Raw genomic sequence first — 144,179 nt, 5'->3', positions numbered from 1 at the left:
CCCATTTTTAAATTTAGTTGTTTGTCTTTCTGTTGTTGAGTTCCAAGAGTTCTTTATTTGTTCTGGATACAAGTCTCTTATCTGATACATGTTTTTTCAAATATTTTCTCCCATTGTGTACATTGTCTTTTCACTTTCTTGATAGCCCTTTAATACACACAAGTTTTTAGTTTTTATGAAGCCCAATTTGTTTGTTCTTTTGTTGCTTGTTCTTTTAATGTAATTTCTAAGAATCCAGTGCCAAATCCGAAGCCAGGAAGATTTACCCCTATATTTCCTTCTAAGAATTTTATAATTTTAGCTTCTAAATTTAGGTCTTTGATCTATTTTTATTTTTTTTAAATAAATTTATTTATTTATTTTTGGCTGCGTTGGGTCTTAGTTGTTGCACGCGGGCTTTCTCTAGTTGCAGCGAGCGGGGGCTACTCTTTCGTTGCGGTGGGCGGGCTTCCCATTGCGGTGGCTTCTCCTGTTGCGGAGCACGGGCTCTAGATCACAGGCTCAGTAGCTGTGGCGCCCGGGCTTAGTCGCTCTGCAGCACGTGGGTTCTTCCCAGACCAGGGATCGAACCCGTGTCCCCTGCATTGGCAGGTGGATTCTTAACCACTGTGCCACCAGGGAATCCCTGATCTATTTTTTAGTTAATTTTTGTATATGCTAAAAAATAGAGGTCCAGCTCATTCTTTTGCTTGTGGATATCCAGCTGTCCCAATACCATTTGTTGAAAGACTGTTCTTTCCCCATTTTATTGCCTTGACGTCCTTGTCAATTAACTGTAGATATATGGGTTTATTCCTGGACTCTCATTTCTATTCCATTGATCTATACGTCTTATCAGTTTTAATTGGTGTGGATAAATATGCATAAGAATGCCTTGCACTGAGTCATGGTAATGTATCAATAAATTCTGGCCGAAGATCAGATACATAGCACTTGGTAAATTTGATAAAATAGTAGAGCTGTACATGCCCACTATTGTTTGGGAATAATTCAGTTTCAATTTATAGAATTGCATCATGTATTTTAGGGCTGGAGAGAAACCTGATAGGTCCTCTGTTGAACCTAAGTAAGAATGCATTGCAGTAAGGTGCTGGTTCAAAAATCAAATAATGATGTAAATAATGTTGTTCATCTCTACTGGAGGAAAAAAATGCTACACATTAAACACATTACTCATTATATATTTATTTAGCAATCTTGGACTTTATTAATAAAATGCTTTGTAGCAAAAAAAAACCAGAGTAGAGCTGTTAACATTAAGCATAAATGCTGCCAACACGTACACGGAGACAGCAATTTAGGGACCTTTGCAAGAACCTGAAAGAAATATATAAAGAGACAACCTGAGGAGCCTTACTTGGAAGGCCTGGCTTAGAAGCAATGGTGTTTATCTTGGTGGTTGAACTTGTTCTACAAATTCAAGCAAACATCTTGCGGAAGGGCACATCCATCAAGGACACTGCAAACAATTCAGAACACAGTGCACCGTATGCTAAAACCAGGAAGGAATTATGATGCATTTGCTTGCAGCTATTTTAAATCGCCCCCTCTTTTCAGTCTGGTAACACAATTTGCTCTTCTCTCTCTTTAGATGAAGAGGTGAAGCTTTCTAGGAATGAATTTAGTTGAACTAAATTCAATGAAATGGTCTAAATAAACTGTTTACTATTTAAATTTTAACTAAATTAACAATTATTAATTATATTTGAATTTTATTACCATGTACGCATATTATTTATATAATTATAATATATTAGATTTACAGGGAACATTAATATTTTTTGTTAAGCACAGTTATTAGTACTATTTAATTAATTAAAATGCTTGAGAATAATTCTTCAACTCAACAATTCATTGAGTGTTTACTTGGTGGAGCAGCCTAGATGAGGACATTTGTTCGTTCACTGAACAAACATTGTCTGAGCACACACACTCCCTGGGCACGGGGGTGGGACAGGAACAGACCCTGCTTTCCCGAAGCTGCTGTAGGCAGCAGAGGTCACAAAATGGTTCCAGGGCTCCACCTGCCCTGGCCACTGCCTCTGTCCTCGCCCCAGGGCGCTGACCTCACCACTGACTCAAGCCCACAAGTGCACCTCCCCCTTAGCCTCTCAGCTTAGCCAAGACATGTAGGAGTTTTTCATATGAAATCTTACTTGGATGCTAAGGGAAATCCCCAAAGAACAAGAACAAAAGAAACAACCAAAGCAGAGAAAAAGACATGGATCGTTTATCTTGCGGGAACAAGAGTTCTTCATTTCAGTCTTACCAAGAGAATCTTTCCCCAAACCCCCGTTTTCCACACACCATCCCCAATACTTCTAGCAAACTGCTTCCTTGGCTGCCAGACTCTTAGAAGGCTCTCCAAGGGAGGGATAGGACGTTTTCTGGGACCCAGCAGGCTGCTCTAGATAGGTTTCAGAACCTTCAAACTATCTCTAGGGGTAATTAACTTAGGAATAAACTCCCCTCCAAGCCCTAGGTTCACCCCTAACCTTTGCAGGGGTGCAGGGGAAAGGTACAAAGGGAGGCCCACATGCCATAGGTCTATAAATCCAGATATAAATCAAGCTAACAAACTGTTAAATGATATTCATACGCTCCTTCCTTGACAAATATAACTTCGCAATGACTTGGCAAGCATGTTCCAATTTAGAATCCCCTGCCTCTGCCAGGGGCCTACCCTGTCACTCTTCTCGTCTTACCCCAGGAAGGACCTTTCATGTATGTGGGTGGACACTCCAGCCAACTTGTCCAAGCTCTGTATTAGTTGCTTACAACTGCATTTGAATCTATGATTATCTCAATAAAACTTTTAATTAAAAGAAAGAGCATGTGTGTGAGTATGTGTGTGTGTATGTTTGCAGCATGGCCCATATACTCAAACTAGATGTGCCCCTGCGCTGGGCTGTCTGCTCTCAAGAGCCCCCTCTGGTCACTTTCAGCCTGGCCCCTCCTCAGAGGACAAGAAGCCCACAGGCTACGGGGTCTTGTCTAGGGCTGCCGGGTGCTTCCCCTTCCAAACCAGGGCCTTGGAATTCCCTGAGGAAATAGCCTCCAGCCCACTTCCGGGGCCTGCGTGGCCTTTCCCTTTTGCCGTCCTCCTGAGTGAATTGTCCTGCACTGCTGGTGTGTGTGCACTTCTCGGCCCAAGGGTAGCCTCAGGGGTGGCCGTTTGTGGAGTGTATGAACAAAGCTTGATTTGGAAAATGAAGGCTTAGAATGTTAGTAACCACTCATGACCATGACCAGTGAGGGGAAGGGGAGACAGGCACATGGTTTCTTTCCCTTTAAGATTGTGGAAGGGAAAGTGAGAAGACAAAGCCAGCCTTAACACACACTCTCTGACCTCTAGTGAGCGGGACATGATTCATAAAACACAGAGACAAAGATCAACCGTTCTGCTCCAATCAACCACAAACTATTGTGACATCCAGCAAAATGTCAGGCATCAAGGCAAAGAGTAAAATATTTAAACCTGAAATTGAACGAGGGATGCTTCATTATTTCAACCTTCAAATCACGAGCTGATTGTACTCCTCTGGAAAGAGGGCTGTTGATTTTGGCATCCAACGCCCAACAGTTCAAAGCACAGTAAACTTTTCTACGTCCCTCTGGCCCCGCCAGGACATCTGACCAGGAGGCCCACAGTGGAGAGCTGTTTCTTATGTTAAATCCCGTCAGACACGAGGATTTCCTGGAACATACAACGACCCCATCCTCTGAGGAAAATACAAATCTGAGACCTGACTGTCATGGCACAGAAGGAAATGGGACATAGGGGAGAGCTGATCTCGGAGTACAGTTTACAAGTTTCTGGAGGTTTAATATTAGTAACGGAATCATCTGTCAATCACCAAGTGCCGAATGTTTTAGAGTTTGGAGCATTTCTTTTTCTATTCCAGACTAATTTATACTTCACAGTGGAGTTTTGGAATTACCATCTTAGGTATTTATACACTGCCTCATTCCCCTCCCAAAAGGATTCGAAACAGCTTATCTCCCTTTAAGGTTAATGTGTTTGCACCCTAGAACTCTACAAAATGCATTTGGTTTTATGTTAGTCGGCCAAAATTCTCTTGGGAAATTGTCAGAGAAAATAAATAACGGCACGGGGAAAGGCAGAGTTAAAGCAGAGGACACTTGGGTATGAGTGTACTGGAAACATGTTTCTGCTGTGTCTGCTCTGGGGGAAAGGGCAGCACACTTCAAAAAACTAATTTCTAGGGGATCGTTCTGGAGAAACCAGCGTGACACACAGACAGTGCTCAATAAATATTTGTTGAATGGAGCACAGTCTCCCAATCAGCGTGCTACAGCCTGTGGAAGGGATGGGGTGGCCGGTGCCCTCTGCCACAAATATTACGATTTCCTATGTGAGCCATGCTGGAAATCAATCACCTGGTCCAGCCCCATCATACTCTCCTCGCTCTGATAGTACCATGCGCTCCTCCAGGGCATGGAAGAGAGCTCGTCTGTATTTATGTCTTAAGAACAAGGCATCATGCCTGGCAGATAGGTAGGTACTAAATAAACGTTGAGCAGAATTTGCAAGCATGCTTTTTATAATTTCCTCCAAGTCATCTATTAGAATGTTGAGCAGTAAAAGATCAAGAACAGAACTATTGACCCTCCAGGTGCCAGGCTGACAATAATTTATTAATCCATACTGGAGGGAGGTGAGGGCTAAAAAGGAGGAGACTTTGTTGGGACATGACGGTTTTGTTCAAACACTAGAACGGCTGTCCCGGGGCAAGCTGGGCACAAATGAGTGAAAACTAGAAAAAAGATAAAGTTCTCCCAAGAAGAGTATTGGGGGGTAAGTCCTGGGGAAAGGGGCATTCTCATAACTGCTGGAATTAGGGTAGATGCTCAGTTTTTCTGGGACAGAATTTGGTGATTTACATGAATAGCCTTAAATATGTACCAAACCTTTGATCCAGGCATTTCACTTCTAAATTTTTTTTTTTTTTGCGGTATGTGGGCCTCTCACTGTTGTGGCCTCTCCCGTTGCGGAGCACAGGCTCCGGATGCGCAGGCCCAGCGGCCATGGCTCACGGGCCCAGCCGCTCCGCAGCATATGGGATCCTCCCAGACCGGGGCACGAACCCGTATCCCCTGCATCGGCAGGCGGACTCTTAACCACTGCGCCACCAGGGAGGCCCCTCACTTCTAAATTTTGATCGCTGAAATTAAATCAACTTCACAAAGATATATGTACAAGGATGTTTAATGGTGTATTGGTTATAATGGTGAAACATTTAGAATAATGTAAACTTTCAACAGCAAGACCTTAAATAACTCATTGAATATAGTCAGTGAATGTAATATTACACAGCTATTAAAATGATGATGGAAAGGGAATTCCCTGGTGGTCCAGTGGTTAGGACTCGGCACTCTCAATGCAAGGGGCCTGGATCTGATCCCTGGTTGGGGGACTAAGATCCTGCAAGCCGTGTGGTGTGACCAAGAAAAAAAAATGGTGATAGAGAGTTATACTTATTTGAATGAAAATACATTTGTACTATATGGTTAAGTAAAAAAAAAAATGAGATACAAATGATGCCATTTTGGTTTGATAGAAATATATATATATTTATATACATTTTACATATATAATATATATGTGGGAAAGAGAGAGTGAGAAAGAGAGAGAGAAATTCTTGAAGAATACATATCAAAACGCTTCTGGTGATTATCTCTCTGGGTATCAGGAATACAACTAATTTAATATTTTCATTTTTATCTGTTGTTTCTAAACTTCTAACTACAGTTATGTAATACTGTAGTAATAATAATAAAAGTTAGGACTGATGAAAATGTGTCCCTGCTGTTCATTAAATTGGTGAGCTTTCTGCTATCCAAAGTGCCCAGCTAGGGGTGAAACGGTTACCTGGCTGGATGCTCTGAGAGGGAAGCTGGAACAGAAGAGGCTAAAACCACTTCTAGCTGTCTATACTCTGATCCCATGAAGGAAGACGGTGACATTGGAAAATGTGCATAAGTTCCTGGCACACTTTGTCAGGCAAATGGGGTTTTTCAGGACTAGTAGTTTAAGTTTTTTTGCAAGGCTGTTTTGTTTTTGATGATGAGAATGTCTTTTAAAATCAGAAGTTATATTCTTAGTATTTGCCTCTTTCTATGCCTTCTTCATGAGCAACATGAGAATTGGAATCTTCTCACTTTGTTCCCTGCTTTGGCACATAATACTCTATACAGATACATGTGTCTGGACCTGGAAACAGAAATAATATTTGCCTCTCATCCCACAGGGTACACCGTAAGCTCCATGAGGCCAGGGATTTTGTTCGTTTTGTTTCAGAGCCCAGAAGGGTACCTGGCACACAGAAGGCACTCGGTAAATATCTTTTGAATGAGTCAGTGAACGTTGGCAGAGTGAAATAGGCAACTTGGAAGAAGCTGGTCTGCAAATACATGCTTTTGCTGTATTCATTTTACTTAAGTTTAAAAACATGAGTTTGTAAACAGAATTCCAAAAACTCATTTTTTAAATGTAATTAATTTTGAAAATTACTAACATTCTTTAAAAAGCAGGTATGATCATCATACAGCCATCTATTAAAAAATGAGAACTACAGGCTGTGTTCTAGATAACCACTGTTCAATAGAACTTGCTGTGACAAAAGAAATATTCTACATCTGCATTCTCCAGTACGGTAGCCACTAGCCATAGGAGGTCTTGAGCACTTGAAATGTGGCTGGTTGAGAATGAGGAGGTGAATTTTACATTTTATTTAAATCTAATTAATTTACTTTTAAATTTGAATAGCCACAGATGGTTGGTGGCTACGATATTGGGCAGTACAGTTCAAGACTGAACTTCTCATCCTAGTGTACGTGACGTGGTAAATACCACGTGTTTGCCAAGACACTGTGTATAAACATGACTGGGTCTTGTACTGAAAGAAGAGGATGGAAATAACCCCAGGAAACCAGTATGCATGACAGGAGAGTATTTTTCATAAATTTAAAACTTGTCTTTACCACACAGCCTTCCTAATCTCCTGCTACCCTCTGGACATGCCGCAGATTTATTTGTATCCAAGATAAGGTTTATAAGAGTTACAAAATCCAAAGCAAAGATCTGTGCAGTGCACACTGTCAGCATTAGAATGAATGAAAAGTGAAATTTGTAGGAAAAGTCTTATTTTTACTCTAGAGTAGTTGATGATTCCACAATACTGCTTTGGTAATGTTAGTGATAAAGGTTTTTGTTTGTTTGCTTCCACGTTAAAATCCCCACATTACCTTCAAAGCAGATAACAGCACTGAGGAATTAAATGAATGTAGAACTCAGGCAACCAATCAGAAGAGCCCCCCCCCACTGCCTTCCTCAGAAACCTTCATAAAACATTCATGCAAAGTGTTCTCCTTTAAATTAACTATTTATCTTAATTCTTCATCTTCTTGATGTATGACTGTCCTATGGCCTTTCTTAGTGAGTTAGATATTACTGTAGGTCAAAGAACAGAAAGCAATTTCAGAGAAAAGCAAAAATGGAGGAAGAACACAAAGTGAACATATGTTTGTGGAATTAAACTGAAAAAAATTGTTCTAACTTTATGATGAATTATAACCAGTGGTTAAATGAGTGCAATCACTTCATTATAACTAAGCTGCTATAACAAAAATACCATAGACTGGGTGGCTTATGAACAGCAGAAATTTATTTCTACAGTTCTAGAAGCTGGGAAGTCCAAGTTCAAGGCACTGTCAGATCCAGTGTTTGATGAGAGCCTCGTACACAGACTTTTTACCATGTCCTCAGGTGGCAGAAGGGGTGAGGAAACTCTCTGGGGTCTCTTTTATCAGAGTACTAATCCCATTCATGAGGACAGGATCACCTATCAAATCACCTCCCAAGGCCCCCCCCAATACCGTCACATTGGGGATTAGGCTCCAGTGTTTGAATTGCGGAGGGGGGGGAACACATGCACTTTGAATGGATATTCTCTTCATACCCTTGCATAATTTTATAACATCATGCATTGACTATTTGGAAAATATTGGTTCCCTGAGTTGTGGACTTCTTCCAAATGTTGACCCATTTCATTACACAATATCAAAAAACCACATTCATTATGATCCACACCAAACTCATCTGAAAAGTCTTTAAGTATTAGGATGCTGTCAAGCTTATGATGCCCAATACGAGATTTTTAAAAATCTAATCTTTGCTTAAAAGCTCAAAGAAACAAATATTATCAGTTGCTTTTTCTTGGTGTGACAAGCTCACTTGGTGCATTTTCAAGAAAATGCCCACCAAGCAGTCAAGTCTGAATAACCCTAGTTGCCGGCTGTTCTTTCAAGTAAAAAGGATATTCCATGAAGAAAGCAGTTGGTTCAGCTCTTAAATGGTGGTACAAGTGCTTTTTCTGGAGATAACCATGATGGTTGGATACACGGCAGAATGCTCTATGCATACTTTCTATTTCATCTTCTGTGACTTTCAAAGTGGGCGCCTATACCCTATAGATGCACAAGAAACCCTACTGGGGTACTGGAAGGAAATAACAGAACTTCTACTTATATATATTTTGAATCTCATCCTTTTGTCATTTCTATTTTTGTGTATGGTTTATAACATACATACCATACAGGAGCTTATGTTTATACTTCATTTATAAATAAATAAATGCACACTGGGGTGCAGGTTCAAATTTTTTTATTGGTGGAGCATGCAATCAAGAAAGTTTGGGGACACCATTATGAACAGCCAGGGTAAAAACACCTCATTGAAACAGGCTGGATGAAATCCTGTGGATGTCACAACACAAGCAGCAGGTCACTTTGCCTTTCCTGGCCCGGAAGAGCGTGAAGTAGGTGGTGTAGTGTGAGGATGTTGCCCATCCATCCCTAGGGCCTGTGCTGCCTTCGCTGTGGACTGAGTGAGGGAAAGTCCCTCCTTGGGAGCTACCGTCAGGTCTCCTGGACTGTCTGTCGCATTGAAGGACTTCCTGGTGCTTCACTCGAAGGTCCACCTGAAGTCACTGCCCTCCACTGTAGCTTTCAGGGCTGTACCTGCCCTGCTGTTTCCACTGCTCGGGGCCCTTGAACCTCCTGCCCTCCCCACCTTGCAACCCCACCCCACTGAGCCTGGCCCTGAAGCAGTGACATCTGGTTGCAGTCACAGAACAAAGGCTTCCCAAAGCCTGCGGGATCTTGTGGCTTCCGATCCCACAGGGCTTCACCCGCTGCCACTGCCGGTACCCTTGGGGGCTTCCAGCCAGCTGTGCAGCCACTTGGCACGGGCAAAGCGTCTCGACCTTCCGCAGTCTCTAGCCAGCATCCCTAACCAGGTACAGTGAGGCGACTAGAACTCTACATCTCACTCTGAGGGTGGATGATGTAGTTGGTCAAGGCCTTAAATGCTTTCCAGAAAATTCTTTCTAGTATTCATTTCATTTAATTCCCTTTCCCTCACAATGAGCTGTTAACGATTCCAGTTATGCAAGAATGTGATTACCTTTTCAAGATAAGAAGAGCTTTTCTGTTCTCTAATCTCTCTCAGGTAATATACTTCTGTATTTTCTTCCCTGGCTCCATCCCCAGGCCCAGACAAAGGCCTTACACATGTGTTTACATTTCGTTCTAAGACACTGGTTTTAGCCTCCCCATAGGTTTAGGGACCTGATAGGAAGGAACAGTGTATTGAGCAGCTTTCACTTGCTTTTCATCTTAGTTCTTAAAAATGCTTCACCTTGACAATGATGCAGTTAGTGAATTGTTTATATGGGAGTGTGTTCTGTTGTTCTCCTGAAAGACACATGACTGAAATCTCTCTAGCCTTCCAAGCTTTCTTTTTCTCTTTTCTCTTTATGGCTAGAGGGGAGGTTTCCCTCTCAGGCATTCTGACTTATTTTGTTGTGCCTTTCTCCTAACAGCCTGAAGCATGTTTATTGGAGGGTGTGGGACACAACTGCATATTCTGTCTCATATCTCAGCAACGTCCGCAAGACTTTTTACCCGCATTACCACTCATTCCAAATCTTTCTCTTTACCTGATTTCTAGATCCCAAATAAAAATCCAATGGATGCAATAAAAGGTTATATTTATCTGTGAGACCCACAAAAGGTAGAGTGTTATAATGAAAGGTGAAAAACATAAGCCTTGAAGACACAGAGATTTTAAAGGTATATGAAATAATAAAATAAAAATAAATTCACCAGCAAATACTAGAAACCTATACATGGTCGAAGGATAAAACAAGATTTTATAGCTTACGAATCATTCCCCCTCCACAATATTCAACTTTTTTCTCATGAGGCTCTTGTTTCACTGTGTTGTGAGTATTTATTTACATGGCTTGTTCTATATTCGATTTTGGTTACTCAGGAATAAAAACCAGATTTTGTTTATCTCCGTGTCTCCAGTACCCAGCACTGTGCTTAGAAAACAGTGGATGTTCAATCAACGTTTATTAATGGTAAGAAGAAAAGAAAGTGTTTCTGAGAGAAGAATGGAGAAAGCCTATTGAGAGAGAAAATCGGAGTCTAGCACATTAACTAAAAGAAACTCAATGACTTTCTGCACCACAGAAAAGGTTATTTTATGCAGCTACAATGCCATGTTTTCCCTCCAGCTTATTGGAAATGCACCAAGGATTACCGACCAAACTGAGAGGGGAGGGGTGACAGAGTGGGGAATGGGATCAGACCATTGCAGTCCGTGAATTTCAGCGTGGTGTTCTTCCCATCCACGATGTCTCGTAGGCTATAAGAATGAAAGCAAATTAAATTAATCGCCAAGTGTAAAATGCCTTTGAATTCACCAGGAATAATTTGGGGATATTTTGAAAAGTTAAAGACGAGCAAAAGAATCAGCCCAAAATAGTAGGTAATTTAATGGTCTTTAATAGGAGCTGGAGGAAAGAGAGCTTTTACCATCATCACCATCATGATCACTGTCCTCAACACCATCATTAAACAAGCAGAAAACAATGCCAGTGTTAGTACACAGGCAAACATCCTCATTAGGATATGCATTTCAGAGTTAGACGCCCTTTTCATCACTACATTCAAGAGGCAAATGAGGTAGAGAGGTAATGAGATGTAGCTTAGTGCTTGTTTTACACTGTGATTTTAGGAGAGTCATTACTGAGAACCTCCACTGATATAAGATTCCCCAAGGGGTTAGTAGGCTGTTAATATGGAAGGAGATGGAATTCAGGATTTTTATATCTTCTGAAACAGACGGTTATAATTTAAACTTCATGAAATACCGGAAAGAGGAAATGCAATCAAAACCCTTAAAGTCCTAGTTTCGTATTTTCCAGGCCAAAGCCTGCTGTATAGTTGTATAAATAGTTCTGAGACTCTCTTCTATTTTTCTTCCTTCCTGGAGAAAATCCACAATGTGTCTGCCTGGACACATCTAATGGTTAGGCAGATGGCATTCCAACATCCCTTTTCTAAAAGTTTGAGCTCTCGTCAGATACATTGGAATGATCTTGAGCTGGTGAAACAGAAGCAGCATTAAGTGTAGAAGCTTTGGAATGAAAGGAAGGGAAGAGCATAAGAGAATGCCTTGGGAGGGATATTTCCTTTAAAAGGCAGAAAGAACATTCGAGGGTGAGATGAGTAAAACCCCATACGTATTAAATCTGTCATGATCCTTATGACGCAGTGTTGCCCTGAGCCAGTCTCAACATTATCAACATATCTTAACAGCAGTGTAAATGCTATATTAGGGTTTATAAATATTTCACAATCAGGCTTGTTAACTGCATGACTTCCTAACTGAAGTCAAACAGGTTTGAAAGCAAATTATAATGGTTTAAGCAAAGCTAATGAGCCTTCCCTTTAGGAACAGCCAGATGCTCTTCCAGGAGACCCCAAACCTCACTTCAGACTCATGATTTAAGGTGGGAAATTAACCCAGAGCTTTAGTATTTTTTTTATATAAAGCATTTTATTTTATTTTTTTAATTTTATTTATTTATTTTTGGCTGTGATGGGTCTTCGTTTTTTTTTTTTTTTTTTTTTCTTTTTGCGGTATGTGGGCCTCTCACTGTTGTGGCCTCTCCCGTTGCGGAGCACAGGCTCCGGATGCGCAGACCCAGCGGCCATGGCTCACGGGCCCAGCCGCTCCGCGGCATATGGGATCCTCCCAGACCGGGGCACGAACCCGTATCCCCTGCATCGGCAGGCGGACTCTCAACCACTTGCGCCACCAGGGAGGCCCTGGGTCTTCGTTTCTGTGCAAGGGCTTTCTCTAGTTGTGTTGAGCGGGGGCCACTCTTCATCGCGGTGCGCGGGCCTCTCACTATCGTGGCCTCTCTTGTTGCGGAGCACAGGCTCCAGACGCGCAGGCTCAGTAGTTGTGGCTCACGGGCCTAGTTGCTCCGCGGCATGTGGGATCTTCCCAGACCAGGGTTCGAACCTGTGTCCCCTGCATTAGCAGGCAGATTCTCAACCACTGGGCCACCAGGGAAGCCCGAGCTTTCGTATTTTAATTTACAGCTCTACTGTCTGTTAAAACACATGCTTCTTATAACCACTTTTTATTCATATCCTCCCAGAGCCAGTACAACATAAGCTATAGACTGATCACTTAGAGGTTAGGGAATCACTCAGCACTTCAGGTTTGGTCCTGAGTATAAGTTTTTTAAGCGTATACTTCAATGATTTTAGTACATTCACAGATTTGTGCAACCAAACTCTTTTTTTATGGCTGAATAATATTCCATTGCTTGGCTATACCACATTTTGTTTATCCATTCACTCACTGGCAGACATTTGGGTGTTTCTGCCTATTGTAAATACTGCTGCTATGAACACTCATGTACAAATAGTTGTTTTCAGTTCTTTTGAGTATATACCTAAGAGTGGAATTGATGGATCATATGGTAATTCTACATTTACATTTTAGAGGAACTACCAAACTGTTTTTCACAGTGGCTGTACCATCTTACACTTCTACCAGCAATGTACAGGGGTCCCAATTTCTCCTTATCCTAACCAACATTTGTTATTTTCTGGTTCTGTTTTTGGTTTGCTTTATTTATAATGGCCATCCTAGTTTGGTATGAAGTGGTATCTCACTGTGGTTTTGATTTGCATTTCTATAATGACTAATGATGTTGAGCATATTTTAAGGTGCTTGTTGTCTATATATCTTCTTTGGAGACATGTCTATTCAAGTCTTTGGCCATTTTTAGATTGGGTTGTTTGTCTTTTAGTTGTTAGAGTTCTTTAAATATTCTATAGTTGTTAGAGTTCTTTAAATATTCTAAACACTTATGGAATACACTACAAATATTTTCTCCCATTAGCACAGATCACTATTATCTGGGCTGAAAAGGAGACACTGCTAAAGATCTTACAGACTTGAAAAAGATACTATAGGGACTTCCCTGGTGGTCCAGTGGCTAGGACTCTGCACTCCCAATGCAGGGGGCCCGGGTTCGGTCCCTGGTCGGGGAGCTGGATCCCGCATGTCGCAGCTGAAGGATCCTGCATGCTGCATGAGGATCCCGTGAGTCGCAACTGAGACCCAGCACAGCCAAATAAATAAATATTAAAAAAAGAGGTATTATAATTCTAAGATAATATGTGTGCACTAAAAGACATGTTCCAGAATGGTCATAGGAGCATTTTTCATAATGGCCATAAGTTGGAAACAATACCAAATATCCATCAACAGTAAGAGGGATAGTTATATACTCATGCAACAGAACATGGTGATGTCAATGACAATGAACTATTGCACCCAAAGTAACACTGACATATCTCACAAGCATAATACTGAGCCAAAGAAGCCAGATCCTAAAAAGTATTTATGGTACCATCTCAGTTAATCTACATGTAAATGTAATACAAGGTTCAAAAACAAACAGGCAAAACGATTCCATTATGTAGAAGCTAGGATAGTAATTATTTTTTGAGGTGTCATTACTGGGTGGAGGATAGGAAACGAACTGGGAGATTTGGGGATACTAAGAATGCCCTATTTCCTGTCCTGGGTAGCGGTTCCACTAATGTGTCTACTTTGTGAAAACTTGTCAAGTTGTGTATTTATGACCTGTTCACTTTTCCATATGTTATGCTACCATAAAAAAATATTCAAACAAACAAATCTCCACTTTAGCCCTCTGTACATGGGCTCCCGGGACCTGAGTTCTGGGCAGATTAGCTGTTACCTAACTTGAATCTCTCTTCATCTGTTTCCACTTTATTTTCCTTTTGCCCCGGGCAGCTGACAGACAGACAATCCAGCTCTCACTTCAGCATGTGTGGAAGCTTCTCGTTCCCAGTATGTCTCCGTCTCTTTCTGTCTCTTCGGAAACTCTCAATCTGCTTCTGTCTCCTCCTTTGCCCTCTCCACTTCCTACTCTTCTGCTCATGCCCGGCTCTCCCCTGCCTTTTCCTCTCCATCCTGCTCCCCTTTCTTTCTCTTCTTTCCCCATTTTTCTTCTCTTCTTCACTCTCTTCATAAATGACGTATGTGCAGGGCAGGGGAGGAAGTCTCCTGCTTTCACTGCAGAAAAGTTTACACTCTATACTCTTCTGTTTAAAAGCAGTTAAGTTGAGACTCCCCTGGTGGCGCAGTGGTTAAGAATCCGCCTGCCAATGCAGGGGACAGGGGTTCAAGCCCTGGTCCGGGAAGATCCCACATGCCGCGGAGCAACTAAACCCGAGCGCCACAACTACTGAGCCTATGCTCTAGAGCCCGCGAGCCACAATTATTGAGCCTGTGTGCCACAACTACCGAAGCCCGTGTGACTAGAGCCTGTGCTCCACAACAAGAGAAGCCACCACAATGAGAAGCCCACGCACCACAATGAAGAGTAGCCCCTGCTCGCCACAACTAGAAAAGCCCACCAGCACCAACGAAGACCCAACGCGGCCAAAAATAAATAAATAAAATAAATTAATTTTTTTTTAAAAAGCCAATTAAAAAAAAAAAAGTAGGTAAGTTGAAACTACTCATTCCCTAAGAAGCACTCTGGCATTTAGGTTGTTCCATTTTAACTTTCCAAGTTGAATGCTGCTAAAATACAAATTGTAAGAAAATGCCCCGCATATTAACAATGATTGCCTCTGGGTGGCAAGATTATAGGTGTTTTTATTTTCCATATATATATTTCATATAAATATATTTCTGATTTTAAAAAATTTCTACATTCTTTATAAATATTTTCATTAAGATGTAACAAATTGCCATGTTTGTTATTAATTCTTTTAGGCTTTACATTTTTTTAATTTTGGAAATTAAATCTTTTAGAAAAAATAAAATTTTTAGCCAGTTCTAGTGTTCCTCTTTGGTGCTATGGAACATTCTAGACAGAGAAAACAGCTTGTACCAAATCATGAAGATGGGGAAATAGGAGATATGTACAGGGAAAAGCAAATGACTTTCTTTGAAGAAAAGCAAGACTAAGGAGGTGTGTCAGGTGACCTATGAGTCTGGACTTAATTTCACATCCATGGGGTGCTGGTGTCTTAGCAGCACCATGACAAGATGAGGATACTTAAAAGATTACTCTGCAGCGATGCATTGAAAGGACTGAAAGGGAGATTTCCTGGTGGTCTGGGGTGTGGGTACTGAGTTCAGGATCCACTGGAATAAGGCTGATCTCATGATTCTCCTGCTTAAAACTCTTTTGTGGCTTCCCAGTGCCCACGGGATCAAGTCCAAATGCTTTAGGTGGTGTAGAAGCCCTGCACATTTTGCCTCCTACCTGCTCTCTCATTGGCTGTCCGGTATCTCTGCGCTCCGGCCATGCGAGCTGTCCCACATTTCCGCTTTCACATCTGCTGTTCCCCCTCCTCTCAGCACGTGGCCCAGGCCACCCCTGCTCATCATTCAGATCGCAGCTTCATTGACCCTCCCACGGAAACTGTCTCTGAACCTCCGATGGGTTTAGGCCCTCCTGTTATACGCTCCCAGGGCACCCTACAGCTCTCCTGCGTGCACCTGTCATTATTCACATATTTGTAATGGTTTCCTGACGGCCTGTAACCCTAGGAGGGCAGGAACATGGGGGCTGGGGGGTGCTCCCCTAATGTGTTCTAGGCGCAAATGCATAGCCATAGGTTTTCAGTAAATGTTGACCAGTGAACGTGGAGAACAGTGATGAGAGTCTTCCGTTAGGATGATGGCAACGGAAATGTCAAGGGCAGAGGGGAAATACGAATGTATAAGTCCATGCTTGCCCCCCTCCAAACTGAACGCTCTAGAATAGGGGGTCGGCAAACTGTGGACGGGACCAAATCAGGGGTGCTGCCTGTTTCTGTAAACGCAGTTTTGTGGGAACAGAGCCACGCTCGTTCATTTAGGTGTTGTGTACATCTGCTCTCCCACTAACCAGACGTGGGTAGCTGCCTGTACAGCTTAAAATATTTATTATCTGGCCCTATGCCAAAACAGCTTGCCAACCCCTGCTCTAGAAGAAAGTTGGCTTACAGGTTCACCATAATAATAACAGCGGTCATCTTTATCCTGTGCCAGGATTACAGATGAGCTTTATATTCTTCTTAATTTTCTGCATTATTCATATTTTCTACAAAGAACATATATTATTTTTATAATCGGTAAAACAATAAAAGTTATTAAAAACCAGATTGAGTACCCCACTAATTATGTTTAATTTTTAATTCCTACATGTTTTATACCTCTTTCAGGGAAAAACTTTGTTAATCAGAGCAATTTTCCTTGCTGGCTTTGGAGAACATAGGAAGATAGCCCTAAGAGCTAGAGGAAATCTCTGTTACCCTCATTTCCTGCAGCAGTGGGACAATGTCTTTCTGCTATTTTGAGCCTAGCTTTTGATTCTGAGTTCAGAGAATCAAGCTGAACATTTCTGTGAAACTTGGATTCCAGTAAATGTATACCTGTCACATACTTTACGTGTCCATGGTCAGTATCTTGATGAGAACACTGGTTACTCTCTAGCAATATTCTGGTTGGAACTTATTTTGTATATTTTAGTAACAATTATTAAGTAAAACTGCAAAACATAGACACAACTCTTAAGAGTGATTGCAGATTTTTTTAAAGTGTTAGCAAGTGCCTTTAATTAAAACAGAAAATGAATAACCCAGATCTTTAAACATCTGGTGAAGAAACAAGGTCCAATTTCCCATTTATATAGATACCACTCTCCTTCCTTTCCTTCCAAGAAGTCTCAAAATGATTGACGTAAGTGATTATTATGGAAATTTTCTGCTTATAATTTTCCATTAGATGTAAGCTCTATGAGAACAGGAACATTATTGTCTGTATTGCTCACAACTGTGTTCTGGTGTGTAGAACCATAAGAAGCACATAGAAAGTGCTCAATAAAAACATTTCTTGAAGAAATAACTATAAAAGAAGTAGATAAGAAAAGATGGGTTCCCAAGGAAAGTGGCCTTTTGCAAAAGTTTTTTTAATGATAAAAATGATGCACCCACATTATAAAGCAACTATACTCCAGTAAATAAAATAAAATAATCTCCAAAAAAAACACAATGACACGCACTTTAAAAACACTTAGAAAGGGACTTCCCTGGTGGCACAGTGGTTAAGAATCCGCCTGCCAATGCAGGGGACATGGGTTCCATCCCCGGTCTGGGAAGATCCCACACGCCGCGGAGCAACTAAGCCTGTGCGTCACAACTACTGAGCCTGTGCTCAAGAGCCCACGAGCCACAACTACTGAGCCTGCATGCCTCAACTACTGAAGCCCGTGTGCCTACCCCGTGCTCCGCAACAAGAGAAGCCACCACAATGAGAAGCCCGTGCACCGCAATGAAGAGTAGTCCCTGCTCACCGCAACTAGAGAAAGCCTGCACACAGCAATGAAGACCCAGCACAGCCAAAAATAAATAAAAAATAAACTAAATTTATAAAAAACAAACAAAAAAGACACTTAGAAAATTAAGAAAAGTAGAAAAAAGGACAAAAATCAACTCTGTTCTCTCAGATTTAAAGCTATCGTTATTTTGTTGCATTGCTTTTATTTCTTTTCCATATGTATAAATCTTAATGTAAGGTTAACCATGTTTTTATGTATCTATGTCTATATTGTCTTCCCTTTAAAATTAATCTTACACTATAAGAATTCTCCATGTAATTTCAAGGTCTTTATAAACATTCATTTTAATGATTATATAATAAATTGAGTGGAATTGCATCCTTTACTTAATAATTCCCAGTCTCTTTTATTTTGCAACTATAAACAATGATGCAATACCTTTGTACATTTAGCCATTTTTCATAGAAAGCACACGACAAGTGGTATATCAGCCCAGAGAGTCTTGGTTATGCTCAGTAACAAAAACCCCCCACATCTCTGTGCTTACAACAACAGTGGTCTATTTCTTGCTCACGCTATATGTGCACTGCAAAAATCGGAAAAATTTTAAATTATAAAAATTCAGTTCCCTTCAATTCAATTCAACAAATATTTGCTGAGTGCCTGTTTTTATAAGGCCCACTGCTGGCTCTGAACATAGTTGAAAAGATTTTCTGATGAGTCACAGATAAATGAAAGCTGGGAACTCTATTTTCATAACATGCTGTACAACAGCAGAAAACAAAAATCAATGAAGGCAAAAGATCATTTCTCTAGTCTAGTCATTTGTATGGCATGTCTGTATTGTTTTAGATGTGAGTCTCTTTTTCTGTCTGCCTCCTAAAAACCCTCCTTTGTGTGTAAAAGTCAGCCTGGTATGTCCTTATGCCAGCGATATAGCTTGAGCAGACTCAACGCCAGCCACTAGGATCACCAGCCTTGGGTTTTGCAACACCCTCGTGCCCCCATGACCTCAAAAGCTGTTGTGAAATTTTCCAAACAAAACACATTTTAATTTACCAAAAATAATAAAATAATATTTAAAAGACCCTTTAGATCAATAATCCTAATTGTAGAAATTTTCCTAAGGAAATATTCCACCAAAGGAAAAAATGATACACACGTGAAGATCTTTATTGCAGATATTTATAACAGCAAATAATGGTAGGTAAATTATGGCATATTTACTAGATTCAATATCATGAATCAGTAAACATTCATAAGCATGAAATTTATATAGATGCTTATGATTTAAGGTAAAAATGGGAAATTTGTGATTTATCCTTACGATTTAAGGTAAAAATGGGAGAAAGACAATAAAATTCCATCTATGTTGTGCAGTTATGTATAAAATAGGAATACTTTAAAAAAAGACTAGTAGGAAATATGGCAAATGAAATGGTTGGTTTGTTAGGTCATGGGAACTTTGTATTATTTTTAAAGATTTAATATTTCAGTTATGGTTATTTTTAATATTTGACACAATAAAGCATTTTTAACAAATACATAAAATCCATTCCTGGGAGGGACCCTGTATCAAATTAATGTTTTTAAAAATTGGAAATAAAGCCTTAGGGAGATAACTAATATTGTGCTGTGATGTTGGTTTGCTAGCTCTTCTGGAAGCATCTTATCAATTCCTCTTTTTTCTGATATGTTCTTATTTTTCATTACTCAGGAATTGAATGATTTAGATAAAATTTTTTGGAAATAGGGCTGTTTGGAGACAGAACACCCCTTGAGAACTAATTTCTTACTATCACTTTCCAAAACTCAGGAAGTGAATAGAGTTGAATACTGAGGGATTCTTCTATATGAAATACATGGACCTACGTAACATAAGACATTTTCCAGAACTGATTATTCCTAAGTCTTTCCTTTTGCTTTGGACTGGACACACAGCAGGCACCCAACAAATTGCTGACAGAATGCAAAGAGAAGAAATCCTATCACGCACCCCAAACCTGAGGGAGGGAGGGAGGGAGGGAGGCAGGGAGGGACTGTGTCCTCCAGGGCAGCAGGCATCCCAAAGTGGGAGGCAGGAAGGCCGATGGGGAGGCGTAGGAGCCCCGTGGAGAGCACAGCTCATCATGCCATCTCCACACAGATCTTTTGGAGAAACCAGTGAGCAAAAGCGGCCCCAGCATTCATGGAGGTGACATGCAATGTTCTGGGGCCTGTCCACCCATTTTCACGCCCCGTTGACAAAAGGTGGAAGAAGTTGGCCGATGAAAGTTAGCAAAGAGTGGCTGGATTCGTGTAATTCATGTCAGCCTATTAGATTCTTTATTGAAAGCTCTCCCAGGCCTGGACGCTGACAGACTCCTGGAACCACTATTTATCCTTGAATCAAAAACCCTTTGGAAACATTCTTGTGCTTTGCCATTTGAATCCATAATGCACCAACAAGGCTGGAGACGTTCGCTTTCAGTAGCTTCAACGACTCCCCTTGTTGTTGGTTGGTTAGTTTTGGGGGTTTTAGGTTTGCCTGGAGCAGATCCAATCTCCTCACTTGGTAAGCTGGCGACTTAGCATAGCAGCAGGAGCCTTCCCATAATACCAGTGGCATCAGTCTCTGCAGACAGTGGCCGCTTCGCCACAATGTCACCTTGGCTGTTCTCCTGAAGACAGTGTGGTGGCTCTTGACAGTGGCATCCATTGGGCTGCTTCTCTGTGCTGAGCGTGAGCGGTGCAAGGACCAGCATGGGTTTGTCGGGGACCAGGACAAGCCTCAGAGAGACAATTAGCGTATCCTCAGGGTAGTGATATTGGATATACCTGCACGGAGCGAACGTGGTGTGATTGTTCAGGCCGAGCTGCCTTGGGAAGGTGCTGGAGCAGGGGCCCGGCCGATCTGGATAGCCCAACTGGCTGACCTGGCCCTGTCTCCTATGCTTTTTGCCCTACTTTGTTGCAAATTTAGCTGAACTATGTCTATCCCTTGGGTCACTGTGAAGTTTCAATTCCCTTTGCAAAATATTCTGAGGTCCTCATTAGAGTTGAGAAGAGTATTTGTTAACTATGGGTAATGAATTAGATGTGGGCCTCCTCTTCTGGGTAGCTAGCAGGTAATTTATTCTCTTTTCACACTGCAGTGAAGTCCCGAAATGCTGACAGCTGCAGAACGACCAACTCACCTGCATTCTGTTTTCAGTTTGTTTCTTAGGACCCTTGGTGAGGAAGCTTGAAAACGAAAAACAGACAAAAGAACCCCAAAACTTTGTTATGTAAATTATCTGATGTTTCCTTCGCTAAAGATTTAAAAGATGCAAAGATTTCAGCAAACTGTGGGAATGAGCCTTCCGCTGCCAAGTTTCAGGAAGGAGAGAACACTCTTTCTGAGTGGTTTTCAATTGTCTGCTGTGATAAATGATTCATTTCCCCATTACATTACACTAAAGGGATTAAAAATGACACTGCCCTCCTTTGCATCCAATTTTTATGAGTCACTTGTATGATGGTGTATCATGAGTAATAAAGATGGACCAGACAGTTAAATAAACTATGCCCCTGCAGAAGGCTGGATGTGTGGTGTAGAACTTGCAATATACTTTTACAATGAATCCAAGTTCACTTTCAAATAACACTATACCACTTCACAGGTATTACGAGTACCTTATAAGAACAAAATAATCCTAATTCTTTCCTCCTGTCCCTTGTATCATTGGTGTCATTCATTCCACTTATATATAAGTATATATGTATATAAATATATATATACACATGCACACAAGCATATATAATTGAGTACATTGTTGCTATTATTTTTTTGAACAAAATGTTAACTGTTAGAGCAATTAAAAATAAGAATAAAAGTTTATGTTATCTTCACTTATTCTTCCTTCAATGTCGATGTTCTTCCTTTCTTTATGCAGATCCAAGTTTCTGACCTGGATTATTTTCCCTCTCTCTAAAGAACTTCTTTCAACATTTCTTGCACAGTAGGTTTACTAGGAACAAATTCTCAGTTTTTGTTTGTCTGAGAAGGGGTTTGTTTCTCCTTCACTTTTTAAAAAAAAAAATATTTATTTATTTTTGGCTGTGTTGGGTCTTTCTTGCTGTGCGCGGGCTTTCTCTAGTTGCAGTAAGCGGGGGCTACTCTTCATTGTGGTGCGCGGGCTTCTCACTGTGGTGGCTTCTCTTGTTGCAGAGCATGGGCTCTAGGTGCGCAGCCTTCAGTAGTTGTGGCACAAAGGCTCCGTAGTTGTGGCTCACAGGCTCTAGAATGTAGGCTCAGTAGTGGTGGCGCACAGGCTTAGTTGCTACACGGCATGTGGGACCTTCCCGGACCAGGGCTCGAACCCGTGTCCCCCGCATTGGCAGGCGGATTCTTAACCACTGCACCACCAGGGAAGTCTGGGAATTTTTCCTTAATTTCTGACTTTCTGTAATTTGAAAATGATACGCCTAGATGTAGTTTGGGGGTGGCATTTATCCTGCTTGGTTTTCTGAGCTTCTCAAATCTATGGTTTGGTGTCTGATATTAATTTGAGGAAACAATGTGAATATATTTGGTAAAGAAAGTCGTTGTTTCAAATATTTCTCCCCTACCTTTTTTCCTCCCCTTCTGATATTCTCATTATGCTATACCTTTTGTAGTTGTCCTACAGTCCTTGAATATTGTTTTTTTTTAAGTCTTTGTTCTCTTTTCAGTTTTAGAGGATTCTATTGACATATCCTCCAGCTCAGAGATTCTTTCCTCAGCCATTTCCAGTTTACTAATAAGATCACCAAAAGCATTCATTTCTGTTAGTGATTTTTTTTTTTTTTTTTTTTTTTTGCGGTACGCGGGCCTCTCACTGTTGTGGCCTCTCCCGTTGCGGAGCACAGGCTCCGGACGCGCAGGCCCAGCGGCCATGGCTCACGGGCCCAGCCGCTCCGCGGCATGTGGGATCCTCCCAGACCGGGGCACAAACCCGTGTCCCCTGCATCGGCAGGCGGACTCTCAACCACTGCGCCACCAGGGAAGCCCTGTTAGTGATTTTTTAATCTCTAGCATTTCTTTTTGGTTCTTTCTTAGGATTTCCATCTCTCTGTGGACATTGCCCACCTGCTCTTATGTGCTGTCCACTTTATCCGCTAGAACCCTTAGCACGTTCATCATAGTTGTTTACAATTTCTAGTCTGATTATCCCAACATACCTATCATGTCTGGTTCTGATACTTGTTCTGTCTCTTCAAATTGTGTGGTTTTGGGTTTTTTTTTTTTTGCCTTTTGGCATACCTTACAGTTTTTTCTTGATAGCCAGACGTGATATACTGGGTCAAAGGAATTGATGTAAACAGGCCTTTGTTTTTTTTGGGCCGCACCACACAGCTTATGGGATCTTAGTCCCCCAACCCGGGATGGAACCTGGGGCCCCAGCAGTGAGAGCGATGAGTCCTAACCACTGGACCGCCATGGAAGTCCCCGAACAGGCCTTTTGTAATGTGGTGGTGAGGTGCAGGGGGAGGGGAGGCTATGGTCAATGGTCCTACAATTAGGTCTCAGTCTTCAGGGGCCTGTGCCTCTGGATTGTGAACTTCACAAGTGTCTCTCACTTTTTTTTCTCCCCCCTTAAGTGGGATAGGACGACTAGAGTGGCCTGGAGTTGGGTATTTCCCTTCCCCAGGTCAGTTGGTTAGGCTCTGGTTAACTAGTTTCCCCTGAAGGCAGAAGCTCTGTTAAGAACAGAACGCTCTGGTGTATTTCAGAATGGTCCCTTTTTCCCTTCCCCCGGCTGGAAGCAGGAAGAAGCTGATTAAGCTCCTGGAGGTAAAACTCACCGTATTTTGGGGACCCCCCCAGCCGCCCCAACCATGAATGGATCTCTCTGGAGTTTATACTCTCAAAGTTGTCCACACTGAGTCTCCAGCATCTTGTCAAGGACAGTTCAGGCTTCCCTACCAGGGCAAGGAAGGGATATTAAGGTCTCTGCTTACAGCCTGGAACAAGGAGACCCAGAAGAGAATTGTGGAAGAGCATTCTCTAACCCACCTCTTTTACCTGTTTCTCAATCCAATGTGCTTTTCTTTTAATAACTTTTCCCCTAATTTTTAAAGTAATACATAGGCATTGCATAAAACTTTGGCAAAACCATTACAGTATATTTTTAAATTTCTATGATCCCTTTCTTTACCCAGAGATCACTACTGCTAACAGTCCTATATATTTTATTGCTGATTTTCTCCTATGTTTCTGCGTAGACAGACAGATGGTAGATAAATGTATAGAATAGAGTTGATATTGTAGTTATAGTTTCATATCCTGCTTCTTCCAATTAAACTGTTGTTATATCTCCTCTGTCACTCTTAGGCATATCATATTCAATGGCTGCTTAATTGTACGTTACTTGGATTTTCTATAATTTTATTAACTGGCCCTTGTTTGGGAACTTTAGGTTTGTTTTGTAATTTGGGGGCACAAATATTTGATAACATTTGACTGTTTCCTTTGGTTAGTGTTCTAAAAGTGGAATTGCTGGGTTAAAGGGCATGGGCATTTGAAAGGATTTGATAAACAGTAATTCACTTCCAGAGAGTTTATACTTGTGTCCTTCCCACATCCTAGTGTTGTCTTACCCTTGTATTACAACTGCCCAACCTATGGATGGACTCTTCATGGAGAAAGAGGCCACTGTCCTGAAATGGATGGGCTATGGAACCTTCCCATCATTTTTGTTACAGGACAATGATGTCGATAAGCCCACAATAGCAGCCTACCTCCTCTTTTATTCAAATGCTTTGTTTCTTCCACTGCTGCTGGAGAAGGCTAGTGAGCACAAGATCAAGAACTCAGAAAGAAGAAAACATTGCCAGAAATCAGTTACCTATTTTTTTTCTCCAAAACAAATCCAATCCGTAACAGGAAAGAGATGGAAAGGAGAAGATGAAATGAACCAAAGTGATTGTTAGCGGCTCACACTTCCTCTCAACAAATCATGTAATTTAAGCTGCAGGAGGCAGATTTCGTATCAATAGAATCATTAGTTCATGAAACAGGAAACGGGTTGATGTTGGTGGAAATGTTGGCCAAATTAATCCCGAGGCAACTTCTAGAAAAATCACTGTTTGCAAAACCCGTAGCTGCCCCTGAGTGACCTGAGAAGCCCTCTCTGGCTGACCCCTTCTTCCTAATCCCTCTGTTTCATTAAGTTTTTACTATGAAATATTGTAGATACGTGAAAAAGGTGAACCCACAACCCAGCTTGTTAAACATAAAAGCCTCTTGCTCATTACTATACCTCCTCTTTCCACCTTCACACCCTTGTACCCACAAATAACAATTATTCATAATTTAGTGTCCATCGTGCCCATGTATCTTATACTTTACTATACACGTTTGTATCCCTAAACAAAATGTAGCATTTCTTCCCCCCTTTTTTTTTAACTTTTACAAGGATACTGAATGCTTCTTTCTGTAACTTGTTTTGTTCCACATACTGTCCGTGAAACGTATTCATGTTGAACATGTAGCTCAAGTTCATTGATTTTTGCTGCTGTTAATACTCCTTTGTATGTATATACCATTCATCCACTCCCTAAGGATGAATATTTAGGTGGTTTCTAGTTTATCATCATTAAAAACAACGATGCTACATATCTTCGTGCGCAAGTTCCTTCGGGTTTCTATACAGCTGTGGTCAAAAGGTCTGCACAGCATTAACTTTTCTAATTACTGCCCATTTGCTGTTCAAGAGAGCTGTATCTTCTGTATCCTTGCCCCACGCCTCATCAGCTCAGTAGTACTAGACTTAGTTTTGTTAATCTGATGGGTTTTAAGATGCATGGCCCTAAATACTAATTTTACTATCTTTGCATGTGTTCATTGGCCATTGGTGCTGCTTCTATGAACCGCTTCCTGTTCGTATCATTTGCTCACTTTAATTTTTAGGTTGTTTGCCCCATTTTTGAATGGCCAAATCTGGACAGAACAAACATGGTCAACCCTGAAATGGAGGAAGAGAGGCACCATTGGGAAGACAGGCTGGTTTGTCTTGATGGTGGTAAGAGGCCATTCTTCAGCCCTCAGCAGATGGAACTACAATACTACTCCACCCCTCTGGGAGGTGCGGAGCCCAGAAAAATCCCCCAAATCATTGTATTCCAGGAATGATTCCATAGAACCAAGTCAGTCTAGCTCCCCCAATGACTCAGTTCAGGGCTCTTTACTACAAACATCAGAAACCAGCTCTAGCTAATGTAATCCAAAATGGAATTTATTAGAAGGATGCCGACATCCTTCAGAAGGTTAGAGAACCAGGCTTGGACAACGGCTTCTGAAACAGGAAAGATGCCCCAAAACACTTCCCAGAACTGGCCTGGTAGAGGTACCACCCTCAACTCAGACACTGGATATACTGCATGGACTTTGGCGTTGGGGACCATACTGTGACTTAGACAAGAGTGGTTGCACTGTTGTAATGAGAACAAAAGGCTGGTTTAAGTGGGTTTAGCAGAAAATGGGAAGAAAGGAGGTGAAGGGGAAGCAGAGTAGTGAGACTGTGGCTGGAAGGGGACGTGGGGTCGGGAGGGCTTTTTAAAAGAGGAAATAGGACAGCACGTTGGTATGCTCGTGGGAAGGACCCAGTGCTCAAAAGAGAGCAGAGACTCATGGAAGCAAAGATTTGAGTAGATAGGAGAGGATGGGATACCTTGTAGGGGGAGGAAGCACAGGTCATCGGAGTAATGGAAGGAAACTGAAGCAAGAGGGGACCAATGCAGGCAGCCTAACAGATTGGAGGAGGCGGACATAGAAGGAATCAGAAACGAACTTCTGTTTTCTAGGTGGAGCAGTAAGATCAATGGCCGGTAATTAAGAGAGGGAGCAGAATATTGAAGGCTTGGGAACAGGAGAGAAACAGGTAACGTTAATCAAATTTCAAAGGTTTTGGTTTTTTATTCCTGATTTTTTCATATTCTATGATAAAAATCACATGAACTAAATCCCTTACAATGGTTCACCAATGAATAAAAATTACATATCAGGTTTCATCTTTGGAATGAGCTGCCGGTCTATGAGAACAGTTTCTCCATCAAAGAACGTCATCAAGTTCTGGAGAACCTCTCACAAACCACAGTCTATTTACTTTTCTCCAGAAAGGACAATGATGGGATAGTTAACCTCTGGTTGTTCTAAGCTTAAAGTCCAAATTGTAATATTTATTCTGACTAATCTTGTGAGAACGAGGAAGGAATCTTTCAGAGCAAAGGGAAAACTGACCAATTACAATGCATCCAGACAAGTGCCGCACTGAAGAGAAAAAGAAGCCAGTTTCGCTCTTCCAGAACTGGAATGGCCTCCTCCTACTGGGAGAATCCGAACACTCTTCCATGGGTGTTAAACAGCACCGATGACTCTGTCGGCCACAGAGTCTGTGATGCTAGACGCCGGGGGTGTTTCAAAACGAATGTTCTGAAACTTGCCGCCCACACTGGCCACCTCGCTGCACCCTCTGAATTTCAACACTGGGCTAGTGGAGCAAGGTCAATATTCCCCTGGCAGAAACTCCTTCCCAGAGGCTAGAGGACGAAGCAGCTCTCCTCGTAGCAGCTTCCCTGCATTGTGATTTGATCGTGTGGGGCAGGCTTGCAAATTAATTTGATTTGAAAGTTTATTTTCAGCACAGAATTTTGCCGGGCCATGCATTCTCTCTACTGGCCCTTTCCCCAGTGTCGTATCTCTGACGCTGCTTGCTGCGGGCACCAACCGGAGTATGGATTTGACCGTCAATGGTCTGTTCCGTTTCGTTTAAAATGATCATCGACCCTCCCCTCCCCCCAGCCTGGTTTCTTTCAGAGCTGATCTAATTTCTTGAGCGATCTGTGCCTGTAGACTCGTGTTAATTTGGTAATTGAGTTAGATTGCTGCCAGAACATCAGAGGACTTTCGCTTGGGTTTATCCTGTGTCTAACTGTGAAACGCTGACTGTAATGAAGCTGTACTGGTTGGGAAAAAATGAGGGCTGATGAATTAAAGCCAGAATGTGACATTGATGAGCCTCGATCATTCCGGGCGGTGCGGGGGGAAGTGGGGGGGAATGCACGTGGGTCTCAGAACTGCAGAGCTCTCGGAGCGGGCCTGGGATGGGGGAGACTGGTGGCTTCTAAGCAGTGTCTCCTTCTGGAAGCTTTGACACTTTGACACAGAGCAGGTAACACTGGGCTGAGAGACGTGACTCAGCGCTCTAGCTCCACTCCTGGGAGACACTCTCCTTTCCCCAGGGCGGCAGTTTAAATGCTATTTTATTCTCCATGACTCAGCTGACACAACCTCTTTGGATAAGTTCCACTGTATGTTTTGTGGGCCAGAGCTCTTAATCTAAATGCAAAGGCCCTATCGGCCGAGCAGATGGACGGAGCAGCTGCCACTTCCCAGGGAAGCCAGGAGATCCCCCTGGGCCAGGGGGTAGGGGTTTCCTGCGAGGATACCACGTGTGAAGTCCTCGGGGAGGCAAGGCATGCTGAGGATGTGAGTTACCACGGCAAAGCTCACCAAGGCTTCCCTGATTTGATATAAATAACTCTGCACTGGCAGCCAGTGGGAGGAGAGCCAAGTAGTAATGAATACTAGGACAAACAAACAGGCCTCCGGGATGCAGGCCCAGCCACTCCAAACCACGGCCGGCAGCAGGCTCGGAGGTGGCGGGTGAGATCGTACCAACCATATTGCATTAATCCTCGTGAGTGAAGGTAGGAAGCTCTTTAGAATAATTCAGGCTCAAACCATTAGGGAAGGCCGTGCCGCATGGAACTAGAACGCCGACATACAGGAGCACAGCTCAAGCGTGCCGATTTGCCCGATTTGATGTTTAACGTTCGCCGACACACCAGGAGTTATAAATGGGACACTTCCTATTTCTGAAGCAGTGTGTTGAGAGGTAACCAAGAGGCGTGAGACAGTTTCAGCACCAGCCCAACTAGAGCTTAGAATTCAATGGAAGTGCCTGGGAGAAGGACAAACGAGATGTAGTCTAGCAGTACTGTATCCTATCCAACACCTAACTCCTGTAGACAACAGAGTTCTTATTGCATTGTGGGGCTCATGTTAAGGGGGAAAAAAAGTGAGACGAACCCAGAGTGGGAACACTGGGGAACAGGCCAATAAGGAAGGCAGAGTTGTCTTGAGCTCGGCCAGCAGGGTTAGCCCTGTCATGATCAGGCTAAGCCAAGGCCGCAGTGAATCCCCCCACAGGGGATGGGGGGAAGGGAAACGGAGATTTGAGTTCATCTGGGATGCTTGAGTCCCCTCTGGATAAAAGCATCCCCATCTTAGGCCCTCGGGAGTCCCCCAGATTAAGATCAACCAATGAGCTCAGAATCAACCAACATGAAAAATACAGGCAAACAGGCCACCATGCGTGAGAATCAGCAGAAACTATGAACCACAGAATCAAACTCCCTTCCTTCAGGTTAATGAATTAATCGGATACAAAAATATAAAATAACGATGTATCAATGTTTAAAGGTGGAACAAAGGAATCACAAAATAAGTAAGCAATAAGAGACTATAAAATGACCAGGAAGATTATGGGAAAAAAAGTAAATTTGAAAAATGAAAAAATATAAAAGTTAACAAAACACACCTCAGTTGAGTAGGTAAAAGAGAAAATTAGTATAGCTGAAGAGATTATTTTTATTTAATCCTTGAATATTTATTGAATCTTTACCGCAAGTCAATTACTGTTCTAGGCCAGGGGAGTGTAGCAGTGAATAAAACAGACAAAAGTCCTCGCCCACACACAGGTTACAAAATAGATAACAAATAAAATACATAGCATAATAGTTTGAAAACCATAAATCAGGGGAAAAGGATAGAGAATGCCAGGTGTGAGCAGAGCTGTATTTTAAATAGGAAGGACAGAAAAGCCCCCCCCCGCCAAGAAATTGACATTTCTGTAAAGATTTGAAAGAGATGAAGGAACAGCCCATGAAAACACTGGGGGTGGGGGGGCGAGAAGCATTTCAGGTCAAAGGAACAGTGAGTATCGTGGCCCAGAGGTAGGGGTGGGGATGCACTGGATAAATCTGACCTCCTGGAAAAGAGGTCTGTATGGGTGGAAAGAAGGTGGCGGGGTCCAAGAGGTAGTAGGGGGCAGGTCCTGGGGCCTTGCAGGATAGCAAGGGATGATGCCAGGTGGCAATCACACCTTAAATGCCCATATGCAGTCAGTGCTTATGAATTTAACTGTAAAATGCAGCTCGCAAGTGACCCTAAAGCTCCTTCCGTCCCGGCTTGCCTGGCATTCCTTCTCTTGTATCTGGAATCCTCTCCTTCCCATAGTCCTTCGTCTTTGATGTTTTCCCTGACCTTTCCTGTCTGATTTATTTGCACCCCCGTCCCTGTTTCTATCTCAGTCTGTACTTAAAGAACGGCCATTATATCATGTTTACTGTTTTCTGCCTTCAACCAGGAGCTCCTTAAGGATGAGGATGAGCCACGGCTGTCAAAGGCAATGCTCAGTATATTGAAATGGGCTCTACAAAATCCCAGATTATTGCAGGAAAGGGCTAAATGGTGACTGTTTGCAACAAGATTCTCTTACCAGATTTGGTTTGCCTCTAATTTAAGTGTACTGTTGAATGTGCAATCAAGATTTTAGTCATTATGTACAAATAGTTCTTGTTATAAATCAAAGTTGTTATTACTGCCTTAAGCTCTGGCTTTGGTAACAAGTCTTTTCTTGGAGACCGTGCTGTTCTCCTTGTGTCAGCTGCTTCACTCGACTCCCAGGACCATTCTCCTACAAAGCTGCACGTTGGGTGTAGCTGGTTATGAAGGGCAGATACTACTTTCCCAACACAGTCAGAGTAAATCTTAAGCAGCTCCCTCACCAAGGAGAGAATCAGGCCTCTAGTCCTGAAGGCAGGATTCTAGCCAGAAGGCTGGGATGTTTTGTCCAGGCCACCATGACCTCCTGCACAAAGCTCTCCAAGGAATTATTGGGATCTAAGTTCATTCAACTTGAAGAAAGCTCTGGAACACAAGCTGCAGGGCAGAGCTGTGCCATCTTGATGTAAGAGGACCGGCGTTTTGTACCCCTGCCATTGTGCCCTGGCAGTTCATCAGGCTGCTGCTGGCAAGGGCAGCATGATTCTGGGAGTAGGGGGTAGCCTCTGAGGCAAGGCAGCTCCCGGGTGCCCTGAGCAGTTGGGGGACAGGTGCGCGGGCCAGGTAAAGAACACCTGGGTGGGCATCCACAGCCACAAATTCACACTTCGAGAAGATTCAAACTGGAACTAGATGGCTTCGTCAACAAAGGTGAAGAAAGCACAAAAACCTATATATTTTTCCTTCTTTTCCCATGAGGAACTAATCTTAGTAGCAAACCAAGAGGAAGGGGTTCTTTAAGGAATGTTGTCCTATGATGAGGTAATCCACCCATAGCCCAAGATTTCCATGAAAGTTCTTCCCTGTCACCATCAAATGGCTCAGCTACTACTGGGCACATACCCTGAGAAAACCATAATTCAAAAAGAGTCATGTACCAAAATATTCATTGCAGCTCTATTTACAGTAGCCAGGACATGGAAACAACCTAAGTGTCCATCATCAGACGAATGGATAAAGATGTGGCACATATATACAATGGAATATTACTCAGCCATAAAAAGAAATGAAATTGAGCTATTTGTAATGAGGTGGATAGACCTAGAGTCTGTCATACAGAGTGAAGTAAGTTAGAAAGAGAAAGACAAATACTGTATGCTAACACATCTATATGGAATTTAAGAAAAAAAATGTCATGAAGAACCTAGGGGTAAGACAGGAATAAAGACACAGACCTACTAGAGAATGGACTTGAGGATATGCGGAGGGGGAAAGGTAAGCTGGGACAAAGTGAGAGATTGGCATGGACATATATACACTACCAAACGTAAAATAGATAGCTAGTGGGAAGCAGCCGCATAGCACAGGGAGATCAGCTCGGTGCTTTGTGACCACCTAGAGGGGTGGGATAGGGAGGGTGGGAGGGAGGGAGATGCAAGAGGGAAGAGATATGGGAACATATGTATATGTATAACTGATTTACTTTGTTATAAAGCAGAAACTAACACACCATTGTAAAGCAATTATACTCCAATAAAGATGTAAAAAAAATAAAATAAAAACAAACTTGTCTAAAGCATGACGACATATACTTTTCCATCTTCACCAAGGGACCCCGCCTCTGCATTCTCCAGCATCTCTCTGACAGAGTCTCCACAGCCCCCCACTGGGCTAGGACAGACAGGTCTCTACTATTTTTAGCCCCAAGTCCCCATTATCACCCCCATTTCCAGCCATGGCAATTTAAATTCCCTAAACCTGTACCAGCTGGGCAAGAAGACCCAGATGTGGTCATGACCAAGAGCAACTCCAGGGCAGGAAACCTTACATCGGAGGCCAGCGCCCCCAGAGGATGATCCATTCCTTCATTTTTTTAATCAGAGAGAGCTGTGGTTTAAACCAACAGCTGAATCGACATCAACCACACACACAGGCTTTGATTTGACTTATAATCAAAAGGGAAAAATACTGCTCACCTCTCCACTTTCTCTTGACATTGCATCTGCTATTATTGTCCACAAAGCCTTCGTTTCCAGCCCAGCAGAGACATTATAAAAGGGCTTCTAACTACTCTTTAAAAAACAAACCAGTGTGTCTGAAGCTCTACTGTCCGCCTCCCTTCTTGTTCCAGGCATATTCATGTACCTCCCTGGTTCCTTGTGAGCTGGACCCAGGGAAACCCCACTGGGTTTGCATCTCTTCTACAAAACACACCCAGTTCTCACCTAGGTCACATTGAGAAACCTGTATGTTCCCCTCCATTGTGGCCTTTGGTTCAAAATAAATTTAAAAACCTCAAACAAAACTTCTAATAATAGATGAAAACAAAAACCTACTGTATCAAAAGAACTAGTCATTTACCCACTGGAGGTATGAATAGCTCATGCCTTGCTCTGCAACAAGGCGCTGAATAGAAAAACGCATACGTTAAATATATATTTAAGCCTTACCTCAGACAGATGACTAATGGGTGTTATGCTGTGCTGTGTTTTTTGTTCAACCCACAGAGATAATTATTTACTCAATAAAATTTAAAGTTATCATAGCATAATTGGAAGCTGAGGGTAGCATTTTTCTCTTCCCTCCCCTTCCCAGCTGCAGTTGACAGAATCATGCCATAGACAACATGATTATTAGTTTGCTTCTCTAGTTTTGTGACAGTTTATGAAGAGGAAATCCACAGGCCTCATCTTTCACAGCCCTCCTGAAGCTGTCCTTGCAAATTCTTGCCTGACCTGAACTGCCACCCCTTATTTCTAACTGATTTGTTTTCTCCACTCCTCAGGAAGGTGGTTATTCAAGCTCACTATTTAGGAAGGGGCTACTAGCCAGCTATACAGTTCTCTCCTTTCTCATTTATGAGCTTTCCAGGGCTAGGAAGATTTTGAACCATCCAAGAGAACCACTGGGCCTCTATCCAGTGGTCTGAGGGTAACATGGATGCTTAAAGGGTTTCAAGGTCAGGAAATATTAGGAATAGCTGGCACCTGGGGACTCACAGGACAGCTTGCCCATCCAGCAGGTGAGCTAACCAGAGCCCAAGGGAGGAATGTTTCCGCAGCTGACAGCTAGTTAGTAGTTAATAGCTAATTAGTAGAAGAGCCGGGTCAAGATCCAGACTAGGTCATGGTCACTCCCCCATGGGGCTCCTGTCCCCTCCCCCCACCCTATACGATGGCAGTTTCCTGGGCAGCTCCGGGAGTCTCTCCTGACGTTTTGGGAGGTACCATCCTTCTGGAGTGACTGAATTTCCACACTGCATCCTGGGCAATATGAAACCCAGGATGGGGCAAATTAACCTCTATTTGGAATGTAACCAGTAAATCACTCCAGTTCATCAAAATATGGTTCAGAAATCATGAAAAGAAAGGACTTCCCTGGTGGCACAGTGGTTAAGAATCCACCTGCCAATGCAGGGGACACGGGTTCGAGCCCTGGTCCAGGAAGATCCCACATGCCGCAGAGCAACTAAGCCCGTGCACCACAACTACTGAGCCTGCGCCCTAGAGCCCGCGAGCCACAACTACTGAGCCCACATTCCACAACTACTGAAGCCCGCATGCCTAGACCCTGTGCTCTGCAACAGGGGGAAGCCACTGCAATGAGAAGCCCGTGCAACGCAACAAAGGGTAACCCCGCTCGCCTCAACTAGAGAAAGCCCGCATGCAGCAATGAAGACCTAACACAGCCAAAATTAAATTAATTAATAAGTTAATTAAAAAATAAAGAAATCGGGCTTCCCTGGTGGCGCAGTGGTTGAGAGTCCGCCTGCTGATGCAGGGGACACGGGTTCGTGCCCCGGTCCAGGAAGATCCCACATGCCGCGGAGAGGCTGGGCCCGTGAGCCATGGCCGCTGAGCCTGCGCGTCTGGAGCCTGTGCTCCGCAACGGGAGAGGCCACAACAGTGAGAGGCCCACATACCGCAAAAAAAAAAAAAAAAAAAGAAAGAAATCATGAAAATAAAGCATATGTTTGGTGCATATCTTGAGAATACACAATGGCCCTTCCTGGACCCACTTTAGCAGGTGGCAATAATTCAGCCATTTTCTGTGCTTTCCTGTAGCGTTTCTGTTAGTGGGATGGGCAGTGGATCCTACTAGAAAGGAGGTGCAAGCAGCCCCAAGATTTCAATCTGTCTTCCGTTTGGCATGATATCACCCGCTGCCTTTCTTGGAAAGGCCAGAGGCCTCACTGCCTTCTCTTCCCACTCAGTCAGGCCTTCCTCTACCTGCATATCACGGCTACAGAGCTCGAATGGCTGACATGCCAGCCTGCAGGAAGTCCTCAGCTCACCAGCGCCTCTGAGTCCTCCTTAGAGAGGCACTAGGAGCAAATAGGCAGATGAACAGGTACAGGTGGGCTTTGTTCCAGGGAAGAAGGTGGATGAAAATGCAGCAACCCAAGGACACAGAGACTCTGCTGGCAGATGTCCTGTCCTCCTTTTCATGTGCTTCTGTTGATTCCTCCATTCCTGATGTCTTCAGACACCAGCCCCTGCTGGCGGGGAGCACAGGACACCAGGTGACTGTCCTGTCTAGAACCTACCAGCGCTCTGAAAATGGCCTCTCTCCCATCCACCAGAGGGGAATAAACAGTGTCATGGAGATGTAAATCATCATCCACGGGGACACTGCTTTATTGGAAAAAGTATTTTTCTTTTCCAAAGGGGATGAAAGAGTATTGGCCAACTGGTTATTTGAGTTTATGGAAACATACAGCATAAGTCGCTAATGTTTTCTGATTATTTTTAGTGATAATTGTAAATTAAGGAAACGGCAAGATGCTTGAGGATTTTTCTCCCTAAAGACAAAATATCGGTTGCACCCAGGAGCTCTCAAAAAATAGTAAGAAATGTTACCTTGAAAAATATATCAAACAAGAGAAAGAAAAGTACCTTTGTGTTGCCTTCTGAGCTATTAATTGTTAAAGCAGTTTTCTCGGACAAAATGCTCTGATTAACTGTATCCTCACAACCAGCGCCCATACACGTGAAATAGAGCACCTGGTGATTAAGCCTGTTAAAGATCTGTCTAGGCGAGGTATAAGAAATTAAGCCCCACTTCCCCACGGCCCTTCTCACTGCAACCATTGCTTACAAAAAGTGATCCTATGTTTTTACGTTTCTATGACCCTATTTCCAGCACCCAGTAGCCCACGGTTGCCCCTATCTTTCTCAAGTCATTGGCAGAGCTCCTAAAGCTGCTGTGGGCCTTCAGCTGACATCCAGCCTCCCTGATGCTCTAGAGCAGGCCGCTTAGGGGACGGGCTAGAGCTCTGGAAGGCTACAGCGAAACGGCTAGGTGCTGGCACCCACAGCTGCTTCGTGAGCAGAACTGTGCCCCAGTCTGTAATCTCAGGATATTTATACCTACTGTCTTGGTTTGGATTTCCTCTTTCCCAAGAGCAGAGCCTGAGTAAAGAACTGGGAGTAGATAGAGCATTTGGAAAACGTAATCACTTCCTAAGGCTGCTGAAACAAATTAGTACAAACTGGGTGGCTTAAAATAACACAAATGTATTTTCTCACAGTTTTAGAGGCCAGAAGTCCAAACTCAAGATGTTTGCAGGGCCACGCTCCCTCTGAAGGTTCTAGGGGAAAATACTTCCTCGCCTCTTCCAGGCTCCCGGCAGCTGCTCACAACCCTTGGCGTTCCCTGGCTTGTAACCGCATCACGTGGCCTTGCGCTGCGTGTTTCTCTTATAAGGACACACTCGTGGGATTTAGGGCCCACCGGAACCCAATCACCTCCATCCTTACCTTAATTACATTCTGAGGTTCTGGGGGAATGTGAAATTTCAACCCAGCACAGGGCTCAAGGATCCTTAACTCTGGAATTACCTAATGTTGACAGTGAGACTAAGCTGAAAGGGTAGGGAGAGAGGATGTCGTGGAAGGGGATACACAGCTGGTACCTCCCTCACTGCCTACTCCTATGGCTGAAATTTTCCCATGAACAATTTCTAAGCAACCTGACTCAGTCTTCAAGATGCAGTCCTCTGAGAAATGGCAAATACCTCTGAGAAATAATTTCTCGAGCTACTATTCTCAAAGGGGTGGGGCAATTAGAATCATGTGACAGGGAGTCTTATCTGGCCCCGGGCCTGGGGTGGGAGGAAGGAGTACTTTGCAAATAAATCACTTCCACAGTGAAATGCTGGCACTCCTGCAAATGTTTTCTACGTCTCAGGTGTGTAACTTCTATTTCAAACCATGATTAGGCACTTCCTTGCAAGCCGTTGACTCCAGCACTTGTCTGGGGCCTGGGAGGAGGTGTGAGTGGGAAAAGAGAAGGTAAGGTAGACCAGGGAGTAGCCACCTGAAAGGGCCAACCATCCACACTTCACTCATTTCATATTTCCTAGAATAATAAACCTAAAATTTGTAGCAGGGATGGCAAATCCAGTTGAAATCTGGTGAGAAAACGTGTGACTGAGCAGAGTGCTGTGTTCGGAAAGATTCTGAGGCTGCATCTGTGTGCTAAGTGGGAAGAGAGTCACGATAAAGTCACCATCTGCCACAAACATCCCCAGGGACTCTCGGGGCACGTGCTGCAAATCTGTCATCCCTGGTGTATAGCTTTGTTTGGACCATTTCCTAAATATGTTGTTGCCATACATAGGTAACAGATTTTTATGTCCTGATATAAAAACATACAAAGTCATAGAAACAAGTTATTTCTATGCTATCACTACTTTTTCTTATTTCTAAAGACATCTTGATACTCAATGTACAAGCTGACTTTTTTTTTTTTTTTTTTTTTGCGGTACACGGGCCTCTCACCGCTGTGGCCTCTCCCGTTGCGGAGCACAGGCTCCGGACGCATAGGCTCAGTGGCCATGGCTCACGGGCCCAGCTGCTCTGCAACATGTGGGATCTTCCCAGACTGGGGCACGAACCCGCACCCCCTGCATCGGCAGGCGGACTCTCAACCACTGTGCCACCAGGGAAGCCCACAAGTTGACTTTTGAATCGTAAATTCTTAGAGGCAAGGCACTGTGTCTGTTTATACTCTCCAGCTGAGTGCATGCTAGGTATCACGTGTGACCAGGATTACTGGGCTTAGGCCAGGCCTGAGCTAAGTTCCTTGAAATGGGGGTGGATGAGTGAATAAGAAATTGGGGGTGGGAGTGTTTTAGTCCCAGTTCTCTCCCTAAGGGCAGCTGCATGCACCCCCATGGGTAATTTCAACCCTTGGCGTCTCAGTTTCCCCATCTCTAAAATGCGAATAAACACCTATCTTCTGACAAGGGTTGGTGTGAGGCATATATGGAGCAGTCGTGTAGCCTAGGAACAGAGCGGGAGATATCTTTTAGAAATCATTCCTGCACAACCTGAGGGCAGTGCCGTGACAAATAACAACATTTGCATGAGGAGGGCACTGCCCAGGAAATCCGGCTCTGATTGTTAAAGGGAGACATCTGGAAGTCTCCAGGGCCCAACCGTTCTGAGGATGCAAAACAAGGAAACGAGATAATCTGAAAAGTCAGCAGCGTCCCCGGGACGGGGAATACTCCGAGAGCGACGGTGCCGGGAGCTGACCTTTCCCCACGTGGGCACCGTCTGCAGGCGCCCTGGACAGGCGGCCAAGGTCATCTGACCCCACAGCCAGCCCCAGAGGACACTATCAGGGGCTTTAGAAATTACTCAGTTAAACGTCTGCATGTGAGGAAGCAGTAGAAGAAGTCGTTTTTGCCAGGTTCCCAAATGAGTGGCTAAAAGGGGACAAGAACCTTACTTTCCAGATGCCAGGAAAAAAGAGAACGTCCAGGGAGCTGGAGGGGAAGCCCATATTCCCTGTGAAGAGCTGGCTTTGGGAGATGAGCCTTGAGACGAGAGGGATGCCAGCTGGACTTTGATATCCGTGGGTTCCTTCCCAGGGAAAGGGTGGTAGCTTGAGCAGGAAAAAATCCACGTGTGAGGGCTTCCCTGGTGGCACAGTGGTTGAGAGTCCGCCTGCCGATGCAGGGGACACGGGTTTGCGCCCCTGTCCGGGAGGATCCCACATGCCGCAGAGCGGCTGGGCCCATGAGCCGTGGCCGCTGAGCCTGCGCGTCCGGAGCCTGTGCTCCGCAACGGGAGAGACCACAACAGTGAGAGGCCCGTGTACCGCAAAAAAAAAAAAATCCACGTGTGGGATTGTTTAAATCTGTTGAATCCTGTGCAATGAAACTAGCTTAACGGTAATAAGTCATGGGGTCGTGGGAGCAGAAGGGGTTGGTCCTGAGATCCAAACCCCAGGGGTGAGACCACTGAATTTTCTGGTGAAAGGTTGTGAGTTAAAGACAGGCAAGTGGGAACAGCCTGCCTGGTGCAGGGGGAAGGGGAGGGAGCACTGTCTGTAGAACAGGGGTTCCCAACCCCCAGGCCGTGGACCTGCCCTCGGCCCGTTAGGAGCCGGCGGCGCAGCAGGAGGCGAGGGTGGTTGAGCGAGCAGAGCTTCATCTGCTGTTCCCCGTCGCTCCCTGTCGCTCCCCATCGCTCCCCATCCTCCCATTCCGCCTGAACCATCCCCCAGCCCCCGTGGAAAAACTGTCTCCCATGAAACCGGTCTCTTGTGCCAAAAAGGTTGGGGACCCCTGCTGTAGAGAATTTTAAAACGCTAGTAAAACCATCTAAAAGTTGGTCTGCCTTTCATTACCACCATGCTCTGGCAATTCTAAATGTTAATGATACAAGATTCTTCCCCAAATCATCTTTTGTTGGTCTATGTTCTAAACAACTGTGGTTACTGTAGAGTTCAATATTATATACTTAAGCCTCAATTAGCACATTCGTGCTGTTTATCTTTTAATAAATATTCCACATGGAAGTTAATTTGGCTGTCACCTGGAGAGGACTCAGCTACATGCGTTTGTTCCCAAACAGGGCATGAGATGTTAACAGTGGGGGTGATGGTAGACAGAGGTGCGAACTTGAGTGGCTTTATTTCTGCTGTTCTATGTAAGCATACAAAAATATTTGCAAACTGTCAGAATCCACCTTGAACAAGGTACACAATGCTTCAAAATTGTTCCTGGAACATCAGTGCAAAGAAACTGGAAAGAGGCTGCTACTTCTGCCAAAAAAAAAAAAAGCTGAGGAAATGGACAGTTATATAGAAAACTATATATGTAGTTTATATAGAAAAGAAAATCAAATTCAAAGAAAATCATATTCAAAGAAGAAATGTTAGGAGAAATGACTGAAGATGTCAATCTTACATTTGCCAGATGAAAGGGCAGCATGTGAAGCCTGAGTCACTGTGGCCAGAAACTGGACAAGTGCTTGGTGGTTCAAATAAGTCCAGTTTGCCATCATTCCAACACTTTCACTGATTTTTGCAGAAGAGAAACTTGAGAACCAGACACAACAGAAATTTGTGATGTTTCCTGGTGATGGGTTTTAGTGAAAAACTTTCAACTGCAGAGACCTTTGAATGCTGCTAGAATCGATCCTGAAGAAGGAGGTTGTATTGTCAATTCTGGAATTTGCTGTGACATGAGATTGAGCTGGGTCTTTGTCAAAATTATCTTTATGCTTCAGACTTTCCCCAACTACTTATATGTCCCTTGTTACAGGTGAGAGAAAACTTCAGGAATTAAAATGAGTGAAAAATATTCCTCAATCAACTATGAACTAGATTGACAAGTCTGGCTATGTTGCGTACTGAATGTGAATATTCACGATTAATTTTGATGAAATCGTTGACAAATCTGCGGAAGTCTCAAAAACAAAAACTGTAATGTTCTGTTTGTTACCAGCATGGAGGCAAAGGGTTTTCACCTTTTCTTTGAAAAAAACAAGGGATTTCCCTGGTGGTCCAGTGGTTGAGACTTCGCCTTCCAATGCAGGGTGTGCAGGTCGGGGAGCTAGATCCCACATGCCTCGTGGCCAAAAAACCAAAACATAAAACAGAAGCAATGTTGTATAAATTCAATAAAGACTTAAAAAAATGGTCCCCATCAAAAAGAAAAAAAATCTTCAAAAAAAAAGAATAAAGTAGTTGGCATTTTTTTTAAAAGAGACTAATTTAAAAGTATTTACTTTTTCCTTTTTGGGGTAATGTACTATTTATTTACTTATTTATTCATTTATTTATTTAACTACCATGATTATTTGTGAAGTTTAACAAAAGAAAAATATCATTGCCTGCATTTCTTTCTCTGCTGTTATAGATACTTTAATTTCATGATTATTACTAAAACTTTGTTGTATGGTAGGGGAGTTGTTAAAAAGAATCCACTCCAGATGTGAAATACATGAGGTCCACCACTGGCACAAGCATAACATTCTAGGAGTTTCTGCCCATTAAATGTGACATTCACTCGTATCAAGAGAATAATAATAATATATAATTTTGTAATAACAACAGCACCAACACTGATATTTACATTTCTATGGTTACCCTTTATCACACAGCAGATATTTGCCATCTGCTTCTCTTCTGGGCTGCCTAAAGGGAAAGTCTGCTGAATCCTGTTGGATGCAGGTACCTTGATTCAGGGGGAAATGTCAGCTTCCACTCTGAGGTTCTCTTATTTCAAACCAAGACCAGCCCAAGGTAGGACTGTGAAATCTGGGTGGTTTATCTCTGGCCCTGCAGCCTGCCTTTTGTTCTCTTCTGTCTCAGGAATTTAATTCCTCTGCCTCACATGCTTTCTTCACCTGCCTTCTCAAATCCTCACCTACTGAAGGCCGTGTGATGGATACAGTGGAGAAAGCGAGGGTCCTAAGGAATAAAATAGACCTAGTTTGTTGTTTTTTTAAAGTTTTTATTGCAGTATTGTTGATTTACAATGTTGTATTAGTTTCAGGGGTACAGCAAAGTGAATCAGTTATACATATATGTATATCCACTCTTTCATAGATTCTTTTCCCACATAGGCTATTACAGAGTATTGAGTAGAGTTCCCTGTGCTATACAGTAGGTTCTTATTAGTTATCTATTTTATATCTAGTAGTGTGTAGACCTAGTTTTTGATATTTTCATAAACAAATCAATGTAAGGACTGAATGTAACTTAATAAAGTTAATTTGTTTATTTGTTTATTTATTTTATTTATTTTTTTTTGCGGTACGTGGGCCTCTCACTGTTGTGGCCTCTCCCGTTGCGGAGCACAGGCTCCGGACGCGCAGGCTCAGCGGCCATGGCTCACGGGCCCAGCCACTCCGCGGCATGTGGGATCTTCCCAGACCAGGGCACGAACCCGTGTCCCCTGCATCGGCAGGCGGACTCTCAACCACTGCGCCACCAGGGAAGCCCCAATTTGTTTATTTTTAAAGTTAATTTATTTTTTATTAAAAAAAAAAAGACCTAGTTTTGATGTCCTGGCTCCGTCTCTTACTAGCTGTATGACCTTGGGCAATTCATTCTCTGAGCCACGATTTTTTTAATCTGTACAATAGAGATAAGAGCAGGTTATGAAAATTAAATGAGTAAACGTATGTAGAGGGCTTAGCATAGTGTCTGCCCCTGTAGGCACCAAAGCTATGGACTCCAGGAAGGGATGTTCTAGTGACAGAATTTGAGGCCTCAGACAACATGGAGTTGGGAGGAATTTTAGGGGCAACCAGTAGTTTCTTTTGAGAGACCTGCTCTGCACTGTCTTGGAGAATTTAACAGTTGGAATACGGCTTTGGCCCTCTCACTAGGGACCACCTGAAGCTCTAACTGGAAGGCTGAGATGGGTTAGTACTCCCTGCTACGGAAAAGGAAGCAGACAATGTGGGCACGTGGAGCTCCATACTTGCCTTTCCTGTCCTTGCTTCTCCGCTGTCAAAGCCAAGCATGTGTCCTTCATCCTAAGGCAACCCTTTCCTGATGGGCTCAACATGGCAGTGGAATACAATCTGGAGATTTAAGCAAGCACAAATATACATCTGGCTTGTTTGAATTCAGGTGGTGTTTTCCTTGAGCCGGTCTCGTCATTGCAGAGGCGGGGCCAGGTCAAATCTTAAAGAGCCACTTGGCAACTCTAACGATTGGCAAAGAGGAAAGACATGGGTAAACAGTGTTTTTAAAATATGTTAAATGCCAAGCATCTGTGTTTCATTTCTAATGTTTATTTATGGATATTTGCTGCTATTTTTCAGGAATTGTAGTAGCAATTATCCAACTATTCCAAACCTCCACCTGTTACTGGGGGAGGGCTTCTGAAATACATTCACGCTTCCAACAGCCTACGTAGAGTGAGGGCAGACGTGTCCTTCGGGGGTGATTTCAGGGACACCAGAAGGTCCCTGTCTTCCAAAACACTCCTACCACCTTCTTGGTGGTGAATAAATGAGGAAAACCTCATCTAGTGTAGAGCAGTGTACAAATGTCTGTTGACATAAGGTTCCTGATAATCAATTTTTTCCTGAGACCAAGTTTTAATAGAGGAGAAAAGGGAGGGGGATGGGGGCCTGCAATTTCAATGAGAGAGTAAGGAAAAGGATACATAAAAAGAAATGGAAGGTGCTCAATATCAGATTTGTCTATTTCACCATGTCCCTGGGATGGTGCAGACGGAGCCCTTGCCATGAGCCTCCAGTGCTCAGATTATTCTAAGGAAGTCAGCACACCTGCTTTGTCTTTTGGGCTCTGTCTCCAGAGCCATTCTGCTGGCAAGTTGGAAGGCAACGGGGAGCCCCCTGTGTCCCTCTCCACTGTTCATAAACCAACAACCAACATTGAAGCTGGTGAAGGTGGGGATGACGGGATTTGCTCTAGTTGTAAGTAGGGCAAAACTCTGTACCAGAGTATTGGCAGCTTTGCTTTGGTGATTGGTGTGTACTGATTATGTCAACCTCTTGTGTTTATAAAGCCTCCAAACTTCTCAGAAGAGCAGCAGGGAAAGAAGGAGCGAGTTATTTCTTGAGGACCTGCTAGGGAGTTTCATGTTTTACTTCCTGGCCTCATCACAGCACCACAAGAAAAGAACTATTTTTGGCAGCTCCCAGCCTCGGAAATTGGGGATCGGGAGGATGTCAGGAAGCTGGTGTCCGCCAGAACCTCTGTCGCTTAGGAAACGCAAACTCTTCTATAGTCGATACAACGGGAAGCCTCTTTCAAGGTACACCGTGGTGGCAGCCAGAGAACTCTTCTCAGAGTTTTTTGCTTTGTTTTGTTTTGTCAAACTTTTTAGTCCTTTTTATTTTTAGCCTGACCCCACATCTGACTTCCATGTTTAAATACTTCGGATGCAAGAACTTGGCTCAGATCCCACCGGAAATGCACTTAATCCGGTCACATGAAAACATCCCAGCTTTCTCAGTTGGTCCGTCTCTGAACGATCCAGAGGGTGCTAATGGGCACAGAGGGTTCTCGCCGGCTCACCAGCACCGGGGGGCATCCACCCATGAGATGCTGACATTAGCCTTCTCTGCCCACCCAACCACTTCCACGCCGGGCACCAGGCTAAGCCGGACGGAGAATCACCTCCTATGTTAGCCCCGCAGCCCCATTCACTTGTTTCCACCTGCCCTTATGCTTTGGTTGTGTGTTGATCCGGAGCCCTTCAAGGGACGGACGTAGAAGGAACTTGATCACAGAGGAGGCTATCAATGAGGGAAGCAGTCAGAGGTTCTGTCTAATCTGAAGGTTAAGGGTAAGTAACGTCGTCTTCTACATCTGTCAGAGCAATTTAGGACTGCCTTCTGGACGTCCTCATGCATTCCGGGATTGCTTCCATTACCTGCCGACGCCGAGAGGAAAGCGCCAGGATCCAGGGCCCAACCTTCAATGGAGCGCCACCTAGTGGAATTGCTTTCAAATACCAGCAGTATGCTGCCAAGGGAGTCCCTTTTGTGTAAGGGGCTTGGCGTTTGCTTCTTATTTCAGGCGCTGTGTCAGCAGGATGATTGGGCACTTCCTAAATCCAAATAAGCCGAGTTAACGTATTATGGATTTAAACAAGTTGGATGTTTATTGAGCGAGGCTCTTCACAGCCTAGTAGCTTGAGTTCCATTTACCCTTGACTAGGGGTGCAGAGTGGGCCTGTTTACACTGGGATGGAGTCCCAGGCAGCTGGGAAAGTAGCAGGGAAGGGGAGGAGAGAACAAGGCAATGTCCTGGAAATTTTCGTAAAAGATCAGGCATGGGCAGATTAAGTGAGCATTATCCTCATGAAAACAGAAGCAGACAGGTGACCCGGCATCCCAGGCTTCAGAAGCTGGCTCTCAGCCATCAAGAGAGGAAAATCCCTGTCTCTTCCCCACCCAGGCGGGCTGGCCTTGTTCAAAGATCCTAAATGTTTAGATTCTTTGCACATCACCTGTTGCTTAATGTGGTCTGAACACAAATGATTTCAATCCTCTCATCCCTCTTGTTTAGCGGCAGCTCAATATACTTTTATAAGGTTAGAATTTCGGGGTGGGGGCGGGGAAGGGGCTTCCCTGGCGGCACAGTGGTTAAGAATCTGCCTGCCAATGCAGGGGACACGGTTCGATCCCTGGTCCGGGAAGGTCCCACATGCCGCGGAGCAACTAGGTCCGGGTGCCACAACTACTGAGCCTGCGCTCTACAGCCCACAAGCCACAATTACTGAGCCCACGTGCCCCATCTACTGAAGCCCTCACGCCTAGAGCCTGTGCTCCGCAACAAGAGAAGCCACCGCAATGAGAAGCCCACGCACCGCAACGGAGAGTAGCCCCCGCTCGCCACAACTAGAGAAAGCCCTCGCGCAGCAACGAAAACCCAACGCAGCCATAAGTTAATTAATAATTAATTTAAAAAAAAGAATTTCAGGGGATTAAAAACTGTTCAGATAAACACCCACCACCCAGCTACTCTGGAACTTCTCTCTGCTAGACGTAGTATATTCATTTCCTAAGGCTGTCTTAATAAAGTACCATGAACTGGTGGCTTGAAACAACAGAAATGTATTCCCTCCCAATTCTGGAGGCTCCAAGTCCAAGATCAAGGTGTCAGCCGGGCCGTGCTCTCTCTGAAGGTGCTAGGGGAGGATACTTGCCTTCTTCCCAGCTTCTGGTGTTGCCGACCATCCCTGTCGTTCCTTAGCTTGTAGACACATCACTCCAGTCTCTCCCTCAGCATCACACGGTGCTCGCGCTGTGTCCTCACGTCGTCTTCCCTCTGTGCGCACCGGTGTCTTCACGTGGCATTCTGCTCTGTGTGGTCTCTTCTGCTCTTCTAATAAGGACACTAGTCCTATTGGATTTGGGGCTCACCCTCCAGTGTGACCTCATCTTAACTCACTCTTGATTACACGAGCAAAATTCTATTTCCAGATAAGGTTACATTCACAGGCACGGGGGTTAGGACTTCAACATATCTTTTTGGGGGTACATTTAACCCACAAGAAATAGGAAGGGACAATGGCAGGCAGAAAACCACAAGACCAATGCCAGTTACAGGGTGAGGGAGAGGTGATGGGACACAGGGACACCTCGGTGCTGCTGGTGGTTCTTTTCCTGAATCCCCACATTCCCATCCATCCAGACCTCTGTAATATGAGGCTATGTTTGCAACATCAGATAAGACCATGATATGCACTATTATTTCGATAGGATTAGAAATATATATTTTTTTAATTTTTAAATTTTTTTGGCCGTGCTGTGCGGCATGCGGGATCTTAGTTCCCCGACCAGGGATCAAACCCGTGCTCCCTGTGGTGGAAGCAGAGTCTTAACCATTGGACCGCCAGGGAAGTCCCGAAATATATTTTAAAGACATGCTGTTTCCTTAGAAAGGAAATAAGGGTCCACTATTTATTGGGAACAGCCTTCCAGTTTATATCTGTCACTAACTTACTGCCCTTTATTTTTAGTGGGTGTAAAGAAAATAAATATGACCCATTTAACACCATCTGTGCATTTCCATTGAAATGGAGAGTCAATGAGAAATATGTAGAAACTTTCCTCTCGGTCTTTTTAGCTAGGATTCCTTCTTATTTAATACATTATCTATTTGACAGGTAATTCAATAGATCCTACTGCACGAAAGCATACAGCACCCATTACTTATATTTTTTACAGTCCGTATTGCCTTGTTACTGATAACACATGCATGTATGCAACACTTAAGTGTTAGGGAAATACTTTATCTCTCCTTTCAAACAGACATAATAACGATACCTGTCACTGACTGACTGTCTTCTATGCTCCAGACGCTGTGCTGATTGGTCTCTATGCATTATTTGGTTTAATTCTTAAACTAATCATGCTGTCGGTGTTCTCATTCCCATTTTACAGATGAAGAAGCTGAGACTTGAGTAACTAAGCTCTTGCCCCAAAGCACATAGCCCTTTAGTGGTGAAGCTGGAATTTAGATTCAAATTTATGATTCCAAAGCTCATACTGGACTACCTTTATATTTTTCACAGTAATCCTGGTGGATTTTCCTTGACTAATCTAGTCTTTTGTTCCCCCCTCTCCCCAGCATTTGACTCACAAGAAAAGCAGCCCCAGTTTAGGTGCATACACTGACACCTAATGGTCTAAACCCATCTCAACATTCCCACATTTTACTTTTGACCGCTAGGTGGAGATAGGCCTATTTTCTCTCCTCCGAAAGATCTTGAACTCTTCACCCAATCCCTTAGTGAACACATCTCCCCACGTTGGGTGCTAGAAATCCAAATGGCTATAGAACCAGAACCAGACTACTAATGAGTCAAAACACACAAAACTGGGCCTATGGAGTACCTTGTTCACCACAGTGTTTCTCTAAGCTTTATTAAAAGTGAAAATAAAATTCCACAGTGATGCCACGTGGAATTGACATCCGCAATCCACTTATGTACAATAGACACTATAAGCTTGGAAACTACGTGAATGTGTTTTTGATCGATAAAGAGCTACATCAATGTAAAAATTGTAATAATAAAAATTATATATCTAATGAAGCTGAAGATGTGATGGGCAACTTTAAATAGCCTTGGTAGCTTTTTATAAAATTACATCTAATCTTTATGGACCTGGAGTAGATGGTAGATGGAGTGTAGTCTCTCTGTGGGCGTGTGATTGACCTCACAGGACAATGTACCAGGCGCTGGGCAAGGTATAGTGTATACACTGATGACCAAATGACATAACCCCATGGCCTGTGCCATGGTAGGTGCAACACAGACAGATGAAATCTGCCCTCAGAGTTGTGTGTGTGTGTGTGTATGAGTGTGTATATGTGTGTATGTATATGTATGTGTGTGCATGTGTGTATAGAGTTGAACCTCATTATTCATGGATTCTGTACAGTCATCCCTCAGTATCTGCTAAGGGATTGGTTACAGGACCCCGTGGATTTACCAAAATGTATGGATGTTCAAGTCCTTTACATGAAATGGCATAGTACAGTTTGCCCTCCTTATCCGCACAGGTTCTGCCTCTATGGATTCAACCCACTGCAGATCAGAATCAGACGATACGAAGGACTGACTGTATTTGCAAACTGGCACACTCACTAAAATTTATTCGTAAACCCCAAATCAATACTTGCGGTTATTTGCCCAGATGTGCAGAGTGGTCAAAAAATTGCATCACTTGATGTGACACCTTCCCAGCTGAGGGGAAACAAGACAATGGCTCTGCCTTCTTGTTCCCACTCTCACACTGTAAACAAGTGTCCTTTCACCATCTATTTAGTGTCACATGTTTCACACCTTTGTGCTTTTTGTGGATTTCACGGTTTAAAATGCCCCCCACTGTAGTGCTGGAGTGCGCTGTTGCGTGTTCCTCAATGCAAGAAGGCTGTGATGTGCCTTAAGGAGAGAATACGTGTGCTGGGTAAGCTCCCTTCAAGCACGAGTTACAGCGCTGCTGTTGTGAGTTCAATGTAATTAATTAACAACATATATTAAGTAAGGGGTCTTCAAACAGAAACACACATAAAGCAATGTATTGACCCATTGATGAAAGAAAATGTTGTGGCCAAAGGCGTGAAGGAAGCTCAGCCTGTATTTTCCCTAGGACCAATGGTTCAGGGTTCACCAGTTCACATTCATGGTGACTTTAGAGACCCAAACTACTGTGAATAAGAAGAATTGTATATATCCATCATACACACACATATAGTTCTATGGAGTATTCACAGAATTCCACATGATGAGGGGTGGCATCTACAGAAGTCAGCATGGCTGCTCAGCCAGCCCTCAGACGGGAGGGGAACATATTGATTAAGGTAATTAAACTAGATGAAGAAAAAAGTTATTAGATTTGGAGAGGCCTTCTGATTTGTAAACCAAATAGCCTAATATCTGTATCTGTCATTTAAGGCAGGAAGGTATAAATAAGAAGAAGGACTCACGGGGGTCCCTACGAATGAACACAGGGATAGAGGGGCTGGGGAGAGCTGACTTGCTGATCCCATGAGGGGACTAAGAAAGAGGGGATCCAGATTTAATCTCGTCACAATAGGTTCCCAGGATGACTATTTTAGATGTTAAAGCTTTCTTATAATTTTTCTGTTATTTTTAATCCCCTCCTCTGACTGTTTTCCTGCTCTTACGGGCACTAAATTGCCTTGGATGGCTTCAGAAATATTTTCTAAGCCTATTTAGAGTTGGAGGGGAGCAAGAAAGATGTACAGCTGGGCTCCTTCTTGCAGTGCCCAAGTGGGAGAAGGAAGCCTGGGGAAAAGCGGCTGGGGGCAGCTAAGAAGGAGAGCAGCCCTAGGACCCACTGAAAAGAGAAACCAGGGGGCATCCCCACCACAGAAATTATTCTAAGACAGTGTCCACAGGCAAACAGTCCTCGGGTGACTTCTCTCTGGCCAGCCACCCAAGAGGAGCCTGGACCTTTAAGAACCAAGTCAGATCTGATCTCCCTGTGCTGTGCGGCTGCTTCCCACTAGCTATCTACCTTACGTTTGGTAGTGTATATATGGTCATGCCTCTCTCTCGCTTTTGTGACCGTCTGGAGGGGTAGGAGGGAGGGAGATGCAAGAGGGAACGGACATGGGAACAGATGTATATGTATAACTGATTCACTTTGTTATTGAGCAGAAACTAACACACCATTGTGAAGCAATTATACTCCAATAAAGTTGTATATAAATAAATAAGTAAATTAATTTTAAAAAAAAAGAACAAAGTCAGGAAGTTCTAAAGACTCCAGCGATCAGGGCTGGTGAAAAATACTGTGGCCAATCCCGAGGGCTTTGTTCATCAATCAGAGTCAAGGAACGAGGAAGACCGCTCCCCCGCTTGAGGGACAGTGTAAATACCTGCCGAAGGAATACAGAACTACTCAGAACTTCAACTCAGCTATTCAATAGCGCTTTTGTTTCTGTATCATGGAAAATGATCTTTCTACTGGGAAGTGCAAAATAAAAATAAGCTTCGAGATGTGAAGCCCAGAGAGGGAGGGGCCCTCCAGCTTTAACATCTTGAGTTCATGAGACAGGCCACCAAGCTCAGATGAAGCACGTTCGGGGCGGGGCTGGGAGTGAGTGCAGGGTGGTGTCTGAAGGACCAGATGGATGAGAGAGAAAAGACAGATCCCAATGACAAGTACGATGTCATCATTTAAGAAAAAGGGGAAAGGTGGAATCTGGGAAGGATGGACAAGGAAGTGCTCATTCCAGGCTAAAGATTAGATTCTATCATTAAGTGGTCAGTTTTCAGCTCTAGCCATGGCCAAACTAACCACAGTTTCCCGTTTCATAGGATTACTAGTAGATTAGCAAATCAGGGCAGTCACAGAGCTCAGGTAAGTGGATTTTGGCAAAGGTTCTCATGGTACTGTGTAAACAAGATGGAGAACTGTGAACTGTATAATATCATGTCACAACCATGGGCTGGATGATCACCTGACCCAGGGCATAAGCCTTCTGACAGCAAAGGTCCCTCCCGATTCCAGAACACAGGAGAATCAATGGGATGCCAGTTTTGAGCACAGAGTTGAGAACTTACTCTACATTTCTACTACTGCGCTTGATACTGGGAATATGAAGATGCACTCCTTCCCTAAGTGAGCTTGTTTCTCAAAAGGTTACACCCAGTAATTTCACTAAGTGTCCACTCAGAAACTTGCACATGAACATTCTTAACAACTTTATATGTAGCCAAAAAGTGGAAACAACCTAAATGTTCATCAGCTGATAAGTGAATAAACAAAATGTGATATAGCCACATTTAAGATTTGCACATTTCATTGTATACAAATGTCACCTCAATAAAAGAACAGTAAACAACTACAAAAAATGTGGCATACGAGCTTCCCTGGTGGCGCAGTGGTTGAGAGTCCACCTGCCGATGCAGGGGACACGGGTTCGTGCCCCGGTCCAGGAAGATCCCACATGCTGTGGAGCGGCTGGGCCCGTGAGCCATGGCCGCTGAGCCTGCGCGTCTGGAGCCTGTGCTCTGCAATGGGAGAGGCCACGACAGTGAGAGGCCCGCGTACAGCAAAAAAAAAAAAAAAAAATGTGGCATATCCATCAAAGGAATATTATTTGCCCCTCAAAAAAGAATGAAGTACTGATACATACTACAACACTGATGAACCTTGAAAATATGCTACGTGAAAGAAGACAAGCACAAAAGACTACGTATTGTGTGACTTCATTTTCATTTCCTTGTCTGAAATATCCATAAAAGGCAAATCTGTAGAGACAGAAAATTAGTGGTTGCCTAGGGCTGGGGAGTGGTTTGGAGGAAAATGAGGAGTTTCTCCTCATTTTGTGATGATGAAAACGTTCTAAAATCAATGTGGTGATGATTGCACAACTCTGTGAATGTGCAGAAACACACAAAGCTCCTGAACTGTACACTTCAAATGGGTGCATTATATGGTATGTGAATTTTAACTCAATAAAGCTGTGTCTAAGAAAGAGTAAACTCTATTAGCAGAAATATATGTAAACAATTACCATACATTCTGAACGGTCCCATGTCAGAGGTTCTTCTAACTTATGTGTTTACTTGTCAGTCTGTCAGACCACATGGTAAATTCCTCTAGGGAAGGAACCAGGCATTAGTCATCTTCATGTTCCCAGCTTCTAGCACAGTTCTACGCCATAGAAGATCATCACTAAATGTTAAATGCTCAGTAAATTGGTAGCATGCTAACTGTCAACTTGGTAAAATTAAGTGCAAGAGAAACAAATCCTCAGTGAGTGCTTTGTTGTAAACATGTGATATTGACACTTTCTGTAAAGTCAGTCCCCCACTTAAAAGATCCACAGTATAGCACTGAGTGCCAAATTGATCAAAAATAAACAGAAAGGGAAAGGCAAATCTATATTTTTGCAAGCATTTATACAGTATTGAAATCCAAACAGGTAATATATATAATATGCTGTGAATATTCCTTCTGGGGTTCTTTTGCATACACAGGATGAGATGGAGCTTTTAAGAGTAAGAATTTCATAAAGTTTTGACTGAAGGCACCACGTTGTTTACCCAGTATCAGTATCAACCATTGTTTTCTTTATTGTGCCAAGAATTTCTAACTCCAGAGCAGGTTCAGTCTTCTCAAAAAGTGCCCATATTATTTGATGGGTATAAATGCCTCCAAAGATACCCAGTGGCACATGTTGCTCAAAAGAGCCCTTTGAGGCTTCTTATTCCGTGAATTTTGGCCATTCCTTTTGTATAAACTCCCCATGGCTGAGCTACTCTGAATGAGAGCTTGGCAATTCAAGCCCAGCTATAGGAAAAACTTATTTATTCAATACCATATAATGTAACCAAATTTTTCTACTTTGACAACCTCAAAGGTGTTACTGTCCAAAAGGAGTCCTGCTTCTTTGGAATTAAATTCTTAGTATACAGATCATAGAAAAATAAATAAAAACTCAGCTTCACTGATAGACTATTTTGCCACTCCCTTTGGCAAAAATCCAAAAGGGGAGAACATACTCATTGCTGCTGGAAATGCTAAGGGATGAAGTTCCTATAGATGAGAATTTGGCAATAGCTGGCAAAACTACATGCATTTACCTTTTGACTTAGCAATCCTACTTGTAGGAATCTATTCCAAAGATCTGCTCTCAAAAATAAGAAATGCATATGCACAAGACTTTTCACTATAACTCGACTTGTAAAAGACTGGAAATAGCCCAAATGTCCATCAATAGGGAAACAGTTGAGTAAACTAAAGCACATCACATATTAGAATACTGTGTAGCTATAAAAGAATGAAGCAGTTCTCTATGTACTGAAAAGGACTGGGAGTTATTTTTAGGTGCAGCTGAGGTGCAGAAAATGTATGTAATAGGTTACATTTTCTCTAAGAGGCAAAAGAATGAAAAAATATACATTCATATATATTCAGATACATGTTTTCTTATATAAAAAATTGAAGGCAAATCAAAACCCCCCAAAATATATTATTATAGAGAAAGGGAAGCAAGAGTGGGAACAGGAATGATAACTAAACTTTTCTAAAGATACCTTGTTTTAGGGTTATGACCTTTAACTGTGTATATATTTAACAATTTAAAAGCAAAATTAAATCAAAATGGGGAAAAAGCTTAAAAAAACTCAAAATCAGGGCTTCCCTGGTGGCGCAGTGGTTGAGAGTCCAGCTGCCGATGCAGGGGACACGGGTTCGTGCCCCGGTCCGGGAAGATCCCACATGCCGTGGAGCAACTGGGCCCATGAGCCATGGCTGCTGAGCCTGTGCGTCCGGAGCCTGTGCTCTGCAACGGGAGAGGCCACAACAGTGAGAGGCCCGTGTACCGCAAAAATCAAACAAACAAAAAACTCAAAAGCAAAGGGAAACAACTGAACCTAACTGTACATTGACCTGATAATTTAATTACACGGAAAGTCATTATTGCAAATGACTTTAAAACACTAATTATTATATTATGATATATATATGTACACACATATGTATACATATATATACACATACATATATATGATCTCTTAAATATCAACAAACAAAAACCAGAAAAAAAAACCCACAAAGAAATTTTATTTTCAGTAACCATATTGTTGGTAATGATGTGGTATTGTTATTTCGAACTAATATTTTGAACATATTTGTAGGATAAAACAAATAAGGAATTATGTTAACGGTATTAGGAAGCAAGATTTTCAGTATAAGAGAAAAGAATGTGAAAAATCAAAGTAAAAATTCTGTAATCCTAATTCTGAATGGCAAATATCAGTATGAACACAGAATGTACAGTATCTTTTTAAAAATTGTTTCCTAGGGGCTCCCCTGGTGGCTCAGTGGTTAAGAATCTGCCTGCCAATGCAGAGGACACGGGTTCAAGCCCTGATCCGGGAAGATCCAACATGCCACAGAGCAACTAAGCCCGTGCGCCACAACTACTGAGCCTGCGTTCTGGAGCCCGCAAATCACAACGGCTGAAGCCCACGTGCCACAACTACTGAAGCCCACACACCCTAGAGCCCATGCTCCACAACAAGAGAAGCCACCACAATGAGAAGCCCGCGCACTGCAACAAATAGTAGCTCCCACTCGACGCAGCTAAAGAAAGCCCGCGTGCAGCAACAAAGACCTAATGCAGCCAAAAAAAAAAAAAAAAAAAGTTTCCTAGATATTCCATTAAAAAGGTCTAAAAACAATGACCAACCCAGTAACTATGCATATTCCTAGTGCTAAATGTGGGTCTCTAAATACTATTTCCCAATAAAAAGAAGCAAGTTCCTTGGGGAATGGTGGATTCCAGTTCAGAGTCAGGGGATGCATAAGCCAAGCTGGAAAATCTTCTTATACAAGAAATCAAGGAAGCTATCAAAGACTACCGAGTTTTGCCTGAAGGACACAGAAACTAGTTTGAAGTGGTTCCCACTGGCCAAAGATAGGAAAACTTGAGCATCAAAAAGAATAATAACTAATAAAATGAAACACATACATTATGTTAAAATCCATGAGTTCATAAAAAGCTTCTATTGGTCGCTTTAGAAGATAGCTAAGGCACCACTCATTATTCTGAAAACTGGTAAATAAGGGGAAAGAGTCAAGTGTGTATCTTATCTTTTCTGTATAAGTGATACCTTAAGGTAACCAAATATTTGCTAAGGGCAAGTTACTCTTTATAGAAGAATTATAGCCAATATTTCAAAAATTTTATAAAGGTATTTTGTATCTTTACAAAAAATACAGAGTACAGAGAAATGTTAAATGACACCGAGGATATAGTCAGAAAAAATCAGAATGTAGGAGAATCTATAGGACAAGTGACGCAGTGTATTTAAATAAATAGATGGCAAGACGATGTTCCCTCTTTTTTTTTTTAAGAGGGAAGAGGAAGAGAGAGACTAAAACCTCCATAAAAGACATACTAACCCAATGCAATATATGAGTCTTGTTTAGGTCTTGGATTGTACAAACTGTTAAAAGCTCATAAGAGAATTGGAGACATTTGAATGATATTAAGGAATTATTATTTTTATATGGGATAATACTATGGTATGTTTAAAACAGTCTTATCTTGGACTTCCCTGGTGGTACAGTGGTTAGGAATCCACCTGCCAATGCAGGGGACACGGGTTCGAGCCTTGGTCCGGGAAGATCCCACATGCCATGGAGCAACTAAGCCCGTGTGCCACAACTACTGAAGCCCGCGTGCCTAGAGCCCATGCTCCGCAACAAGAGAAGCCACCGCCATGAGAAGCATGTGCATCGCAATGAAGAGTAGCCCTCGCTCGCCATAACTAGAGAAAGCCCGCATGCAGCAACAAAGACCCAATGCAGCCAAAAATAAATAAATTAATTAAAAAAAATAATCTTATCTTTAGAGATGCAAACTGGTGTATTTTTCAGATGAAATATTTGTCTGGAATTTTCTTTAAAATAATGCATTGAGGATGGGGGAAAGTGGGTTGAAGTGTAAAAGAAACAAGATTGGCCACGTGTTGGTTATTGAACTTGTTTGATAGCTACATAGACCTTGATTATATTATTCTTACTCCTTTTCTATGTTTGAAGATTTCCTGAATAAATTCATACTTGTCACGAACACTAGCTTTCCTCTTTCATGATTCCCAGTAATTTTCCAAGTGTTGGTTACAGAACCGTCTAGCCCAAAAGATGGGGCCAGACATTTCTGTCCTTTTCCATCTGTGTCCCTTCATAGGGGGCCTTCCTCACTGGGCTCCTGAGAGGGTCCCTGCTCTCTCTGCTCCCTTTTCTCCTTCCTTTGCCGCCCCTTCCCCAGGATCCCGGCATCATCCCAGCAGCACCCCACAGGGTCATGGGGGCCATTCATTCTGCTCTGTCCAGGAAGGCAGAGCTCCATCCCACCCTGCTGCCCTGCTTAGCATAAGTCCTAAGACTTTCTGGGTTTCTCAGAGCAAGACGTGAACAAGACAAACCCTTCTTGCTAAGATTGACCACTAAATATATATTATCATATTTAACATGTCTGCCTAGCTTGGCTGTCTTTCCAAAACCTTCTCCTCACTGGGACAGGAACAGAAGGAAGGCAGGCTGTAGGGGGAGAGAAAATACCATTCTCCCACAAACAGATAATCAATTGAATATCTAAATAATTTAATGAAGGCATGAATAAACGATTGATCCAATGTCTTTAACCTCCTACTATCTCATATCTCATAAAAGATTGGAAACTTTGGCCCAAAGAATTTGCCTTTACTACAGCAGTCAACCAGCACCCATGTCTGCCTGCTTCTCTCTGTCCAGTATGTACTACGTTTTTGCCTTAACTTTGGCTTCTCAATATACTGAATACACTGAAAGATGGGTCTGACTACTAGAGCAGTCTGTCTTCCCGTTTGGAACCCTGGAAAATATGAAATTCCAAAAGTGTCAAGTTGGAAGGTTATTTTGTAATTGATGTTCCAGCCATCTCACTGTATTTTCTCAACTGTAATTGTCAAGGGCTCCACATTGTTTCTGCCAAAATCTTTTTATTACCACACCAGCCATATTTCTGAATTTCAATTTAAATTCATACAGTATGCTAGCACCTTCCTGCATAAGATGACGGCTAGTAACTATTAGCCCAGCTAGCACGTGCTGTAATGTCAAACCCCTGCCAGGAGTATTCTCCTGTGATCTTTCAGGGAAATTCTAGGTGTCTGAGCATAACTTTTAAAGAGTTACCTCTTCAGGAAAAAGACTCTCAGAAATATCCTTAATGGGGATCCTCGGGGAAGTGCCTGGGCAGTAATGATGCCACTATTTGACTAACAAAAATACATTTCAAGGAGGATTTAATTGAATAGTTAAAAGTAGTGTTTTAGGAGAACAGGTTTTGCCCCCCTGAAAATCACTTGGAGAAGGCAATTTCTATAGTCTGAGATGCTCTGATAGGAGTCCTCCAGCATAGGTAGAAAAGGGAAAAAATTCATCACTGTGATCCCCCTCTACTAGGACTATGGACTTTTCACTCTAGACTGAAATCTTCAATGGGCATGGCTTCATTAACTACCAATTTATTTGAATATCCAGCTATGAAGACATTGACATCAGTTATGTTGGCTGTAGCGATTACAGTGTGTCTAGTCAACACTGGCATATTATGACTACTTGTAACGCTTGCTGTCACAACTCCTTTATCATAAATGATACCCTCATTAATAACCAAACTCATATCCATGTCTGCCTAACGGCCAGCAGAAGTCGCCAGTACCCACACCTCGAGCTAATGCATCTCCCTAATGGCTCTCTTTAGTTTTTGTACATTTTTCTCCAAATTTTGACAATTTTTCATTCATCACTGTGACTGAGAAAGGAAATATTATGCATAAAATACAAAATCGGCAAAAATGTCAGAAAAGCCAGCACTTAAGAAATGAAGCATGATGGTCTACGTTGTGATGACAAATGTTAACACAGGCTCACACACTTCTGACAAGAGCAGATTCAGAGATGGTTTGTATGACATCAACAGGATTTCATCTCTAAAGGATCAAGAAGGAGGTCAGATCAGCTAGGGGACCTGTGGAAAATCAGAAATACTATCAAAGACGGAGGTACAAGTGTCTAGATCAGAGCTGTCCTGCAGAACTTTGAGATGATGGAAATGTTCCGAACCTGTGTTGTCGAATATGGTAGCCACCAGCCACATATGGTTGTTGAGCACTTGAAATGTGGCTAGTGCCACCGAGCAAATGAATTTTAAATTTGATTTAATTTTACATCATTTAGATGTAAATGGCCACAGCCCAGATTTAGATTATTAAGTCCTCATCAGGGAAAGGTGTGCACATTTGGTCTGAGAGAATGAGGGTCACACAACACCTTCTGGAAACCTAACCATTTATATATGGTTAAAGCAGGCATGATGTAGCCTAATTTGCGTATATGCCAGAAACTATCTTACCTGCGCTGGGTGCACCTGATCCACCTCAGAGTTATACAGGCTACGGTACACAGTGCACTCAGCATCCTCAGATTCAGGCTAGCACAGCCTGGTCCAGGGATGTTTCTGAACTCAGTGCTGAGGACTGGAACAAGGGTCAGCTCCAGACATCTCTAAGGAGTCGCCCTGGGGAGTAAAAGGGCTTATCCCACCCACTGGCTATGGGAGCCAGAAATGGACACCCATGGAGGAGCTTCCAGGTTGGAATTAGAATGTGGACATCTTAGGAGACCATTACTCAGCTGACCAAGGGGGTGAGGGGGCTGAGGAAGTGAGGAACCACCAGTGTGACCCCTGAGAGAGGGGTTAGATTTTCCAAGCCCGAGCGGGGTGCACTTCTCCTCCCACCCCCTTCCTATACAGCACCCAGTGGGATATTCCAATGGATAACCAGAAGGCCAGTCCCTAAACCATGAGACTAAAAGACCTCTGTGTGCAAGCTCCGCTCAGGAAGAACGCGGCAGCCCACGTTTGAGGACCAGGGGAGCTGGGACAGTAAGCCTGTGAGGATCCAGAGTGCCATCAAGGATGGACTAAAAACCAAAGGCCTTCCCCACGTTTTCTGGACAGACTCACAGTCCCCCAGGTGGGCAGAGAGGCACCCCATGACCTGGCTGGTAGTGAATTTCTCGCTACCCTTGTCAAGCGGAGGCTCAGGGTCACGTTTAATTTGATTTAGAAAAAAAATGTAGTAATAGGACATGTTTTGCTCCTGAATATGGAACCAATTGACACCTGCTTGGAGATGGGGCATGGTTGCTTCTAAAGCAAACGTCCTGACGCGTCAGCTTTCCTACGTTATGATTACCTGCTCCCAGAGGCCTGCATCTTACAAAATGAATTTTCTTATCTCCAAGGCTTGAGGTCCTTTTCTTTTCTAGTTTACAGGGGAAAAAATCCAAAACGCAACACGCAGAGACATGCCCTGTGGTTTGGTCACTTTCATCTCAGTACCAAGTGGGCCAGACCAGAGCTCCCAGGCTCCTGTAATAAGAATGCTCTGTCGCTCCCCCAGTTTAACTGCCCTCCTGAGAAAGAGGGACACGGTGTGCCTTCAGGTTCAGGCCTGACCAGTCTTGGACTCCACAGACTGCCGCCACCCAGCGACTGAGGGACGAGAGCTGCAAATACAGCAGCAGAAGGAGCAAAGTCTCATCACCCTGCCGGGAATTGTTTAGCTGAGAGGACAGTGGATGCAAATCAAACAGGGACCTGGACCGGCTCACTTATAAGCGAGAGTGAAAATTTTGTTATTTAAGACCTGAGGTGACTGTGGCCTCTCCATTAGAAGGGAAGTGGCATCATTCATTTCCGTGGGAAAATAAATTCCCTCCTGCTCAGTCCACGTAGAGGGATGGGCAGTGGGGGGCGGAGAGCCAGGGAGGCTGAAGCGTCTCAGCCTCACCTGTTGGTTGTCACCTGGAGAGGATGGCCTTGCGCTTCGAGGGGCACACGGGTACCTTGGGCTGTGCCGAGGCAGGCCAGGGGCTGAGGAGGGGACTACACTGCTGTCAGAAACAACAGAACTGAGACGGAGGCTAGGGGCGAGGCAAGTCCAGAACTGGAAAAGCACAGCCTTGGGAAAGACTTGGCTGGGGGTGGGAGTGGCCACGGACACGACAAGAAAGATAACAGAGGCTGCAGAGAAGTCCGCCCCGCGAGAAATCCCCAGCACTGGAGGCCCGGAAAACATTCCTTTACGTTATTTGTACTTCTGCAGGTGCTGATAATATTGAATATTTATTAGGCACATAGGCTGTGCTTGGCATCCTATGCGGTTTACCTCATTTATTTCTCACAAGAGCCAGTATGAAGTGGGTTCTGTTAATATGCTTGTTTTGGGGGTGACAGTGCAAGTGCAAAAGGGTTAAGTGACTTGCTCAGGATCACAAAGCCTTTAGGTGATGGTGCCAGGACCCCAAGCCTAAGCCCAGGGCCCCGTCCACCCTCCTGCCCACCCAACGACATGTCAGCAGGTCCGCTACGCACACGTGCGCCTTTGGGGAGAGTGCTGGGCAATAAAAGCCCACTGGGCTCTTGCCTAGGGCGGTGCAGCACAGAGATGAGAAGAGCTCTGGCAGGCGGCATGAACCAGCCTGGACGCAGAGGGCCAGGAGACCTCTTGAGATCGGGGATTCACAGAAATGCTGGGAAATGTCCACGGGACACAGCTTGGAGCTTGGGCTCCACGTATTTCCCCGAGGGACTTCTGGATTCTGTGCTTTGCTCAACTAGGTAAAATAAAGTTATCAGAATATTTTTCAGCTCTTACCAGATGTTTCAAAAGATTTATAAGTGGCATCATATTGCATTTTTGTGTGTCTTGCTTTTTTTCAACCTTTTTCTGCAGTTCATCCATATTATTATTATTTTTTAAAAGTTTCTTTGGTGAATAGTTGATTTACAATGTTGTGTTAGTTTCAGGGGTACAGCAAAGTGAATCAGTTATGCATATATGTACATCCACTCTTTTAGATTCTTTTTCTATATAGGCCACTATAGAATACTAAGTAGAGTTCCCTGTACTATACAGTAGGTCCCTATTATCTATTTTTTATATAGTACATCCATATAATTGTATGAATCGTATATTCTTTTTTTTTTTTTTTTTTTTTTTTTTTTGCAATACACGGGCCTCTCACTGCTGTGGCCTCTCCTGTTGCGGAGCACAGGCTCTGGACGCGCAGGCTCAGCGGCCATGGCGCACGGGCCCAGCCGCTCCGCAGCATGTGGGATCCTCCCGGACCGGGGCACAAACCCGTGTCCCCTGCATCGGCAGGCGGACTCTCAACCACTGCGCCACCAGGGAAGTCCCAGAATAAAATTTGTTTATAAATTAAAGCAGGCAAATCATCATCTTGTCAGATATTCTCCAAAATCTAATGTTGAATAATTGGATGGTACGTAATAATTCCTTAAAGAAAGCTTGCATGGGGCCATTCCCATGGAGGCAGACAGGAGCCAAACTGCAGAGGACCAGTTGTTCTAGGAGAACACCATCGAGGTCTTATATTATTGTAGGAATTTTTTTTTTAATTCTGAAAAATTTCCAGGCCCTAAAATGTTTTTTTTTTTTCTAGAGATCCTTGTGTTCAATTTTAGGAGCCAATAAAAACTGCCTTTTTAGGGGACTGTTGGCTTTCTGGACAGCTAATTACAGGCAGAATGACCTTCCATCTGAGTGAAAACAGAGATTAACTTCTCAACTCCCTTAGAGGGTAATCAACCCTACCATCTACTTACTTGGTTTCCAAATTATATGCATCTACCCTCATGCAGCAATACAGGAGACAAGCACTCTAGATTCTCACCAATAGGTTCAATTTAAACTAGCATTCACTCAGCTCATATCACTGGATTGGTAATGTGATAAACTGAGCTGATTGTCTATATAGCTTGTACATTCCATTTATTCCTTTAAGTATTCTGAGTTTTATCCTTTGATCAGATTAGAACACCAGAAGCCTCGATATTTATTAGAAGTATATTAGATTAACCCATCAGAAGATTATCTTTAATTGCCTTAGCTTTTATCTGATGTTGCTATAGGAAATGGTCATATGAAATTTGCTTCTGCAGTTGCTATAAAATGTTCTTCACGACACCACCTATATAAAGCCAACTGGAACGTCTGTTTCAGAAATTGGGGCCAAGAAAATTTTCCCAGAACACCACAGAACGGAAGGGATTTCTTTCAGTAATGAAAATCACCGAATTTAAGCATTTCCCTTATTTTCTCAAGCTATTGGGAAGCTGAGAAATGGATCCATAGCCCAGCAACTCTGTTCACCAGAACAGTTGGTATGCTTACATCCTCTTTATTCCTTAATCTGTATTTTCTATTCCATTCCATTTTGTGTATGTCTGTTACTGTCTCTTTGAATCTGTTTTTCACTGAGTTGATCCTCTTCAAAAGTTTAGTAGATTATATCCTGAAGAGGTACACACTTCCTGGGACGATCAGGGTCAGGATCTTTTTCTTCTGGCAGGATCACCAGGAATGGTTTCATGAAGACATGGCATTTGAACCAAGTCTTTGAGCACAGGTGGGGTTGACAAACATTGGGAACAATGTTACTGGCAGAAGAAGGTATGAATAAAAGAGTGATGGAACGAATGCACAGGCCATTTTGGGGGGATAATAGGATTCGTTTGGGTCAAGGCATGAGGTGTAAGAAAAGACGAAGGGAAGCCAAGCTGGAGAGACGGGGAGGCTCAGGTCAGAAGGAAGCCTCAAGCCAGGCTGATGAATTCAGCACTAGAGCACAAGAGAAGGATTTTTTTTTTCCAGAATAGGGAAAATGACTGTATATTTTTAGGCAGAGGAGAGAAACTATCAAGACATAGAGTTTAAAGACAAAGATCAAATAGTACTACTGCTATAGCAAGGTCCAAAGTGATGTAGCAGGAAATGCAATTTAAAGCACTAACCAAGGGCTTAACCTTGGAAAGACCAAGGAAGAAGAGAAAGGCATCAAGCACACAGTCACAGAGGCCAGGCTCTCCCCCAACTCTGCTGCTGTGTATGCTTAAATCATGCTTTTCTTTAGAGGTACCTTCGTAAACATTAATCAAGCAATATCACACACTTAAGAATAGCACTAAAATGGATTCCTGCCCCAGAGTTGATGAGGAGAGGGTTTTTGTTTTAACAAAAGACTTCTAGCCAATAACTTTAGAGGGGATAATAGAATTTAATAATTGCCATTTTGCCACTTTGAAATAATAGAACTAAGCGGCACTCACTGGTGGGTGCTGCAACCATCAGGTGAGCCTTTGAGGGCAGGAGGAGATGACACTTCTAGGAAAGAACGTCATAAAGGTAAAGGCTTTCTAAAAAAATAAAACCACTAATTCGAAAAGATACATGCACCCCAATGGTCATAGTAGCATTATGTACAACTGCCAAGATATGGAAGCAACTTAAGTGTCCATGGACAGATGTATGGATAAAGAAGATGTGGCATATATATATATATATATATATATATATATATATATATATATATATATATATATATATAGTGGAATACTACTCAGCCATAAAAAAGAATGAAATTTTGCCACTTGCAGCAACATGGATGGACTTGGAGGGCATTATGCTAAGTGAAGTGAGTCAGAGAAAGACAAATACTGTATGATATCACTTATACGTGGTATCTAAAAAATACAACAAATATAACAAAAAAGAAGCAGACTCACAGATATAGAGAACAAACTAGTGGTTACCAGTGGGAAGAGGAAAGGGGGAAGAGGCAATACATGGGTGGGGAAGTAAGAGGTACAAACTATTAGGTATAAAATAAGCTACAAGGATATATTGTACAACACGAGGAATACAGCCAATATTTTATAATAACTATAAATGGAGCATAACCTTTAAGAATTGTGAGTCACTATATTGTACACCTGTAACTTATATGATATTGTACGTCAACTATACTTCAATAAAAAAATAGTAAATACAAAAGAAAAAAAATGACCACAGACTACTTAGAGTTGCCTTATACAGATTCCTCTTTCTCTGAGGTATTTACCTCCTTTAGAATATTTGTTGCTGACTAGAATGAAAAGACAATAAAACATTCCCATTAAAAAAAAATAAGAGTCTTTCTAAGGGAGTGATCATCAGACCAGCTGAATCTGCTGTTCCATCTAGAACACAGGCATCAGAAGAACGTGAGACTGTCAGACACAACATATCTCATGACAAGATGCAGTAAGTAGGACATGCCACCACCCAGGAATTGCCTAAAATAATTAAACCTGAATCTAATCGTGACGCTAGTTGTAAATATTATTTTACAGGAGGAACTAGTTAAATGAAAGCCCGAGGAAGGAATCAGATAAGCCCAGGATGCACAACATTCTACAGGCTAAACGACTCATTTCCAAACAAATCAATGGCATTATTTTTTTTTAAAAGTCTATAATAGGATAAACAGAATAAAAAGGACTTGAGACATAATAATCAAATGCTATATATATGGAAAGAGCTGGTGGCTTCTGGTCAACGACCTCCTCTGAGCTTATTAGACCAGCTCAGGAGTTCCATGTCCTCCTAGAACTCTAGGGGTGGTGGGCCTGGCCACCCAGACTGGGGGCAGGGGGCCACTGCAGGCCTGGGAGCTGGTACCAGGAAAGGCTCAGTCACACCACTGGCTCCTGAGTTCGCTGGTGAAGGACCCTGGCTGTTCTTCCACCTCACACACCCAGTGCTCGGTCCCCCGTGCACCCCAAATCCTCAGCGCTCGGCACTCGGGGCCTCTCTCCACTCTTCTTGTGCTTTCGGCCACACTGCTGTGGGATCTTAGTTCCCCCACCAGGCATCGAAGGAAAGCGTGGAGTCTTAACCACTGGACTGCCAGGAAATTCCCTCTCTCTGCTCTTTTGAAACCACTGATTATGTCACACTCTGAATAATTAGTAAAATTAGTTTGCAGTAATTATATCATGTCTCTTCTCATCTCCTTTAACATGGTATAAACATTTATGCAAATTGAGAATACCTTTAATGATCAAATATTTATGTAACATCTGCTATGAAAAAAAAGTCAACTGAATTAAGAATTTCCAAGGTAAACTATTTTAAATCCTGAGACTTCCAGAACCCTGAGGCCCCTTCTGGGAAGTGATTTATTTGGGAGGCAATGCGGGGGCGGGGAGGAAGAGGGCTGTCCACGGCTAATGACAAACCTTTGGAGTAGAGGTAAATTCCCATTTGCATGGGTTACAAATCAAGGATAAGTTAAGATCAGGACAGAACCACCCAGGGGTTAATTGTGTAGAGGGATGTGTTTAGTCCTGGGTGGGCTTCTACATTCTTTGGAGCAATGCAGTCCACAGTGGTAAGACAGGAGGCAGGACCCTCCCACTCCTCCAATAAGGTCACATTTAGAGGTGCCAGGTGTTAGGACTTCAACATGCTTGGGGGGAACCCAATTCAGCTTACAACACCCCCATGGGCCTCCTATATGGGAAAAGCCTTTCTTCCATTGTTACTGAGGACAGGGATCCCTGAGTGAGAGACTTGGGGCCCCATCTAGGACTGGATCCTGAAGTCCTTGATATCCTGGGGGGAAAAGTGGCCCCCAAATTCCAAAGCTTCAGTGGTTCTCCATTGTGCTGACTCCCTGCTAGAGGCTAGAAGCCATCTTTGGAGGCAGATGATTCTTTTGCTTTGGGAAAAATACACTGATTGTTTGTGGAAAGTAGAGGAAATATCCTGTTCTGAAATAGGGTAGCTCAAGATAAAAGGACCTCTAGGTAATATAAAAATCTGTCCTCACTAATCTGCAGCTTGTTTCTGGGGGAAGCAGTTGAGCCTGGATTCTGGGTAGGGCCAAGATGGTTTCAAGCGCATTCCTTTGCCTGGGGTGGAGGTGGGAGAAGTGGAAGGGGTGGGTGGTGGGAATTCTAGGCCATGCAAAATGGAGCCAGGCTGAAGGCTAAGGAGGACGTCACCTTGAAGAAGCAGTAGTGTGTGTGCCGGAGCCGGCTGTGTGGACTTGCAGTAGATGATTGTAAGCTTCCCAGGAATTCTGCAAGCTAATTGATACACGTGACCTTCATTAAAAATTAAATTATGTAACTGTGTAACTAAATAAATTATATTAAAAACAAAGTTAATAAAGACTCGAGCTCATCACTTCATAATTATTTTACTACTTTTTCTATTATCTATATTCTCGAAGTCTAATGTGTCAGTTGGTGGAAATAATGTATCAGGTTATATAGGGTGTGCTACCATACGTCTCTTCCCAACTTCCATCCAATGACATCACAGTTGGCAGCTTGACATTGGCCATGGTGGGATGTACACCATGGGAAGTGCAAAGATGAGAAATCAGCCCCCTCCATCCAGTTGTTAAATATCTACCAGCGCTCCACTGATGGGGAGCACCGTGCAGGCGACTGAACTGCCGGCTCTGGGAGTTGTTTGGTTTCCAAGGCTGACTGTCTTTTCTGTGCTGGAAAAGGGGAAGAAAGGAGCAGGCTAGTGTCTACACACAGGACAAATCAACATGGCAGAGCCCAGCTGCCTGAGCAAGCAGGTGACAAGGTGGAAAGAGGTGACATGGAGGTGGAGACAGCCCAGCCCAGAGAGCCAACACCTCTAAGGATTTATAGACCGTGTAAGCTCGGTGTTAGCAACTGAGTACTGGCGGCTCAACTCCATGCTGAGACCCCCCAAATAAAAAGGTATATGTACACCTATTCCTTGCAGATTCTCAGAAACACTCTTAGAGGGGAACCTGAGGAAGGACTGGGTTTCCAGTCATCCCACAGGCAGGGGCTCCAACTGTTGTCTTCGGAGAGACTGAGAAGCTCTCAGCTTCAGCAAGTTAACAGCAGTCTTTCCTATAGGATTTCTCGGGACCTTCAATGATCTAATGTGCCCCAGGACTCCCCCAGGGGGTCCCGTAGGCAGCATTTCCCAAAGTTATTTTTCCACAAAATCGCTCATGGGCTAGGACTCCACAAAAACAAACTTTGCAAAGCTCTAAACTAGGCACGTGGGGATCATGGAAATCCAGCTCGGCATTTTCCAGCCCGATCATAGTTCTGTGATCCTTAAAGAGGGAAACGCTTGTTATTTTCACACATGTGACGGAGCTCTCCTGTACAGACCATCCTTCCCACTCCACCACCCAAAAGACACAACGGGAAAAAATGTGTTTGCAGTGAAGAGTGACCTGCAGACTACTGGCATCTCCATTATGGCCCGAAAGCATCAGTGAGGGCCAGGGTAGCTCTATTTAGCAAATAGAAATGGAGGATGCCTAGTTACATTTGCATTTCGGATAAACACGGAATAATTTTTAGAATCTTCATGCTTCATGCAATATTTGGGACATCCAAAGACTGAAAATGTATTTGTTGTTTATCTGAAAAGTTAACTGGGCATCCTGCGTATTCCTGGGACACCAAGGGAAGGCAGGTTTTTGAAGGGATGCTGTCCGGTCTTCGAGGAGGCAGTTGTGGGGTGGCGGGAAACGAACAAGTTCTAGAGTCGGATTTGGTGGGACTGAGTTTTGTCACTTAATTAGCAACATGAGCAAGTTAACTAACCTCGCCAAGACTCGAGTTCTCCAGCTATATGTAGTTATGGGAGATTACACTTTCCTCGTGAGTGGTTGATAGAATTAAATTTGAAAATTCATGAAACAGACTCTAGCACAAATTAGCACATAGTAGTTGCTTAATCAACGTTAGTTCCAACCTCTCCTCGCATCTCCCTCTCTTATTTGGGATCCATCACTGAGGAAACAATTTTGCTGGAATTCTGAGGGATACGGTGAGCGCTCTAGCCACTTGTGAAACTTCCATCTTCTCCCTTTCAGCTTCTGTGGGGCTTCAGTAGTTCAGAGGCAGAACCTGACTGACAATTCGCAGGTCAGCCCTTCAGGCCTGAAGATAACGGGCCCATCTGGAGGCCTTTCTAGCGAGAGTAAACCAGGAGCCCCTTGCCTACCTAGTAATTCAAACACTCAACAATTCTACCAGTGACAATTAGTTAATATCATCACAGAAGCCTCCATGTTTTATTTGTAAAGTGCTGATTTTACAAATAATGTTCGCTTGGCTTGTGAACTGCTGCCAAGGGGGAAGGGAGAGTCCTGCCCAGGTGGCTCTCCACGTGCTGCCCTGTCACCCTGTGGCTGACACAATGTCACATTACTCTCAATTTCCCTGGGTAACCAAGAACTGCCCAATCCATGCTCCAAAGATGGTGACTACTTCAAGCTGTGAGTCTCTGTCTTAATATTGGTTTACATAATTATTTTGATTACAAAGTGTTGATTCTCTAATTATGTTCCCTTTGCACTAATGCTGATTATTTAAAATTTGTAGCATGTCTGGATTGACTAGGAAAAGATCAGTTGGGCAATGAGGGGAATTAGAGGCAAATTGGGGACAACTCAGGATGTATCCTAAATTGGTTGTGCAGAATTCTGGAAGCAGACAATCCACATGTATCATATAGACAGCTAGCTTAAAAAAAAAAAGCCATTTCCTACAAGAGACATGAGAACAGTCCCAGGTTACCATTGCTCTTATTATGGTTTCAGTTTTCCCCAGAGCACAGGAATCTTCACATACTTCTCAAAACAGCATTAAGGAAGTTGAAAGCTTCCTTTTAATGAAAGTATAACCTCATTTGAATGTTTAAAAATACCCCTTGGACACAGGATCAATTGCTAGACTACTGACTGCATGGCTATCAGGGATGTTGGTTGTAAAAGTTTTAATGACATCATAAGAGGGAAAAAGCCATAATTTAAGAGTGCAATGACCCAGAATAATGTACCTCATTATTAACTTCTTCAGATAGATCTAAAGTCCTCAGAAGCCTTGCTTTTAGGAAACAAAACAATACAAAGTCCGCTCATCATTAGTAAATATTTGAAACTGTGTTTAGAGCCAGGTTGTGGACAATACCAAGTGCTGGCGAGGAGGGAGGGTGGGTAATTGACCCTCATACATTGCCATATTGCAAACACACTCTTACCAGAGAGTCCAACAATCCCACTCCTAGGTATTTACTCAAGAGAAATGAAAACTATATCCACACAAAATCCTGGATGTGAAGATTTAGAGCAGAGATTTAGAGATTACCACAGTAAACTTAGTTAACACCTCCATCACCTCACATAATTTTCTGTGATGAGAACATTTAAGATCTACTCTCCCAGCAACCTTCAAGTATTTAATACAGTATTGCTAACTAGAGTCACCATGCTGCACATTAGATCTCCAGAAGTTATTCCTCTTATAACTGGGATTTTGTAACTTTGACCAGCATCTCCCCATTTCCCCACCTCCAGCCCCCTGGCAACTACTCTGGTCTCTGTGAGTTTGGCTTTTTTAGATTCCACATGCAAGTGACATCACACAGTATTTGTCTTTCTCTGTCTGACTTATTTCACTTAGCATACTGCCCTCAAGGTCCATCCATGTTGTTGCAAATGGCAGAATTACCTTCTTCTTTTATGGCTGAGTAATATATTGTCAGGAATGACTGCTCTATCCTTACTTTACCTTCAGAAGCATAGCCAGCTCTGGCTTAATAAAAATGCTTATTTTAAAAAGGAAGGCACACAAAGAACTCTTTTCTAAATAGTCCCACTTTCCCACCAACGTCTTCAGAGCAGAACCTTAAATTGTGTCTTCCAACTAGAAAGATGTATCTTTTCTTGAGTCATTATTGATAGAACAGAAACTGGAAAAGAATGAAAGTCTTGTAATGATCTTGTCCTCGCTGTGTTTGCTCATGTTATCAGACCTCAGCAGTCAGGGCTACACATGGCTCAGGGGTCCAGCATCCTCCATCTTCCTCTGGACACACTTCTACCCTCAGGCCTGACTGTCCCATAAAACAAGTGCCTTGTTTTATGTTAGTGGCCCTCCTTGGCCACTGATTGGACTGATCCATGTGATCTATGAATGGTGTTCTTGTTGGAAAGTTGTGTTGAGATACCTAGAGTGTTATCTCATGGAATTTGGAACTGTCTTATGTATAAACTGGGTGTAGTTTATATCTATAAGGTTTATCTATACACATATACACATACACACAAATACATCTGGCCAGTGGATAGTGGACACTGGAAATGAAAGGATTTGGGTGCTGAAGATTTGGGAAGAGAGTAGCTATTACCTGCACCACGCATAGCAAAGCTACAAGGGAGACAGAGAGAAACTGAGTCTGAGGGGGAACGTGAGGGGGCAAGAACCGAGGGGCTGCCTCTGGAGCTGCCTCCTTCCTGCCCTTCCAACATCTAAGGTTCGTCTTTGAAATCCCTCCCTGAACTGACCTGATTTCACCACAGTGGGTTCCTTTGTGCAAGCTTGACTTTGAGGCAGTCAGAAATAGTTGTTGGTTTCACCTACCACTGAGCAGGCTTTAAGGGTTTAAACAACCATTTAAAACACAATGCTGAGCTTCCCTGGTGGCGCAGCGGTTAAGAATCTGCCTGCCAATACAGGGGACACGGGTTCGAGCTGTGGTCCGGGAAGACCCCACATGCCGTGAAGCAACTAAACCCATGCACCACAACTACCGAGCCTGCGCTCTAGAGCCCGTGAGCCACAACTACTGAAGCCCGTGCACCTAGAGCCCGTGCTCCGCAACAAAAGAAGCCACCGTAATGAGAAGCCCGTGCACCACAACAAAGATTAGCCCCCGCGCGCCCCAACTGGAGAAAGCCTGCACGCAGCAACGAAGACCCAACACAGCCAAAAATAAACTAATTAATTAAAAATAATAATAGAACACAATGCTATGGATCCATACATGCAGCCAGAGGTTGAAATGGTGAGATTCGAGTCCAAACTTTGTGCCTGAGGGGTCCTTTCCTAAGGAAGGTGGGATCTGGACTTTGGCTTGACATGAAAGCAATATGCTCACTGGTGCAAGAGGAATAAACAGGGTCATTTCCAAGAAAAAGTCACATTCTTAGAGAGTGATGGGCAGAAGGTTTAGCTTCAGCAAGAAGACCTCAGCACAGTGCCCTCTGCAGCCTGAGGTCGCGGGGTGGAGGAGGGAAATGGAGGACCTGGCAGAGGGGACCAGAGCAGGGATTGGACACAGGACATGAGGAATCTGGGCAGGGGAGGCTCTGAGGGCCCAGGAGGCAGGGAGGAACAGAAGAGGCGTTGAGGGAACAATAAGGAATGTGGGAGCCACATGGAAGGATGGAAAAGGGGAAGCAGACCAAGTGCCTGGGGGAAGAGTCAGAGAGTCAGAGAATGGCTTGAGCAACAGGAAAAGAGGGAGAAAGCAACACAGAATTAGGGGACAGAGAGGTGGTCAGGGAAGTTGGAACGGAAGAGTGCAGGAGGATGGCGGGGCACTGACACACAGAGAGACAAGACTCCCTGGTTCTGACACATTCTCATCAGTGACCCCTGCTCCACGGCATGGCCTCTCCCCATCTAGATTGTCCTTGTTTTCTGATTGGTTAGAAAAAGAGCTACTAATACGATCCCAGTCTATCTCAGAGGGAAGAAGTCAGGACCAGGGGAACACACATCCTATCCCTTCACACATGCTATTTTCTCTGACTGCACCATCCTGCAGCGTGTGCACTGGGAGACAAGTGCAGCTGGAATGGAGGAGGGTGGTGTGGGATGAACCTGCAGGGCTGGGGGCCGTGGAGTCCATGTGAAAGGTTTGGATCTCTTTGGGGTAGTTGTGGTCAAATTCATAAAGTCCTGATTCCTCTTTTCCATTATCTGTCCATCTCTGGCATGCCTGCTTCACCAGCTGCAAGTATAAACACAGCTGCACCTCTTTTCTTTTTCCTATTAATTGCTGGAGCCCCCATATGTCGAACAGCTCACATGTAAAGCCTCTCCCTCCAAGCATCCAAGAACCCCAAGGTCTTACTTGGTCCAAAGGGGAATGGGTCTCCTTCCAAATACCCCAGAGAAGATGAGAAAAGCTAGTGAGCTCAGTTGTGGTCTGTCACGGCCTCTGGTCACTGTCGAGCACTGTCCCACACATATAGATACTTGTGTGCTGTTGAGGGGAGGAGAGCCTCCAGGGATAATGTTGGACTTACCTCGCTCATGCTCAGCCACTGTCCCCAGAGCTGAGTGGGACGTGGCTGGGCCTGCAGGAGTGTCCACCTGTCAGCCCCAAATGTTCAGCACCAGCCCAGTGCTCCTCAGAACCCTTGGTGTCCTTTCTCCCAGGGGACCCCCCATGGATGCTCCTAACCCTTCACAAAGCTCCTGAGTGTGGAACGTCTCCATGCAGCCCGGCCTTACTGCCTTCCCCTCCACTAGTTCTGCAGACCAAGGGCAACTGTGGAGCATTTTTGTCAGGGCACAACAGATCCCATGACACTCCAGCCGACAGATACCAACTGGCCTTAACTTCATAAGACCAAACAACCTTTCCCACGATAACAAAGTCTATCCCATGGCTACCAGCTCCCTCTACTTCCAGAATAGGTGACGGTGGCATTGGGAGTTTGTTTTCATGGTTTCCCTCTCCCAGCACCTCATTATTATAATATTATTATTAATATATAAAATAATGAAATCAGAAAATATCAATAGAAAAACATTCCACGTTTCCAACCAAATAGAGACATTTATACCAGCATGTAAAACACAAAACTCACAGTTTCCATGGGTGAATGCGCTCCCTAGAAGCGTGACTGATGCATTCCATAAAGCCTTATAGGACAGAGCAGCCCACAGAGCAAGCGACGGCTCTGGGCCCTGACACTGCGAGTCCCACTGTGAAGAGAGGTTTTATTGTAGAAACATTTACTCTGAAAAAATGTTACTGCTATACATATCCTGAACCTTAATTTTTTAATAAAATGAAAAATTGCGACATCTTCACTTTTTTACTAATGGTATTAAGTATACTTTCAGAATGCTCTAAAAGCTTTAAATGTGTATTTTTCCATGGTTTCTTTGTCATTGAAATAAAAGGCCCTAAAAACCTATACATTCTCATATCCAGAATATATAAAGAACTTTCAGAACACAATAAGAAAATAACCAAACCAATTAAAAAATAGGCAAAAGATTCAAACACACACTTCACCAAATAAGAGATAAAGATGGCCAAATAAACATATGAAAAGATGCTCAGTCATGGGCTGAAAATGTAAATTAAATTAAAGTCACAATGACATCTATTAGAATGGCTAAAATTAAAATAAACCAACAACTGATGCTACCGAGTGCTGGTGAGGATATGGAGCAACTGGAACTCTCCTTCATTGCTGATGAAATGAAGGAAATATAAAATGGTACAGCCACTTTGGAAAATAATTTCACAGTTTCTTATAGAGTTAAATATATATTTACCATATGATCCCACAATTCTACACCTGGGTATTTACCCAAGAGAAATGAAAACACATGTCCACACAAATTATTATAGCAGCTTTATTTGTAATTGCCCCAAGCAGGAAAGAATCCAAGTGTGGGTGAATAAGCGGTGGTACATCCATACAACAGAATACTACTCAGCAATAAAAATGAACTAACTGCTGATGTACCCAATAACTTGGATGGATCTCAAGGGTATTATGCTATAATATTTAAAGAGTCTAAATTATAAATATAGCTATTTCTATACAAAAAGGTTTTTAGAGAAATTTTCACTATAAACAGTGATATCAAGCCATAATGTAGGCTGAAAGGGTTAAGGAATTCTTTTAAATTAAATAAAGTTATGAAGGAAGGAATAACCCATTTCATTATATTAATTCAGCTCCATAGCAGAAGCTGCCATGGGAGCATTGGTCCAGGGTTTCCAGAATCTGTGGCTCCCCTGCACTTCTGAGCTTGGCTTCAGTGATACCACCTTACATGCTTGTGCTCACTGCTGACCCCACCCCTGCCCAACTTCAGGTACCCACCTATTCTTTTTTAAAATAAATTTATTTATTTATGGCTGCATTGGGTCTTTGTTGCTGCACGTGGGCTTTGTCTAGTTGTGGCGAGTGGGGGTACTCTTCGTTGTGGGGCGCGGGCTTCTCACTGCAGTGGCTTCTCTTGTTGTGGAGCATGGGCTCTAGGTGCACGGGCTTCAGTAGTTGTGGCACGCGGGCTCAGTAGTTTTGGCACGCGGGCTCAGTAGTTGTGGCTCGCGAGCTGTAGAGCGCAGCCTCCGTAGTTGTGGCGCAGGGGCTTAGTTGCACCGTGGCATGTGGGATCTTCCCAGACCAGGGCTCAGACCTGTGTCCCCTGCATTGGCAGGCAGATTCTTAACCACTGTGCTAGGAGGCAAGTCCTACCCACCTATTTTTGGAAAGGTTTTAGTAGTTGCAAAGTAGTCCGTTCACCAGCATAGCCCTGGGGAGTCAGGAATTCCACAGATAACCCCTCCTTGTGCCCTGGAGCACAGCAATGTCCACAGTCTTCCCCAGAAATCTAGGACATCCCAGACTCCCTGGGACTCTGCAGCTATCTTCATCTCCTTTCTCAGGGATGCTTGGGGCCCAAGCATCAAAAGTGCATTAAATAAAAATGATGACTCACCAACCGAATGTTTAGGCCTTTGAATGATTTATCCTTTCTCACAAAAGGAGGTTATGCAACTCACGCCCAGAGCACCCCAGAGCCCCCCAAAGCAGATGGCCAAGGAGAGTCATGTGCCATCAGAGACTGTCAAAGAGCAAACATTTCAAAATGATGCCTCTTCCACCAAAGACAGTACTTCTGCTCAAGCTCACCCTTTTTCCCAGTACCCAACCATAAAGAGTTTGTTTGTTGAATCAGCCTAAAGGGTGAACACGACATCGTTTATCTGTTTATGTAGCCGGTTCTTCTACCCAAAGGATCTCACCAGTTTTCTTGACTTTACAAATCGTCACTTTTCCACGATCTGTGCCAATGGAATGCAGTAGTACCATAGACCCAGTTCCCTCATGATGGATATTTGGCTTTGGAAGGAATCTCAATACTCATTTGTAGGAATTGACTGTACTCTGCATCGAAGGAATCTGGTCACCAGAGAAGGAAGCACTTACTGGGGGCTGGGAAACGTTCCTCTCCTGCTCCTAGCTGCACTCTCCCCAGCACCATTTGATTGTGAACAATGTTCCTGTGGTGGAGATGGCAAAAGGGCTCCATTCTCCCCTCCTTTTATCTACCACTCTCTCAGTGTCACCCTGCAACTCTGTGTCCTCACCCCTTCAATCTGGCTACCCTGTGTCTTACTTTGGCCAACAGAATGTGGCAGAAATGAGAGCACATCAGTTCAAGCCTAGGTCTCAAAAAGCCTGATATGGTTTTGTTTGCTCTCAGAACCCAGGCACCACCATGAGAAGAAGGCCAGGGCAGCCTGCTGGGAGGATGAGGGACCGCGTGGACAGGGTTCAGTCCAGCCAGCCTTCCCCCAGCCAGTCAGCCTGCAGACTGCACGCAGGTCAGCAAGCCCAGCTGGGCTCCTCCAGGCCTAATGAACCAACCAAGCTGAGCCAACCCACAGGGCTGGGAGCTAAATCAATGGGGGTTGTTTTAAACCACTAAGTTTTGGGGTAGCTTGTTACACAGCAAGAGCCCTCTCTTCCTTTGCCATAGGAAGGTTCCAATACCTCACATTCAAACTACTCTTTGTGCTTGCAGGTAGAGAGAAGAAATTAATTCTTCCTACTTCTGATAGCTGAATTAGGTGTGGGTAGAAGACACTAGACTCCATTTCCATTTCAACTCTTTCACTGCCTAACCAACCTACATTTTAAAGAATTGTACTTATGAGATCAATGGTAGATATATTATTAAAACAAGGCACTTTCTGTCCCAACTCTTGTTGAGGTTTCCACCAATGACACCACATAACCAACATTTGATACCACAGTACATCATAGAGATCAGAAAGAAGTCAGATCATTATTTCACAAAAAGCTTTGTTTAAACAAGCCACTAAAAAAGTTTTTTATCATCAAACATAAGTTTAATAATCTCTTTATCACATTCCCCAGTTTTTCATTATTGTCTTCATTTCATTGTTTACATTTGTCATATACATCTGTATAATACACAGACACAGACCTATATTTGCTATATACCTCCTATCATTTAATTGTCTTTGGATCAATATAGAATTAATAGGGATCAGCATGGGAAAGAACATTACCTTTTCTGAAAGTAGATTCTTATGTATTTATTTAGCACCTTTTATTTAAGGAGCTCAAGATACTTTAACATTCACTGTAGCATCCTTATGTTATCTCTAGTTTGGGAAAATGTCAAAAATTAGTGCCTTTTTATAGAAAAAAAAAAGGAAAGTATCAGTGAGATGATGACAGTCACAGTAGAAACTTGGATCTTTAGCTCAGCCTTCTCCTTTGTGAACTATACTTTGTTTAATATGTCAAAAGGTTTAGTGGCTTCATCCATTTTTATAACATCTCTCTTTGGATGGATGTGAACTAAATGGGCAGCACAGACAGTAAATTCCCACCAGCGGATCATCCTGGCAACACAGTTATTTCCTGCAGTTTTTCATGTCCGCTAAGAAGCTCCATAAATTATAGAACCACCTCTGCTTCTCCATTAGAAGTCATAATTGATGGGTACTATTCTAGCATTTCCAAGAGACCTGCAACCAACAGGGAGAAACCAGTGATCAACGATTATTCCCTTCAGCTGGGCATTTGTGGCCATTAACGTCTGGACAGTGACTACTATCAGCACTCTTAAAACCAACCAGATCCGCAAAATTAATTTTAATGTGCTTAGATATTTTAACTTTAGTATTTGAGGAGAACAAATGCTCACTGGCCACAACAGATGAAACATTCTAGGTAATTCCTTTCACTCTGACTCACATTGTATGTTTCCTCACAAGAGCACTGATGCTAAGAGAAAAGCAACTCTATGATAAGTTTTCTTAAGTTCACAATATAAGGATTTGGTTTTTAATGTAAACAAACGCATGGAAAATAATAAGAATGTTTTCCACTTCTACAAGGCTAAATTACAGATACACGATTTTTTAGGAAGAAAATGGTGCCTACTGCCTAAACACATTTATGCTATTCTTGTTTAGAAGGAAAACAAATGCACAACTTTATTCTTCCTTTCTTGAACTTTCCTGGCACCTTCCTTTCACCGTGTGTGCAGGCCATCCCATGTCCTACTCATTTTCCACATCTTTTCCAGGGACACATCAAGAATAAGAATGCCAAGTGCAGCAACTTGGATTTTTGAGATTTAGTTTCCCAAGTACCTGACTGCCTCTGCTGGGAAGGGTACTACATTCACCCGGGGGGAATGAACCATTTTGAGATGGAGTAAAGGAGGCAGACACGAATTGCAACTTAGTGCTGCCTAGAAATTGACACAAACTTAAAAAACATTCAGGGTGAAAATGGGGTTTCCCCTTTTCCTTCCTTTAGAAAACTGAGAACTCAGAAAAGTTTTCGAAAGCTAAAAGTCCCTCCTCTTGTTCTCTGAGCCTCCCCCCAGGCTTCACATTTCTAGCCTTCTTCCAAAAGTGCTTAGTAGACTCCTCACCTCTCCCCGCCCCCGCCATCACCAAAACACAGGCATCTACTTGTGAGAAGGGACCAAAAGAAAACATATAAAGAAGACCATCACCCTTAGGAGACTTTTCAAGAAAATCGTTAAATAGTAAAAAGAAAAAAGGGCGGACAGTATCAAGAGAAACGTTATGAGAGACAGTGACGTACAAATATCAAACATGGAGGACGGGGTGGGGGAAGGGATACAGACCCAAATAGAACAGGACAGCCATAAAAACAGATGTCATAAAGAGACAAACTACTGATGAACTAATAATGGGAAGTGGAAGTGGAAGAAGAAACTATAGAAGGAGGTAAAAAGTGGAGTAACAGAAATAAGCAACGTGTACCTGTGCAATTAGTAGACACGTGACTGTGGATGGAAGTGAGTAATAACAAATGTCCTTTTGTTTGCTTGTTTGTTTTTAAAGTCCCTGACTCTATTTAGAACAAGATGGATAAAGAACGTCCAGTCATTTGACGCAGGCGTACCGAACGGATGGGCTCAAAGGCACACCTCGGGGGCTACGACCCCGCCCCATCCCAGGCCCCGCCCTCAGCCCCGCCCAGGCGCGGGTGCGCGGCGTCGTCGTCAGCTGGGGACGCGGCTGCCGACGTGCGCGGCGCGGAGGGCGAGCTGGAAGGCCCGCAGCTCCGCGCCCGCCCGGCTGCAACCGCAGCGGGTTCTCAGCTGCTCAGCGCCGCGTCTCGGGCGCGCCGGCTTCGGCCTCCCCCTGCTCCTGCACCGGCCGCGAGGCCTTGTCGGGCCCGGGGGCGCCTCGCTCCTGCAGCCCCGGGCCCACCTCGAGGCCGGCGCACGTGTCCGGGAAGCGCGGCCCGAGGCCGGCGAACGAGTCGCAGCACTGCGGGCTCTCCTCCTGCACCGGGCGGCCCACCGGCTCCCCCGCGCCGCCGCCCGGCCCCGCCGGACCCTCCTGCGAGTTCTGACTGACGTAGACCACGATGATGTCACCCTTGAAATTCATCACCTGCCCGCTGGAAATAAACGTGGAGTTACTGTTTCCAGTCACATTTCCTACAAGGGGAGAGGAAGAGAGAACACGCAGAGGGTGAGTCATCAGTTCTGGGCGAGAACTTGGTCTTGTGAGAGGAAAGTTTCCCAATGAATGGAGGGGCGCTGGCGCCCCGGCCCTCTCACGGGCGGCCCTTCCTCACCCTCCCGTCCCCTAAAATGCATGGGGCACTCCCCGTGGTTCCTTCCTTTGCCGTCTCACCGGGCCTGACTGAGGTGGAGGAAGAAAAAAGGGAGGGAGAGAGAAAGAAGACGAGGGAAGAGAAGCAAGACAGTGGGCCATCCTCAAGTTTTGTCGTTGGCCACATTGACCTCGGGGGACACTGGCAGGAGAGCCCGCCCGCATCGCAGAATCACAGACGGGATTCAGATGTTGCAAAAGGGTGTGCGCACGTGATGGATACGCAGCAAACACAGCCAATGGTTCAGCAATGGTCAAATGCATCAGGAAGGGAAGCAAAGGCTGGAGCGAAGGTTGCTGCCTGTTAGGACCCTGGAGCCCACCGCAGCCCGGCCTCCTCTCTGACCAGACTCTTTCACATCTTTTCACCCTCCCTGGAGAGGTCCCTAAGCTCAGCCCTGGAGGGCCATGGGGCCACCCGGGCTCAGTATTTAGCAGAAATTAATTTCCTTAACATTTTTTCAAACTCCTAGAAAAAAAAGAGATTCACAAGACTAAAATGGAGAAAAGCCAACCAACCAAACAAAAACAATCTTACAAATCACTCTTTCCTTCTGATCCCTGGGAGGTGTTTTGTCCTCAGGGGGTACTGTCATCACATCACTGGATTTAGCCAGTCTTTTTTTTTTTTTTTTTTTTTTTCGGTACGCGGGCCTCTCACTGTTGTGGCCGCTCCTGTTGCGGAGCACAGGCTCCGGACGCGCAGGCTCAGCAGCCATGGCTCACGGGCCCAGCCGCTCCGCGGCATGTGGAATCATCCCAGACCGGGGCACGAACCCATGTCCCCTGCATCAGCAGGCAGACTCTCAACCACTGTGCCACCAGGGAAGCCCTAGCCAGTCTTTAATTAGTGGGCCTTTTGAAAAACAAATAGAAAGTTCAACAAATGTTAGGAAACCTATTACCTCTTATTCTCCTATGTCAAAAACTGATGCTCTACAAATGACCCAGGTGAAAATAAATGCCACAAACCAAGCAGATGCAGAAATGCCCCAACACTCAGCATCACAAGCAGAATCTTTCAGTCTGACCAGGGAAGGTGAACATAAAAACAGTGCCTATTAACCTCATCTTTTTTTTTTTCTTCTCTGTTGTGACAAAGCTTAATAATAACTACACAAATAAAATCGTTTCTGTCATTACTCTCCATGAAGAGATTTCTCCCAAATGTGGAAGGCATATTTTGGATGGCCTGACTGAAATAACAGCATACAGGAAATACCAGGAGCCTTCCCTCCACCCACAGGGTACCTTCAGAGATCCTGAGACAGGCACAGTGGCCCATTACAGGGATTTCAATGAAAACAGAGATTTCAAATATGAGCAACAAATTGAAAGTCACAAGGGAGGATTTATGACTCACGCTCTTTCTCCCGTTGGCAATTGTATCAGGGATGTTCCTAGATGGGTGGTGGCAGGGATTTATTTGCCTATTAATTCCCCCAAGCGACTTGGGCAAGTACAGCTAGTATTCCATTCACTAACTAGTCAGATTGACCCATGTTCTCCATTCCCTCTAAAATACACAGACATGATCCAGCAATCCCACTCCTGGGCATATATCCAGAGAAAACTATGGTTGGAAAGGATACATGCACCCCAGTGTTCATTGCAGTGCTGTTTACAAGAGCCAAGACATGGAAACAACCTGAATGTCCATCCACAGATGAATGGATAAAGAAAATCCGTTGTGGTACATATATACAATGAAATATTACTCAGCCATTAAAAAGAATGAAATAATGCCATTTGCAGCAACATGGATGGACCTAGAGATTATCATACTAAGTGAAGTTAAGTCAGAAAGACAAATATCATATGATATCACTTAAATGTGGAATCTAAAAAAAATGATACAAATGAACTTGTTTACAAAATAGAAACAGACTCACAGACTTAGAAAACAAACTTATGGTTACCAAAGGGGAAAGTGGAGGGGGGATAAATTGGGGGTTTGGGATTGACATATACACACTACTATATTTAAAATAGATAACCAACAGAGACCTACTGTATAGCATACATAACTCTACTCAATGTTCGCAATAACCTAAATTGGGAGAGAATTTGAAAAAGAATATATGTATATGTATAACTGAATCACTTTGCTGTACACCTGAAACTAACACAACATTGTGAATCAACTATCCTCCAATATAAAATAAAAATTAAAAAAAAACAGGTGTTCATAACATCGAGCGTACTCTGCTACAGGTCTACTCTCTATTATGTCTATGTCTTTCTGCTCTCACCAGTTACCAAGTTAGTTCTTAAATCTGTTTTTAACTAGTTGAACCTATTAGGAAATCTAATGAAATACAAACGTACCTCGTCTTCTTGCTCTTGGGTTTATTGTGCTTTGAAAATACTGTGTTTTTTTACAAGTTGAAGGTCTGTGGCAACCCTGCATTGTCAGATGATGGTTAGCATTTTTGGCAATAAAGTATTTTTTTTTTTTTTTTCTGTGGTACGTGGGCCTCTCACTGTTGTGGCCTCTCCCGTTCCGGAGCACAGGCTCCGGACGCGCAGGCTCAGCGGCCATGGCTCACGGGCCCAGCCGCTCCGTGGCATGTGGGATCCTCCCGGACCGGGGCATGAACCCGTGTCCCCTGCGTCGGCAGGCGGACTCTCAACCACTGCGCCACCAGGGAAGCCCGGCAATAAAGTATTTTTAAACTGAGTATGTACATTATTTTTTTAGACACGCCATTGCACACTTAATAGACTACAGTATAGTGTAAACAATTTTATATGCACTGGGAAACCAAAAAAATTCGTGTGACTCACTTTATTGTGGTGTTTGCTTTATTGCGGTGGTCTGGAACTGAACCTGCAGTATCTCCAAGGTCTGTCTTTATGTAAAGTTGTGAAATGTAAGTAAGTGTGAAAAAAAGGCAAATGTTTCTAAGAAAACTAAAGTGAATGCTTTGCAAGGACCCAAATAAATGTGAGCCACTAAACGCAAAACAAAAGACATCAGCAAGCTGTTGAACTGGTGTGTGGTGGCATGGACAAGGCAGCTGTTAAAAGAAAAAATGAAAAAGAGTCTTTAAAAATGCAGAAGGAGTTTGCATTCAGACTTGTTATGCCTAGAAATTAAGATGGTGTGGTTAACGTGAAAAAGGCTCAGGAAACTATATTCAGCCAACACATATGTCCCTATACTAAAAAATCAATGTGTGAATGCAAGTTATATGTTTTAAGTTTAAAAAGATGTTGAAGAGGTGAACTTGTAAATGACTTTTTCAAGTAACTCAACAACTGCTAACTGAGTGCTGATATAAGGTCTCTACTGTAGCAGCAGCAGCAGCATGAATGAGCATAATAATTAACACAGGAGAAGTCTTCCTAGTTGAGGGATCACTAGTTAACAGAAAAAGTCAAAGTGAGAAATCAAAAATAATATGTGTATACCATAAACCATATTCCAATTTAAAATGTACTGTTTAAAAATAAAAAAATAGGGCTTCCCTGGTGGCGCAGTGGTTGAGAGTCCGCCTGCCGATGCAGAGAACACGGGTTCGTGCCCCGGTCCGGGAAGATCCCACATGCCGTGGAGCAGCTGGGCCCGTGAGCCATGGCCGCTGAGCCTGCGCGTCCGGAGACTGTGCTCCGCAATGGGAGAGGCCACAACAATGAGAGGCCCGCGTATCGCAGAAAAAATAAAAAATTAAAAAAATTAAAAACCATGATTATTTAATAAGAGCAAATTTAAGTTGCTTTAACGTATGATTTTTTTCTTGGTACAATTCCTTTAGCTTTTTATTATTACAACATTAAAGAACAGCATGGTTCTGTTGTTCTTCAGTATCTTGTAAACCTACACACAGGGCAGTGCTAGCCACTGCGTGATTGATTTATGGTCCTGAATTTAATATCTTTTTTGTCCTCTGCATATGGATTTATCTGTTTATGTCATGGTATATATAATTTCTCCACCATTTAAAATTTTATTTTCCAACAAATCATCATCATAACTCCATTGTTGTTTACCTTCCTCGTCAGAATCTTCAGTTTGTCTAAACTCAGATAAAACCCCCCTTTTTTTTAAACCATTATCTTACACATCAAGATTTTGTGTTAAACTTTTCTTCTTAACAATTTCATTCCAGGGGACTTCCCTGGCGGTCCAGTGGTTAAGACTCCATGCTTCCAACATAAGGGGCATGGGTTTGATCACTGGTCAGGGAACTAAGATCCCACATGCCGTTCAGCCAAAACCCCCCCCCCCAAATTTTTTTTCCATTCCATGCCTTTGCCTCATGGTCAACAATATATTTTTGATATACTCTATAGGATCAATATCCTTATTTTCTATTTTTTTTCCAAAAAGGAACTCAAACCCTTTTTCCTAAGAAATATATTTAAACATTTCATAATTCTTCGATCCACAGACTGGATCAAGAATATTATTCTTGCGGGGGGCACAGTAGGGAGGGGAGGACCAAAAAAAGGCCTTTAAATTCCTGACGATTAGGATGTAAAGAAAAGCTACCTAGAAAGAGTATGAGATTCTCAATTTTATTCTTCATGTGTTTCTTCATCAAAAGTACAATTAATGACAAAAACTACCTTCCATCAAGTCCAAGTCTGTTCCATTCACACTGACTTTTATGAGAGTAGTAAACTGGTACAGACTAAACTTTAAAAAGCTCTACTTATTTGCCAGTAACAGTAAGTGACAGCAGAGCCATCTTCAGGGGCATGTGACTTGTGCAGTCGCACAGAGCTCTGTGCTCAGAAGGGCCCCGTGCTTGTTTAATGTTCTGTTGTCATCATCTTGAAATCCTTACTAATTTTTGCACAGGGGGCTTCATATATTCACTTTTCACTGGGCTCTGGAAACTTTGTAGCAGATGGCAGACAGCTATAAGGAGTGCTGCTCTGTTTCCTCCTCCCCCCCTCACTGATGCTCTAATGCTACTCTTTTTGGAGGTAACATCTTATAAGTTGGATAAGTTTCAATGTTGCAGACACATTTGCCGATCTAATTTTCTCTATTGATAAAGAACTCAGGGCTTCCCTGGTGGCACAGTGGTTGAGAGTCCGCCTGCCGATGCAGGGGACGCGGGTTCGTGCCCCGGTCCGGGAGGATCCCACGTGCCGCGGAGCGGCTGGGCCCGTGAGCCATGGCCGCTGAGCCTGCGCGTCCGGAGCCTGTGCTCCGCAACAGGAGAGGCCACAATGGTGAGAGGCCTGCGTACCAAAAAAAAAAAAAAAAAGAACTCAACGTTCGGTAAAACTCTGAGTTGCAGAGGCGACCCACCGGTGCTCCTAAAATGTGGACTCTATGATATGTTTCCCTGGTGTTCAAGCCACTTGCCACCTGCTATAAAACTTTCAACACCCACTTTCTGATAGAGAACTGAGGCTTGTCCCTTTGAGAAAAGGTCTGCTGACTGTATCAATTCTACCTGTCAGGCTTTGCCTCCGATCTCGTTTTGGTTTCTTTAAAGTGAAATGAGAACCAAGCCAGCTGCCAAGCAGTCTAAGTGCAGAATCCGTCTAGAGTTTTATTGCCTCAGCCTTTCATCACCTCACACTCTCAACTTCAACAGCAGAAAGATTTTAGCAGCTCATTCTCTGAATCTTCCTGAAGCACTTAATAGTTTCATAGAAATAATTCTCATGCTTATCAACTTCATTTTTTTCTTTTTTATCCAGTTAATGCAACAGTTAAAGTTTTAAATTACAACAGGATCAGCTCACACTCATAAGACTGGGCAGACCTGTGGATTTTAGGAAGCGCGGCCATTCTCTGGGCGGGCGCAGAAGGTCCGGGGTGTCCTAGAGTGACCCATTAGCTGTGAGTAATCAGTGTGCTGTCGGCTTCCGTCAGGTCACTCTACAGAGGTTAGGAGGATGTGGGCTAATCTATGGTTAAGTGAAGCTAGATTAAGATTAAGCTAGATCACTATTATAATACTCATAGTGATGGAACACCTCAAATCCAGAATGTACTGCATGCTCCCTCTGTGCCAGGCTGGCTGCATTACAAACACCAGCTCGCGGTTCCTCCGCATGGGAGCATTCCAGGCTTGCTTCTTTTTCCCCCTCGACTGACTGACATGGCTTCAGGGATGAAAACGGTCTAAGAGCCTTCTTTCTCCAGCCTCATCACAATACAGACTCACCTGCAAGTAATCTACTAACATCCATGGCATCCTAGTCTCACCTGTCTCAACTTCAATAGCAAAGAGGTTTTAGCAGCTTAGAGTGGGGTTTCACTCTCTGAAGAGCATAACAGGTGACTAAAAGGGTGGTGGTTTCAGTGGCTGCCCGAGTACAGGAGGGACAGAAAGGGGGTTGGGGCAGAGGAGAGCGCAGGACCCTGAAAGCTCTGGTCCTGCCCTGGCTCGGCCTCCACCAGCTGTGGAATTGGGACAAACTGCCTAACAACTCGGTCTGCTCTTTATGAAATGAGCATCCATTTTCAAGCCCAGCTAGCCTGGCAGCGTGCAGCCGCCCAGAGCAGGCATATGATAAATGAATGAATAAATGAATGTGTGAATAGCCAGCAGGATGGCATAGGGCCAAACGAGACAGTGGATTTGAAAATGCTTGGGAAATAGCAGAGTTTCTCACAGGTGCAATGCTGGCATTATTACTCCCAGAATGTAATGTTTGTGCTCATGGAACTCCCCAGGAAACGAGATTCGGGAAATGTACTGAGTGGTCATGTTACCTTTCCATCCCTGTCTTGCTGAAGGACTTCAAAATACCCTGAAGACTGAAAGGGCACTTACCTCTAGCAATCTAACCAACTTTTATTTTCTTTGCTGAAATAATCCATCATTCTGACTGTCTCTGTTTGAACACTCATCTATGTAATTCTACACAAATCCCCCACCATCTCATTTCTCATCATGCAAGTCAGCAGCTAGCTGAATGTAGCACTAGAGTAGGTCAAGGTTTTGAATGAGTTGGTAATATCCTCACCCTGTATTACGCCTCAGTCCTGAACTGTCCTTGTCTACAAACAATCGTTCCTTGAAATCAGCTTTCTGCCTCTCAGAGGGTTTTACACGGTTGTGTGAACGGACCTGAGAGGGCAAGGCCCTGGGATGGCGAGTCAAAAGGACCCCATGTCAGCAAGGTGGGTGCTGCGGCCCCCCTCATCAGCATGGTTGCCGGGGTTTCCGCAGTTGGTACATGCCCGGAAGGGGTAGCCCTCTCCACTGAGAACCAAGGAAACCCCAGGACGTTCTGATGTCAGGGGAGACCTTCTCCCTTGCAGGTGGCTGGTTAAGGGGGGAATGTGGAAAGGGAGGGATGAGGTGCATGAGGCTTGTCCAAGATGCCTTAAGAAGGCTTAAGGCTTTCATAGGTCCCATTAGTCCACAGACCTCTGGGAATACGAGAAAAGCCAGGCCCGTCACTTCCCTCTTCCCTACTCTCCGAAGCTGTCTTTCCGCCAGCTTTCCCCAGCAAGCTGCCTCTGGCATTTATTTTAATTTTATTTTACTTTCAAAAAAAGATGGGGTTGGAGGCACGTGGAAGAAAGAGCTTTCCTCCCAAAAGAACCGGTGACAGTGAAAACAGTAACTTCCTGAGACAACTGGCAGAAGAAAGGGGACTCAGAGGTCAAAGTAGCCATCACCTCCTGCACAGACACTAGCGCCCCTTCCCATGGAACCTTCTGGGCCTGGCCTGGCCACTGCCCTGCGCTCAGCCTGAGTAGCCAATGATCCCAGCCCGAGTTTGCCCTTATTCTACAGCACACTGAGGATTCTCCAGCGCACGGTAAACAAATGAAATCAGTAACATTGGCACTGATTTATGGGGAGACAGTGCCATGGTTGAAGGCATAGCCTTCAGAATCAGACAGTTGAGTCATGGTTTCATCCCTGACTCGCTGTGTGGTCCTGGCGAGGAACTTGCCCATAGGATTCCTGTGAGGAAGTGGGAAGGTAATACCTACACGAAGCACTTAGCCAGCACCTGGTAACTAATACCTATAATGTCATTGATCAAAATGCAACCTTCAGGATATCAGAACAGGCTTAATGTGTCTCTGAACACAAGGGGATTGATAGACTTCTATGTGAAGGCTACCCAAAAGGATGATTTGAGAATTAGCATGACATGAGGGTTTTTATTAAATTAGAAAATCTGAAGAGTTTCTAACATTTAAAATGGGTTGGTTGGCTTAACATTAATATTTAATGTGACTTAGCTAGAAGAATTTTCAGGTCACTTGAGAGAGTTAAAAATAGCATTTTAAGTCAACAGAAACAATGAATAAATGAAGTGTCTCATCATGATCAGAAAGATGTTTATAGTTTGCTAAGTCCCTGCTTTGCATAGCAGGCCCCGTGGAATCCCTATTTCTCCGGCAGAGAGATTTAAGCAAGGTAATGCATACTTGTCTTCTCAAAGGCTTATTATGTTGTTTAAAATGCATAACGTATGAATATTAAATCACAAGAACTATAGCAAATAATATCACCCAATTGTCATGTAGATTTTCTTCCAAGGAAAAGAACTAAAAATATACACAAATCCACTCAAATTACCCAGGCTATATTGGGTTCTTTTGGAATTTTTTAAAAACTTATTTTATATTTAACCCATATGCTTCTCATGTGATTTTCCTTTTTATGGAAATGCAAGATCTGTTTCAGGCATTTGGAAGAAACTGGGTCTATGATGATATGGGAAGGGAAACAGTATTTCATAGTTCCATTCTGAATCATGCTAGAAAATTACTTAGAATGGCTGACAAATGAAACCCTTCCAAAATTAGAAGAGAAGGAAGGGAAGTAGGGCTAAACTAAAAGATACAGTGAACGAATTGTTCTTATATTTTGAAATAATGCATTGACCTTTAGCATCAATGAATGCTGAACTTTATGACCAAATAACTGAATTAAAAAATATTTTTAACTGATAGAATCAGCGAGCTAATACCTGCCCTTACGATACTTAGCTAAAAGTCAAACACAAGTTAGTGGATGGCATTGCAGCAGGAGAGAGAAGAAAGAAACAGAGGACTGTCCTTTGCTCAGGGGGAGGGGAGGAAGGGGAAGAAAACTGGGGTAAGAGAACGTTTATCTGTCTTTCAGGATGGAAGTGGATGGTCAAGAATAGTCATTTCAGGACGGGGTGGGGCCCAGGGATGGGAGACCAAGGGTGGGGGACGTGGGAGTCAGGCGTGAACCCTCATCCTCCAGTGCCCTTGGCTCCCAGGCATTAGCCTAGGTATGTCTATGCCACTTGGAGGGACCAGCGCATCCTTTTTTCTGCCATCTCTGCCTCCTCTGCCCAGGACACCTAAGTCTGCCCAGGACAGCTAGAGGCCATCCTTCCATCCCCTGCCTGGCCCCCTGCTCCCCTGAACAGACCGAAGAGTGAGTTAGGGAACAAACAGGAAGCTATGGGCTCTTATTCCTTTAGTTATTCATGACTGGATGGATGGAGGAATGAACAAATGAACGAATGAATGAATGAGCTTATGAACATTTATTCATTTATACTGTGAGCAAGCTGCCATGGGAGAGACTAGAGAGATCGGGAGTGGTGAAGGTCACGGCAATCCCTACCAACTAACCGTTCATGGCTGCCTAGAGATGGCTGTTGATAAAGGTATGAGTGTGCTGGGCTCAGTGAGAAAGAGGCCAAGACGAATTACGAGGGGCTGCCGAGGGCACGGAAGGGGAGAGTGGCCACCCAGGCAGCCAACGTGCATCCCTGGTTTAGGAAGCAGCATTTGAGCTGGGACTTGAAGGTCAGGAGGACCTGGGTGCTCTGGAAAAGGGGACCGTGCAGGGACAGGGTGGCCACACTAGGGGAGGCCTGTTACAGTGCAGAAGCAGGAAAGTGAGAGATTCCCACTAAAAATGGCTGAGGCTGGCATTGGCCAAACTCAGGTGGGTGAGCAGGTGAAGAGGACCAACAGGCTGCAGGTTAGGGTGGCTGTCCATGGAGGGCCTTGCTTTCTCAAATTATTGATTCTTTTTGTGTTGTCCATTCCCTAGCACCAATCCCTACTTGTTTTCCAAGCTTTTCCAAGTCTCCGTGTCTCGGTGGACCCTCAATAAAGATTTGATAGAGAATCATGTAACTGGTGCTTAATAAGAATCATTGTGGGCCCTGGGAACAAACACCTCTCTCCAGTTCAGAAGTGTCTGAACCAATTAAGTGATCTCAGGAGCCAGAAGCAAGTCACAGGCCAACTAGTGACACATTAATCACAAGTGGTTCTTTCACATGACATCATTTTCTAGACACAGAATTCTCCAAACTCCAGGTGAAAGGGCTTATACCAAGGTAACCACCGTCATGTCACCAGGAAAATTTAAGACGTAAATCAAGACATGGTTACGCGAAACAAAACCACAAGTATGTTTTCCCCTTTCATTGGTTTTTGCTGATAACCCTCCTTGTGCTTTAAGAGCTGTGACATTGCTAACACAGACTTACCGACGGGCATCATTTTTGAAAGACAGGCTTGTGAGCTGTTTGAAGAACAATCATCCTCTTCAAAAGGAAGCTGGGTGCAAAGGAGATACTTTTCCCTACTTAGGTGGCACCCAACCCTGTCATTTCTGCAGAAACCACTTGATTTGGTTGTAAGTTTTTTTCTTCTTAAATACTCACATATAAAAATCCAAAAGCCAATAAAAAGGTCACCTCCCTCAAGTCCTGAGAGCACAGTGGCTTTCAGGAGATCATGTAGGATTAACCCCACCCAAGCTCCATCCTCTTTCACACATTTTATAGAAGATAAACTATGACAATTAAAAAAAAAGCAATAATGAGAAAGTGCTATTTTGAGCAGGAATCAGAAGGCCTGTTTATGTAGAAGTAATTATGGAGAGACCTGCACAGCCTCAAAAATCAGTCTGGCTGCTACTTCTCCTTAGGCGAACATGAATTTGGCCCACTTGCTGGCAACTCTCTATGGATGTTTTACATGGCTGAGCACCAGATTAAGACAGAAAAAGCAGTGTAAGCTTTTTGCAAATTAATACCACTTAGTTGATGACACACTTTTTTTTTTTTTTCTTCTTTCCGTTCCTAGATGTTTAGTGCTGGAGAAAAAAAAGATTAAAAAAAGCAGAGATGGGCACTGCTTTAACTCCTTATAGGAGAGCTCGGATCCACCTTTTTGGTCTCATGACACTACGAAAAAATTGATCTCTTTCACTTTGGCCACTGCTGTTCTTCTAAGAACTGCTGCTGCTTTTTACACAGCAGCAAACATCACCTTCCTGATGTTAGCAACTGAAAAACAGGTCTGTCCCCTGGCAGTGTCACAAGACGTGGCAGCTGCCAAATTGAGGTTCCGCCTCCCTCCTCCCCACACCCCCAAATACTCGTGTTCTCTCTGTGTGTGCAACCAGTGGGAAGAAAATTAACCTGTAGAAAAGAAAGAGAACAATACAAACGAACCATAGAGCCAAACTTTTAGACACGGAAATCACTTAAAATCTTTGAAAAAAAAGTTGAGGTCTTCTGGAGGAAAAACACATCAGTTCTTTGGAAAATATCCCCAAGCCCACCTCCTCCTTTCAGTTCGACTGAGAACTGATAAAGAATTTACACATCAGTGAATCTGTGTAGTTGCAGCAAAACCACAAACCTTGGAGAACAGATTCAAATTCATTGTTCTACCCAATAAGCCAGGAGCCATCATCAGCATGGGGCAAAAGAGTCTCCATTTAGGGCCCGATTGAGCTACCTCATGGTTATAAAATAATTCAAAGACCAGCTGCTAGACCCGGTGGCAGTCTAAATAAAGAGGCAGGAAAGAAAAAGAAAAAGCATCCCAGGATAAAGGTGGTCCATGAACGGGCTTTGTGGTTTTGGAGTTTGGGAGGATTCTGTGAAGCCCCTTAAAAAGTACATATGCATATATTCCTTTTTCTGGAGAGAGGGTCTATAGCTTTCAGAAAATTCTCAGAGATCCCTGACCACCCCCTTCCCATAATACAGCAAATAATCCCCGGAACCAGAGGAAGCCCTCACCATCAGCAGAAAAGTTCCCTGTAACTACATAATAAAACCGAGGATGTTTTACCTTCGCAGAAAAAAGTTATAATATTACAACTGGTGGGCTATTCACGCTCAAGCAGTGATGCAGCAATAAATCTCTATAATGATTTTAAACTGTAAAACCACCCTCCTGGTTCCATAGATACATCCTATGCAGTGTTTATAAAAGGTGCTTCTCATAAAAAGCATCAAAGGACAGCCACTGCCTCATTAATTTGGCCCAGAATCAACAAGCTACACTCAATAAATATTAATTAATCAACGATTAACTGAACAATTTTGTTTGTCGTCCTGAAATTTATAAGAGCTTTTTTAGGGGGAACTTTGAGGCCTAGGTCACTTTAAAGAAAAAACCCAAACCCAGAAATCTGAGGGAACGCCTTGACTTCAGCCAGTCTTGTGGACAACGTTGCCATTGTCTTCAGGGGTCAATGCTGGGATTTGAGGTCTAACCCCATTGTGAGAAGCCTGAATGCAAAAGGGCATGGGGCACGTATAAACCAAGAGAGAGAGCCCCAGGGGTACAATCCACAAAGCCAACATGTGGACTGGCTCAAAACCCAGCCTGTAAAGAGGCTTATCAGGAGAAAATGCTCGAGCTGAACTTTTCCCATGTTAGCGTCCCTCTTTCCAGAACGGCATGTGACACTTGTCCCCAGATACTGCACAGAGACCAGGCCTTTTTGCTCAGAAGGGAGAAACCAGCAGAGTCACTTACCTGACGCAGGTGGCTGGTCACTGGAAGGGCCTCCAGAGCCAGGACCTCCCCTCGTGGAGCTGGGGAGCCATGCGTCAGCCCCATCCATGGGCTGGCCTCCCGCCTCTGCCCCATGAGCTGCTTCGGGAGGAAGGCCCATGCCATAGGCGCTCTGAGGCAAGGGTCCACTTTGGGGGCAACCCATCAGGGGTTCCCGGTCCTCCCCAGCAGGGTTCCTGCAGCCTGCACAGCCATCTGCAGAGCTGGAGCTGGCTGCCCAGTGGGGGCAATTGCCACCTTCCACTTCTCTTTGCAAGTACTTTTCGGAGGACATGGGAATCCAGTCAGTCCTGCACAGAGGCTCAGCGAAGGGGCAGCTTTCGGAATCCACCAAGCTCTCTGTTCCAGTGAAGCACTGGCTTAGACTGTCATTCTCTCCCACCTCCAGGGGTTCAGGGAAAGGCGGTGTGGATGTGCTTCCAGGCTGAGTGAGGAACAATATAGAGTCTGGGGTCCGGGGGGGCCTGTCCACGTATTCGTCTTCCGTGGGAGTCTGCCTAAAGGGGTCCCCCTCAATCTCGCTGACCAGGGTGAGCATCCCGGCATCTTCTCCCAGCACACAGGGACCGCCACCTGCACACGCACCTCCACTGTCAGGACAGCACATATCTTCAGAAAACATCTTCTGTTCCAGAGTCAGCAGTAAGACACCCTCACAGATTTCACGCTGACTAGGGGCTTCCACACGAGTGCAGCTAAGATTGCTGCCTGAGGACTCCTGCTGATTTAAATTCAGAAGGCACAGCATTAATCCAGCGATGTTAGAACATGGGTCTGCTAAACGCGGCTGAAAATGGTGTTTATAGTAATTATTTCCACCATAACAAGTACAGATGGAATACTCACTGTGTCGCTTTATTTGGGTTATTTAAGATTAGGGGGTGGGGAGAACCCTCAGATAGAGTACAACCAGCATCAGATGAATCTAACTGCATTTCCAATGGGATAGCATGTTTACACTGAAGCAAGGGGGAGAGCTGGCCCAAATACTTTAGAACACAGGATTTTGTCTATACCCTCAATCTAAATTTTTTAAAAACCCTGTAAACAAATATTGAACTCTGGTTAGTAGCTTTGCTTTTTGCTGTGGTATGGCTTAGTGATTCTGAAACTACTTTCTGTGTATTCTGGAATTGAGTAAATATACTGAGAATAATAGGAGCTGGGTTTCTTACTGTTGGAGAAGGGAAGACTCAAATACAGCTAAAGAAAGACTACAATAAATCCTGTAGTGTTGGGACCAGAACTGGAGAAATCAGTATGAGCTCAAGGTTTAAAATGTATATGTCTTTAGGGACTTCCCTGGTGGCACAGTGGTTAAGAATCCGCCTGCCAATGCAGTGGACACAGGTTTGAGCCCTGGTCCAGGAAGATCCCACATGCCACGGAGCAACTAAGCCCATGCGCCACAACTACTGAGGTCGCAAACCACAACTACTGAAGCCCGCGTGCCTAGATCCCGTGCTCCGCAACAAGAGAAGCCACCGCAGTGAGAAGCCCGAGCACCACAACGAAGAGTAGCCCCCACTCGCCGCAACTAGAGAAAGCTTGCGTGCAGCAATGAAGACCCAACACAGCCAAAAATAAATAAATAATTTTTTTAAAAGTATATATCTTTATACCTAAGAACCTAGACCTAAAGGATATAATGGAATAATTAATGAAATTTTAAGATCAAATGTAAATTATTGATATATAATAGTATTGTACCACTACTAAATTTTTTGATTTTGATAAAGGTACTATGTTTATATAAGAGAATGTCCTTGTTCTTAAGAAATTCACATGAGTATTTAAGGGTAGAGGAACATGATGTCTGCCACACACTCTAAAATGGTTCAAGAGGGCTTCCCTGGTAGCACATTGGTTAAGAATCCACCTGCCAATGCAGGGGACACAGGTTCGAGCCCTGGTCCGGGAAGATCCCACATGCTGGGGAGCAAGTAAGTCCATGCACCACAGCTTCTGAGACTGTGCTCTAGAGCCCGTGAGCCACAGCTACTGAAGCCCGCACACGTAGAGCCCGTGCTCCACAACAAGAGAATCCACCGCAATGAGAAGGCCGCGCACCTCAACGAAGAGTAGCCCCCACTAGCCACAACCAGAGAAAGCCGCACACAGCAACAAAGACCAAACGCAGCCAAAAAATAAATAAATTTTAAAAAATGGTTCAAGAGAAAAAATATACATATGCATATACAAACGTACAGATAGCAAATAATAAAGCAATGTGAAAATATAAACAATTGGTGGATCTGAGTATAGGGCAGGTGGAAGTTTTTTGTACTATCTCACTGCTTTCCTACAATTTTGAAGTTGTACCAAAATTAAAAGCCACCAAAACAACTACAGAGACCAGGAATGTGACTGCTCTTCCCTCCTAGGAGTCTGTCCTGGGCAATAGAGATAGGCACTAAAATAATAATATAAATAATACATGGGCAGAGAGATGACAGAAATGGAATGAAATACAAAGAAAACAGCATTTAGTATGAGCACTGACTTGGGCTTTGGGTTACTCTGTGGGGATCAATCCTGGGATTTGAGGTTCCATCTCTCTCAAGGAAGTACCCATTCACAATGTGACTCAATATTTGACTAATAATAGTTATATCAGCCAATTTTTTTTTTTTTTTTTTTTGGCCTCGTGTACTCGGCTTTGTGGGATCTTAGTTCCCCGACCAGGGATGGAACCCAGGCCCTGACAGTGAAAGCGCCGAGTCCTAACCACTGGACCATCAGGGAATTCCCCCAAACTGTTAACAGTACTTAAAGGAGGCACTTAAGGGCTTCCCTGGTGGTTCAGTGGTTGAGAGTCTGCCTGCCGATGCAGGGGACATGGGTTCGTGCCCCGGTCTGTGAAGATCCCCCATGCCGCGGAGCGGCTGGGCCCGTGAGCCACGGCCACTGAGCCTGTGCGTCCGGAGCCTGTGCTCCGCAACGGGAGAGGCCACAACAGTGAGAGGCCCACGTACCGCAAAAAAAAAAAAAAAAGGAGGCACTTAAGACTTTTAAATTTACCTTATTTCCACTTAGGCGGCCGCAAGCTTCATTGACCCAGTGCCACAAATTAGCTAGAAAAACAAAGTAAGGATAAGCGCTTCATATTATTATTTCCTATTTCTAATTCAGTATTATTGACCACTATGTCAGATCAATATTGTCTTTAAACAAAATCATCTGCAAATCTGAGAGTGAAACATTTAAAAGAAAATCAACCAATTTAAAGACTATGAAGGCATCTTCCTCCTCCTATCAAAAACAGAACTTTTTGATCTATGTAAAGCCAAATATGATGCCCTAATGTTCCACTGAATACCTTCAGGCACATCTGAGGGCTGTCAGAGCTGCTGTTTTGACTATAGACATTCTCATGCCCTTAGCAATTTTTCTTTGACTATTAGGGACCCTGTTAGGTATTGGAGGGGAACAAAGGTGACGTGAGTCTAGGGGACTTAGCACATATATATGTATGATAAAAGTAAAGTGCATGCCAGAAGGCTGTGTCAGGCCCCACTGAATTCCAGCGGGCCCCGAATCCTTCTCCCCTACACCCTGCTGCTTCCCAGAAGGAAGAAGAGTATGTTCTGTGGCATGTACAAAGTATATGTTCCTTAACTTTTAAAAATAGAACTGATGAAACTTAAAAGGTCAAATCTATGAATTAAAAAAATCTATGAATGTATGTAATACAAATATAAAATTTTATCCCACCTCCACTGAATATTTGATGTTGAATTCACTATAAAGACTAAAGCTAAGAGGTTGTCCATTTTCCACTGGAAGATAATGACGTCATCATAATAGGTAATGATACCTCTTACGTGACCTTGCCTGGTCTATTTAACCTCTCTGAGCCTCAGTTTCCACATCATAAAACGGGGGAAATAATAATGCCTCCCTCTCAGTGCCGTCATGGAGACTTAGGACACGTAAAATATGTAGAGCAGTGTTGGCACATGATAAATATTTAATATGTCAGTTACGACTATCCTCATCATTATTATTTGTGCTTATTTTCTATCACTTTAAAATTAAATAAAAATAAAGATACTCCAAATAAAAGGAAAGTTGCAGCCCTTTCCTTTTAGGGATCAGGAATAGACAATTACAGATGATACTAAAAATAACATTTGTACACAGAGGTGGTAATTACTCAAAACTACTAGGACAATCTCTCTCCTGGTTGATTGCAAAAACCATCCTTACTGGTGGGTCTGCATCCACGCTTTCTGCACCCCCAAATTTGTTTTAATTACTAAAATAGCCAAATACAAAAACTACAGGGTTGTTCTGCCTCTCTCTGCTCAGGATGGGAGCACACTTCTTAGCAGTTTCATGTCACACTGGTTCTGACTTTCTGCTCCAGCTGCGCTAACCTTCCAATCCCCCCAACTTGCTCCGCTCCCCCCAGCCATGCAATTCTCTTTGCATGGAATGCTTTTGATCCTCCTTAGCTCCCCTTGGGCTAGTTCATTCCAACTTGTCTTTCAGATCTCAGGTCCCCTGCCTCCGCCCTGGGAGGCCCTGGCCGACCCTGAGGCTGGACAGACAACTCTGTCAGCCCTGGAGCTCTTGCACCTCCCTTTCCACACTCAGCCTCATTCTATGGGCCAATCCCTGCCTTGCTCACAGAGAAGCTTCTTCCATGAGGGCACTGGCTCTGTGTGTGTTGCTCAGTATTGAGACCCCAGTGTCTGTCCAGTCCCTGGTGGCCAAAAAACATGTGTTGAATGAAGGGATGAAGAGAAAGCTGACAGTCACACATCCCGACTCAGTGATGGGCAGGCCCATTGCCTTTGGCATTGGTAAGATACGGCCAAAAGAGATTATCACAGAGACAAAAACTAAAGAATAAAACACTGGGAGTCTGTTTATCTCATGCAAACATGGCTATATGAGTGAGCAATCCATCAGCATCTCTGAACATGCATTATTCAAATCCCCAGTTCCAATGTTGGGGAGGTGAAGTTGCATTAAATAACAATATTCAATAATGATAGACTTTTTAAACAGTTAATTCCAACTTTTCCTCTTCAAATACTCTCTGCTTAACACTGGCATCGTCAGTCACCATCTTCCCTCTTTAAGCTTTTGATTGCCCAGTGTTACATTAGGCGATGGAATGTTAATGGAAATAGTAAGATATGCAGGATTTCATCAAGTCTATGGGTGTGACTGTGAGAGAACTGATGGAATCACAGCAAAGCAAAGGTGGACAAAACAAGTGAGCAACTGAAAATGCGAAAGGATGGTGAGACCACAGGTGCTTCAAAAGACAATGATGTGGGGCTTCCCTGGAGGCGCAGTGGTTGAGAGTCCGCCTGCCGACACAGGGGACATGGGTTCGTGCCCCGGTCTGGGAAGATCCCACATGCCACGGAGCGGCTGGGCCCATGAGCCATGGCCGCTGAGCCTGCATGTCCGGAGCCTGTGCTCCACAACGGGAGAGGCCACAACAGTGAGAGGCCCGCGTACCGCAAAAAATAATAATAAAATAAAATAAAATAATAATAAATAAATAAAAGACAATGATGTGCGCTAAGCTTAGGAAATGTAGTGAAGCCTTGAACAGTTTCTTAAAAATTATACTTTGTAGCTTTGTAGTATAAAAGTCAAACAGGATGTGATGTTAAAAGACACTATCAAACAATTTTTTTGTGTGGAAAAACTATTCCCAATAAACAAGACGACACTTGATTATTCATTCTAAGAATGAGCACCTGCATTTTACTGAATATAAGACCACTTATTTTCAGAATTTTAAATGCACCTATCAGGGGAACACCCCAGTCAAAACTTTCCATCTGTCATATACCTGAATATTTTGTCTCTGTTTTAATTAAGTAATTAATTAAATTTAAGTACTTAAAAATGTTTGTATTCTAGGATAAATGCAACCTCTGTATATCTGACACTATTATAATCTATACAACAGTCATTGGTTTCCTGCACCTAGAATATTTTTGTTTGCATATACATAAACAGGCACAATGGATTTTCGTTCGTTTCTTCGTTTGTGTTTGTTTTGCCAGAGAACAATGAATTAGGTATAAAGCGTGTGTCACCTTAGTTTAAACAGATCACCAGAGGCAGTCAGAGGGCAATATACACCTCTTCAAAGCATACACATAGAAATGGATCTACTGGCTTTAAGATTCATTTTCAAAACCCACCATAGACACAGTACCTGTTAGTGCTTTCCCTTTTTTCCTATAGTAAACACCAAAGATGAGAGCAGCAACTAATGCCACAGATATGAAGAGAAGCAGAATAATTAAACTGGGCAAGTAAATCTGGGGCTCTGTGTTGGAAGAAAATGAGAAAAATGGCATTAAAGATTGTTTATTTTTACTTTCTCCATTTAAAAACATAACCCTTTCAATCAAACCCCAGAATCAAGGGTGTTGGTGTGGAATAAAAGCAATAGGAAGGTCCCCGGCCCTGACCGTAGGTTTGTCAGGGAGACCTCCCATTCAGAAGGGTGAAATCGACAATGCAGCCCCGTCCTGCCGGCTGCCATAGCTCTGAGGGGCCAGCCCAGGACCATATTTCAATGCTTCTACTTTAGAACAACTCTAATAGGGATGCCCACACCATCCATCATCTTTGTTTACCTACAGAACACTTCATTCTCTCTAGGTGGATGGGCTCTGGAGGCAAAAGGAAGTCCCTTATCAAATCTCTTTCCAAATAACAACATGGCACCAGGGCTTTGCTGGTCATGAGAACGGAACCACAGCCATCCTGCAAAGTGTTTCAGGTACTTCATCTACAACACAATGAGGACTCAACCATTTTTTTCATCCCCCCTTGATCACTTAAATGCTAGTACCTTTATATTATAAGCTCTTGGTTTACATGACCTGGTTTCCAGACTCTTGCTTTTCCTCTCCTTGTCTTTTTTTTTTTTTTTTTTGGCTGCATTGCTGCTGCACGCGGGCTTTCTCTAGTTGCGGCGAGCGGGGGCTACTCTTCGTTGCGGTGTGTGGGTTTCTCATTGCCGTGGCTTCTCTTGTTGCAGAGCTTGGGCTCTAGGTGCACAGGCTTCAGTAGTTGTGGCACATGGGCTCAGTAGCTGTGGCTCACAGGCTCTAGAGTGCAGGCTCAGTAGTTGTGGCACATGGGCTTAGCTGCTCCGTGGCATGTGGGATCTTCCCGGACCAGGGCTTGAACCCGTGGCCCCTGCACTGGCAGGAGGATTCTCAACCACTGCGCCACCAGGGAAGCCCTCTCCTTCTGTCTTTTTTTAAGACAATGTTTTATTCCCTCAGTTATTCTGGATGTTCTCTTAATGGTCTTTCTAAAATGCTGCTCTGACTGTGCAATTCCCTATCCAGAATGCTTTGGTGTTCTCCTGTTTGCCAAAATGTCAAAGCTAAGGCCTTGATTTTCTTAGTCCATGTTCATCAACCCCATCGCTCTGTGGCCTAGGTTCTCTTGCCTCATTAGAAAGGTTTTCTTGCCACGTATGCCTCCTCCTGTGCTGTGATACCTGGACCCACCTTCACAGCATCTCGCTAACCTGGGTAAGCAGCTTCCGCCATTAACTGTCAACTTTCTGTCAGTCATTGAAACTGTACTTGAGATTGATTTGATCTACAGGATGTTCCAGAAATAATAACTATCTTCTAACAAGTTGCTAACTCTGGCTGGTGACCAAAATCTCCCATAGGTACCCTACTGTGACCACTGTGACCACCACCATCCTATCACATTTGGGCATTTTAATTTATGTTTGCACCTCAGTTTTCTTTCTTTTTTTGGCACATACGAATAAATTACTAGTTATCCATTCCACAGTAGAAAATTATCAAATAAACAACATATCTGGAATTAAAATACTAATAAAAATGAAATACTGAGCTGACCATGGATAGGACGAGATGAAAAGGGAGAAATGGACGCCTCTGGATATAGCATGTAATTCGGGAGAAATCTAGAAGAGCTGACTAGACTGGGGCACATCTACTCAACCAACCTGCTCTATTCAACATACCATTTGGTGGTTTTGTAGGTGGAAGAGAACTACAAACCACATCTGACTTATCGGTCCCGTGAAGTGCTTCTGTCTCTCCAAGAATGGTACAGCTGTGAGGGGAAAGGTAGGTAAGTGCTTTGGTTTTATATTCTTATTAAAAAAAAAAAAGCTACAAAAGGTTCTATCCCTTTAGATTGCAAGCTCATTCAGGAGAGGAACGAGGTCTTTGTGGATGTTTGAATCGCCTGTGCCTATCCACGCATCATTAAGGTGGAAAGGCAATAGTAGCTACTGCCAGTGTTCTCTAAGAACTACTCTGAGAGCTGGTCCAAAAGAGGAAAGATTGGTGTCTTCAGTGAAGAAGATTCCAAATTCAATTACCATGGCTAAGTGATCAACTTTGGAGGAATACCCTTTCGAAGTTGAAAACACAGAAAATCTTTTCAAAATAAAACTTGGATAAGTGGATGAGAAAATAATATTTAACGAGAATTAATTTATTGGGAACTAAAAGAATCATGACATTGATTATGAGTATTCAACAACAAGCATGCCATGAAAGGACTCAGGAATTTCACTCTGGATATACTCCCATAAGTGTGAGATAGTATATAGAAAAGATGATTCATTGCAAACTTATTTACTACTCCAAAAGCCTGCAAACCACTTAAATGACTATCAATAGAGAGCTTATTAAATAAATTATGGTACATCTCTAGGATGACATACTATGTAGCTATAAAAAGCCACAAAGATCTAAGTGAACTAATATGGAATGAGCTTCCTTCAGGATATATTATGCGGAAAAAAAACCCCCAAGTGTGTAAACATTTATTTAAACAGGAGGCTTCTATTTACACATATACCACACACACACACATCTTTGTACAAGTAAACCAGTGATGCCGGGAAGCTGGGAAAAGTGGGACTGGTGAGTGATAATAAGCATCCTAAGTAATTTGCAACTAAATAAGGTTAGAAAAAAGGGAAAAAGCAGCTGCAACTATAAGTCAAAGCTTCAGTCAAACTGAATCTGACAAGCAATACACAACTCCTGTCACACATCCGGGTGAAGACCGGCTGCACTGGTTTATGTCCCTCACGCCCAATTGACAGACCTTTTCTGCTGTGAACCTGGCTTCCAGAGGAAGCCTCACCAAACAGGACTCAGTCTGTTTTCAAAACAGATGAGACAGCGGAGGCTGAGTTGGGTTTACGATCAACAAACCCTCTGGGTTCCTTCGTGGTCACTTACTTGGTCCAGGGTTTGCATTTTTCTGTGGAGGAAGAGGCGTCGGAGAAGTAGCCTGCGAGGCAAGGCTCGCACACCGTGTCCTTGTTGAGCTGCACTGTCAAAAAGACCAACGGACAGAAGAACACAAGACAAACGAGGACACTTAGAGATCGGCCAGGAGGGTGGTCCCGAGGGACCAGAGATCAGAACCGCCCCGCCTGCCTCTTGCCTCCCCATTCCTGCCCTCACCACCTGCGGCCGGTGGCTGAAGTCCTCACAGACTTCAGCGGGCCCGAGACCCCACAGCAGGTGACATACAGCACTGTGTCCAGAGGGGAACTGGCTCACTGTCAGGGCGCCAACGCCAGATCTGAAGAATTAGATCCAGCTCTCTGGTCCGGACCCTCTGCCGGTCAGCGCCACCGTCCTGGTCACCGATCCTTTGTTTCCTGGCCAGGGAGCCTGCTATCTGTTTTGTTTTAATCAAGCACCTGTCTGTTCTCCCCTGTCTCCCCTTTGGGGCTTACACCAGGCTTTGGGTACAGAGAATGGCAGCCCATTTACCGCTTTTAAAGGAAACTTCTTGTCTTGACCCTTTCTGATCAATACTCTCACCAGTCTAAGTATCGGAGTGTTGACAAAGTTTTCAAAACAAAGAAAAAAGAAAAAAAGGAACCAACCTACACTATAGGTCTCCTTCCCTTAAACCAAGGGTTGGTAGTAACAGTTTTCTATAAAGAGCCATGCAATAAATATCTTAGGCTTTGCAGGCCTTCTGGTCTCTGCAAATTACTTGTAGTGTGAAAGAAGTCACAGATAATGTGTTAAAAAAAAATGGATGGGGCTGTGTTCCAATAACATCCTATTTACACACACACAAGTGGTGGAATGGATTGAAAGCAGGAATTGATCCTGGTTAGTGAGCTGTCTTCACCTCTCTCATATTCCACATGAACTACATTATCAAAATAGGAAATGTCTCAGATTTCCTATGTCTATTACCTTTACTGCAATTGACACATGATGACCCTTCGGTAATTCCAGTAAAGAAGGACATTGGCTACCATGTGATACCATAATAAGCAACTGGTTTGTGCCAAAACCACAAATTACTCTTGAAATTAGTAGCACTTCTGTGGTTTATTTTCATGAATAAAACCCTAAAATAAGGAATTACATTTTCTTTGTCCAAAGTCAAGTGGGAAGTACATTCTTGATTTCTGCAATTGCCTCAGTAAGTAGGGTACCCACCCCTTACTCTAGCAGTTTGATTTGCCTTGAAATGATATCAACAAAGGTGCATTTAACATCTAGTCACTCGTATTAATTCAAACAGCTTTTAAAAAGATAAACACCCTCTGGAAGAGTAACCCTTAAAAACAAAGCGACTTCCTAAAGGGGCTGCAAGGCACGAAGAGCTCGAAGGGACACGACTTTCATGTCTGCTCTTTGTAACACTGACCTGCTGGGGGCATCCTGCACATTCTCCTTTCTCTTTTTTCCTTTCACAATCACACTCCCACTTTATAAAAGAAGGCACACTTCATACCTTCTCCAAATCCTACCACAGTGCCAAGCTTCTGAGATGCCAAACAAAGCAACAAGTCAAAATAGTGGTGATGGAAAAAAGCTCCTGCATTCAGAGCACCTCATTACAGCTTCTGTCTTTCCCTATCTATTAAGGGCAAGGGTGTGACAACAGATATGGGGTACTTGGGATCAGGTTCAGTTGTTCTGAGTTCAAATATACTGCAAGGCAGGGGTAAAATTTTCAGTCATCCATGTCACCCCCTCTACCCTCCACCTCTTGCTGAAGAATGCACCATTTCCAAAGGAGCAACGCAGAGAGGACACTGACCAGAAAAAAAAAAAAAAAAAAAAAAAAAAAAAAGCAGAAAGGGACCAGCACCTTTTTTCATGCAGCTAACAAACTTTTGCAAAGGCTCTGGGTCTTGCCTATATCTCAGAACCAGAATTCAGAAGGGAGCAGGCTGTCATAGGGAGATTTATTTTAGTAATTTAAAAAATCGTCAGACTTCTTCCCACGAGAAAGCCTGTCTGGTTTAATTGAAGGACTGACTGTGTCAGACTCTGTGATGGGCATTTTCCTCCATACGAAATGAAACGAATAATATTTTTAATTCTCCCAACCCTGTGTTTTACTTTGATAATTATAATATAGCAAAATATAATATATTCATCTTTTGGACCAACTGTGTATAATAATAACTGTAGTAGCAACTCAGTCCAGAAGAAATGTTTTTACGCTTAGAACCCGGAGTCACAAGAAATTTTAAAAAATTAAAATTTCAAATAGGTGCATTTTTTTTCATGTGAAAGAGTATGAAAAGGTGATTAGCATAACTCCCCCGAGCCTAAAACTACATTAGGATAAAACTCTGTGGGGAAGGTGAAATGGATACAAATCAAAGGAGAGAAAAGAACTATATAAAATTTCCAACAGTTAAAGACGATCAGTGCATTTTTAAATGGATGATGATGGCTATTCAGTTGCTATCCCATGTTTTGATTCCGCTGAATATTTTAGAAAGTGTAACTTACTGCTGTTCCAATTCCGTGGAAACTAAGTCCTTAAGCGACTCTTTCAATTTGTAATAAAAATGTTTAGCTGTCTATTTAAAATTTTGGCAGGAGGTGCACGATTTTCAAAATTCTCCTAAGAGGGTGCACATGTTTTTAAAAGAAGTTTGGGGACCCCTGCATGATCCGGTTCCCCCCTTAGTGGGCATGGGAAGGTTCAAAAGGAGGAGCCTTGAGAAGAGCGCGTGGGCCGAGCTCTCACATTCCCCCGGAGGCGCACAACCTGGGGTCCGTTCCCAGGGAACCCTCAGCCTCCTCCAGCGCCCCCTGGTCCCGCAGAGTGGATTGACTCAGGGAAGCCGTCTGAGAGGCCGCTTTGGCCTGGGGGTACTTGCACGGCTTTGGGAGCGCTGCCAGACGCGGGACCCCGGCTCGTACCCGGGAGCCGGGCGCCGAAGCCGGGCGCGCACTCGGCGTTGCGGCGGCAGCAGCGGCAGTCCTCGCTCCAGTGGTACCCGGCGGTGCAGGCGCAGCGCCGCGGAGCCGTCCGGTTGCCGGGCTCCACGGCCACCAGGGCCTTGCCTGCGGGAGAGAAAGACAGGGCGGCGAGGCAGCGGGAGCAAGGGCGGATACACAACTTCCACCTCGTGCCACTCGCTCTCCAGCACCACCAGCCCCAAACCACCCAGACCGCCCCGGACGCAGCGCACGGATGAATCACTCAGGACGCCGGGATTCAGGAACTCCCAAGTTCCCCCTCACACTTCCTGTGCTGGCACTAAAACATCCCAGAAGGTTTAGTTGTTTCTCTCTCTCTCTCTCTCTCTCTCTCTCTCAATAATTAAGAGTCTTGTGGTTTTTGAAAAGTCAGTTTTCATGTTGGTAGGAAGATTACGGCCTGGGGAGTTTCTGATCATTGACTATTTTGACGAATGCAAAATAGTCGACTTCACAGCTTCTTGAGTTTTAGTAAATTCAAATGTGATAAACATTCTTAACACCAATGCTAGATCAGACCTAAGAGAATTGGGTTTCTGGAGACTGGGGATTCATCCTGGGATCCTGCAGGGCTGCAGGATTATTCAGAGTCCTGAAAACAGGCGTCACTGTGGGATTCGATACGGGCAAAGTAAGGCGGTTGGGCCTGGCGACATACTTGGAAATTAATCTCTCCCCCAAAACTTAGGATAACACGTTCGTTTCTCTTTTCTCACAACACATAGCAAAGCGCTGTCTCCTTATCTCAAACCTCCTGGCCCTTTCCAGTTTTTGTGGAACAGAGGTAAAAGTGAACACAGTCGACCCTCATTATTCACTGGTTCATACTGGCAATTTCGCCTACTGGTTAAAATTTAATCGTAACCCCCAAATCAACAACTCCTGGCGCTTTTGCAGTTATTCTCCAATACATGCAGAACAGCGAAACTTTTGAGTCACCGGCTGGACATGGATGTCCCCAGCCAAGGGCAAATGGGGTGACACTGCCTTCTAGTTTTAGCTCTTACACTGGAAATCACAGTCCTTTTTGTGGTCTATTTAGTGTCCTATTTTGGGCATTTTTGTGTTTTTTATTGGTGAGTTCACTGTTTAAAATGGCCCCCAAGCATAGGGCTGAAGTGCTGTCGAGTGTTTCTAAGTCTCAGAAGGCCATGATGTGTCTTCTGGAGAAAGTCCATGCATTAGATAAACTTTGCTCAAGGCTGTGTATTGTGAGTTCATTGTTAATGAATCAAAATATTTCTTAAATAAGGTGTCTTTAAACAGAAACACATACAAAATGAGGTTATGTTCACCCACCCAGGAGTGGTGGTTCAGTATTTGCTAGCTCAGTGTTTGTGGTGACTTTATAGAACCTAACTACTGTGAATAACAAGAATTACCTGCACGCGCACATGCATACATGCAACAACACAATAACATTTATTTAAAACAGACTTCCTACTCCTCCTATACATCCCCATCTCACCTGGATTGTCCAAACAGCCCTTGTACTTTATATTTCTGAATGCTTATCAGAGTTTGTTATGGACTGATGTTTGTGTCCTCTCAAAATTCATATGTTGAAATCTTATCCCCACCCCCGCAGTGTGATGATATTAGGAGGTGGGGCTTTGGGAGGTGATTAGGTCGTGAGGGTGGAGCCCCCATGAATGGGATTAGCGTCCTTAAAATAAGAGACGGCACAAAGCTTGCTTCCGCGCTCTCTCTCTGTTCGCCACCATGTGAGGACACAAGAAAGTGGCTGTCTTGAAACAAGGAATAGGGAATACACCAAGAGCCCTGTCATGCTGGCACCCTTATCCCAGACTTCCAGCCTACAGAACTGTTCTGTATATATATTTGTTGTTTAAGCCACTGAGTCTGTGGTATTCTGTTATAGCAGCCTGAACTGCCTAGGACAGAGTTCCAAGAGAAAACAAAGAAACTAGAAACCTGTTCCCTCCTTCACTGTCTCAAGTTATAACCAGCAGGGAGGGAATGCTTCCTGTTCCCATTCTTTTCAGACCAGAGCTGGGTGAACCTGAGAAGTCTCCACTCCCTCTGTGTTCACTCTCCGAGGCCCAGGTCAGATCTGAAGCACCAAGACCAATTTGCATAACATGGACATACTGTCTGGAACATACAGACAAGTGTCATTTTCCTTGGAAAATTCAAATTCCAGTATCCCACTCAAAAGTAAGTGCATGTGGACTTCCCTGGTGGCACAGTGGTTAAGAATCCGCCTGCCAATGCAGGGGACATGGGTTCGAGCCCTGGTCCAGGAAGATCCCACATGCTGGGGAACAACTAAGTCCGTGCGCCACAACTACTGAACCTGTCCTCTAGAGCCCGCGAGCCACAACTACTGAAGCCCGCGCGCCTAGAGCCCATGCGCCGCAACAAGAGAAGCCACCACAATGAGAAGCCCGCGAACCCCAAGGAAGAGTAGCCCCCACTCACCGCAACTAGAGAAAGCCTGCGTGCAGCAACAAAGACCCAACACAGCCAAAAATATATATATATATATATATATATATATATATATATATATATATATATATATATATATATATAAGTAAGTGCATGTAAGCCTGTGTGGTTATGAACAATTTTGACATATTTTTAAATATCTTAATGCACTAGGTTTGGGGCTTTAATCAATTTTGGCAGTAGACAGAGTGAATCTTTCTTTCCAAGAGACAGCAATGAGTCAAGCTCATTACTAAGCAGTGGGAAAGAAAAAAGACTTGATCAGATGCTTCTGCTCAATGGAGTTTCCATGTTACCTTCTCTGGACAAAGTCTGCCAGCTATCTCTAACACTTTAGAAAAATTACAATGTTTAGAAAAATGCTTATTTCCTAGTTCTGTCTACTGAAAAAAAAAAAAAAAAACCTATATACAAGGATCAATCCAGTAGCAATGAGCCTTCCCAGCACCCAGACTGAAGTTGCTAAATAAGATGTTCTGCTGAAAGCAATGAGAAATCCTTGGAGAAATGGCTGATTCCAGCTTTAGGGCAGGAAACGTCCAAGATGAGGCTGGGAGCAAGAGAGCTCAGAAGGACACCGGGGGCCACATTGAAAGACTTGGGGGCCACCTGGGAGAGGTGAGATAATCCAAGCACCAGTAAAACTAGTAACCGCAATAGATTAAAACACCTCAAATACGTAAATGCATGAGTTCATAATTTTCATACAAATCCTTTGGAGACAACTTGGTGATCGAGTCATTATTTTGAAAAGTGGTAAATAAAGTTACAAGCATTCATTCTGCCTTTCCTGTATATACTGTACTTCAGGGTAACAACCCGTTGATGAGGGAAGTTTCTCTTTAGAAAGCATTCCAGCCAATAAAGGAAGATGGGGTGATGGAATTAGAACATCACCTTTCTGCAGCCCCTAATGAAAGTGGATCTAGGCCATGATCATCAACAGCTGCTAATATCACCCAAAAGAGAGAGAGGCAGCTACTCTGAGTACTGACATCACCACATTATGCTCACCTTTGAAGGAGTTTTGTCAAAAACAAAAAAGAAAAACCTAGATTCTGATCAGGTTTCTAGATCTAATAAGCCCTTTACAGGAAATATCAGAGATATAAATATTCATATATATATATATATATATATATATATATATATATATATATGAATCACTTTGCTGTATAGCTGTATAGCCGAAACTAACACAATACTGTAAATCAACTATACTTCAATAAAAACAAAACAAAACAAAACTATTCCAGAACAGAAGTTCTACATGAAGAATTTTAACACAATCCTTCTGGGATGCGAAGCACATCTTTCTGGGGGTCTGTGGTCAAAACTTCTTCCCATGGCCCCTAAAAGAGACAGTATTGCTGTATCTAAAAATATCATTTATCCACACAGCCCCCGACTTGACTGACTCACCTGTATCACAAACTTTATGCAGCAAGCATTTATCTTCTTCATTCCAGGTGTCCAGGTATTCATCCGGGCCACAGGGCAGACAGATGCTTTCAGAGGTAGCAGAGCATTTGGAAGACAAGTACTTTCCTTAAATTAGAAGGAGAAACATGCACCAATCAAAAATACTTCCTCCCACAAAAGCCAACAAATCAACAAAAATGCACCAATCTGGGAATTCCCTGGTGGTCCAGTGGTAAGGACTCCATGCTTTCACTGCTGTGGGCCCAGGCTCAATCCCTGGTCAGGGAACTAAGATCCTGCAAGCCATGGGGTGTGGCCAAAAAAACCAACCAAACAAAAAACAAGCACCAATCTACTGGACCCCTTACATGACCATTATCCCAGGACATCCCCCAAAGGTAGACTGATACATGAGATAAGACCACATCTCACAGCGACGGCTCCTCAGGCCTCCCGGCTGGCTCAGATAACCTCTCCTGGGTTTGCTGTGCCTGTGTTCACGGCAGTCTTTTAGATCTTCTAAGTAAAAGATCACCCTTTCCACCCCAAACCTCTGCTGACTAAGGAAAAGAACTATGGTTTTCAAGCTGGTGCCTGCAGGACTTGAGGGGTTCCCTGGGGGCTAAGCAAGAGGAACTTCCTCTCCCCTCTCCCCTCCCGTCTTCAAAACCCCTCTACTGTCAACCTGGATAGTTAACTTCTTTTGTCCCAAGTACACTGTGGGCTCACCGTTAACTTAGTTTGATCAGAGAGTAATACACACACACACGCATGCATGAAAATCACTGGATCTTCATTCTACGAACCCCCAAAATATCTGTAGCTGAAATATCTAAAGGATCTTGTTATAAGGTAAGCACCTTTTCCTCAAAGCTCTCCTCCTCTCCCCAGAAGAGTAAGTGAGTGAGGACCCTCTGGACTTGGGGCTTCACTGAGGCCATAGAAACACCTGGTCACCTTCTGGCAGAACAACTTTGGGGAAGTGGTGACCAGTCCACCTTCTACCCTCAGCAGGTATTGTGAGGAGGAGTTATAACAGGGTTTTGGCAATTTTTAGCAGTGATTCTAGGATAGATTACCACCCCCATCCTCCGCTAATTTCTGTGAAAATAATACCTTTTTTTTTTTTTTGGCCACACCGCATGGCTTGCAGGATCTTAGTTCTCCCACCAGGAATCAAACCTGGGCCCTTGGCAGTGAAAGTGCCGAGTCCTAACCACTGGACCACCAGGGAATTTCGCAAAATAATACTTTTAAATAAGAGTTGTATCTCATATTTTGAGAGTTTGAATCACAAACTTCTAAAACAGAGTTTCAGAAACCATCTTGCCTTCTCAAGAAACAGCGTTTGGGAAAGCTGGTACTTAATTCATGTTCCAGCACATACTTAATTCAAATACCAGTTTCTGAAATTGCTCTTGATTTTTAAATGATTTCATCTACTGAGAGAAAAGTGTTTGTCTTCAGAGTGACAAACACCACTACCTGCCACTGGCTTAAAAAGCCTACCCAATTTCTTTTTTTTTTGGTCTGGCAGGATAGAAATGGTTCCTTAGATTAAAAAAAGAACCCCACCCACTTTTGGAGGACAATGACAGGAGGTTTAGAAGTACAAACCTGGTTCACATTTGTTACAGCATCGTCCAAGATGCTCGTAATGCCTCTCGCTAGTACACGGAGAGGTGATCTGCAAAGTCACCTAAAGAGAAAATGCGCATCAGGTAGAGATTAGGCACAAGTTCTTTCTAGAGAAAACAGAAAGTGAATTACTGACTCACATTTCTGAAAAGTATAAGAAATCACCATAAACAGTCCTGAAACTGCTCTGCATAATACCACCCCCCTCCCAAAGATGTCACTTTCCTATTCTAGCCCATTTCTCCCTAACAATGTACAAAACCAACGATTCTGGCACCCAAATCCATTTAAGCATTTAAAACAATTTCGGTCATGCTCATGGTAATAGGCCGGCTGAAAGGGAAATTTACAAATGGTACACAGAAGGTTGAAAACCGCTTTACACAACCCACGTACGAAATTGGTCCCACTTCTGTGTCATCACATGGTGGACAGTTTGCTCAGGCCACTTTGGTCATAAAACTGTAGAAGGAGAGAATGGGGCCCCCTAACCTGTGTCTTATACCAGGGGAGGCCAGGTGTGGTCTTACAAAATAGCTCTGATCTTAAAAAGATGCTTAATACCGCTTACCTTTTAAAATTTTAAACATGCAGAGAATCTGAAAAAGTGGGACAGCAAGGGGTTACAGGGAGCCTTCTGGCTTACAGCCAGGAGCCCTGACCGACCAACCGCGCACTGGCTGAGGGATCCCCGACACGCTGCTTCAGCTCTTTGAACCTTGTCTCCTTTCTGTATGATTCTAATACCAATATTAATTTCCGAGTCTGCTCATCTAAGCAGATCAAAACAAAAAGCCAAGCCCCCTACAATCACTCAGATTCTTATGTTTGCCACAGAAAAGCTCTTTTCTTTATCAGCTTTCTCCGTGTCAGAAAAAAACCCACACATTCCTGTTGACAGGCAGGCAGTGGAGTTACAGGCTGAACGATGAAGTGGAAGCGTTGGGCTCAGCTGCACAGACTTCACACTGTGAATACCAAGGGTCCGGCTCCTGCTGGGTCCCAGGGATCCAAAGTTACAACCTTGCCCTCAAGGGACTTCCGCACACCAGGGTGTGTGCTATGATGGAGTCAGGTGGGTCCCTCCCTCAGCTGAAGGCCAGGGGAGGCGTCCCAAGGAGTGTGACAAGTGAGCACAGGCTTGCAGGATAAAAAAGAACTCAGCCAGATGAGAAAAAAGGAACTGGTCCGTGGAAGTAGAGGGCAGGGCAAGGAAGCCGTCTTTGGCAGAGCATGAGATGTTCAAACAGGGATACTGAGGCCTGAAGTGGCATGTCGGGTGGGGCTGGCAGTGGACACCATCAGCAGAGTCCCGGGAGATGAGACCAAGGACGGTCAGAGCAATCAGAGGGCTTCACCTGCCTATTAAAGAGCTTGGATGGGAGGTGTAGAAATAGTGTAGCTTGGAAGAAGCCGTGCATCCTCACAATACCTGTTATGAAGGAAGTTTTCTAGAGAGAGCACCACACCCAGAAAAACCCAGGCTAGCTGAGTAGGGTGTGCAGGATGCCCCCAGTATGGACCTCTCTGACCTCCCCCAGGCCAGGTAAAGGGCTTCCAGGAGGGTTGGGGCCAGGGACAGTTACTCTGAGGCTGATGAGAATGTCAAATGTGCTTCTGGGCCTCCCTGGTGGCGCAAGTGGTTGGGAGTCCGCCTGCCGATGCAGGGGATGCGGGTTCGTGCCCCGGTCTGGGAGGATCCCATGTGCCGCGGAGCGGCTGGGCCTGTGAGCCATGGCCGCTGAGCCTGCGCGTCCGGAGCCTGTGCTCCGCAACGGGGGAGGCCACAGCAGTGAGAGGCCCGCATACCGCAAAAAAAAAAAAAAAAAAAAAAAAAAATGTGCTTCTGGAGCCAGGTATGCCAGGAAGGTTGTATTCAGACTTGCTTCCGAGACCTGTCTAACACTCTCTGTGGACCCCTGATAACATGGATTGATGCTCCCCGAGCAGGGTCTGGTGGACAGTGCACTGAACATTAGGAAGAATGGTGTAACAGAAATCACCCCACCTCTCCTTTCGGGTCTCTTTTTCTCTTTGTTTTTATAGGAATCTGTTTCTCTGCGCCTGGTACAGTAACGTGTGCACATAAAAGAAAGATGCAGAGGCAAAACGGTGAAGCTGAATTCGGTCAATGCAACTTTTTTTGTTTGTTTGTTTGCGGTACGCGGGCCTCTCACTGTTGTGGCCTCTCCCGATGTGGAGCACAGGCTCCGGATGCGCAGGCTCAGCGGCCACGGCTTACGGGCCCAGCCGCTCCACGGCATGTGGGATCTTCCCGGACCGCGGCACGAACCCGCGTCCCCTGCATCGGCAGGCGGACTCCCAACCACTGCGCCACCAGGGAAGCCCCTCAATGCAACTTTTTTTTTTTTTTTTTTGCGGTATGCGGGCCTCTCACTGTTGTGGCCTCCCCCGCCGGACGCGCAGGCTCCGGACGCGCAGGCTCAGCGGCCATGGCTCACGGGCCCAGCCGCTCCGCGGCATATGGGATCCTCCCAGACCGGGGCACGAACCCGTATCCCCTGCATCGGCAGGCGGACTCTCAACCACTTGCGCCACCAGGGAGGCCCGACAACTTTTGTCTCACAAACAGGATTCGTCTGAGCCTGACGATATGTGAGCGCTCCTGCGATGCTGATGACAAAGGCAAACAAGAGAAATGTGTGGTTGGAGACAAAGGTCGATTGCTTCTGACCCATAGGAAAGCTGCAAGAGTCTCTGTAAGATAAGCACAGACTTTGTCTGTATCACACACACAGCTTCTTTTTAGGGGAAATTGGTAAAAGGACTCCCCCCAAGCAGCAGCTTAGAAGCTCTGTCAGGTGCTACGGCTGTGCCCTGGGCTCCAAATCCTGGTACCTGGTGATCATCATTGACCTGAATATGTGGACAATTTGTTTACACGTGTAGGAGAGTGGCAGTGATTCATTCAACCCATCCACCATCTAACCCAGGAGCGTAATACCTCCTAGCAAAAATGGGGAAGCTACTGATTCCAGAGGTAACCAGATGTCTTAGCTCTTAAACCGATTTTCACAGATTATTCCTTAGAATCCATATCTGTCTCCTAAGCTTACTGTGACTTTACACCTGGACATGTCTTCTTTTTTTAAAATGGAGATATAATTCACATACCATGAAACTCACCCTTTCAAAGGGTGCAATTCAGTGTTGGTTTTTTTTTTTTTTTTTTTGTATATTCACAAAGTTGTGCAACCACCGCTGCTGTCTAACTCCAGAACACCTTCATCACTCCAAAACGGATATGTCTGCTTGACACAGCTCTAGGATTACAGATCTTTTAAGCTGCATAAGCAATTCTGCTACTGGGAGAATTGGCTATGGTGAGGCAGAAAATTATGGAATTAATCTAAGTTAAGGTATAGCTTAAACTGAACCCTACTTTATTCTTGAGTTACATCAGGTACTTTGCAGTACACCTTCAAACCTTCAAAATGGCAATAAATATACAACTCAAAAGGCAACGTACATACCTAGATATGGTTAAGGAGATGTGGTTTGCGGGTAAATAAGAAGAATCTGGAAAACTCTCTGTAGGAGGCCTACACCTTCAGAAGGCAAGACATGCCTTTGTTGTTTTTTCCCTTCTCTTGTCCTGCCTCTCTGCTTCTAAGAAGCTCTCTGCTTCTGTTCCCCACTGGCAGGGCTGCAGCTCCAGGATGACCCTCTTATGAGAGGATCTGCAGCTCCCCGGACCTCACACAGCATGTAAAGCTTGCCCTGTGCTGGTCTCCCTCTGATCCCGAGCTCCACGTCCGGGAACCCTGTGGTTTGCTCTCTGCACTGCAGTCCCCGCAGTTGTAACTATTAGGAAATCCAGATCTTGGACACCCTGGCCTGTCACCTTTTGCTGATCCCCTGCGGACTTGTCCCTCCAAGCTACAGGCCAGACGGGCTCTGCCTGCCTGCCTCCTGGATCCCAAGTCCCTGCGTCCAACCTTCTTGGGCTTGGTTTCCGGTTAGCCTGAGCTGGATCTCCTTGACACCAGCCTCCCTCTGTCTGGAGAGCCTGCCAAATACATCCCCAGGCTGGCGTTTTTCTGATGTGAATGAACGGATGCCCTTCAGCCCCTCCCAGTCTGACCCCTTCTTTGTCTTTTTTAACATGTTTATTGGAGTATAATTGCTTTACAATGGTGTGTTAGTTTCTGCTTTATAAGGACTTCCCTGGTGGTGCAGTGGTTGGGAATCTGCCTGCCAATGCAGGGGACATGGGTTCGAGCCCTGGTCCGGGAAGATCCCACATGCCGCGGAGCAACTAAGCCCATGTGCCACAACTACTGAGCCTGAGCTCCAGAGCCTGAGAGCCACAACTACTGAGCCCACGTGCCACAACTACTGAAGCCTGTGTGCCTAGAGCCTGTGCTCTGCAACAAGAGAAGCCACCGCAATCAGAAGCCCTCACATCACAGTGAAGAGTAGCCCCCGCTCTCCACAACTAGAGAAAGCCCGCACACAGCAACGAAGACCCAATGCAGCCAAAAATAAATAAATTAATTAATAAAACAAAACAAAGTGAATCAGCTATACATATACACATATCTCCATCTCCCCTCCCTCTTGTGTCTCCCTCTCACCCTCCCTATCCCACCCCTCTAGGTGGTCACAAAGCACCAAGCTGATCTCCCTGTGCTATGCGGCTGCTTCCCACTAGCTATCTATTTTACATGTGGTAGTGTATATATGTCCATGCCACTCTCTCACTTTGTCCCAGCTTACCCTTCCCCCTCCCCATGTCCTCAAGTCCATTCTCTACGTCTGCGTCTTTATTCCTGTCCTGCCCCTAGGTTCTTCAGAACCGTTTTTTTTTAGATTCAATATATATGTGTTAGCATACGGTGTGACCCCTTCTTTTTCCTACAGATTCTAGCTCTGACATCTCCCATCTCAACAGCAGCTGGAAGAGCCTCCAGGCTGCTCAAGCCCCTCCTGGTCCTCTGGCCTTTCCCTCCCAACAGCTCAGAATCTGGGCCTGACTCTATAGCCCCCAAGACCAAGCTCCCAAAGGTTATGAGGTGGTAGCTCTTATTATTGGTAGCAATCCTAGTAAGGCAGTTATTTGATAAAAACATGTTCCTGCTTCAGTGTTTTGGAAGCAACCTCCCAGGGAATGGGGGGATTCAGCAGAAGGCTGCAGATTTTCAGTTCATCGGGTGGTTTTGTCAACCACCTCCAGTCTCCTCTCTTTGCCCAAGATGTAGCAACAGAAGGCCTTTGGTAACCGAGTTGAAACGTACAAACTTTGAGTTACCTACGTTTTTGCTTAGTTTGCCTTCAGGATTGACTTGTTTCCCTCTAAAACAATAGAGCTTCTGAACCATCGTTGTTTTCATTAAGCAAATAAAGCAGAACCACTTCTAAAATGTCTATTTATTGAATAAAGAATACAGTCACATACATTCAAATTCAGGTCTGTTGCAGCGTTTGTGTTTTAGGGAATACGATTTGATTCATGCATGGTACTTAGAAGTCTTGGAAAAACCAGCCACGTCCTACCACAGTTCTTAATCAATAAACTACAAAAGTAATGTTTGGCCCACAGAGTTTACATCGACTAACTTCTGCTTTCTAACAGACTTCCCCTGAATGTATAAGAAACACTAGAGTCTGTTTATAGCAAATATCCTTTACATCCCCTGCCTTTCCTTTCCCCCCATATAAATTCCTTGGAAAGTCTAAATAAAGGAGTTAAAATGGCAAGACAATACATCTGATTTATTGGCCATTTGTTGCCTCACTTTCTTGTGTGTTTTGTGTCATGTGTATATTTGTTTCAGGGCATACAGGCTGGTATTTAATTTTAACGGCTGACAAACTCTTCTGGAATAAGCATGTCTGTGCAAGGCTTTGGGAGGCCGGAGGGAGATAATAAATTGTACATCAAAATTGTCTTTATAAAGCTCCGTGGATTTATTTCCCAATGCAATGCCATGTTGGGTCTAATCCTGAGAAACCCCAAGCTGAAGAAACAAAACATTTCTGAGCTGCAGAGACTGAAGGATCTGTATTCAGAATCCTGCAGGGAAGGTTGACTTAAATATTTATTTTTCGTGCTGTTAATCAACCCAATTGTAGTGAAAGCCATTATGAATACTAAAATTACTTTTCTGCTCAACTAAAAATTCATGCTGACATATAACAAAAGAGAAAGAAGCTTGGCTCCTTCTGTCAAGCCAAGGGGAAAAGAACCCAACCCAGAAGAACAAATGAGGGATTTTCCATAGATTTCATTTTATAAAATATCATCCATGACTATACTTGAGAATTTGGCTGTAAATTAAGTAAAGATGGTATCAAATTTCTGAATGTTACAGTTAACGAAAGATGTGGTTTTTCTTAAGAGAGAAACTACTGAATGTGAAAATAACACCTAATAGTTCTGCTTCCCTTGAAAAAAATATCCTTAAAGAAAGTCACGAGTGAAAAGTGCTCTAATCCAGAATAGAATAGACAACAAACAAACAAAAGGTCTCAGTCATAGGCCAGAGGAACCGACAAACAAATGCTGTTCCTTCTTGTCCATTTCTTTGAATGTCTGTTTTTTTAGCTGGCTGAGCAGTCAGGCCAGAGACGAGGTCTAAGTTTCTCCCCTCAAAACATTTCAGTTAGTGAATCCAAACACAGACCCTTTCAACCGAGATGTTCTAGGGGACCTGCTCAGTTTGGTCCCTTTCTTAGCTCCTTTACTCCAGAAGCTCCCAGTGGCCCTGCTCTATTTTATCCGGCTTTCTACTCTTGAACATGGCACAGTTATACGTCTGTTACTGCAAAGAAAGCATCCACTGTCATGCCTCTCAGTTAAAAGTTCAGAATTAGAAGTGGATATCAGAGAGGAATCATTTTGAGCTTGCACATCAGATAAGGCAGGTTTCCAGAGAAAACAGAAAAATGAAACACTAACTGAAGTAAAGTCTGACATGCCAGAATGTAGGGATTTAGCAGAGCAGAGGCCAGGGCCAGAAAGACACAGGGAGAAGGGAGTGTGGTACCAGTGCGCTGGTGAAGACGGAAGAAGCTGCCCGGCCAGGTAGCTCCCCTGGTCGTTTAGCACAGGGCAGACTTCAGGACAGGATTCTTCCACCCAGGGCAGCTCTTAGAGTTGAACTTCCAGATTGGCCTGGATAGAAGAATGCCTGACATTTCTTTAATAAAACTGTCTACATTTCTACAATTTGAGGACAAGGGGGAAAAAAGTCAGTTCTAAGCCTCGGTCTCTTCACCTGTAAAATGGGGCTAATAATTGCACCCATCCCACCTCAGTGAGGATGAGATGGTATAATTCATGGAAAATGATGTATCAATGGCAAGTGGCAATACTCAGGAAAAATGAAGGCTCTGCTTTTTCACTTTGAAGCGAAGGACCTTTCTAGCAGGTAGCTGGGGGAATGAGGCGGGACGGGAATTGCGTCACTTACTCAGCACAGGGGCGCACACCTGCTGGTGGTCGTTAGGGGGGATGCTACTGTACGTACCTGGGCAGAATCGGTGAACTCCAATTACTTTTACCAGATCGTTCCCTGGTCATGGGCTGGAGGGAAAGGAGTGTGACAGAAAAAGGAAAGAGGGTGGAAAAGAGACCAGGGACTCGTAGAAAAATTCTGAAGGCCTGGCAATTGTCCTGAGCGTACCATCCCTGTTTAGTTTTAACATGGCTCTGATGACAAAAGCTGGCGGCAGAGTGTTTCAGCTGGGCAATTGGAAAAACATGATTTTTGGGGTTTTTTTTTTTGGCTGCACCTCAAGGCTTGCGGGATCTTAATTCCCTGACTGGGAATAGAACTCGTGCCCCTGCAGTGGAAGCGTGGAGTCCTAACCACTGCACCGCCAGAGAATTCCCAGAGAAACATGTTTTTAATCCAAAAGGTTTATTTCTTTTAAAGCATGTTTGACTTCACATAAAGAAGTGCTTTCTCATGAGACTGAAATGGTGGCAGGTGGCCTGAGTCATGGCAGTGGCTTTCTGTCTGAAGCTTCAGTCGGTGATGGGGACGGAAGTCGGGCTGGGGAGGGAGCGAGCTTACTCAAAGCTTCTGCTGATAAAGTGTTTGCTAGATTCTGTCAGTGATTTCTGTCAACTGGGATAGAATCGAGCTATGACCAAAGGCCCTTCTAGACATTTTCATTTTAGAAAAACTCAGAATTTCAAGCAGAAAGAATTTCAAGCTTACAGGTTTACAGAGAAAACATCAGGCTTGTTTTTCTTTTGCACAAACCAAAGCTTCACATTTCATACTTCAGAACATTACACAGGCACCTATGAAGATAGTATGTTATCAATTAAAGAGACAAAATAAAGGAGCAACTTTTGGGGATCTCCTGTGCACCCCAGCAAATCATCCTGTGCACTCCCTGGAAAACACTGAACTGTGGAACATGTTAAGAGTGTGAAGACCCCACGTTATGGAAGCCAGGTATGTGGTCTAAGTCATGATGGAAGTGGATACAGAGAATCAGAAGGTTTAAATAGAAAACTCCCTGAGTGTCCAAAATACTACAATTCACTTTACAGAAATATATTTTACACACAGCTCTTGAAAAAAAAATTCTGCTGCTAAAAGTGAGGCTCGGGACTTCCCTGGTGGTGCAGTGCTTAAGAATCCGCCTGCCAATGCAGGAGACATGGGTATGAGCCCTGGTCCGCGAAGATCCCACAGGCCGTGGAGCAACTAAGCCCGTGCATCACAACTACTGAGACTGTGCTCTAGATCCCAAGAGCCACAACTACGGAGCCCTCGTGCCACAACTACTGAAGCCCGCACACCTAGAGCCCGTGCTCCACAACAAGAGAAGCCACCGCAAGGAGAAGCCCACGCACTGCAACGAAGAGTAGCCCCTGCTCACCACAACTAGAGAAAGCCCGCGCGCAGCAACGAAGACCCAACGCAGCCAAAAATAAATAATTTACATATAAAAAAGTGAGGCTCAACTGTTCTCTGATTAGTACAATATGAAAAGATGTGTCTGTTTGAGAAGAATGTGAAGAAAATGACCATCACGAATACTATCATAATAATTGACCTGCTACTAAGGGATTTGGGGCATTCTAAAATGCATTTTACGAATGTGTTTCCAGTGATAAAGAGTATTCAGAACTCCAACTCGAAGGCGTTCATCACAGCTGGTCAACTCCTGCTGGTCTCGTTGAAAACCCACTAATATGAATCAAACCCCTCCCCACGTACAGACCACTCCCCATGAAGGGGTTGTGAGTTGATTTCCTCACTGTGCAGACACTAGAGGAAGGCCAGTCATTCCTCTGCCTGAGTCATTTGCCTTATCTTGTAAGACGACTTTTCATGATTATGACCAGAAGACAAATTTCGGCCTGGTCTAGGGTTTAATGATACAAAGTACCAGTCTCTTAAAAAGCTCTGCTATCATCACACCTTCAAAGCTGTCTTTACTGAGCTCTCATATATCAATACTTGTGCAAGGTATTGGCTTCTGTAGGACAAGGGGATGAGTCCACCCCTACCCTCTCAACGTGTGTCGCAGCAGAGGACACAGGCAGCTAGAGAGGAGAGAAAACTAACAGATAGAGACGCACAGGACAACACAAGACCTGATGCACTGCATATCAAGTTCCACCAAGTCCCTGGAGGCAACCCTCACTGGTCACGGACTGGGAAGGGGAGGGAGCCCTGCCTGGGATACACGGGAAGGAATCACAGAGGGAGATGCACAAAGCCCAGAGGGCAGGGGCAAGGGCAGGAGTGAAGAATGGGGCTTGGGCAGGTGGAGGGGGAGAGGAGGGGCAGTGGGCGACCTGGGGCAGATGCAGAGGCAGGGGAGTGGGGTCCTGGGAAGAGGCAGCTATAGAAGAAAGGGGGGTCATTTTTAGCAGCGCCATGGAGTGTATTGCAAACAGTGGTGGAATGAGAAGGGCCAATGAGAAGGTGTGAACTCCTTTTGGCAATGAACAGTGTCTGATGGAGGGAATGACGGGTGTCTTATGGAAGGAATAGCCATGTAAAGAGCTGGCATGAACAAACAAGGTAGGGAGTCTGGATCTTGCAGGAGGAGCAAAGAAAGTGGCTTATCTCAGGGAGATGAGAAAGGGCTGTCTCCATCGTGAAACACTGAATTTAGGTCTTTTTATGCCAGTCCTTCGAAAACCCATTTTTTGAAAAACTTTGGGGGCACTTTAATTAAAACTGTTTTTATTGGGGTAAAAATTATCTATCTATCTATATAACTAAATTTGTCATTTAAACAATTTTTTTAGTGTACAGTTCGGTGGCATTAATTACATTCATGATGTTGTATAACCGTCACCATGGTCTCTTTCCAGAACATTTTCATCACCCCAAACTCTTTTAACCATTACACAGTAACTCCCCATTTTCCCCTCCACCTGGGAACCCTGGAGTTAAACAATAATGCCCCATTTTCTCCAGCCCCTGGTAACCTCTATTCTGCTTTCTGTCTCTGTGAATCTGACTATTCTAGGTACCCCATATAAGCGGAATCATCCAGTATTTGTCTCTTTGTGTCTGGCTTATTTCACTTAGCATGGTCTTTAAGGTTCATCCATATTGTAGCATATATCAGAACTTACTTCCTTTTTATGGCAGAATGATATTCCATTGTATGAATACATCACAGTTGGTTTATCCATTCATCTGTTGATGGACACGTGGGTTGTTTCCACCTTTTCTCTGTTGTGAGTAGGGCTGCAGTGAACACTGGCACACAAATATGGTCATTCTATGTTCAGCTTTTTGAGGAACTACCAAACTTTTTTCCATAGTTGCTGCACTATTTTAATACATTCCCACCAGAAATGCGGGAGGGTTCCAATTTCTCCATATCCTTACCAACACTTATTATTTTCCTTTTTTTTGCTAATAGCGATCCTAATGGGTGTGAAGTGGTCTCTCAGTGTGGGTTTTTGTTTTTTTTTTTTTTTTTTTTTTGCGGTACGCAGGCCTCTCACCGTTGTGGCCTCTCCCGTTGCGGAGCACAGGCTCCGGCCACGCAGGCTCAGTGGCCATGGCTCACTGGCCCAGCCGCTCCGTGGCATGTGGGATCTTCCCGGACCGGGGCACGAACCCGCGTCCCTTGCATCGGCAGGCAGACTCTCAACCACTGCGCCACCAGGGAAGCCCCTCTCAGTGTGGTTTTGATTTGCATTTCCCTAGTGACTAACGATGCTGAGCATCTTTTTTATGTGCCTGTTGGCCAGTTTTGGAGAAATGTCCACTCAAGTCCTTTGCCCATTTTTATGGGGGTAATTTCATTTTGCATGGACCTGTTCACAGGACTCAATTTAGCTGTCAACAGCAGTGACTTATTATATAGGACTGGAATGGTTATTAGAGGGCTGTAGGACCCTGGGGTTCATTTTCACCAACTTGAAAGAAATCTTTGATCTTCCTGTTTCAGAAAAACTTTCCCAGTCTAAACGGCATCACTGCATAGCTCTCTAGAAAACAAACAAGGAGGTTTAGCGTTTAAGTAAGATGTGCTCCGTGAGTTTACAACCTAAAAGTGGAACAAATTAAATATGCATTCACTTACTCCTCAAAGGTTAGCTGAACACATCCTATGTGCCAGAGACAATTTTAAGTTTTTTGGATACAGTAGATACTAGACAGAGAGAGTCCTTGCTTACATCGTACTTCTTGGGAGAAGAGTGACAGTAAACAAACATGTAACGGAATCTGGTTGGAATGATTGCGATGAAAAAAATAAAACAGGATAAGTAAGGTGATGAGATTATGAGGGGGAGCCTCATCAAATGAGATGAGATGAGCTTTTGAGTGGAGACCTGCATGAAGTGAGGGAACAAGCCAAATAAATAGCAAGTGTCAGGTAGAGGAGTAGTTCAGGTGGACAAAAAAGCATTTGCAAATGCCCCGGGAGGGTGTGTGCCTGGCTTGACCAGGAGCAGCAGGAAGGCCTTTGTGACTAGCGCAGCGAGGAGAGGGTGGAGTATAAACTCACACAACGGATGACATAATTTACCCAGATCGTGAGTTAATATGCACCTGCAGCTCCGGGACTGTGTGATACTGACCTTAGGTTAGTAGTGGACATAATGTTTTAAATAATAAGCACTTCATACTATTTTTATCACCAGGCAGGAAATACAATATTTGCCATGAGTTTTTAATTTTTATGTTTAATTGTTATAAAATACTCATAACATAAAATTTACTGTCTTCACCGTTTTGCCACCAGATTTTAAAAAAATAGATATACAGAGAAAAAAAAATCTGACTCAGGTCAGGTTTGATTAAAAAAAAGAAAAAAAAAACCCTTAAAAATGCAGAGTAATTGTGGCCTATTAGAAATCTTGGTATATTCACCATTTTGATTTAGCAAACGTTACAGTTGACTTCATGAGCTGTCTTGAAAGTTGCTTTTTATGGCCCCATCAGTATTTTTTTTTCTCTGACCACCTTGATTCCAGATAAGCTCCTTTAAGGACAAAAGTGCTGCACTTATTTAGACAGGAGCATATCAAAGGTCTATTGATTTTTGTTCAGCTCTCCTTCTTACTTTCCTCCCAATGTATTTATTATCTCTGCTCCTAGACAAGAAAACATAGGGCCTAAGGGAAAATGAAGAAATAATTTTGCATGTCAAAACTTTAATTGCAAGTTTCTTTGTCTTCCGGGGAGATAAAGGGTGAGAAAAGTCTGCAGCCTGAGCTACCTGAAATGAAGGTACAAGAAAGGTTAGTTTCCCAAACACAGTAATTAGGATGGGTTTGCCTTGTCCTCACACTCTCACCCCACAGGCTCCAGTGAATGCCCCTTTATTCTCCCAGTGCGAAAGGATTTTTTTTTTTTTTTTATCATTCTTGAAATTTTTTTTTAACTTTAATTCATTTGAGATGGGAACTGCTTTCTCTTCTCTCCTGTAGTAAGCGCTAATGGCCCCTGTGCTTCCAAGCGTGTGCTGGTCTGCTGGACGCCAAGGACCCTCGCAGCCTCTGCCTCCATACTGGGGGTGGACCAAGCTAATAAGGTGGTTGGCCCCCAGAGTGGCCGGGGCAGCGACTAGACTTCCCCCCACCCGCCTCTTAAAAGTGCACAGAATCACCTGGAAATCTCATTAAAAGGCGATTCTCATTGGGTAGGTGTGGGGTGGGGCCTCACCCTGCACTTCTAACAAGCTCTCAGGTGATGCTCATACTGCTGGTTGTTGAGTGGCAAGGTCAGAGATCGTTCAAGGCCCAGATGAAGTCCAGCGCCTCGGCAAGGCTCCCCGGGCCCGCACGTGTGCTCCATCTCACCCCAGCCCCTCCTCCTACCATCTCCTCGGCAGCCCTGTCCTGGATCCTAGGCCTAAACCACACCGCGGCCGCCGGCCTCCACCCGCTCCATGTCGTCCAGCCAACCCGCGTCATCCCGCTCAACCCTGGAGCCTGAGTCAACCAGTCCGACACATGACCTCGCCCACACTGGCCACTTTGGTTTAACCTCAGACCTGGACTGGTTAGCCCCTTGTGCTAGATGGTCTCACATTCACCAGGACCGTCTCCTGTCCCAATCCCTTTGATGCTCTACGGTTGTTTTGGTTGTTTTTCGTGTGCCTGCTCCTCCTGGTAGACTGAAAGCTCGCAACTAGGCCCTCAGCACACCGCCCCCTCCCCTCCAGTCGCCTGTCCCCAGCATTTTTCAACAGACGGCCCTACACCACTTTCAGGGTCACCCCCCCCCGCTCAGGATCCTCGGTTAACTCGCCGGCATCCCAAGCCCCCTAACCTGGTTTGGCGTCCCCCGTGCCTGCCGACCACCCACACGCCACTCTACTAACCGTGCCTGCTCCTGTGCCAACCCGGTCCCCATGCTTTGCTCGGCTCTCCCCGCCTCTATCACCAATCCAAACGCCAGCCCCCACTCCTGGCTCGGCGCGTCCCACCTCTCCTGGGGAGCCCTGCCGGGGGACTCTGACCCTCGAGACCCTCCACCCTTCCTGTATCCCACCATGTATCTCATGTATCCCACATCTCACACGCTCCGATGTCCTCACAGGGCCACATGCAAGGACTTCAACTAGATTCAAAGTTCCCGGAAGGACTAAGCCGGTGCTGGCGACTGAGCGGGTGCCCACAGGATGCTGGACCTGGGGGGAGAGGCAGCGGGGGGACCCTCCCTGTCGAGGTGGCTGGGGCACCAGACACCACTGCCCTGGCCTCCGGAATAATCACTGCCACGCTCGGCACCCTTCATCTATCTTGCTTTTCAAGGCTTTACACCCCACACCTAGTGCTATCCCTGGACTTGTTTGAACTCGTCCCTCTTCTTCCTTTTTTTTTTTTTTTTTTTTTTTTAACACAGTTGAGCTTCATCTTCTCTGGTCTCAGCCACAACTGACCTACATATTTTTTAAAAACAAACCATAATTCAAAAAGAGTCATGTACTACAATGTTCACTGCAGCTCTATGTACAATAGCCAGGACGTGGAAGCCACCTAAGTGTCCATCGACAGATGAATGGATGAAGAAGATGTAGCACATATATACAATGGAATATTACTCAGCCATAAAAAGAAATGAAATTGAGTTATGTGTAGTGAGGTGGATGGACCTAGAGTCTGTCATACAGAGTGAAGTAAGTTAGAAAGAGAAAAAACAAATACCGTATGCTAACACCTATATATGGAATCTAAAAAAAATGGTTCTGAAGAACCTAGGGGCAGGACAGGAATAAAGACGCAGACATACAGAATGAACTTGAGGACATGGGGAGGGGGAAGGGTAAGCTGGGATGAAGTGAGAGAGTGGCATGGACATATATACACTATCAAATGTAAAACAGAGAGCTAGTGGGAAGCAGCCGCATAGCACAGGGAGATCAGCTCGGTGCTTTGTGACCACCTAGAGGGGTGGGATAGGGAGGGTGGGAGGGAGACGCAAGAGGGAGGGGATATGGGGATATATGTACACATATAGCTGATGCACTTTGTTATAAAGCAGAAACTAACCCAACATTGTAAAGCAATTATACTCCAATAAAGAATTTTAAAAATATAGAAAACGAACTCAACCGCTCAAAATTATTCGGTACCTTTAAGCGCTGCACTGTGCCAGGTATGGGAATCTGACTCTCCTCCACTGCGTGTTCACAGAGCAGTGCCTCTCAATCCTTACCGTGAAAAAGAATCAACGGGAAACCTTTTTAAAATGCAGCTTTTCTAACAAGCTCCCAGGTGATGCTGACGCTGCCGGTCTTTGAGTAGCAAGGTCAGAGGTTACATTAAAGACCCAGAGCCAGAACTTTCTCAGATTCCCAAACGCCGTACAGTTGTCTCCATTTACGTAATGAACATTGAGAACAACCTCGCCCACCGCTGGAGACAGACACCATTTATCTCGAGGAGGCCTCATGCAACACCTACTGCGTGCCAGGCACCATGCTTGAGGCTTTCCCTTCCTCATATTTCTGCTTCCTCACAAAGAGACAAGGCAGCCCATTCAGACAGTTAGTGATAAGCCGACTGGCACAGTGCCAGACACAGAGCAAATGCTCGAATTCTAGGTAAATTAATGAATAATTTTTCCTGAAGGACTGTTGTGATCTTATAACTTCCCTTTACAGAAAACTATGATGGTTTCCTACTAGCTCTGAATCAAATTCACACTCCCAAGCGTGGACTTGGAAAGGTTGCACCAACTGGGGACAAAATTAGAGACACCCTGGGGGAAAGGGGTTGCAAAATCAAGATCAGAAATCTCTTCCTGGGCTCAAATTGTCTTTTCTAATAGGGATAGAACACAGGTCCGCCTAATTAACACACAACACAGCTGCTCCAGCCTCTTATGCTGTCCCTTATGCTGGGAACAGAATGCCTCTCACACTGGATGAAGCCCCTTTCACCAGGCCACCTGCCGGTCACACCTGCATTCCCTTGCCCGTGAGGACTACTCCATGCAGTTAAGATGACTGGTTGTGGGCTTCCCTGGTGGCGCGGTGGTTAAGAATCCGCCTGCCAATGCAGGGGACACAAGTTCGAGCCCTGGTCCGGGAAAATCCCACATGCCGCGGAGCAACTAAGCCCACACGCCACAACTACTGAGACTGCGCTCTAGAGCCTGTGAGCCACAACTACTGAAGCCTGTGCGCCTAGAGCCCGTGCTCTGCAACAAGAGAAGCCACCGCAATGAGAAGACCGTGCACCACAACGAAGAGTAGCCCCCGCTCGCCGCAACTAAAGAAAGCCCACGTGGCAACGAAGACCCAATGCAGCGCCCCCCCAAAATGCCCTCCTTCTAGAACTTGCAATCTCTTTAAAAAAAAAAAAAAAAAGACTGGTTGTGCATTCTAGTGCTTTGGTTATTTGTAATTTTACACCTAAGTAGGACCTCAACGGCCTGGTCACAGGGATCCCAACTGGGACACAGAAAACCTAAGCCCATCAGAAGGGGCACTTTCCCCCCACCCCACCCTGTCCAGGACAGAGCCTGGCAGGTGGCAGAAGTGCGATAAACATGGCCCATGAACTGTCTTGACAATCGCAGGAGCAGGGCTATAGTCAGTGGTACAGCACAGTTTATTTCTGGTGGGCGTGTGTGTGGCATAGAGGAGTCAGAGATGCCTTTGCTTCAGGAAGTGGCAGAGATGATTCAAAATGTCACATGTCTTTTCCTCCTGAGTCAGGGACCAACTGGTACATGGACCCTATGCTGAGAATGCTCAGGGTGCCTGTTTAAACTCAGCCTTAAAGTCATAGTGTTCTTCCTTCTGCTCAATGACAGTTAACAACAGAAAGCCCTCAATGAATGTACCTCCTTGAGCCGAGCCCCACGAATGCCAACTGGTTATGCTGTTTCCCAAAACGCTAAAAGAGCTTGCTCCTGCCCAACCCCCCCACCATGTCCTGGATGTTTCTTTCTCTGCTGCTTACCTGTCGTATAGGCGACTGCATAAACAGTTTCCCTGAGGGGTTAATGCCATGCCACTGGGGCGGACACCTGGGAGGGGTTCCAGCTCTGCCACTTATGAGCTGTGCAAACTGCACCTCTCTGTGCCTCACTTTTCTCATCTTCCTGCCAAAGTGGAGGGAGGATTAGAGAAAATCTATGTAAAGCACCTAGCACATGCCTGGCACACAGGACAGATTCAGCAAGAGGCAGGTGCTTCTAGTACATTAACCATATATATTAACTTACAGCTGAGCTCAAAATCTTTTTATGCAATCCCACGCCTACAGCAACGGTTCTCAAACTCGAGTGTGCGTCAGAATCCCCTGCAGAGGTGGTTAAACGGTGTCTGATATAGTGGGCCTGGGGTGGGGCCCGAGAACATGCATTTCTAACACGTTCCCAGCTGCGGACGCTGGGTCCACGGCCCCCCCTCCACAGGGCAGAGTCCCAGCACCCTCCTGAGGTTTGTTCGTGACTAACCAGCACCCCTCCCGTCCCCAGCTGGCCTTGGCCTTTCCTGGGCTCTGGCCAGCTCTGGGCCCCGGACAACCGGACAGGACTTGAGTTTCTCCCGTTCGGCGCTGCTTGTCCCACCTCTGACCCTTCCCCGGCTCACTCCGCCCTCAGACTCATGTCTGTCCCTCCAGGCCCAGACAAGTGCCAGCTGCCCAGCTCTCCACGGCAACCCTGTGCCCTCTGCGCTCCTGCGGCGTCTTGCTCTTGGCAGCTTTAGACCTACTTCACTGCAAGGACTGAAGACGGGGCTGTTTTATTTTCCCTACTAGGTGGGGAACTCTCCAGGGCACAGGCTGGGGGGTAAGTCTGACGTTTTCCAGAGTGTCTTATGGAAGTGCAAAACCAGGGTCCAGAGAATTGAAAGGAAAAAAGGCTGACAGAGAGGTTGAAGGAAGTAGCATGAATAACCCGAGCAAGGGGAAGTCGTGGGCTGACAATCTTCGAGAGAAACACAAAAATAAAGAAGACGTTGGCCAACTGATCTTTACCCCCATGAAAGAACAAATTTGAGGAAACGGAGTCAAATTGTGACACAGTATTAGATTCTGCTATAGGGAAGTTCCTGCCCCTGGGAATTGTTAAATAATGCACTGGAATAGCAAGGGTGGGTGTGAATAATCTCTACTAGGCTTGAAAAATGGAACAGATTCTCAATTACCATGAACGTTTCAGACATGATCCTGTTTTTCTACCTTGGGTACAAAATTGAGAACCCTCGACAGATTTTTTTTCAACTGGATATGAATTTGGCGGCTCTTTGTGCTACTTAAGGATACACTTCTAAGTTAGTTGCTACGTATGTTCCAAGAAGGAACAAATATTTTTTAAAACTCAGAACCTTAGAAAAGTGGCTCATTTCCCACTCTGGGGGTGGGTAAGGAGAACCCAGGATTTGTGCGATAGCACACATCCACTCTCCCTGCTTGCCAGTTTTAACCATCACATTCACAAAAAGTTAAGAGTTTTTCTTCCTCATTTTTAATGGAAAGTCTTCAAATTTCTGGTAGCTGGAGGAAGTGGCTCTTGTACTCTCAACACTGCACAGGAAATGTAATGAGTTATTATTACTCCGATGAACCGAAAGGGTAGTTTTTGCAGTCGGTTCTTCCTACCACTTGGAAACCTGGCAGCTCTCCGACTTTGCTTGTGCCAGACGGGCCTCTGTGTCACCTGCTAGCCTAGGACTTTTTGCAGTGGGGAGCAGAAGCGGGGGTGGGCAGAGAGGAAGGGAAACACTCAGCTGAAGCACTAATAGCCACCAGGAAAAGGTGTCTCATGCAAAAGCAAAAAGTTTTTGCTGAGCTGTGGGTCCAAGGTAAACACTGCTTCTGCTGGGGGTTAGGTGACCTATCTGAGGCCAGCGTGGGAAGACCACGGCGTAGGCCACACCAGCTCTGATGCTGGACTCTTTGGGGGTCACTGAGTGCTTATCTCTTTAGTCCTGAGTTTTAAAACTCTGCCTACATCCTGAACCTCTGATTCAAAGACACCTTTAGGTCAGGAAATGGCTCTGAATTCCAGAGCACACACATTTCCTGCAGAGCCAATGCCTTGGGGCTCTTAGCTTGTTTTTTTTACCCCAGTGGGGTCTAAGGACCTTTGCCTCCCAGTAAGATAATCCAAAGCAGATGCGATTCCATATCCTAAACTGCCACCTTCTTTATTGTTTGGGGAAAAAACAATCTTTCTTTACTTGAACCTGAACCTGCTTTGATTCTGATTTGGACTAAGAAGTTTTCTTAATAAGCTGTGAAAAAATACAATCAAACGGTCAGCTGTTCTGACATCTACCACATTTTTTTTTTTTTTAATAATAGGTCCAACCACATCCTTTGCCCCGTATCTTCGGCGCCCAGCACAGCCTGCTGGCTCTGAAATCGCTCCTTTCTCTTGCCACCCTCCTGACCCGATTCAAGCCTCTACCAGCTCTTCCCCAAAGCAGGGGCTGTGGCCTCCTCACCACGCCCTGGGCCCCCTCCTCCCCGCAGCGCCATGGCACCCTTCCCCATGACCTCCGCATCTGATCACGTCCCTCCCCAGCTCACAATACACGGAGATAAAATCTAAACTGTTTTCCTTGCACATAAGGCCCTTGAGTGCTGGCTCCGCCTCCGCTCCCCGCCTGCCCTTGGAGCCCAGGAACACTGTCCTCTTCAGAGTCGCCTGAAAACGCTGCACTCGGTCTGGCCTCCCCACCGTTCCCACCACCAGGCAGAGCACAAACCATTCTTGATCCCCTAGACCACATGCTGCCCCCTTGCCCCTCTTTCTGTGCTTTGGACACACACAACCGCACGGTAAGGAAAAGGGGGTATTTTCCGCCGACACTTCCAGGCCGGTTAAAGCGCTCTTGTCCCGGGCGCCCACCACACTCTGAAAGCACTCTTGATGGCACAAGTGTCCCACTGCATTCTGTCTGCACGCATCTAGGCCGGGGCTTCCCGGAGACGAGGGCTATGCCCCTGCTCTCCGTCTCCCTAGCCTGCTGCAGGGCGGCCCACCTGGAGGAGGCGCTCGCTTTGTTGAGCTAAACGAGCACATCTAACACAAACGCAGTCCTCTTTCTCACTGTTGAGCGCCGTGCCCTGGACGTGGCAGCCCAAAGAAATCCCAGGCTGGAGGGCGCCGGTGGCGCACAGGACAAAGAGAGCAGGTTAGCGCACGTGCACGCAGACGCGCTGAGACTGCTGCCGGGGCTGCCGGGCGATGAGCGGGGCCAGCAGCTGCTGCCCACGGGAGGGAGGGCAGGGCGCCGGGGAGCCCGGCGGGAGGGAGGGCAGGGCGCCGGGGAGCGCGCCCGCCGGGCTCGCGGGCAGGACGCAGCCTGACGGCGCCTCTCGGAACCAGGGCAGAGGAACCCGCTGGGCTCCGCGTGACCACGCCCGCCGCCCACTCAGTGTTAAACCTCAAAAGCGCACTGAGAACTTCAGACCCACCCGCTCTTCTGTTGTGCTGAAGTCCACTGTCTCACTCGTGGTTTCTTCAGGCTCGGGGCTTGGGTTTGGGGGGTAGAAAGGAGGAGTTGAGCTTAATCTGTGTTCCTAGCAGTGGGTCCTACAGGAAGCTCCCACGTGGCAGCCAGAGGGAAACACGAAGATTAGGTGCCCAACTTCCTACAAACCAGGTGGAGAATTTACAGGCACTTGCAGGGAGAATCACCTGGCGCGCGAATCCCACCCACGCCGGCTCTGGGGGCCGGGAGGTGGGGTCAGGTATGCTTCCCTTGGGGGCTGGGGGGCGGCCGCTGCAGGCAGACAGCTGCCAGGCCACAGCTGTCCTGGCGGCCACCTGGCCCGAGGGTAGATGCCCTGGGGCATCACTTGTAGAGAGGGCAGCTGTCAGGGCGGGATGCAGATCCACGTCCACAGCGAGTCCCGCCCAGACAGCATCCTCTGGACACACCATGTGGAAAAAAACACCACTGTCTTTTTCCATGCGCTTCAAAGATAGGAAAATAGCATGGGGGGAATTTTAATACTGATCTGGCAGAGAAAGTTCACGTGGCACCTTCTTCAAACAACACTCTGCAAAGGAGGCCCTGGTTTGGAACTCCCCTTTTCATGGCCTCATAAAACACTGATTTATTGACCTTCAAAGACATACCTTTATTGTTTCAGTTTTCCTGGCATATGAATTTCTGGTAGATAACTGAAAAAGCAAGCTCATATTTCCTTATCAACACGGAGAATATGTTCATAATACAGATGTGCCATTTTGGGGGGAAGTGGTGGGAAGGAAATAACAGGGAAGGCATTTGAAATATTTATCAACAACGTGAACGAAAAGGACACTGATCCCCAAGTCTGTGATTCTCCAAACAAAGTAGTGACTTATGGCCAAGTCTTCCCACTAGGATGGGCTGGCAGGGCAGGAAGACAGCCGGGGCCGGGGCGGGCACCTACCTACCCTACAGTCCCAGTCCCACCCAGGGGATTTCCTCGGCAGGGTCTCCCCACAGGCCTTCCAGGGCTCTGTGGCTTATCTGTTTCTGATTAGTCTACATTTTACCACCTCAACAAGGGCCAAGTGTTATCTCAAAAACTATAAATGTTTAATGTCCTGTCTGTCGTGGGGTTTCTTGAATTAAGCTAGCTTTACAGATAGCTTTGTGCTATCTATAAAGTCATAAAAATATGTGGGTTTTCTCTTTTTGGCAAGATTCCTTCAGGCCTAAACCACTGACGCCACCCTCTCAGATAGAAAGCTTTCTTCCCCACAACAGCCTCTCGGGAACATTCCCTCTCTGACCCTTGATTTCCTACCCATCCTCCAAAGACCGCTTCAGAAGCCCCCTCCTCCAAAAGTCCTCCCTGATCCCTCCAACTATACTCCCTCCTTCCCTCCACCACCCTCTGCGCTTCTCGTAACATAGGCTGGGTTATTATCACAGCTTCACCTGTCTCGTCCTCTCGACTGGACTGTGGCCTGTGAAGACCCAGCTATGTCTTCGCCTTGTTTCTCACCAGCACAAGGTTTTACATCCCAAATATGTTTGCTGGCCTGGGTATATGAGTGAATCTGCCCTTAGGTCTTGGATAACTAGGGATAAACATGGCTGTGTGATCAATGACCTCAATGAAAACAGCCTGCTCCTAGAGTTTCTTGGAATAAACAGCAGAACTATCAACATAAAAATTTTAAATGTTTTTTTCTGTAGGCAAATACTCTTACGTCTGAAGTCAGATTCCCTCACACAGGCGCAGAGAGATATAAGCACAGAGATGTTTTAAAAGGCAAAACTTACAGCCCCCCAGGTAAGTTTAAATCGATTTATTATAATGTAAATGAAACTAAATACAATACTTGCAGATAAAGCACTTTCCAGAAGCTGTTTTTGCCAAAACCAATACCTCCTCCATCCTCCACACTCAGCAGTTCTTTAAGCCTTGCCCTTTGTGTGATAACTAATCGCCAGTGTAATTCCTTTCTTTGAACTAATAGATCATGTTGGCCAAAGAAGCAGTAATTGAACAGAGTGCTTGTAACCACAGTATCTTTGGAGGATAATACTACAACATTACATCTAGCTCCACCTTTCAGAATTAATGGATTTCCACTGCGGAGACTGGGCACAAACTTATATCATTTGATTAGAGCCATCGCAATATCATTTGATCGTTTCCTGTTTAGGTATGATTTAAAAATGCACATAATATAAGTAGCCAAAAGGGAAAGGGGGGAAAGATAGCCCTTGCTGAAAGATAGCTCTGAGAAATAAATGTTTTGATAGCAAATGAGTTCATGTTAGAACGTACTGCATTTTACACATATATGTACATATGTAGTTTTTGCAATAACACTGTGAGATGCTTTTTTTTTTTTTTTTTTTTTTTTTTTTTGCGCGGTACGTGGGCCTCTCACTGTTGTGGCCTCTCCCATTGCGGGGCACAGGCTCCGGACGTGCAGGCTCAGTGGCCATGGCTCACGGGCCCAGCGTCTCCGCAGCATGTGGGATCTTCCCGGACCGGGGCACGAACCCGTGTCCCCTGCATCGGCAGGCGGACTCTCAACCACTGCGCCACCAGGGAAGCCCCGAGATGCTTTTTTTTTAAACTGTGTAGTGAGCAGGTTTTTCTCAGGTGGCTAGCTGTTCACTGGAGCCCTAGTCCTGTGGTTCAAATAAGGCAGCACCCTGTCCAACCTGTTGAACACTTAATTATGCAACACCTGAAGTGTTTAAAATGAAAAATTCCAGCAGGCTTTTCCGCCTTCTTTGCCCTCAACCATTCCTAGAGACTCATACAAGTAGAAATGAAATAGACTGAATCTTCCTGAGAACTGTCTGCTCCAGCCTTATAGCACGTTCCTGTTATTTCTGTCAAGGCTCTAATCACAGGCTGGCTTCCCCCCTCTCTCCTCACTCCAAACACAGTTCTCCAAGTGCCGTTCCCCTTGTCTTCTTGGGGTTTCGAGCTGTTCCCCCGAAAGCTGTTTACAACAGCCTAAACCAATCTTTACAGAGAAGGGAAATCTGAAACTGCTGAAACCCAGAAAACCACCAACATTTACCCTTTCCTCTGAGGGACTTCCAAGTATACAAGGCTTTCAATAGTATTTGTGGTGCTGGGCTTCCTACACTACAGCTTTCCTCCGGGGAGGGCAGAAAACCAGTAACTGGTTTTATTTATTTGGCAACTGTACCAAGTGATCTTGTAAAGAAATCTCTTCTGAGAGGACTTGGGGTGCGGAGAACAACACGACGTAGGAAGATGCTCTTGTTCTGGCACCCCCAGACCTCTTCACGCCTTTTATCAGCCCCGTGGGCCGCCAGGGGAGCCCCGGGTGCCTCCTGGGTTGGGAGCCCCAGCAGGGCCTGGCCCCAGTGAGAGTAACCACTGCCCGCTGTGCCCGTCGGCCCGTCCCAGTCCCATCCCGGCTGAGCGCATGGAGGACAGGGCTGTTTCTGGCTCCCCTACTGGCTTGAAGCACCCCAGGTACCTTGGTTTCTCCGACTGTGAACACTATTTTGTCCTAACATCATCAGAGGGGTTCTGAGAACAAGTGACTCTATGTCATTCTGGGCCAGAACCTGAGCCGGTGGACCTTAAACCGTAGGGAGGAGTCTGAGGGGAGAAGGGGGACATAAAAAAGAGGGGAGCATAAGAAAGAAATCTGATGTCAGCCTTTCTGAAGAAACTACCAAATCCTGTTTCACCACACGCCCGGGAGGCGAGCATCGCTCTAGTCTTCAGACTACCAGCGAAGCTGAGGTGGGGAGAGCGTGTGAAGCCCAGTTAGAGGGAAGGACCGAGGGCTCCGGCGGGTTCAAAATGGCCCGAAAGGAGAAATCGTATGTGGGATGGTTACTTAACGTGGGCACTGTCCGCGGCTCCGAATTTTTCCCTCGCTGCTTCTTCTGCTCGCGGGGGAAGGGTCTGTGTCCACGCCGCTGCCTCCGCAGCAGCTACACTGCAGGAGCACCTCGCAGACGCTCCAGAAATGTTTAGAGAATAAACGGCACCACCAAAGCCTGCCACTAAATGGGACTTTTGGAAGCGCCCGTGTCCGGGTGCTGGGGTCCCGCAACTCCCCGTTCTGCACCCCAGTTCCCCTCCACTCGCCCATTCCCTCCTTCCACCGTCCAACCCGCAGCCCCCCAGCTCTCCGCCCTCTGCGCCCCCAAATCCTCAGCTCCTGCGGCTCCGTCCAGGTCTCGGGACGTCTGGTAGCCGCCGCGCCGCGTCCTTCCCCAGCTCCCGCGAAGGCGTCGGGCGCGGGACCCGGCGCGCGGGGAGCGGGAGCCGGGGCAGCCCCCCTTACCTGCAGCCGGCCGAGCAGCGCGCAGAGCGCAAGCAGCGCGGGCAGCGGGCGGCGCCGCCGGGCGCGAGGGGCCATGGCGCGGAGGGGCGGGCTGGGCGGCCCGTTCTGCGGCCTCTGCTGCCCAGGCGGCGCGGCAACCCAGGGCCTCGGGTTCGGTCCTCTCCGCCGTCTCCGGGCCCCGCCCCGCCCCGTCCCGCCCCGCCCCGCCCCGCCCCGCCGCCGCCCGGCCCCGCCCCGCGTCGGGCACCTGTTCCCGCCCGCCCGCCCGCCAGGTGGTGCCCGAACGAGGCGGGCGGTGTCCGCTTTCCGCGCCTTGGTGGCGGGGGGGGAACGAGAGGGGGGACGGGGAGGGTGCCTGGAGGTGGGGGTCGCGGGGGCGACCTGGGGTGCTCTCCGCGCCCGCCGCCCGCGTCCTCTGCCGCACTGTGCGCCCCTGTACGCAGGTTTGCCTGCGACCTGCCTTCGGGTGTCTTTCACGGTCACAGACGCGGCCGGCCTGCATCCCCGGACTGTCGGAGCGGGACTCCCGGGGAAGGAAGACAGCCCGACGGCCTGGCCCCCGCCTCGCGCCCGCGCTCAGGCTTCCCCGCGGGGCCTCCCAAAGCAGGTGCACCTCGACCAAGAGTTAACGAGGAGAGGGTCTCCATCGGCGATTCCATAGGGCTCAGTGAAAGGATCAACCCAATATAGCGTCGAGCACGCTTCATCATATCCCTCGTTCAGTCTTCCGGCCAGAAGCCACTTCCTCTTGCCTCCTCCAAGCTGTCAGCCGCCACGATGTCTCCGCACCCCCGCCTCCTGTGCTTAGGAATACGTCTGCTTTCACCTGACCTGTGGATGCTGGATGCACACGTACACCCAAGCCTTTTTACAGATAACTTTTTTGAGTGAAAACACTGGTCCTCAGGTCAATAGAATGTATTGTTTTGAGTTCCAGAACCATCAACTTGTCTTAACTTTTAGCCCAGCAAGTGGTGTGAATATTCCATGTGCACTTGGAAAAACTGTATTTCACTGTGGCTGGTGAAATGTTTTATAAATGTCAATTAGGTTAAATTGGTTGAAATACCCATATTGATTTTCTGTCTACCTGTGAGAAAACTGGAAATTTCCAACAAAAACTGTGGATTTGTCTATTTTTCTTGATCTGTCAGTTTTCTTATTTCATGTTTTTGAAGCTCTGATTAGAGGCATAAACATTTGGGATTACTATGTCTTTTTGATGAATTGATCCTCTTATTACATGTCCTCCTTGATCAGTGGTTAAATTTTGGCTTCTGAAACCTTTGATACTGTATAGCCCTTCACCTTTCTTATGAATAGCATTTACATGGTATATTTAATTCTGTCATTTTACTTATCTATGTCTATTTAAAGTGACAGCATGTAATTGGGTCTTGCTTTTTCAATTTATCCAGTTTGACAATCTCTGTGTCTTGATTGGAGTGTTTAGGCCATTCACATTTAATGTGATTATAGATATGGTGAAGTTTAAGTCTTCCTATTTGTTTTCTGTTTGTTCCATCTTTGCTCCTTTTTTTCCTCTTTTCTTACCTTCTTTTGGATGATTTGAGTATTTTTAGGATTCTGTTTTTTCTCCACTGTTAGCTTATTTTATATACCTCTTGTTTTGTTCTTTTTAGTTCTGGGTTTACAATATGTATCTATGACATCACAGTCTACCTTCAGATAAAATTCTGCCACTTCAGGTATATTGTAAGAACCTTGGAATGACATACTTCCATTTCCCCCTCCCACCTTTGTGCTATTGTAATCGTGCTAGTTGCTTTACTTTGTAACTCCCTACTGTGCAGCTTGATTGGTACACTGCCCAGTTACTTTTGTGCTTTTTGGAAACCAGTCTGGTAGTGTTGATTTAAAAAAAAATGAAAGTGCAAATATCCTTTGACAAAGCAATTCCATATCGTAGTAAAGGAAACAAGTTACAGAGTAATACCATCCCATGTTGTAAACAATAATCAGAAACATGATTTATTTACCTAAGCAGAGGAAGTTTCTGGAGAGACAATAATAGTAGCAAACACTAACAGCATCCTTACACTTACAAATTCATTGAATCCTCACAACAGCTTTGTAAGAAGTACTGTCATTTGTCCCATTCTACAGATGAGGAAACTGAGGCATAGAGGTTAATAACTTGCCCTAGGGTCACTTGCTGAAAAGTGAGAGAGCTGGGATTCAAGCCCTGGCTATCTGGCTCTGGAGTGTGAGTTCTGCCTTACTAAGCACCAATTTATTTTTCAGGTTTTTAAAAATTGAACTGTAGTTGATCTACAATGTTTTGTTAGTTTCGGGTGTACAACAAAGTGATTCAGTTATATATATATATATATTCTTTTTCAGATTATTTTCCATTATAGGTTATTATAAGATGTTGAATATAGTTCCCTGTGCTATACAGTAAATCCTTGTGGTTTATTTTATATACAGTGGTGTGTATCTGTCAATCTCATCCTCAAAATTTATCCCTCCTCCCCCTTTTCCCTTTGGTAACCATAAGTTTGTTTTCTATGTAAGTCTGTTTCTGTTTTGTAAATAAGTTCATTTGTATCATTTTTTTAGATTCCACATATAAGCAATATCATATTTGTCTTTGTCTGATTAACTTCACTTAGTATGATAATCTCTAGTACCATCCATGTTGCTGCAAATGGCATTATTTAATTCTTTTTTATGGCTGGGTACTATTCCATTGTGTGTGTGTGTATATGTATCTGTATACATACAATATAGATATCACATCTTCTTTATCCATTCATCTGTTGATGGATACTTAGGTTAAAGCACCTAATTTTTAACATTAGGTGAGTTCCAAAAGGAAAAGGAGAGACTGCTAATTTTAACTTTTGATGTTCCTAAGCTATTTACACTGAGGAAAAAGTACTTTTACATTTTAACTGACAGGTCTGTAAATTTGGTAAACAGATGTTAAAACTCCAGATGAAGTAAGTACAGGAATGGTAAAAAATACAGATTAAAAAATATTTATCTGACCTACTGCTGTCTTGAATGTGGAGACAGGCTTTCTGGAAATGGTAGTGTGTGAGATTATGATTTTGATAAAAGGAACTGACTTGTGGGACAGGGTACTTTCACTGTGGCACTTTATGAGAAATACCAAGGGTTACTCCTGGCACATTTCCAACATCAACGCCTTTTTTCAAAAAAGTTTAGGGGACTTAAAACTTCTGCTTGGAAAGCCCCAGAGGTGAGTGTGCTGGTTTTGGAAGCACTCTGAACAACAGAATGCCCATGTTAACATATTAAATCTACTCAAACAAGTTTAATTGGAAAAAAATGAAAGTACTTTTAGAGACTCTGTTTCTATATTTACAGAGCTATCACTCAAATAATTCAAATATTTTATAAAGATTAACGTAGAATACATTTGTCATCAACAAGATCCATTAAAATGATCTTGAGGACATTATCTTTCCTATATGAATAGCATTATTATGAGAAACATGGAAGTAAGTTAAATCAAATACTATCTTCCTCTATTAAGTGAAGGATGCATACACTATAGCTAAAGAGATTGCTCATCATTTACAGAAACTAATAAGTGTTATTTATGATTTTTATAAGCCCCACATTTATAGGTACATGTACAATTAAATTTTGGTTATATGTAATAAATGTAAAATTCATTTAAAATAATAGATGTTTTAACATTTATTAAAGGTAAACATTTCCAATTTTTAAAAAGTAATCAGGTGACAGTGAATTGTTTTATTTGTACTGGGGAAAAATAAAACACATTATACAAATACAGGCATCGTAGGTTTATTTGAAAATTATTTTACATGGATAATGCACACCTCACCCTGGAAATCCCCACTACTCCCCACTTCTGCAGGAACTGTTTAGTTTTCAGAATCAAAAAGGTAAAATAAAAATGTGGCTATCATTTTTGTTTCTACTGGATGGTTTGTAAGTATTATAGCATTACATTTTAATGGTCTTTATTTAGGCATCTGAAAATAGACACTATCTTGTTAATGAAATGCTTATGAATGTCCGCAAGAATAAGAATTAATCAGCTTATGTAATTTTTTTCACGTGGTGATACAAAATAGTTACTGGGCAGAGCTAAAGCAAACACTTAAAAAGCAAAGTTACTGTAAACATCAGACTTCACAAATCTTTCAGTAAAAGCTTACTAGTAAATACAAATGTTTTTATTACCTACCCTGTTATGGTTTGCTCCTCCACTCATCTTGCCTATAAAACACTTTTTAAACAAAAGTAAACCATTGATAAATCAATGTTCACTCACAGATCAATCAAGGTACAATACTATCCCATAATGACACCCAAATATAATAGGAAATTTCATACCTATGTTCGTGAGAGAGATTGGCCTGTCATTCCCTTTCTGAATTGGGTCTTGTCAAGTTTTGGTGTCAGGGTTTTGCTGGATAAGATTGAGGTATGTGGAAGAACTTTGAAAGGGTGTATAAATGGTGTTATTTTTTTCCTTAAATATTTGGTAGAATTCACCGATGAAGCCATTTGGGCATTGGGGTTTCTTTGTGGCATGGTTTTAAATTACAAGTTCACTGTATTTAATAGATATAGAACACAGAGATTTTCTATTTCTTTTTGTGTTGGTTTTGGTAAGTAGTTCATGTGTGTGTTTGTTTCTAAATAGGAATATGTTCATTCCATCTAATCTTTTAACTTTGCTGGTATACAGTCATTCATAAAATCTCATATTTTTAATGTAGTGTTTGTAGGGGTTTCTTCTTTTTAGTTTCTAATACTGATAATTTATGCCTTCTCTTTTTCTTGGTTAGTCTTGCTGGGGTTTAATCAGAGTTCAATTAATTAGAATCAAATTTTTAGCTTTGTTCATCTTCTGTATTGTATTTTGAGTTTTCTATTTCATTAATTTCTGATCTTTATTGATTCTTCCACTTTGCAGTTCTTTTCAAACTTCTTGAAATTGAGATAATTGACCTTAAGCCTTTCTTCTTTTCTAATCTATGTATCTAAAGCTTATGTACAGCTCCCTCTAAGCATGGCTTTAGTTTTGTCTCACAAGCTTGATATTTTTGAATTTTCATCATTTAATAAAAATGTTTTCTAACTTTCATTACCCTTTCTTCCTTAACCTATGGTTTCTTTTGAAAGCACATTGCTTACATTTTCAACATTTGGCATTTTCTAATTACCTTTTTGTTATTAATTTATAACTTAATTCCGCTGTGGTCAGAGAAGATATTCTGTAGGATTTCAGTCCTTTGAAACTTGTTGAGAAGATTTGCTCTGTGACACAGTGTATCATCATTTGTTAAATGTACACTTGAAAATAAATGGGTATTTTGCAACTACAAGTCTTTTGCAACAGACTTCTTCATAAGATGATCAGGTCAAATTTATAATTGTGTTGTTCAAATCTTTCATGTCCTTCCTGATTTTTAAACTGCTTGTTCTCTGTCAGTTTCTGAGAGGAGTGGGTTAAGAACATACAAAACTTCCACTATGATTATATGATGATTTTTCCTTTAGTTCTGTAATTGTTTACTTAATATATTTTGAAACCATTACATGCAAAAAAAAAAAGATTAAAAAAAATCATTCTAGGGCCTCCCTGGTGGCGCAAGTGGTTGAGAGTCCGCCTGCCGATGCAGGGGATACGGGTTCGTGCCCCGGTCTGGGAGGATCCCATGTGCCGCGGAGCGGCTGGGCCCGTGGGCCATGGCCGCTGAGCCTGCGCGCCCGGAGCCTGTGCTCCGCAACGGGGGAGGCCGCAACAGTGAGAGGCCCGCATACCGCAAAAAAAAAAAAAAAAAAAATCATTCTATTCTTCCTGTCTACAAGCTTGACATTTTTTTAAAGGTTACTTAAACTAGAGATTATAACATGCCTCCTTAACTTGTTAAAGTCTAATGCAAAATAGCAGTTTTATTATTTCCTGGGCAATGCAGGAAACTTAGACTGCTTTAACATCAATCACATCCCACCCCCACCTTGTGCTCTTTTTGTTGGGTATGTATATTTTAAATACTATAGACATTTAAAAATTTGCCCACATATTTATCTTTTTTATTGCTCCATATTCCTTTTTGTATCTCTAAGATGCCACCTAGGACCACTTTCCTTTGGCCTGAATAACTTTTTCTGGTTTTTCTTTGGTGTGAGTCTGCTGGTAACAAATTCTGTTTTGGGGCGTTTTTCTAGGGGGACAGTGTCTAAAAATATCTTAATTTGCCTTCATTTGAAGTTCTAGGGTGGCAGTTATTTTCTTTCAGCATTTAAAATATATAATTGCTTTGTTTTCTGTCGATAAGCCAACTATCAGTCTTACAGTTGCTGCTTTTAAGATTTTCTCTTTGTATTTGCTTTCCAGCAGGTTTACTGTAACATATGTAGGCTTAGTTTTCTTTGAATCTATCCTGTTTGTAGTTCCTTGTCCTTCTTGATGTTTTTTGTTAGTTTGAGAAAAGTTTTGGCCACTCTCTCTTCAAATAACATTTCTGCCCAATCTCTCTCATCTCCCCTTCTGCCCCATACGACTTTTACCCTCTTTTCTGTGTTTTGCATTAAAAAAAAAAAAAAAATCTGGGCTGCTTCCTGTTTCCGGTTCCACATGTAGGGAGCTTGGAAGTTGCCACTCTGTTCCAATGAGTAAAAAGCTGAACAAACTGAAAAATCGATGAATCTTCCTAAATCCATTTAAGAGAAGGGAGGTCACAGGGCACACCACTGCCCCCCACATTGGAGAGACTGACAGGCAAATACAGAGAATCACAAGCTACCAGAGCAGAAGCTCACAAGCTGTAACCTCTGTGGGAACCAGGGGAGGGGTAGAAAAACCACAACGGTAATTGATCAATTGCTGGAGGCCCGGAGTGGACAAGTCTGAGAGTTAAAAACTCCAGGGGGACCCAGTCATAGAGGGGTTCCTACTCCTTTGTGAGTTTTACCTCCAGGAGCTTGACCAGGTTCTCACAGCAGATGTCAGAGAAAAATCTCCTGTGCTTCTGGCAGGGGGAGGAGAGAAGAAACAATTTTGAAATACACCAGACTGCTCTGTTCTTCCTAACAAGGCCTGCCCTTAGGAAAACTAGTGAACCTCAGAGCCTAAGCTGCTGGGTATTATCAGAGCCTAACTTGGAGAAGGGAAATACCCAACTCCAGCCCACCATTGCCATTCTGTCACACCTAAGAGGGGAGGACAAAGCTGAGAAACACCTGCGAAGTTCGAAGTCCAGAAGCACAGGCTCACTAAAGACCAAGACCTAATCACAGGACTCATTAGAATGTTTCTCTTCCCCTGTCACCTACCACTCCATTACTAAAGGCCTATTTACAACAGTTGCTCTTACCTAGTACATCACGTCTGGTTATCAGGAAAAAACCACAAGGCATACTAAAGACAAAAAACAGTTTGAAGAGTCAGAGCAAGCATCAGAACCAGACATGGCAGGTATGCTGCGATAATCAGACTAGAAATTTAAAAACAACTATGATAAATATGCTAAGGGCTCTAATGGATAAAGTAGACAGCATGCAAGAACAGATGGTCAATGTAAGCAGAGAGACAGAAATCCCAGGAAAGAATGAAAAAGAAATGCTACAGATAAAAACCACTGTACAGAAATGAAGAATGCCTTTGATGAGCTTATTAATAGGCTGAACATGGCTGAGGAAAGAATCTCTGAACTTGAGGATATATCAGTAGAAACCTCAAAATTGAAGAGCAAACAGAAAAAAGACTGAAAAAAAAAACCCAACTACAAAAGTTATAACATATGTATAATGGAAATACCAGGAGAGAAGAAAGAGGAAAGAAACTGAAGAAAAAATTGAACCAATAATGATGGAGGATTTTACCAAATTAATGTCAGATGCCCAACCACAGATCCAAGAAGCTCAGAGAACACCCATCAGGATAAATGCCAGAAAAACTACATACAGGCTTATCATTTTCAAACTATAGAAAATCAAAGATAAAGAAAAATATCCTGAAAGAAGCCAGAGGAAAAAAAATCTTTGCTCTTTAGAGAAGCAGAGATAAGAATTATATCTGACTTCTCCTAAGAAATCATGCAAGCAAGAAGAGAGTGGAGAGACATTTTTAAAATGTTGAGAAATAACTCACTAACCTAGGATTGTGTAACCAGTGAAATTACCCTTCAAAAGTGAAGGAGAATTAAAGACTTTCTCAAGCAAACAAAAAGTGATGGTATTGTTGCCCGTAGGCCTGCCTTGCAAGAAGTGTTAAAAGAAGTTATTTAGAGAGAAGAAAAGTAACATAGGTCAGAAACTCAGATTTATATAAAGGAAGGCATTGAAGAAATAATAAGTGAAGGTAAAATAAAAACTTTTTTCTTATACTTAATCTAACAGATAAAGATTTTTCAAAATAATATCGACGATGTTTGCTTATGTATACATCATATACATATGTATGCTTATGTATATATTATATATATTGCTTATGTATGCTTATATATAAGTGAAATGAATGACAGCAATGATACAAGGGATGGGAGGAATTAGGATTATTTTGTTAATATAAGGGACCCACACTATCTGTGAAGCATTCTAGTGTTATGTGAAAGTGGACTTGGATTAGCTGTAAACATATACTGGAAACTCTCGGAAAACCACTAAAATAAGTTAAAAAAAAAAAGAGGTAAAATTGATATGCTAAGAAAGGGAAGAAAATGAAGTCATACAAAATGTTTAATCAAAACCACAAAAAGAAGAAAAAGAGTGGAAGACAAAAATACAAACAAAGCACAAGGACAACAAATAGAAAACAGTAATAAGTATGGTAGATATTAATCCAATTATAGCAATAATCATTTTGTTTTTTAAAACATTTATTTATTTATTTATTTATTTTGGCTGCACGGGGTCTTAGTTGCAGCGTGCAGGATCTTTGTTGCGGCATGCAGGATCTTTAGTAGCAGCATGTGTGATCTTTTAGTTGCAGCCCGCAGACTCTTAGTTGTGGCACGCGAACTCTTAGTTGTGGCATGCATACTCTTAGTTGCGGCATATGAACTCTTACTTGCAGCATGCATGAGGGATCTAGTTCCCCGACCAGGGATCAAACCCAGGCCCCCTGCATTGGGAGCACGGAATCTTACTCACTGGACCACCAGGGAAGTCCCTCAATAATCACTTTAAACATCAATGTTTAAAGGTACCAATCAAAAGAGATTGTTGGAGTGGATCAAAAAACAAGACCTAACTATATGTTGTCTGCAAGAAATCCATTTTAAATATAAAGACACATATGATTAAAAGTAAATGGATAGAGAAAGATATGCCATGTTAACACTAATAAAAAGAAAGTGAGAGTAGCTATATTAATTTCAGGCAGAGCAGATTTCAGACTAAGGAAACTTTGTCTGGGATAAAGAGGGGCATTACATAATGATAAAGAGTCAATTCCCCAAGAAGATATAACAATCCTTAAAGTGTATGTGCCTAATAACAGAGCATCAAAATACATGAGGCAAAAACTGATAGAACTGCTAGGAGAAATAGATTAATCCACTATTATAGTTGGAGACTTCAACACACCTCCCTCAAAATGGACAGATTTAGGAGGCATAAAAATCAATAAGAGCATGGTTGAACTCAACAACACCATCAATTAACTGGGTATAATTGACATCTGTAGGCTACTTCATTCAACAACAGCCGAAAACACATTTTTCTCAAGCTCACATGGAACATTCACCAAGATAAACCATATTCTGGGACATAAAACATATCTTAACAAATTTTAAAGAAGTTAGATGTATCTGTTCTCAGATACAATGGAATTAAACTAGAAATCAGTAAAAGAAAGATAACTGGAAAATCCCAAAATACGTGGAGATTAAACAACTTCTAAATAACATATGGGCCAAAGAAGAAACCTCAAGAGAAATTTTAAAATATTTTGAACTAAATGAAAATGAAAATAAAATTTATCAAAATCTGTGGGATGCAGCATTAAGCAGTGCTAAGTGGGAAACTTACAACCTTGAATCCATATATTAGAAAAGAAGATATAAAATCAGTCATCTAAGCTTCCACCTTAGGAAACTAGAAAAAGAACTTCAAATTCAATCCAAAAAGTAGAAAAAAAGAAATTATAAGAGTTAGAGCTGAAATCATTGAAATTGAAAATAGGAAATCAATAGAGAAAAATCAACAAAACCAAAAGCTGATTCTTTGAAAAGATCAATGAAACCAATAATCCTCAAGCCAGGAAAGAGAGAAAGAGAGAAAGAAAGAGAGAAGACACAAATTACTATTATCAGAAATGAAAGAGGGGACATCACTACAGATCCCATGGACATTAAAAGGATAATAAAGGAATACTGTGAACAACTCTATGCCCACAAATTTGATAACCTAGAGGAAATGGATCAGTTCCTTGAAAGACACAATTTGCCAAAACTCATCCAAGATACAATCTGAATAGGCCTATATCCATTAAAGAAACTGAATCAATAGTTAATAACCTTTCAAAAACAGAAAGTACTAGTCCCACATGGGTTCACTGGTGAATTCTTACCAAACATTTAAAGAAGATATTGTATCAATTCTCTGCCATCTCTTTCAGAAGATAGAAACAGAGATAATACTTCCTAACTCATTCTATAAGGCCAATGTTACCCTAATACCAAAACTAAACAAAGACATTACAAGAAAAGAAAACTACAGACCAATATCTCTCATGAACACAGACACAAAAATCCTCAACAAAATATTAGCAAATGGAATCCAACAATGTATAAAAAGAATTATGCACCACAACCAAGTGGGATTCATCTTAGGTATGAGAGGCTGACTCAACATTTGAAAATCAATTATGTAAATCCATCACATTCACAGGCTAAAGAAGAAAAACCACATGATCATATCAATAAATGCAGAAGAAAACACTTGACAAAATCCAACACCTATTTATGATAAAAACTCAGTAAACTAGGAATAGAAGAGGAACATCCTCAACTTTATAAAGAATATCTACAAAAACCCTAGCTAGCATACTTAATGGTGAGTAACTTGAAGTTTTGCCACTATCAGGAACATTTTGACTTTCAGAGAGTACAGGTGCCCAATGGACCCATTTTCCCAGAGACTGTCAGTCTACTGCATTTCACAAACCCACTTACCTCACTCATCAGAAGCCCAAGCTTTTTCTGACCTGAGCT

At 44.0% G+C, this 144,179-nt stretch overlaps 1 protein-coding gene across 1 annotated transcript; it reads right to left on the bottom strand.

The window, feature by feature from the left end:
- Window positions 1–77,249: 77,249 nt before the first annotated feature.
- TNFRSF11A (TNF receptor superfamily member 11a) lies at window positions 77,250–133,062 on the bottom strand. The gene is made up of 10 exons (XM_060118378.1): window positions 132,988–133,062; window positions 108,293–108,374; window positions 106,676–106,801; window positions 102,722–102,865; window positions 99,764–99,857; window positions 98,527–98,618; window positions 96,718–96,831; window positions 93,549–93,601; window positions 90,489–91,248; window positions 77,250–77,595 (listed from the first exon to the last, which is right to left on the bottom strand). Exons 1-10 carry the CDS (start codon window positions 133,060–133,062, stop codon window positions 77,255–77,257), a joined length of 1,881 nt encoding a protein of 626 aa, XP_059974361.1. The 3' UTR covers window positions 77,250–77,254.
- Between the last annotated feature and the right edge of the window lie 11,117 nt (window positions 133,063–144,179).

Source organism: Mesoplodon densirostris, chromosome 15 (genome assembly GCF_025265405.1).
Source record: "Mesoplodon densirostris isolate mMesDen1 chromosome 15, mMesDen1 primary haplotype, whole genome shotgun sequence".
Taxonomy (NCBI): Eukaryota; Metazoa; Chordata; class Mammalia; order Artiodactyla; family Ziphiidae; genus Mesoplodon; species Mesoplodon densirostris.
Note: the sequence above shows the minus strand (reverse complement) of the source record. Positions and strands in the feature narration are given on the sequence as shown.

Coding starts and splice junctions, on each gene's coding strand:
- TNFRSF11A (XM_060118378.1), bottom strand. CDS start 133,062: ATGGCCCCTCGCGCCCGGCGGCGCCGCCCGCTGCCCGCGCTGCTTGCG. Junction 99,858..102,721: donor CTTCGGCGCCCGGCTCCCGG/GTACGAGCCGGG, acceptor TCTTTTTGACAG/TGCAGCTCAACAAGGACACG. Junction 91,249..93,548: donor GCCGCCTAAGTGGAAATAAG/GTAAATTTAAAA, acceptor AATTTAAATCAG/CAGGAGTCCTCAGGCAGCAA.